We start from the raw sequence: 144,179 nt of genomic DNA on the forward strand, positions 1-144,179 counted from the left end.
ACACAAATAAACATTTCCAAAAGGGGTGCAAGCGTTTGTCATTAGCTTTTCTATAGAAATGTTTGGATGATCGACTAAGAATGGCTAGACCGGTTGGTGACCACTGATATAGGGAGTAAGGTGCCATTTGTAATGACACCATGATGGATGATACTGTATACAGGGTTATCCTCCAATTGATTTAGTATTCGTCAATAGACTCTTCAGTCTTTAGTACCTACAGTATGGTTGTTCAGATAGGCTACTATAGATCTATATGTAGCCTCATAGTTACATGAAACTGCATAAAGCTCACAATAGATTATATTATAGCCCTCCCTGAATTTCACTTCGTTACTACTCTAGGTTACTGATATTTAGGCTGCGTCCCAAGTGGCACACTATTCCCTATATAGTGCCCTAGCTGGCATCCCAAGTGGCACACTATTCCCTATATAGTGCCCTAGGGCTCGTAGTGAGCTGTATAGGGAGCCATTAGGGACACTACTCTGACTGCTGTCCATTGGACTGGGTGCATGCCTTAATGTGTAGATAATCAGGTGCATCACACAGCCTGAAGGCCACTCTTTTTGCATTAGATTTTTTTAGGATCATTATTACACAATTACATTAAATCCAATTTCTGGTCCTCCGAAAGGGGCGGTGAAAAAGTAGGAAGTAGCCCATATATTGTGTCAAGTTTTTCTGAGTACTCGGTTCAGAATATATCCCAGAACTTGGTTTGGAAATAAATTAGTTTATTTTTAGATTAATTTACATTTTACAAGCCCCACTGTAGCCAAGTCTCCTGCCAGTAGCCAAGTCTCCTGAATTGGATTGAATGGATAAGAAATAGGAATATGAGGTGGTCTGTCACTCTGCATATGGTCACATCACGTGATGGGGAACTGGCATTTATAAACAAGTCAATCATTTCTTGCTCAGACTTGAAGCGCGCTTAGCAGTGGTAGCAGGGGCAGACAGGCAGTGCCTTTTCCCTACATAGTGCACTACTTTTAACCAGAGAGCCTTATGAACCTTGGTGAAAAGTAGTGCACTATATAGGGAATAGGATGCCATTTGGGACGATTCCCAGCTTTCTGAATTAAGGTCAGCGTGTGTTTTAATATGCAGATCATATTGCAGCAGCCGTACATTTTAATGGTATCTTCAAGGGAGTTGAGAGCCTCTGACTCAAACACTTCCATCAGATATGTGTGCTGTCTGGCTCTCCCCTCTTGGGTTGGAGATGGACAGTTGTAGATTCCTACGGCAATGTCCAAAATGACACCCTATTCCCTATATAGTGCACTACTTAGGACCAGAGTCATATAGGCGAATCGGGGGTCATGTGGGATGCAGTACCTCTTCACCCCCAAAGCCAAAACATCAGCTTAGAGGCTAGCCAGAGATACCAGCATTTTAAATGTCACAATTATCAATATGTTTTGATGTTATTGTAAATATTACATTTTTTATATTAATGAATTAATATTGTGTACTGAATTGTGCATTCTTCTCTTTCCAGGTTCTATGATGCGCCCAGCTTAACCTATTCTGAGCAGGTCGAGAGAAGAGAGCAGTTGGATGAGAGGGATGTCTTCTACTGGAGGAGGAGAGGCCAGGACTTCAGTGTCCTCCTGGATTACGCCGACGGCCGGGAGCTGAGAGCATCCGCTGGCTTTCTGAAGGCCTCTGAGGCGGCATGGCGACCACAGGCCCTGATCGCAGAGGACCATAGGGGAGAGAGGGAGAAGCTGCAGCAACAGAAGCAGCTATGGGAAGACACCTCCATCTCCTGGCTGAGAGAGGCCGATGCGGCTCCTAGACAGTTAAGGGTAGTGACTGGGGTGACTGGGGAGCGGAAGTGCCAGAGCCTGGGCACAGAGGAGTGGAAGCCTGCGGTGGGGCTGGGGAGGCAGCTGTCGGATGGGGAGGGCGAGAGGTGGGCTCAGGAGCGGCAGCACCGCCTGAGGACTCAAGAGAGCACTGGTTCTATCCTCCCCAGAACCAGAAGGATGTCCCAGTCCCTCCCCAGAGTGTTGTCACCTGCTGGAGCTACTGAACACGCAAACACACTGTCCAGTTTGGTCAGTTTCCAGCTTCGACCAGGCCAGGTTGATAGACAGAGAGTGAACAGCACCGTATTTTCCGGGCCTTATAGTCGGTATTACCACAGTGCCGCAGTCAGCAGGGACCGGTGGGCCAGAAACAGTTGGCAAAGCGTCGGACATGTTGCACTTTTACCAAAGCCCAGGTTCAGCAGGCCTGTCAAGCCTCCATCATACGAAATACACCAGCAGACTAGGGGTAGCCAGGAGATGCTCGCTGTAGCTGTAATAGATCAGCAGGGAGGGTCCAAACAACCGAAAGACAACAGGCCTGTCTATTACCCACGGGGTGGAGAATTGCAAAGACAAGACTATTTTGCACAACACTCTGCTATCTTTGGCATGGAGCCCCCCGGTTATATCCCACCCCCGTCTTATAAGAGAGCCCTGCCCCCAATCAGGGGAGGACCAATCAACCGCAACGAAGTGGCAAACTATAAGTGGAGGGGGGAGGTGAAGATACAGATGCACATGCCTATGAGCTCAGAGGCGGGAAAGTGGTTTTCCGGACAGACAGGAGGGTCGTGGCTGGAACACTACGGGGATCGGGGTATACCCTACAGGAAACAGGTTAACGCTAACCCAAACCTTAACCCTGGATACACCGAGGAGCATCTGGGTCATGTTCACTATTTACCCTTTGATGATCCGCGAGTGAGACAAATCTCAGGAGGGCCTGGCGGAAATTCTCTTACTGCCACTGACAAGTTTATCCGAAACATGAAGAAAGAGACTCCCTGCGCTAAGGTTTTAGGACAATCTACACACGATAGTGCCTTCCCCCCCCCACAGGGGCTCTCTCTCAATAACGACTGCCGCAAGACATCTCTCAATGACAACAACGGTGGTAGTAGTACTAGATGGTGCAACAGGGGTTTAATAAACAAAGGAAGTGTAGACAGTGTAGCTCCTGATCAGAGCTGTGGTATCTATCCAACAGCTTTTCACATTAGACCTCCTCAGCAACTGATCAGGCATCTGGACCAAGGTCAAGGTGTGTCAGAAACTGTAACTCAAGTGAAAACGTCAGTCAATGAGCCTGACTCCACAGAGAAAGAGAAACCAAGAAAAACTGACTCAGAGAAACCAGAAAAAAATGAGAAAAAGAGTGTAAAACAAAAACTTAGTGAGACAATATTCTGTTTGGTGTCTGTTCATGTCCCTCTAACGCCGGGTGGTACGTCTCGTGATCAAAACAACAACAACGACGAGAAGCCACCAAGCCCAGTCCGGCCACCAAGCCCAGTGGACAGTCGGAGTGAGAACAAAACGGGCCACTTAACAAACCAAAGTTTCCAAAGCACATCTTCAGCAGAGGCTGAGCTGCAAGCACTAACCGGTAGCATAGCGAGCAGCAGATCAAGCAGCAAAATAGTGAGAAAGATCCCTACAAAACCCCCCAAAATAAACCATCACAAGGAGCTGAAACTCTCAGGTGCCTGGCCTGGGAACCAATACCGGGACCAGGAGACCCAAACTAGCCCAGAAGCCCGAAAGCCTCAGCATCCCCCTCCTCCAGGCACTGAAAACAAGGAAGCACAAGACCCTCACGTCCCTGCCCCAGGCTCCTCTGACATCATCACCCAAGATCCCAGCGGTGTGGGCAATACTGCATTCAGCTGTCCTATAAAAGGGGTGAAGAGCCTGAAACCATCCAGCAACAGCGCCTTTTCCAGGACGGCCACTTTCTCCATTTCCAGCCAGCTGATCAAGAGCACAGCTCAGCCGCCAGCAGTGCCACCACCACCACCACCACCACCCTCAGGAAACGCGATGGAGGCCAAACCAGCAGCGACCTGCAGTGGGCAGGAAGCCTTCGGTCAGTTCCTGCTGAAGCCCGTCAGCAGGCGGCCATGGGACGCCATCGAGGAGCTGGAGACTATCAACAAAGAGTTCCAGGATCAGCAGCAGCAGAAGCAGCAGCAGAGCAGCAAGAGGCCCAGTGTTGACCAGTGCATTGAGGACCTCAACGAGGCCTACAAAGACATCCTGGAGCTAGGCACTGCCAGCAATAACATTTCCAACAATAGTGGTGCTGTGCAGATCCCTGAGCGGATCAAGATAAGGCTGGCGGGGGAGGCGGGGCTCAGCAAGCCCAGCAGCCTTAGGCGCAGTATTGAGAGCTGGTCTGTGTCCGTCGACCCGGAGTACGGGGAGGTTAAGAGCGCTTTCTCCAGACCTGCTGAAAGAAAATCTGTGACTTTCAGCAAGCAGCTAAGAGAGGAGCTCCCTGTCCCACCACGCAAGCCTACAGGATTCAGAGAATACAGGGTTGTTTCGAACTTGTCGCAGAGGAGAAGAAGCTGCAGTGGCAGGACAGTGAAGCTAGACCTCCCTTCGCCTTCGGAGACACCACCGCCTTGTCACTTCACCGGCCCTAGTGACTTTACTGACTCTCCTAGTGATCCCAGCAAGACCAGAGACTTCAGTCCAATGACTCCAACAACGCACACTGCAGCCGAAGTCCCCTGGGCAGATAGGCAGCCGATGCAGGACGCCTCCACACTTACGAGTCCCCCTGACTATGAGGACATATGTCAGTCTTTACAAAAGCCCAGAGACTCAGAGGTTAACAAAACGTTCACCGCCATATCTAAACCTGGTGGTGGTAGCTGCGATACAGAGCCTATAGGGGGAGCCTGTTTAGACTCTGCAGAGGAATGCCCCATTTGTAAAAGAGAGCGCGAGAGCCAGATGTCCAGACCAAGTCCAATGTCTCCGCTCCACGAGGAGTCAAGCCCAGACTTATCCGATCAAAGTAGCGCGACGATTGTTGGCGACCGTGACAGTCCACAAGGAGCTGAAACATCTGAAGAACCAGCTGAAGGAGACACAAAGGTATCCTCTGACTCTGGCTCAAATAATTCAGAGGCTCAGACTATATGTTGCGATTGGAGGAAGCAGCTGTCACTCATAGATAAGAAGGTGGAGGGGAGTATCACTGCTGAGAAGACCAAACAAAACCAAGCTCTGGCAGTGGCTGAGGGCATTCCAGAGAATGAATCCATAGAGGAGAGGGCAGCCAGGATATTAGGGATTGATGTACCTGCAGAGTCTTTAGTCACAGGGGAGCAGCGGGTTAGCGAGACGGCAACAGAGAGTAAACCCGCTGCTAGTGAAGATACAGAAAGCAGCAGGGCAAATGAACAGACAGTACAAACACATGTGAGAGATCCAGATTCTGAGGAACTGGACTCTGGAACGGTATCTACAGTGCCTCCTGACAGGCAGGAGGCAAAAGAAAAGGAGACACCACAGGATAACCCAGAGTACATCAGGAGTGCCAAATGGACCCATCTGGGTCGAGAAACTCCAGGTATGCAGGAGTTTCCGCCAGACAGACTACCGCTTTCGGTCCCCATTAACCCTGACCTTAAGCTGTCCCACAGTCTGGAGGGAGAGATGAGGGGCAGAGGACCCTTGCAGCGCGTAGACGCCCTGCAGGATAAGCTGGCTGCATCGCCCAGCCACCGGGTGGCGGTAGAGCGCCGGGCACGGATGAAGGAAGTGGACCCAGTGTCGCGCATGAGATGCCTCAGCATCAGGAGCACAGACTCTGGGGAGGAGGGGGCAGAGACGGAGGGGGAGACCAAGCGTGGCGGTGGGCAAGTGGAAGTGCTCTCCCTACCTGCTTCCTCCCAGAGTGATACTGTGGAAGATAGAGAGGTCTCTGAAGACACAGTGTTGCAAGATGAGGAGGTGTCATCTCTCTCAGGTAGCTACTTCATACATTTGATGTTTTGTTCAAGTATTTTTTCTGTTGAACTGTGTTACATGTTATTCTGAATACAAGTGTTTCATCGAGTTAATAATGTAATATTTGTTACACATTTGTGCTTCATTTTCACTGCAAAATACACTACATGACCAGAAGTATGTGGATACCTGCTCATCGAACCTCTAATTTCAAAATCATGGGTTTTAATATGGAGTTGATTCCCCCCACCCCCCCTTGCTGCTATAACAGCCTCCACTCATCTGGGTAGGCTTTTCACTAGATGCTGGAACATTGCTGCGGGGACTTGCTTCCATTCAGCCACAAGAGCACTGATGTTTGGCGATTAGGCCTGCAGGCCTGGCTTGCAGCCGGTGTTCCAATTCATCCCAAAGGTGTTCGATGGGGTTGAGGTCAGGGCTCTGTGCAAGCCATTCAAGTTCTTCCACACCGATCTCGACAAACCATATCTGTATGGACCTCGCTTTGTGCACAGGGGCATTGTCATGCTGAAACAGGAAAGGGCCTTCCACAAACTGTTGCCACAAAGTTGGAAGCACAGAATCATCTAGAATGTCATTGTTTGCTGTAGCATTTAGATTTCCCTTGACTGGAACTAAGGGGCCTAGCCTGAACCATGAAAACCAGCCCCAGATCATTATTCCTCCTCCGCCAAACTTTACAGTTGGCACTATGCATTCGGGCAGGTAGCGTTCTCCTGGCATCCGCCAAACCCAGATTAGTTCGTCGGACTGCCAGATGGTGAAGCTTGATTCATCACCCCAGAGAACGCGTTTCCATTGCTCCAGAATCCCATGGCGGCGAGCTTTACACCACTCTAGCCGAAGCTTGGCATTGCGCATGGTAATCTTATGCTTGTGTGCGGCTGATCTTCAGCACTCGCCGGTCCCGTTCTGTGAGCTTGTGTGGCCTATCACTTCGCGGATGAGCCACTTTCCACAATAACAGCACTTCAGTTAATCAGGGCAGCTATAGCAGGGCAGAAATTTGGCAAACTGACTTGTTGGAAAGGTGACATCCTATGACGGTGCCATGTTGAATGTCACTGAGATCATTCTACTGACAATGTTTGTCTATAGAGATTTAATGGCCCTGTGCTCGATTTTATACACCTGTCAGCAACAGGTGTGGCTTTATACACATACATTTGTGTATATAGTGTATAGCAACACAAACATTGTTTGGCAATGACTTAATGTTTTGTTATTATTATTTGAGTGTTTAGTTTTACCTAGTGTTATTTTATGAGGCAAGCATTTCAAGCAGTGAAACTCTGGCTGTTACTATGGAGTCTTTCCACAAGAGGGGGATATTGTGCTTAGATATAACACTTCAAAACTAGAGACCTGCACAGGTCAGTTTTTTGGAGCCGCCCCCACCCTGTGCCGGCCACATCAAGTCTGAGCCCCATCTGACATCAGGACAGATTCTTTTCCACAAGCCCATCCACCCACATAGAATTGTTCTGAGAGCCGATCCGTGACCCGCCAAATCACATGCATTTATTTCATTGTTTTTACGACAACAGCGTAGTAGGTAGGCTTTAAGGCTATTCCCATTCCCTTCATGAATTAATTTGTCTGCATGTCTATTCAACATTTGGATAAAAGGAAACCTTGCCATGAATTAAGAATAATAACATCTTATTTTCACAATGGGATGGTCAAATCCCTTTGAAAATAAGCCTTCTAATTAGCCTTCTTCTTACCTAATGAAAGCCTATTGCCGACAGAACAAAACAATAGTTGTATATTCAATATTGTTTAGCTAATCAAGTAGTTTAATTTAAACTAATTAAACAATTCCCAAACTCTATAGGCTGCAGATTCATTTAGTAGGGGCATTTGCATCTCAAAGGACCCATCAGCACCAACATATGAAGTTCATAGGAGCATGTCAAATGAAAGCTGAGAGTCTATTTTTTAATATTAATTAAGACATATATACATTTCCATCCTAAAAATTAGGATTAAGCAAAGGCTTTGAATTCTGGTCTAACAGATGAAAGGGGTCATTTTTTTTTACTGAAATCAAGTTTGCTTATGAGTTAAGTAATTAAAACTCTGCCGTTACCAAATCGGTAGCAGAATGACAGAAATCTGTAACGGAATTACTGCAATTGATTTGGATACAATGAGAAATCATAGTAGTCACAAACCACAGGTTGGTCACCTGCTATAGTCCAACCAAATGTGATATTTTTTGGTGGCGGAGCTCATTAGAATAATAGCCAGTGTGTGAGGGAATCCCCTCCTATTTGAATGGCCTGTGGCCCACGTAAAACCTTTCCCGGTCAGAGGAATAATGGAACCTTACAGAGTTAACTTTATTGCCAAACAGAGGTATGGACATGGAAATGGTTTGAAAGTACAGAGAAAGAGAAAATGATTACTATAAATGTAATAACATGGGTATAAACAGTGCAAAGTAATGCATAGAGTAATGACCACAATAGCTCAAGTAGTGATAATGATAAATAGAACAAAGAACTGTAGAAATGTAAACAAACATGTTACCTGAACAGTAATAACATTACAGGGAATAGATAATAGCAACTGCTACTAACAGTAACAGTAAACACACACAAATCTCAACCGTAACAACAATAAACACTACCCACTTCTACCCACGCATTCCATGAACACACTGCCATAAATCCACCTCTTATCTGTGCTGAAGGAAAATCATCCGGACTGGGTCCATTTCTGGGGATGCAAGAGCATGCATCGGGCCTGATTAGACAGTGCAGGACCAGCTAGATGTCCTTTGCCAATCAGAGGTTGTATGATCAGCTCATGTACAGAGTGTGGGGCAAGTGGTCACCAGCTGATTGGCTAAGACCACAGGGCTGAACACTGAACAATATTTCCTCACATGAGAGCCAGACTCAGCAGAGCCAAACAAACAATTGCGCACAAAAAAACTGTAAATTAAAGTGTGCTGCAACGCCCTCAGCAGGGGGGGATTCTCTACACAAGAGTGTGGAGTAATACCTACAAATGCTAAAGGATATTGCATATTTCTATCTTTGTGTGTCTATTCAGGATACATCTATATTAATAGAATGATATGCATAATTATGGATAACACTTTCTGTACAGTACAGATCAGGGACCTGATTACCGTAATTCCATTTCCGGATGTAAATCCACTTCACACCTACTTGTAGTTCAATAACCAAAATATTTTTCTTACTCAAGGTGTCATGTCATAGCTGACACCCCATTCTTTCTGCAGACATCTTTGAATCTCCTTCTCCACAATGACTCCAAAATCCTTCCAAACCGGGCATTTCACTCAGACACCACCTGTTTCCACTAAGGTGTATTTCGGCGTTATAACCTTTCTTTTGATTGATTCTGTTACGTTAGCCATTTTCGCGTAAGTGAGGAGTCAGGGAAAATAAACTTGGCTATGTATTGTTGTGTGGCGAAAGGGAACATAAGCCCTGCACGTGGACAGCACCACACAAATAGGCTCCCAGCAAACATGTCCACATTGGCACGATGTGACCCAATGCGGGCTAAAATATTGACCCCATGTAGGCTGCCAACACTGGGCCAATGCGCTTTTCTATTTAATAGGAATTTTATAATTTATTAACAACTTAATTCAATGCATAAATGTAATAATTTTCAAGCCCTGAATGTACTTGGGGAAAGTGATACATTGTATCAGAAAGACACCCAAGTTGTTACTATCATACATATATTTTTACATGAGAAACTTAAGTTTCTCATGTCACATGCACTTATTTAGGTATTTTTTAAAGACTTCATCATTGGTAGTGTACAAGATTATTTTTTTTAAAACTTTCACACAACAGAACACTTAGCTGCAATATGTTACTTTTTGGGTGACCTGACCAATATAACATAGAAATGTGTGTTATAGATCTGTAATTCTCATTGTAAGCAAGTGTGCACCATTTCTTTGCTTCCTAATGTTACGTTTTGTTTTTGCGTCTTTTACTTTTGTACACCAGCTGAAAATACAATATTTTTGTTTATGGAAAATATGTTTCACAGCAGTTTAGATGGTACAAGGATTCTCTACACTATACTTGCTTTTTTTGTTACATAAAATTAGGCAAACTATTTGGATTTTAGCAACCAGGAAATGGCAGAGTGATTTTCTTTTAACTGGAATGACACTCAGTAATGGTTGCAAAAAAAGAACTGTGCGCAAACCACACACAAAGATATTCAAATGAGCCCCCGCCTGGTGTGGGCTGGCCCCTGTTGGGCTTGGTGTGGGCTGGCCCCAGTTGGGCTTGTTGTGGGCTGGCCCCTGTTGGGCTTGGTGTGGGCTGGCCCTGTTGGGCTTGGTGTGGGCTGTTGTAGGCTAGCCTGTGTTGGGCTGTTGTGGGTTTGGTGTAGGCTAGTCCACTTTGAGCTTGGTGTGGCTGGCCCACCATGGGCTGGTGTGGGCTAGTCTGTGTTGTGCTGGTGTAGGCTAGCCCAAGTTGGGATGATATGGGTAGCTTGTTTTGGGCTTGGTGTGGGCTGGCCATGCGCACCGAATTCCCACATGGGGCCAATGGGGTCATGTTTGCCGGTCTACTAATGGAGAGTTCCATGCTAACTTCCCTCCCTCGCTGAGTGGCTGGTAACCTAAGCCTAGGCTATGTCTGCCTCACCACTCACATAGCCTAATGGAATACACAACAAAATATATATATTATCTTCAGTGGTGAATCGTGACTATAGGACCTAGGCGTTCAGAGGGACCAAAATCTTCCAATACGTTGTATAAATAAAAACAAATCTAGTAAATAACAGAAGACATCACTTAATGCACCCGACATGATATCTTCTGTAGTCGGGACCATTCTAGTGATGTGTTTGATTCATTCATAACGTGATAAAAAATATCAAAAGGTGACAGGCTCATGGTGCTAAAAGGACAGCGACCGTAATACCTGTGCACTCCATGGCACTGAAGGAGAGACCATTTTGGTCAAACACATACATGGCTCACAAACAGGCAATAGCAGTCACACACAGCACCAAATAATGTTCAAGATTATGCATCCCATTCACTCCAGTTGGCCCCATGAAATCATACCAATACAAAAGCACAATCATTTCACGTCCAAAATTAAATTAACAAACCAACTATGACTTCCCATTGCAAATATATTTTATCACGTTCATTGCACTAACTGGTGATCTGAAGTTTAAAATGCAACAATATTTCACAGTAATTCTTTTCAAAGAGATAGCTAACAGCAAGCAATCGGCAACAAAAATATGTGCCACTCACCAGATGATCATTTGTAAACTAAGTTTGAATGTTAGTGTTGAAATAGCTGATGCTAACAAATTAGCAACATCCACCTTGAAGTTGATAACAGCTGCTGCAGCTGCCATCGTCACTCTACTACAACACAAACTAGTTAACGTTACAGGCTGACAACGTTACATGTGCTGCAAAATAAATGGACACATACAAGTTGTTCAATAATTTCAGCCACACTGCTCTCACGTGTCAACGAGCGTCTGCATAGTCAGGCGCTGAAATAGAACTTGGTTCCATTTTTTATGATTGACGCACTGCAAGTACCGTCTCTCCCATCTTGGTTTTTAGGAGCTGTAACATGCGCTGAGAGTCGGGAAACAAGTTCAGGGAGTTACTAATATAATGAATAGCCGAACCATGACCAACGCACAGCCATGAAACTGAAACAGAAACAATGGCGCCTGGGGAAGGAACCAAAGGGAGTGGCATATATAGGGAAGGTAATCAGGGACGTGATTAGAGTCTAGGTGAGTGTAACGATGCTGACAGGTGTGCGCCATAACGAGGCGGGAGAGTGAGCACAAGCGACAGGAGCATATACCCACGTGGGTAATTGAAAGATGAACTGAGGTCCACACTCCAGTCCAGTTGTTGGCGGTAATGCACCTTAAAGTTGGTTGCCAACCGCCATATAAAGTCCATAGATGAAGAAGAAGACTGAAGGAGGCGAGGTTACTAGAAACGAACTAGGTTTCCCATTTTATCTGTGGATTAATTGTCGGAGTAGAGAATACACTATTTTGTGTGACTCAAAATGGGTCGATATTCTACAAAGATCCAGCAAAAGAAGGATCTTGTAGATTTCAGGTAAAATAACAACAAAATGTTTATATCCCAGGACAAATGATCAAGCAACAGCAAGCTAGCTAGCTGAATGTCCATGAATGTTTCAGAAGTGTTTCGACCTGTCCCCAAATTAATATAGTTGGTTCAGAATTAGTTTTGATATTTCAAACTGCGTGTCCTGATGGACAAAATCAACATGCGAGATGGCACAAGCGGGCGCATGCGCGTGCCCGATGTAGTCAGCATGTTATCGTTGGAAGACTACTGCTTGCGACACTGATTATTTTCTCCTGCATGCTCTTACATTTGACATTTTTGTCATTTAGCAGACGCTCTTATGCAGAGCGACTTACAGTAGTGAGTTTTATGGCCGAATACAACCTATTAGTGTATTGCCGCCACCTACTGTATTTGCTGTTTATCAGCCTGCTATTCTGTATTATACATTACCTCTTGTGCTCTGACTAATGAGGTGTGTAGGCCTTGGAGAAGTCCTAGACATGTCACAGCAACAACAAAAAAACGGTCCCACTCATTGCAAGTATAAATGTGATTGGTTCATTCGACTGTCACTCCAAAATTCTGCTCTAATACAGTTGAATGGCAGAGGCCTTCTGTCCAGCTTCTGAAGGCCTAGCCAATGGCTGGCAGAGCAAGCTAGATTTTTCTACCCAGAGACCACAAAATAAAATCCGTACTGGATTTTTTCTATTCAGTATTAACCCTTCTCTTTCCAACACAAATTGAGGAGATTAAATCAGAAAATGATTACAATTATTGTAAAATGAAATAAAAAAAAATATATATATATATATAATATTTATACATTTTTATAAATCCTTAGGCCTTCTCTGATGTTCTAGAAGGCCCTGATAGTTCCCCACTGATCTTTATTTAAAATGTTTCCGACCCACAATATAATTGTTCTGAACTGTGAGCCGACTCGCGGGTTGGAAGAATGTTTTCATTCCACCCGCGAGCTGATTTTTTTGGTAGGTCAACCGCGGGTAACCATGGTTATCCGACCCAATGCAGGACTCTCTTCAAACCTACCACCACACACAACTGATATATAATTATTTTAATACATTTTCCAGACATTTTTGATCAGTGGCATGTCAAGCATGTCAAGAGGGTGGCCCAGGGTGGCCACTAACACTACTAACACAGAGGGGTGCTGTTTGCCACACTCGGATGAAATAGATTCAGCCTCTTGCGAATTGAAAGAAAATTCTGAAACACTGATAGACACAAATGAGAAATCAATTGATAAGTTTGTTTCTTTTTTTATTGCTAACATTTTTGGGTAAGCCTGACTGTGGCATCCATAAATGCACATCACTTTGTAGGCTGAATGTCATTACACAGTGTTTGTAATAGATTCCATTCAAATGGCGGATGCACAGTGCACTGTTTGGATGCTGGACTTATTTTGGAGTAAACAAACGTGCGCAGGTACCTACTTATCCTACTATTGAAGTGATTTGTTTGACAATCAGATTTAAACACCACGACATGTCTTTACTATAAAGCCTTGCATACATACTGTAGGAGGTCCCATTAAAAAAAAACAGAGACCCAGGGCCTTCCGAGTGGCACAGCGGTCTAAGGCACTGATCAGTGCTAGAGGCATCACTACAGATCCAGGTTTGATCCTGGGCTGTGTCGCAGCCGGCCGCGACCGGGAGACCCGTGAGGCGGCACATAATTAGCCCAGCGTCGTACGGGTTAGGGGAGGATATTCCCGGCTGGGATGTCCTTGTTCCATCACGCTCTAGCAGGCACATCCACACATTGGTGCGGTTAAGCGAGCAGTGTTTCAAGAAGCAGTGCGGCTTGGCGAGGTCGGATTTTGGAGGATGCATGGCTCTCGACCTTCGCCTCTCCCGAGTCTGCACGGGAATTGCAGCGATGGGACAAGACTGTAACTACCAATTGGGGAGAAAAAAGGGTACCAAAAAAATTAACAGAGACCCTCGAATGTCACGGTTTAATTTGCACATTTTGAATGGACCTTTCGAGTGAATTTTCTGCTGTATGTTAATACCCTTATATAAAATTCTGACCTTGAATGCAAATACTGCATCAAGAGTTTTGGAATTGATTCATTTGAACAGGGAAATGTACCAAACCTAAGCTGAAGCATTTAATGCATTGATAATCATAATTAAATAGAACAAATCCACCTTGCATCGATTAAGGTTCAACATTTTATGCCCCCTCCCTAAACTTGGACTGTGCCTCACCTTGGCCACCTCATTCTAAATTGTCTGGACACGCCACTGCACATGATATAAGGTGCATCCCAAATGGCACCCAATTCCCTATGTTGTGTACTATTTTTGACCAGGGCCCATAGGGCTTTGGTCAAATGTAGTGCACTATATAGGGAATATGGTGCCATTTTTAACGCACACATATTTACTCTAAATGATTAAATGTATCCCTTCTTTCTTTGTATTATACCAGAGGCCTACGACCCAAGCGGAGTGGAGAAAGTGTAGAGCGACTGAGACGCCCATCATCTTTTTCCATCGGAGGTTTAGATCCCTCCAACACTGTGACCTGGCAGCCCACTAGAATGCCTTCATCTTATCCCAACACAGAAATGGCCTTCTTCTCCGACAAGAGCATTGTGTACACCCTCAACCTCGGCGTTGTTGAGTACTATGAGTACCAAGTGTCCCACTGCCAAAAGGGAGGTGTTCCCCCACCTAGGGGTAGCTTCCAACTAACCCCCCTCCTCCCCTTTACCTCCCCTCAACCCATCCTCTAATTGTGTTTCTACTAGGATGCGGCCCAAATGGCACCCTACTTCCTATGTAGTGCACAACTTTTTTAACCCTACTTCCAATGTAGTGCACTACTTTTGACCAGGTCCCTTTTTGACCAGGGCCCAGAAAGCAGTGCACTACATAGGGAATAGGGTGCCATTTCAGACTGAATTCCAGTCTTCTGGTAGTGGCTTGTCTCCTTTCTTATTCTACCCTCCTAGATTATTTTCATTGGCAGACATTATGCAATTCTGTCAAGCGTATAACAACTTCAAGTATGTTGAAATTGAATACAGTTAGTTGACTCATCGTTAACATGCTGTATGATTCTGTTTGTTTATGGGCGAGCTGTTTAGATATAAATGTAAGTACTTGTGTTTTACACAATGGATACATAGGGAGAATATTCATCATAAAAGCTGTTCCATTACATTCAGTGTCGATTACACCAAAATAGTTACATTGTATTGTTATTATGGAGAGTTGAGAAGAAATATATTATATTGGACGACAATGTCTTTGGCTCGAGAACTGTTTTCTTTTTCAGATTAATCCATCAATCCATCAGTCTACTATTACTGTGATACACTGTGGCCTGTCTGTATCGTCGCTTTCCTGCATACTGTAATCATAACCCATAAAGCTCTTCAATGAAGAGTCACTCTATACCTACCTATGTGGCATAATGGTAAATCAGTGATACTGTATGTATTCTGAGGCATTGGTTCTACATTATGGGGGGAAGGGAGTTGACTAGCCTGAGTGTCAGTATATTTGTGCTATCATGTCACTCATTGGCTTTCAGGGTTGGGATCAATTCCATTTAAATTCCAGTCTATTCAGAAAGTAAACAAAATGTTTAAAAAAAAAAAAAGTGTTAAAAATCATTTCAGTGTACTTCCTGAATTGACTGGAATTGAAAAGAAATTGACCCCAACCCTGTTGAATTGACAATGAGCATTGGACTTGTCAAGAGCACAAACAAATCTGTATCCAGATGTGCATGTATAAGCTGGGTCAGGATATATAAGACCATTCTGGGTAGTTAACTTAAATGTTGTAAAAAATCTGGTGTATAGCTCGATTTCCCAGGTCATTTCAGGAAGCAATAATGGCATGGAGTGTGGCAGTTTGAGTTGTAAACAAGAATTATATGGACAAGATAGAGCAATATTGTCATACAAACAGCTGTGGCTTAGTCAGTGGAGCTGGGAACCATTGTCAGGAATCTCGTTGTATACGTACCCAAATTCCTCCCTATTCCCTATATAGTGCAATACTTTTGACCAGAGCCCAATGAGTCATGGTCAAAAGTAGTGCACAAAATAGTCAATGGGGTGCCATTTGGGATGTAACACTTCCCGCAGCAAAATGGAAATGTGTCAGAGTATACTGGGTGTGGGTGGGTGCTTATTTCATTGAAAATATCAGTGGCCATACTTGTGTATCATGTGAAGAAACTACGGCAGTGTCTGAAATGACACTATTCACTATATAGTGCACTACCTTCGACCAGGACCTATAGGGCTCTGGTAAAAAGTAGTGCACTATAGGGAATATGGTGCCATTTCAGACGCAGCCTACATTTCACTGAATATTTATTTTTGTTATCATTGAATTGTTAATCAGTTTGCATAATGTACAAAATAAAGTATATTTTAAATATTTTAAGAGGTATTTTGTATTTAACCATTATAGTTTATTTCTGCATACTTTGATCACAAGTTGAAAGTATCATAATGTCTGTACAGTACCATAATGAGAGTATATAATTTTCTAGTGCAAAAAAAAACATTTAAGAAAATAGATTGACATAAAGAAGGATGACCTAACAAGCAAAGCTGTGTGCAGTGTGCCTTGATCACACGTTTGTTCTGTGTAGTGACAAGATGAGGGTTAATCTTCTTTCTGAGTCTTGACTTGATGGGAAAATCTGGTTGTGCCATAAGTTCCTATTTGTAGTGCATTTTCACATGAAAAAACAGTTGAACATTTGATGTTGGGCATTCTTTATTATATTTGATCCATCACAGCTGTGTTCTTCTGTTTATGGTCAGCTGTGACCTGCAGTGTTGTGGTCAATTCCATTTGAATCCCGGAACATAATGCTCAATGCTGGTGTATGGGAAAAAATGTGGAATCAGAATCGTAGTTTCAGTTCACTTCCGGAATTGACCCCAACTCCGCTGACCTGTCTTATTTTTTTTTATTTTTATGTCTTCCAAGCCAAGTCACATACTGTTGTTTTGTTGCTGATTCATGGCAACACGTTTACAAATGTAAAATAAATCCATTATTTTATTAATGCAACTTAACATTTCTTTATACATTGAGCGACGTTTGAGTTTCAGACAGCTGTCAATGATACAATGGTTAGGGAAGGGTGTATAATGCTTCGATAAAGGTGCACGTTAATGTTGTTTTCCTATTTGTCAAAGGTGAACACATCTACTGCTCAATCCCAGTTTTATAACGTACACTTTAATGTAGCATTATTGCGGCTGTAGTATTTAATTGACTTAGAACTTTATGCTACTCTTAATATATCTGACCAACAATCCCAGTTTTATAACGTACACTTTAATGTAGCATTATTGCGGCTGTAGTATTTAATTGACTTAGAACTTTATGCTACTCTTAATATATCTGACCAACATATTTTAAAAAATGTAATAATCTTGGCACCTAAGGCAATTGTGTGCATTACATTATACTTAAGGCAATGCCAAATAATTACTAATTGCACACTGTTACATCATTTTAGGTGTCACAAACAACTTATTCTGGTTCTGCGACTTCTTAAGCCTGAAAGGTAGCAATGTTGACTGCATACTTAAATAGTGACTGCCCTTCACTTACTTTTCTCTGCCTGAGTCATTCAAAAATGAGGAGAACCGTGCAGTTAGTCCAACATAATACAGGCTTCTTAAATGCACAACTCTCACACAAAACAACTATAGGCAGAGCAAGAGAACTCAGTAGTGTGTTTATCTGTTCAGTCCATTGATCAATATCATTGCTCAGTATCACATGTAAAGCAACCAAGCATTTGGTCTGAACGAAGTACCATTTTCAAGACTTTTGCTTGATGATAATGAAGGCCTCAGTCTAAAGAAGGAAACTGACCCTCGATCATGCCACTAAAATGGCCATTACAGAGCATAGCTAGGCCCGATGAATTGGCATGCCAGATGAAGCTAGAACTTAGTGTCATTTGACGTTTTGTACTGCAGGCTATGTGCAACATGAATAATTATGCACACTTGTTGTAATATTTTCTATTTTCATAAGACATTTATTTAAGAGCTTTTTGTACTCACTGACATGTTTTTCTTACATGAAATTCTTTTGTTGCATACAGTATATTTGCATTTGGTACTCTCCAGTAGTCAAAACGAACGAATGGGCAACCATTATCTTTCAGAATTTTATTTACAAACTATGCCAAGTATTTAAAGGCAATTTTTTGAGTAAAATCCAATGGAAAAACATTCATTTATTTTTCCTTTTAAAGCATTTTATTTGCTTTGTATTGATGAATATGAACATAATACATAGTCAAATGATTGTGCTACTGTTGTATGACACTGCAGTCTGATTCATAAATAAACTCCTTGCATGAAGGTTGTCTTTGTGATCAATCAAACAGTTTTGTTCTAGAGTGTTAGTTCGGATACAAAATCGTGATGTCCTTTTGCCAAACATCAAAACGTTGTACTGTACGCTGTCACGTGCTATTCCCACCCGGAAGCGGGAACTAGGGAATTTTCATCCCAAACTGTCCCACTCACTCTTTAACAGTGACGTTACTGCCCCACAAGCCAGTGTTAACTCTAGAGACCTAAATTCTTGTGTAAATGGTCAGCTGCTCGATTAAGTTCTGGGTCCATACGTTTTAAGAGAAGGGATCAAGAGATGCTAGAACGAGGAGCTCCACCCTCTCTCTTACGTTACGGGCCGAATGTTCCTCCTCTTTTGATATTCGAAAGATGCTAACACCTGCGAAATTGTGATATGTCCAAATAACCAGTGCTAATAAACCTAAACACCGGAACTACACTGCTCGTTATCCCACACATCACGCTCCTTCCCCACAGATTATACTGTACCTTTAATTATGTTTTACATAGATTTGTCCACGAGAGATTAACTCTAGAGGGCTTCTTGTTAGTTTGTTTTTTGGGGCTGAGAGAGGAGATAGCTTTTCCTTCTAACGCAATAGTTTATAAAATATAATAATACTATATAAAATACTAATAACTTCCAGAGTAATGTAGCAAATACAGCAGTTCAGTCAATAGTCAATCAAAGATATTCACTTCTAGTAACCTATAACAACAATTAATCTTGCTATTGGCAGTACACCTACAAACAGTAGCGGCATCGAACACCTTTAGTAAAGACCGACATACAGTACATTCGGAAAGTATTCAGACCTCTTGACTTTTTTTCCATATTTTGTTACGTTATAGCCTTTTTCTAAAATGGATGAAATATTTTTTCCCCCTCATCAATCTACATACAATACCCCATAATGACAAAGTAAAAACTGATTTTTAGAACTGTTTGATAAATTGAGCTCAGGTACATCCTGTTTCCATGGATCATTCTTGAGATATTTCTCCAACTTCATTGGAGTCCACCTGGGGTACATTCAATTGACTGGACATGATTTGGAAAGGCACACACATGTCTATATAAGGTCCCACAGTTGACAGTGCATGTCAGAGCAAAAACCAAGTCATGAGGTCGAAGGAATTGTCTGTAGAGCTCCGAGACAGGATTGCGTCGAGGCACAGATCTGAGGAAGGGTTTCTGCAGCATTGAAGGTCCCCAAGAACATGGTGGCCTTCATCATTCTTAAATGGAAGAAGTTTGGAAACCCTTCATAGAGCTGGCCGCCTGGCCTAACTGAGCAATCTGGGGAGAAGGGACTTGGTCAGGGAGGTGACCAAGAACCAGATGGTCCCTATGACAGAGCTCCAGTTCCCTATCGTGAAGAGATGGGAGAACCTTCCAGAAGGACAACCATCTCTGCAGTACTCCACCAATCAGACCTTTAAGGTAGAGTGGTCAGACAGAAGCCACTCAGTAAAAAGTACACAACAGCCTGCTTGGAGTTTGCCAAAAGGCATCTAAAAGACTCAGACCATGAGGAACAATATTTTCTGGTTGATGAAACCAAGATTGAATTCTTTGGCCTGAATGCCAAGCGTCACTTCAGGAGGAAACCCAACACCATCCCTATGGTGAAGCATAGTGGGGGCAGCATTATGCTGTGCAAATGTTTTTCAGCGGCAGGCACTGGGAGACTAGTCAGGATCGAGGGAAAGATGAACGGAGCAAAGTACAGAGAGACCCTTGATGAAAACCTGCAGACCTGAAAATAGCTGGCAACAACGCTGCCAAGATTGTTGCGTCATACCCAAGAAGACTCGAGGCTGTAACCGCTGCCAAAGGTGTTTCCACAAAGTACTGAGTAAAGGGTCTGAATGCTTACATTTTCAAAAAAAATGCTAAACTTGTTTTGGTTTGTCATTATGGGGTATTGTGTGTAGATTGATTAGTGAAAAAAAACAATTGAATCTAAATGTGCAAAAATTCAAGGGGTCTGAATACTTTCTGAATGCACTATGTATATATATATATATATATATATATATATATATATATATATATATATATATATATATATATATGCATAGTGAATACATTTATTTATTTATATATATATATATTTTTTTTTTGAGAAAGACTACCTAAAAAACTAAGTGAAAATGTCCAAATTATCCAATGGATTATGATAATTTTCTGGTACACAAAGTGGATGTGAACTCCCGACCCGCTCCACTACAGCCCGTCGATGTTAATAGGGACCTGTTCGACCTGCCTTTTCCATGTAGTCCACGATCAGCTCCTTTGTCTTGCTCACCTTGAGGGAGAGGTTGTGGTCCTGGCACCACACGGCCAAGTCTCAGACCTCCTCCCTATAGGCTGTCTCATCGTTGTTGGTGATCAGGCCTGATCTGTTGTGTTGTCAGCAAACTTAATGATGGTGTTGGAGTCGTGTTTGGCCACACAGTCGTGGGTGAACAGTGAGTACAGTAGGGGACTAAGTACACACCCCTGAGGGGCCCCAGAGTTGAGGATCAGCGTGGCAGATGTGTTGTTGCCTACCATTACCACATGGGGGCGGCCCGTCAGGAAGTCCAGGATCCAGTTGCATAGGGAGGTTTTTAGTCCCAGGGTCCTTAGCTTAGTGATGGGCTTCATGGGCACTATGGTGTTGAATGCTGAGCTGTAGTCAATGAACAGCATTCTCACATGGGTGTTCCTTTTGTCCAGATGGGAAAGGACAGTGTGGAGTGCAATTGAGATTGCACCATCTGTGGATCTGTTGGGGCGGTATGCGAATTGGAGTGGATCTAGGGTAATCCGGAAGGATGCTGTTGATGTGAACCATCACCAGCCTTTCAAAGCACTTCATGGCTACCGACATGAGTGCCATGGGGCTGTAATCATTTAGGCAGTTTACCTTTGCTTCCTTGGGCACAGGGACTATGGTGGTCTGCTTGAAAGATATAGGTATAACAGACTCAGTCAGGGATAGGTTCGAAATGTCAGTGAAGACACTTGCCAGTTGGTCTGTGCATGCTTTGAGTACACGTCCTTGTAATCCGTCTGGCCCCACGGCTTTGTGAATGTAGACCTGTTTAAAGGTCTTGCTCACATTGGCTACCGAGAGCGTTATCACACAGTTGTCCAGAACTGCTGGTGCTCTCATGCATGCTTCAGTGTTGCTTGTCTCGAAGAGAGCATAAAAGGCATTTAGCTCGTCTGGTAGGCTTGCATCACTGGGCAGCTCGTGTCTGGGTTTCTCTTTGTTGTCCATATTCGTTTTCAAGCCCTGCCACATCCGTGTCAGAGCCGGTGTAGTAGGATTCAATCTTAATCCTGTATTTCCGCTTCGCTTGTTTGATGGTTCGTCTGAGGGCATAGCGGGATTTATTCTGTGTCAGGATAAGTTTCCTGCTCTTTGAAAGCGGCAGCTCTAGCCTTTAGCTCGATGCGGATGTTGCCTGTAATTCATGGCTTCTGGTTGGGAAATGTACGTACGGTCACAGTGGGGATGATGTTGGCGATGCACTTATTGATGAAGCCGATGACTGTGGTGGTATACTCCTCAATGCCATTGGATGAATCCCATAACATATTCCAGTCTGTGCTAGCAAAACAGTCCTGTATTGTAGCATCCACGTCATCTGACCATTTCCGTATTGTGTGAGTCACTGGTACTTCCTGCCTTACTTTTTTCTTGTAAGCAAGAATCAGTTGGATATAATTATGGCCAGATTTTCCAAATGGAGGACGAGGGAGAGCTTTGTATGCATCTCTGTGTGTGGAGTAAAGGTGGTCTGGAGTTTTCTTTCCCTCTGGTTGCACATGACACATGCTGGTAGAAATGAGGTAAAACCGATTTAAGTTTGCCTGCATAAAAGTTCCTGGCCACTAGGAGCGTTGCTTTTGGATGAGAAATTTCTTGTTTGCTTATGGCCTTATAGAGATGGTTGAGTGCGGTCTTAGTGCCAACATCAGTCTGTGGTGGTAAATAGATGGCTACGAATAATATAGATGAGAACTCTCTTGGTTGATAGTGTGGTCTACAGCTTATCATAAGGTACTCTACCTCAGGTGAGCAGTACATCAAGACTTCTTTAATATTAGACATCAAGCACCAGCTGTTATTGACAAATAGACACACATCCCCACACTTGTCTTGTAGCTTCTCTGTTCTGCTGGTGAATGGAAAATATTGCCAGCTCTATATTATCCGTGTTGTCGTTCAGCCACGACTCGGTTAAACATAATATATATCAGTTTTTATGTCCCGTTGGTAGGATAATCTTGATCGTACGTCATCGATTTTATTTTCCAATGATTGCACGTTGGCCAATAGAACGGATGGCAGTGGGAGTTTACTCGCTCGCCTATGATTCTCAGAAGGCAGCCTCCCCTTTTTCAAATTTTTTCTTCAAATGATGGGGATTTGGGCCCGTTCCCGGGAAAGCAGTATATCCTTCCCGTTGGATAGGTGGGTCCCCCACGGGATGGTTGAGCTAACGTAGGCTAATGTGATTAGCATGAGGTTGTAAGTAACAATAACATTTCCCAGGACATAGACATAAAGCTTAAATTCTTGTTAATCTAACTGCACTGTCCAATTTACAGTAGCTATTACAGTGAAATAATACCATGCTATTGTTTGAGGAGAGTGCACTGTTATGAACTTGAAAAGTTATTAATAAACCAATTAGACACATTTGGGCAGGCTTGATACAAAATTTTAAACAGAAATGCAATGGTTCATTGGATCAGTCTAAACCATTTCACATACACTGCTGCCATCTAGTGGCCAAAATATGATTTGCGCCTGGGCTGTAAATAATACATTATGTCCTTTCTCTTGCATTTCAAAGATGGTACAAAAACAACACAATAAACATATGTTTTTTTCTTTGTATTTTCTTTTTCCAGATCTAATGTGTTATGTTCTCTTACATTAATTTGATATTTCCACAAACTTCAAAGTGCTTCCTTTCAAATGGTATCGAGAATATGCATATCCTTGCTTCAATGCCTGAGCTACAGGCAGTTAGATTTAGATATGTCATTGTCGGTGAAAATTGAAAAAAAGGGTCCGATCCTATTCGAAATTATTCTTCCAGTTTGAGGTGAGTAATCGCTGTTCTAATGTCCAGAAGTTTTTTCAGTCATAAGAGACTGTAGCAGCAACATTATGTATAAAATTAGTAAAAAAATAAGTTACAAACAACGTGAAAAACGAACAAAATGGCACAATTGGTTAGGAGCACTTATAGTGTCAGCCATCCCCACCATTATACATTATGATGCAGCCACCACTATGCTTGAAAATATGGAGAGTGGTACTCAGTAATGTGTTGTATTGAATTTGCCCAAAACAAAACACTTTGTATTCAGGTGTCAAAGCTAAAATACCAACCCGGCAAGATTATCAACTCAACTATAGTGTAAAGTAGCAGGCAATGTGTGGTGTTCAATTTAGGCCTACAGTCCATGAGACTTTTGAAAAAAAACATGCAGGGCTTGACATTACCTGTTTATCCACTTGCCCTTCAGACAAGGTGATTGAAAATGTAGTCTTGCTGCATAATGCAAGAAACCACTTTACAAAATAAAATGCATTATTATTCCCATACCATTATTTCAGAGAATCATACAAATTATGCTACCCTCTGCCTATTGGCCACTTAGCTTATTCAAGCCAGTCTCAAAATAGAACACTGTCCCTTTAATTAAAAAAAAGCTCTTTACCTGAATCGCTTTTCAAAGATGTCTAGAAATGTACACGTTTATGCTCTTGTAGGAAGCAATCACTCCCCTATTGCTGACTACAAATGATCTATATCTGGGCTAATAACTCACTTACTAGCAAAGGATATGAACAAAATGTGCACATGTGGCTACATGCAACTCTCGCATTGATCTCAAAACAAGTGCATCTACTTACAACTGCTCATGCTGTAAACACAGTCCAGTTAAAAGTAAATGGCACAGATACAAATATGGCAATGGTCTATTTGCATATAGATCTACTTCAGCTCTGATTGTTTATGCTTTACCGGTCTGTGTAGAGTACGGGCTGAGTAGTGTGTCAATGCATTAGAATCCTACTCTGATGCGTTCTGCCTACAACAAAATCTCTTGCATATTTATTTTTGTTTCAGCATGTTGCATTGAGAGTTGCTAATGTTGCGTTGATTAGATCACAATTGCCACAGTAAAGGGAAACGTTGATAGTGTTAACATGAAAACAGTTGTCACCAACCTTTTCTGAGTTAAGATCACTTTGAGTCAAAATGAAAGCATGATTTAAAAAATGTAAACCTATACAACATTAACCAATTCAAGACTGTAGCAATATGGTTTGTGTAGTAAGCAATAGGCCCAATACATTATCACCGCATGTACTTGTGAAGCACATCTGAGTGAGCATACATTTAAATAATGTGCTTTTTATTTTAATTTCACTGTGCTGATGGTGCCTGCATCTGATGGTCGGTCTCAGAGGAGGGTGAGATCAGCAGATTGAGGGTCCTTCTCTCAACATCCCTCTGCTCTCTCTTTCCTCCACTGACCAAAAAGGGACACTGTCTTCCAGTTGTTGGCGAAACTCGAGTCGCACTGCTTTATTTCTGCACAAATTCATGTTGATACTTCTATGAACAGAGAATGTTAAATATTCCTTAAGTATAAAAAAGTCCCAAGCTCCTAATAATAACAACAACGCAAGCCTATAGATACACTTTCCTACTCATTCATTACTGCTGCAGTGCTTGTTTTAGCTCTGAGTGGAAATAGGAAGAGCAAGCATTTTATGTCTTATAAAAGTGTTGAATACAAAGTGTTGACAATGCAGAGTAAGCATCTCTTTGCTGTATTTGTTGACAGTCTCTCTCCAGTCATGGTTTTGAACGTTTTGAAATGTCACAGTATCAACTTTGCAGTATCAACTCCTTTATGCCTGCTATGTTACAGCAGACACGTCATCTGAGCCATCCGATTGGCCAGCGGTAAGCCTATAGTGCAATTGATTTGCTCTCTAGGCCCACCGGGAAGGCAGAGGTTTTACCTTCTGACACATGAAATGGTTCAAGTTTCAGTTTGTCTACCCAGCACGCAGGGCAGCTAAATTTGTTGGTGACCACTGCTCTAGAAAGTTGAGTGAAGTTCAATCTCGTGCTCTGTGGGATACTTTTTCTGTGTGGCAGTCCAGGGGGAGCTGCACGCATGCAGTTTAGAGAGAACATTGCTTGTATGACTCTTTGATGACACAGGTTTCCAGAACAATAAAGCATGTTAATTCCATAAACAGGTATAAAAAAATCCCAGATCAATCAATCAATCACAAATCAATCTTCCTTCAGCAGACGACAGTTTCTTCTAACAAGCTCAGAGAGTCCCACCTCTCCCAAAAATCCTGCCTCTTTTATACCCTAATCCTCATCTTCTGCTAACTCATCGTGGCTAACACCTGGCCAGATTACACATTCAGTGGTTGACACCTAATGCGGCCATTTCTCAAAAGGTGCTTTTTCAGCACTCACTAGCCCCACATTTTCTCATTGACAGGATGCCTCCTCCTAGAAGCTCTGCCCTGGTGATTTCCAGGGCAAGCTAGCACCCTTAGTACACTCCATTTTTAAAACATTTATTTTTAAACATGAACCTTTCTTACTCCACTCAATTCCAATTTCACTCCAACCTAATTTATTACTCTAAACATCCTAAACATCCAACATTTTAAACACTTCAACATTATAACATTTCATCATTATAACATCTCATTATCAACCTCCTAAGGCCTTGTCCTTGAAGCCTAATAAGCATAGTCTATATGCATCACACTGTAACGGCATTCAGAGGTGGAAGAAGGAGAGGACCAAAGCGCAGCGTGGTTAGTGTTCATCTTTTTAATAAGAAACTGAACACTTCAAAATTACAAAACAACAAAGTGACAACCGAAACAGTTCTATCTGGTGCAGACACACAAAGACTGAAAATAACCACCCACAGAACACAAAGGAAAACAGGCTACCTAAATATGGTTCTCAATCAGGGACAACGATTGACAGCTGCCTCTGATTGAGAACCATATCAGGCCAAACACAGAAATAGAAAATCATAGAAAAACTAACATAGACAACCCACCCAACTCACGCCCTGACCATACTAAAACAAAAGACATAACAAAGGAACTAAGGTCAGAACGTGACACACACAGTACCTTAAAGCAAACAAAATTGTTAACCATTACTGAAATTACTTTAATCACCCTTAAATATCTCCCACTGTATACTAACATTTAACATATTTAACCTTTAAATATTATTTTAATAAAAAATAAAAATAAATCATATTTTTCTTCTTCTCTTTAATCAACTTCAATTCTCTCTTAATGTTCCTTCTTCTTTGTGCTCCAGGTGTGAAAGTGAAACATATGAGTGTGTGCGTGGGTGTATGCAAGTGGGGCCTTACAACCCAGGACCTGTGTCACAGACAACTGGGCCTTAGCCTACTGCTCTTGACACAGGACATAAAGTGAATTGCTTTGCTTAATTTTTTGCAGTATTACTTTAGTGCCTTGTTGCAAAAGGATGCATGTTTTTAAATAAGCTTCCTTCTTTTCACTCTGTCAATTAGGTTAGTATTGTGGAGTAACTACAATGTTGTTGATCCATCCTCAGTTTTCTCCTATCACAGCCATTAAACTCTGTAACTGTTTTAAAATCACCATTGGCCTCATGGTGAAATCCCTGAGCGGTTTCCTTCCTCTCCGGCAACTGAGTTAGGAAGGTGACTGCGTGTATTGACACACCATCCAAAGTGTAATTAAAAACGACCATGTTTAAAGGGATATTCAATGTATGCTTTTTTCTTATTTTTACCCATCTACCAATAGCTACCCTTCTTTGTGAGGCATTGGAAAACCTCCCTGGTCTTTATGGTTGAATCTGTGTATGAAATGCATTGCTCGACTGAGGGACCTTACAGATAAATGTATGTGTGTGGTACAGAGATGAGGTAGTCATAATAAAAATAAAAAAAACAGTATTAATGCACACAGAGGGAGTCCGTGCAACTTTGTATGTGACTTGTTAGGCACATTTTTACTCCTGAACTTATTTAGGCTTGCCATAACAAAGGGGTTGAATACTTATTGACTCAAGGCATTTCATATTTTAATTCATTTTTTAAATTCATTTGTAAACATTTCTAAAAACATAATTCCACTTTGACATTATGGGGTATTGTGTGTAAGCCAGTGACAAAACAAATCTAGATGTAATCCATTTAAAATTTAGGCTGTAACACAACAAAATGTGAAAAAAGTCAAGGGGTGTGAATACTTTTTGAATGCACTGTAGATTGGCTCACCTCCGGTGTCTTCTCTACTCTGTCCTCTTGCCTCTCTTATAAAAGGTCAGAATCGGCAAGGAGAGTAAACATGGATGGGAAAGCCCTTGCTTGAAATGAGAAGGTCCTTTTCCACTTGCACGTCATTAGGAAAATGACGTTTACAGGGGTGGATGCCAAAATAAATGTGTAAAGTGATGTTAGTTGTGCAAGACATTTCATAGATAAAACATAGCATATTGTTTTTTTTAACTTGTGCATGTTTTTCTCCTCTGACAAAAAAGCTGATTCAAAGGGGGTATATTTTGTATTTGTATTTATTATGGACCCCCATTAGTTGCTGCCAAAACAGCAGCTATTCTTCCCGGGGTCCAGCAAAATTAAGGCAGTTTATACAATTTTAAAAACATTACAATACATTCACCTATTTCACAACACACTGTGTGCCCTCAGGCCCCTACTCCACCACTACCACATATCTACAGTACTAAATCCATGTGTATGTATAGTGCGTATGTTATTGTGTGTGTGTGTGTGTGTGTGTGTGTATGCATGTGTCTGTGCCAATGTTTGTGTTGCTTCACAGACCCCGCTGTTCCATAAGGTGTTTTTTTTTTATCTGTTTTTAAATCAAATTTTACTGCTGGCATGAGTTACTTGATGTGGAATAGAGTACCATGTAGTCATGGCTCTATGTAGTACTGTGTACCTCCCATAGTCTGTTCTGGACTTGGGGACTGTGAAGAGACCTCTTGTGGCTTGTCTTGTGGGGTATGTATGGATGTCTGAGCTGTGTGCCAGTAGTTTAGACAGACAGCTCGGTGCATTCAACATGTCAATACCTCTCGTAAGTAAAAGAATAATGATGATGTCAATCAATCTCTGAGATTGACATTCATATGATTAACATTAGCTCTCTGTGTACATCCAAGGGCCAGCCGTGCTGCCCTGTTCTGAGCCAATTGCAATTTTCCTAAGTCCTTTTTTGTGGCACCTCACCACACGACTGAACAGTAGTCAAGGTGCAACAAAACTAGGACCTGTAGGACCTGCCTTGTTGATAGTGTTGTTAAGAAGGCAGAGCATTGCTTTAGTATAGACAGACTTCTCCCCATCTTAGCTACTACTGCATCAGTATGTTTTGACCATGACAGTTTACAATCTAGGTTTACTTCAAGCAGTTTAGTCATCTCAACTTGCTCAATTTCCACATTATTTATTTCAAGATTTAGTTGAGGTTTAGGGTTTAGTGAGTGTTTTGTTCAAATACAATGCATTTAGTTTTAGAAATATTTAGGGCTAACTCATTCCTTGCTACCCACTCTGGGTGTGGCATATTTCAAAACACTTCCACGGTAGGATACACATAAGTATCAAAAGGGTTTTCTAGTTTAGGTAAAAGTATGTCCTCAGTCCTCAGTACTCTCTCCTCTGTGACCCGGAAACCAATAAGTGGTCGAGGAGTGTGTCAATTTGTTAGTAGGCAAACAGAAGTTTCCTCCCTTCCTCAATTGCCACCGTTCATCAAGGATATTGATGTGTATCCTACCATGGAAGAGTTTTGAAATCTGCCACACCCTCTTTGAATCAGCTTTTGTTTTATCAGAAGAGAAAAACATGCACACATTAAATGCATTATGGTATGTTAATTGCTTAATTAACTCAGGAACCACACCTGTGTGGAGCACCTGCTTTCAGTATTCTTTGTATCCCTCATTTACTCTGGTGTTTCCTTTATTTTGGCAGTTACTTACAATGTGTTATAAGTTTACCTTTCCGTTGGTCAGCACCTCTGTGTCTATTAAGGGGTGTGAGTCAGCTTCTGCTTTGTATTGTTCTGCCGAGAACAGAGTTGGGGTCAAGTCAAATTGAAGGCAGTCAATTTAGGAAGTGATTTGAATTGAAAAACTTAAATAGCTTCTTCTTTCAGTTTATTGAAAAGTAATTGAAAAATACATGCAATTTTTTTCAATTATTGAATTATTGCGTTTACTTCCTGAATTGACTGCATTCAAGAAGCCCCTTATGTGTCTGCTATGCTGCATTCCTTTGTGTTATAGATCTATGGTGTTAGTTAGCTCTGCTCTTCCCAGCATGGTGAAAGTGGAGCCCTGTGTGTGTAGATTGCTGGAGCTGCAGTGGTAGACTAGATTGTTGTTCCAACAGCTGATTCGATCCCTCTGAGCTAGCCTCTCCCTGGCTATTTATGGCAGATTCCCCGCTATCAAAGCTCCTCTCTTCAGCCCATACATGGTTGCTCCTGTATGAAGTTACCACCACGCTGCTTTTGGCACACAGTCCTCCTCAGCACAGTCGTGGAAGCGCGCAAGGCCGGCATCTCTCTGCTTCTTAGTGTGAGACAGTCAGAGGCCTAATGTTAGTTGTTAGAATGGACATTTTGAAAATCCGGCAGGCAGGAACAGCGGACCGGTTGATGGATTGCTGGACTAGTTTAGAGTAGAATCAAAGGAAGTTAGAATTGAGAACTTTTGGAATAGTTTTAAGAAGAACCACCTGTGGACTATTGCTTATTTTTTACTACTCCTGTTTATTTTCTGTCTCTCCTCTTGTCCTCTTTCACTCCCTCCCTAACCCCATTCCCTGCCCACCTCTCCTTACCCCTCTCACCCCTCTCGTCTTTTCTCTGCTGTGTCTACTTCTTGGACTGATTTATTTGGCACAGCTTTTTCCAGAGCGGTCTGGAATGCACTGTTCTATATTTGTCAGCTGCTGAAGCTATCTTCTCCATCGTGGATGAGGCTGAATCCTGGTGCTCCTTTGGGAAGGTGTGGACCCTAACCCTAACCCCGTCACACCAGCACCACCTCCTGCCTCCTCACCACTGATAAGACTACTGGCCTCCCAGGACTAATAAGACACTTTTCCTTCCTTGGCTTCAAAACCCTGAATTAGTTTTTTTTTCAGGACAGGTGGACTTCACTATTGTGGTGTTGCACCACCATATCAATCACCTGCTGAGAGTTTGAATGTAGTTGTAACCAAGGAAAAGTAAGTGAATTTACTTCCTTTCTCTTATTGTTTACTTAAGACTTGCTAGTCTTACTTTGTGCTATTCATCTTTCAATGTTGATGTGAATATGTATGATTATAGATATGTATTGAGTCATTCATAGTCATTGTCATTGTCATTTTTAAGTGCTCTCCCATTTAGCCTGGGGTTAAGAGAAAAGGGAACACACTACTGTCTACTGCAGACCGCAGATCACACCACAGTAAACCCCAAACCCACTGTATGGGGAGTCGTGCCTTACCTCAGTCATGCCTTACCTCAGAAGGCATCAAAATAGATTTTATGTAGGCTAACATGTCATCAGTCACCTGAATCTCTGGGTTATAGTCTCAATATATACCCTGACTACATCTAGATATATAGCCTGTGGTGTGTTGTGACTCTCAGACAGAAACAGGATTTGCTGTAAATCTATCTGTTGCTGTCGTGTACTAGTAGGGATCTGCATCTTTCCCTTTCAAGGTGATTCGATACATGGGCTCCAATATGATACAGGAACGATGTGTCATAGTTTGAAACAATGCGGTGCGATTCGGTTTTATTAGAGAACTAATCGATTTGGTTTGATGCGATTCAATGCACTAACTAACATTTGCTGCATAAACATATTCATTATTTAATCAGATGGAGCTCATGAGCTGGGCCTCTCTGAGCTGACGCGTGTGTGTAAATGATGTATGTCTATGGTGTATGTACTATGTGTGTGTGTGTGTAAATGATGTATGTCTATGGTGTATGTACTATGTGTGTGTGTGTGTAAATGATGTATGTCTATGGTGTATGTACTATGTGTGTGTGTGTGTGTGTAAATGATGTATGTCTATGGTGTATGTACTATGTGTGTGTGTGTACATGATGTATGTCTATGGTGTATGTACTATGTGTGTGTGTGTAAATGATGTATGTCTATGGTGTATGTACTATGTGTGTGTGTGTAAATGATGTATGTCTATGGTGTATGTACTGTGTGTGTGTGTGTGTGTGTGTGTGTAAATGATGTATGTCTATGGTGTATGTACTATGTGTGTGTGTGTGTAAATTATGTATGTCTATGGTGTATGTACTATGTGTGTGTGTGTAAATGATGTATGTCTATGGCGCATACTATTTAGGCACCTGATTTGAGGAATAAAGGAGACTCGGCATCTACCACTCCACTATCACTATCTGATTGGGGGGGGGGGGGGGGGGGGGGGGTCAATGTAGCCTATGTTCCCCCCCATCACCCCACGTTGGTTCTGAAATCACCATCATCACTCACTAATTAATTTGTTATTTTTGCAGATTAAGTGCTTGAGCTAGTAATGTATCAATATTTACCATTTGTAAATTAGATAGGACGTAAACAATGACTATATAGCACAACTTTGGATTTCAACCCCATCTCAAAATCAAATGGTTTTGACCATAAACCCCATTCAGCAGGTATAGCCAGAAGAGACATGTGTCTGTTAACCCTAAAACACAATTTTCAACAGCACATAGATAACAATAACCTAGAAAATTACATAGGATGTCACTCAACTAATAAAGCCCAATATCACGCAAGCCATTTTAGCATTTGAATGCTGAAGGTGCCGCGTAGATGTGCAAGATCAGTAACAAAGGATTTCCACCACTTCCGAATTAGCCAGACGAAGTTTCATTTTCAACCGGGAGAACGCGGAGCAATGCGCAGGAGATCGTGGGACGGTGAGCGGAGCTGTAGAAAAAGTTCAGCTCTGCTCTATGCCACCGCTGCCGTTAACCAATCAGGTGAGAAGCAAATGTTTGCTTGAAGATCTTCCTTTCAATGGAACATACTATAGTTTCTGCCTGGCATTAGTTCCAGGCAGGCAAGGACAACCAAAAAATATGGAGGAAAGCCAATCATCGCTGTGTCTGGTTTTCCAATTCTGTATGATTTTGCTTTGGTACAATAGCGACAAAATCATAAGGTCAATGGCATGGAAGAGGATTGCAGAGGTTGTTTGTTTGTGCTGCTAGCTAGCTATGAACGTCAAGCAGCCTAAAAACTGTGATCAAAGCCACCAAATTGTGAAATTTGTTTACCAAAGGATATACATTACCAGTAACACGCAGTATAACATGGTAAAATGAACTCTTAGTGTATAATTTACTATCTGGTAACTTAGCATTATGATTCTGAAATGTAATAGCTTATGGCTCTTTAATTATACTTGTGTCATGACATTGATCATTATAGTTTACTTCCTGTAAAATACATAGGTCTACATGCAAATGAATGGGTACTTTGGGTAAAGGAAATTGTGGCGTTGACTTGCAAACATTGTTGTGCAAATCTCTCTTTACCCCTCATCAACACCAACACCTCTGTATTCTGCCCCCATGCCATTGACCTTCTGATTTGGTCTCTATACTCTAAAATCATTTTCAGCAAATGAACAAGGTAGAATTAAAATGCTCTCCACCCCACATTATTTTCCTTTTTTATATTTTTAATTAGCCTACAAGTTGCCAGCTCCTTATTTTCATGTACCTAGAGTACAAGGGTTGGATATGCACTAAACAATTTAATGTCAGAAAAATAATGTTGAAAATGTGCCTTATGGTTAGCCTCATATACATTATCTAATAGTATCATTTTAAATTGAGAACATACACAACTGTTCAAAAGTCTGGATACACCTACTCATTCCAGGGTTTTTCTTTATTTTTAATATTTTCTACATTGTAGAATAATAGTGAAGACAGGCATGTTACATGTAGTAACCAAAAAAGTGTTAAACATCAAAATATATTTGAGATTCTTCAAAGTAGCCACCCTTTGCCTCGATGACAGCTTAGCATACTCTTGGCATTCTCTCAACCAGCTTCATGAGCTAGTCAATTAATTTAAATTAACAGGTGTGCCTTGTTAAAAGTTAATCTGTTGAATTTATGTCCGTCTTATTGCATTTGCGCCAATCAGTTGTGTTGTGAAAAGGTAGGGGTTGAATACAGAAGGTAGCCCTATTTGGTAAAAGACCAAGTCCATATTATGGCAAGAACAGCTCAAATAAGCAAATAGAAACGACAGTCCACCATTACTTTAAGGAAGGTCAGTCAATCTGGGAAAATTTCAAGAACTTTGAAAGTTTTTTCAAGTACAGTATTAAAAAGCGATGTGATGATACTGGCTCTCATGAGGACCGCCACAGGAAAGGAAGACCCAGAGTTACTTCTGCTGCAGAGGATACGTTCATTAGAGTTACCAAAAATTGCAGCCCAAATAAATGCTTCACAGAGTTCAAGGAACAGACACATCTCAACATCAACTGTTCAGAGGAGACTACGTTGATCAGGCCTTCATGGTCAATTTGCTGCAAAGAAACCACCACTAAAGGACACCAGTAAGAAGAAGATACTTGATTGGGCCAAGAAACCTGAGCAATGGACATTAGACTGGTGGAACTCTGTCCTTCGGTCTGATGAGACCAAATTTGAGATTTTTGGTTCCAACCCCCATGTCTTTGTGATACTCAGAGTAGGTCAACGGATGATCTCTGCGTGTGTGGTTCCCACCACGAAGCATGGAGGAGGGTGTTATGGTGTGGGGGTGATTTGCTGGTGATGTATTTAGATTTCAAGGCACACTTAACCAGCATGGCTACCACAGCATTCTGCAGCGATACACCATCCCATCTGGTTTGCGCTTAGTGGGACTGTTATTTGTTTTTCAACAGGACAATGACCCAACACACCTCCAGGCGGTGTAAGGGCTATTGGACCAAGAAGGAGCGTGATGAAGTTCTGCATCAGATGACCTAGATGACCTGGCCTCCACAATCGCCCAACCTCAGGTGAAATGGTTTGGGATAAGTTGGACCGAAGAGGGAAGGAAAAGCAGCAAACAAGTGCTCAGCATATGTGGGAACTCCTTCAACCAGGTGAAGCTGGTTGAGAGAATGCCAAAAGTGTGAAAAGCTGTAATCAAGGCTCTAGGGTGGCTACTTTGAAGAATCTCAAATATAAAATATATTTTGATTTGTTTAACACTTTTTTTGGTTACTACATGATTCCATATTTGTTATTTCATAGTTTTGATGTTTTCACTATCCAAACTTTTGTCTGGTACTGTATATGACAGTTACGCCATCATACTGTAGGCCGATGGCTGCATTGGGGATGCATGCCATTATGACAAGCTGTAAAATGTGTTCACATGGCTGATATCCTGAGACAGAGTGACAATCAAATCAAACCGTTTGGAGAGCTCACAACTGGACAAAAAGCTGATGTTAATTTGAGAAAGCAACACAGAAGCACAGACAAATTACAGACAGATCCCATTCACACATTTTTATTGCAGAATTGTGATCTGTGATGAATGAACATTGACACTAGTTCATCTTGAAAAACGTTTTAAAGTTAATAGTTAACACAACTTTAAACACTTCACTTCAATGAATCAACATTGAATGAATCAGCATTGAATTAATCAGCATATCATTTAAAAATGTACAAATAATATAACTTGTTTGTCATTGTAATACATCTTTAGTAAGTAGGCTATTATTACTAAAGCATACTTTCGGGTGAACAAAAAAGTTCATACCAGAGGTGGCCAACTTGCTCCACTCCCTGATCTACTGTATGAGCAGACTTCAATTACAGCCCAGCAGTAATGCACATTATTATCAATTTAAGTTTTACAAGTTGAATCAGGTGTGTTAGTGCTGGGCTGGAACAGAAGCCTGCACACCCAACATACCTCTAAGAGAAAGATTGGCCTGCTACAGTTTTAATATACATTTGTAGCCTATATTGTTTGTGGCTTTTAAGTGTAATGTTGTATACAACATTTCCTAACTTAAGTACAACCCATGGCATAGAAGGAAGTGCCAGCAGTCACTTGGGACATTCACTGAGACCTCTTCATCTGCAGACAGGCTTTCACAGCTTTCCATATCTGAGGACAGACATCACAAAGACACAGACTTCATTATATTACAATCAGACAGACCTGACTATTATCTTTCTGTCTGTCTTCATATTTTTCCTCTCTAGGTATCAAACTGGATAATATTTTCAAAATGTCATCCCACAACACAACACAGCACTATCTAGCTAGTACACCTACTCCCTTTTGTGACAGCTGGAGAAGAATAACATTGCTGTTATTTACAAATGCATTTGGAGCTTGAGTTTTTAATCTACAATCTTAAAAAGGCCTACATCAAGATAGGTTAACTAGCTGATGATATTTCACTGAGCTATAGTATGTAAAGTTGGCTGGTTAGCTAACAAGCAGCTCATTATCCTACACACAGTGGCCTGCTGTAGCTAACTAGATAGCTAATAATACATTGTTTTTTAAACATTTTCTAAATGTATTTACTTACTTACTTGAATAGGTTCATGCCTACGCCCACGAAGTGGCCAGTCTTTTGGAGCGAAGAGAAGGAGGCCTCACTTCTGGTCAAAACTTACAGTAACAGGCCGCATACCTCGCATTTAAAAATAAATAAATAATGTCACCTTTATTTAACCAGGTAGGCCAGTTGAGAACATGTTCTCATTTACAACTGCGACCTGGCCAAGATAAAGCAAAGCAGTGTGACAAAAAACAACACAGAGTTACACATAAACAAATGTACAGTCAATAACACAATATAAAAATGTATGGACAGTGTGTGCAAATGTAGAAGAGTACGGAGGTAAGGCAATAAATAGGCCATGGAGGCGAAATAATTACAATTTAGCAGTAACACTGGAGTGATAGATGTGCAGAAGATGAATGTGCAAGTAGAGATACTGGGGTGCAAAGGAGCAAAAAAATAAATAACAATATGGGGATGAGGTAGATTGGATGGGCTATTTACAGATGGGCTGTGTACAGGTGCAATGATCGGTAAGCTGATCTAGTAGCTGATGCTTAAAGTTAGTGAGGGAGATATAAGACATAAGAGATATAAGATATAAGATAAGTGATTTTTGCAATTGGTTCCAGTCATTGGCAGCAGAGAACTGGAAGGAAAGGCAGCCAAAGAAGGAGTTGGCTTTGGGCATGACCAGTGAAATATACCTACTGGAACGCGTGCTACGGGTGGGTGCTGCTTTGGTGACCAGTGAGCTGAGATAAGGCGGGGATGTACCTAGCAAAGACTTATAGATGACCTGGAGCCAGTGGGTTTGGCGACGAATATGAAGCAAGGGCCAGCCAACGAGGGCATACAGGTCGCAGTGGTGGGTAGTATATGGGACTTTGGTGACAAGGGCATCCTGAGTTCATGATTTGTTAAAGCTCATATTACAAAAGTTACCAACACAGATGCATATTTATTTAAAATTGATACTAGGTCATAAACAGTGGACAACAATTGGGGAAAATACTTCACATAGCCTAGGCCCTACAGTACATTGAACTTTGTAAAACCAACATCATGGTACAACCATCAATTGATCTGATGTTCTGTGTGTGTGTGTGTGTGTGTGTGTGTGTGTGTGTGTGTGTGTGTGTGTGTGTGTGTGTGTGTGAGAGAGAGATGCTCTGTTGTACTGAGTACTTGTTCAGAAGTACACAGCAACCGTAAGTAAGCATTTCACGGTGAGGTCTACCCCTGTTGTTTTCGGCGCATGTGACGCAACATTTGATTTGAACCATGACGAGGCGTTGTAAATGTGGTCCACAAACGTGCCGTGGTTTCTTGATATAGAGCATACTATACGCCTATAGTAGCAGAATGCTCTTTGAGCCTCAGGTGGACCTAGTGTGTGAGGAATGTCTTCCACAATCCCAGTCAACAAGATACTGTCCCACATGCCACTATATTCCCTGTACTGCACTACTTATTACGGGCAACCCAAGACTCTCCTTAAAGCTCTCTTATCTTTTTAAGTAGCTACCTTACCTGTAACGACCCCCCCCCCCCCCCCCCCCCCCCCCCCGCTCGGTGCAGCCGCAGAAGTAGCCCAACCCCTACCCTGCCCTGTCCTATCCCGCTGTCTCTCCATCCTGCCTTTATTAGGAGACAGTGGCAGGCAGGCTGTGTGTTTAGGTTAGCAATGTGCTGCTCTGAGCTGAGCCTGGCCAGGGCCAGATAGAGGCCCATCCTGCTCCTTCAGAACGTTTACTCTGGCCTCCACATGAGAGCCACGTTCCTGCGTTCATTCCTGGCTTGTGTCATTGGAGCTGACATTTTTGGGGCGTCAGTGCAGAATTCTCCCTGGTCTTATATGGGTATCGATGAGCGGAGGATTGAGTTGAAGAGGTGGAGAGACGCACTGAGTTCTGCGGAACATCAACAGAGAGGACAGACTTTCGGAGCAGAGGGGGGTGATGTGTTCAGGGAAGCTCCTGTCCTTAAAATGTGTTTAGTCATGATGAATGATACAGCATTGTGACACACACACACACACACACACACACACACACACACACACACACACACACACACACACACACACACACACACAGTGTAAATATATAATCTGACTAAGTCAATTTAGATTTACTGACCATATCTGTCCTGGTCCAAAAATGAATAAATACTGCCATTGAGACCTACACAGGTTAGAAGTTGTGCAACAGGCTCCTTGAGGCCAACTCGTAGAGATGGCATGTAAACCATACACACACGGCTGATCTGCTGACGGCTGTCTAAGTAGCCTAACTTAAACACATTTCCATTTCATATTTCCTGTCATGTAGCAGATTCTCTTATCCAAAATGGACTTAGGGCATTCATCTTAAGATAGCTAGGTGGGGCAACATACATATCACAGGGGGGGGGGTCGAGGATTATTTAAGATCATGTTTGAAGGTAGGGCTTCAGATGTTTCTGGAAGATTGGGGTGCCAGGACAGAAAAGGGCTGGGCTGAGAGGGAGGGGTCAGAGGGCCACCTTCTTATACAGAACCCTTAAACACTCAGACATTAACCATTCAAACCCTCTCCCTGGCTCTGTGACTGAAAATACCAACTTTGAAGCCTTTTACTGCTGAGGTAGACTACCTTCCCCTGCCTCAGCCTGACCCTGTGGTTTAGTGGCAGAGGCCACTTCACACCTTTGTGTTAGGGACCAGGCTGCCAGGGAACAGTTGGACATGGCTGCAGAGAGACAACAGGTTAGAACAATTGCAGCACTACAACACACTCCACCACTGGACCCTTACTAGGATAAACCTCCACCCTGGACTTCCAGACCGTGCGTTAGTGCGTCACTGACCGTACAACCACTATACACTATACACTATTTACTACCACTAGTTCCATCCTTTGTAAAGTTGTGTGTGTCTGTCTTGGGTGTGTAAAAAAGTGTGAATTGTACCCATGTCTCCTGCTGGTCATTATCAGTCCTTTGACCGGGACTCTGGGACAGTTGTACCTATAATAAACTGACACAGGTGAATGCCAACAGTGTGCAAAGCTGTCATCAAGGCAAAGGTTGGCTACTTTGAGGAATCTCAAATAATCTTTTATATTTTTAACACTTTTTTGCTTACTACATGATTCCATGTGTTATTTCATAGTTTTGATGTCTTCACTACTATTCTACAATGTAGAAAATAATAAACATTTAAGAAAAACCCTTGAATGAGTAGGAGTGTCCACACTTTTGACCGGTACTGTTCATGTACAATGTTTTGTATACATTATAATAATCATCTACTTCGTCACATATGCATTTTTTTTTTAATCGAGCTTCGCGGACCAGCAGTGAACAGTGTTATCCCCCAAAATATCCTGACACGAGGGGGGCTCAAAAGCACGGTTAATGTGCACTGTCATTCTAGAATCAACCACTATTAACAGTGTCCACCACTAGGATACAATTCTACGTTCATGACAGCTTTCTGACAAGTCAAAGTCTTTGACTTGTTTTAGTTTTACAATGTACAATAAACTTATTGTATAGACCTCCATTATCTTTTTTTTTTGTAAGTGCACATGTATATGTGTGAAACTGATTAGCAAAAACATGGGATTTTGTCATTTATGCAAAAATGTTTTAAGTTGTATGTAGTGTTAGTAGCTAGTAGCCAAGTCAAGATACACCATCATGCAATATTGGCACTCTACACTTGAGACAGACCAAGCGGAACAGAAAATATCCTTCCAAGTTGACCTATTTTAAGAAAAGCAGTTGGTTAGTGAATATAACGTCTAATATCTTTGATTGGCTGATGCAGAATTTGTTACAGGTAATAATCACTGTCAGCTGGTGAGGTTAGTATAGGATTAACTTGTGTCAGGTTATCTGATGGGACCAAATACAATGTAGCGTTCTTTCACGTGCAACTAAACTCAGCAAAAAAGAAACGCCACTTTTTCAGGACACTGTCTTTCAAAGATAATTTGTAAAAATCCAAATAACTTCACAGATCTTCATCGTAAAGGGTTAAAACACTGTTTCCCAGGCTTGTTCAATGAACCATAAACAATTCATGAACATGCACCTGTGGAACGGTCGTTAAGATACTAACAGCTTGACAATTAAGGTCACAGTAATGAAAACTTAGGACACTAAAGAGGCATTTCTACTGACTCTAAAAAACACCAAAAGAAAGATGCCCAGGGTTCCTGCTCATCTGTGTGAACGTGCCTTAAGCATGCTGCAAGAAGGCATGAGGACTGCAGATGTGGCCAGGACAATAAATTGCAACGTCCGTACTGTGAGACGCCTAAGACAGTGCTACAGGGAGACAGGACGGACAGCTGATTGTCCTCGCAGTGGCAGACCACGTGTAACAACACCTGCACAGGATCGGTACATCCGTACGTCACACCTGCGGGACAAGTACAGGATGGCAACAACAGCTGGCTGAGTTACACCAGGAACGCACAATCCCTCCATCAGTGCTCAGACTGTCCGCAATAGGCTGAGAGAGGCTGGACTGAGGGCTTGTAGGCCTGTTGTAATGTCCTCACCAGACATCACCGGCAACAATGTTGCCTATGGGCACAAACCCAACGTCGCTGGACCAGACAGGACTGTCAAAAGGTTCACTGACGAGTCGCGGTTTTGTCTCCCCAGGGGTGATGGTTGGATTTGCGTTTATCGTCTAAGGAATGACCTTTACACCGAGGCCTGTACTCTGGAGTGGGATCGGTTTGGAGGTGGAGGGTCCATCATTGTCTGCAGTGGTGTGTCACAGCATCATCGGACTGTGCTTGTTGTCATTGCAAGAAATCTCAACACTGTGCATTACAGGGAAGACATCCTCCTCCCTCATGTGGTACCCTTCCTGCAGGCTCATCCTGACATGACCTTCCAGCATGACAATGCCACCAGCCATACTGCTCATTCTGTGTGTGATTTCCTACAAAACAGGAATGTCAGTGTGCTGCCATGGCCAGCGAAGAGCCCGGATCTCAATCCCATTGAGCACGTCTGGGACCTGTTGGATCGGAGGGTGAGGGTGAGGGCCATTCCCCCCCAGAAATGTCCAGGAACCTGCAGGTGCCTTGGTGGAAAAGTGGGGTAACATCTCACAGCAAGAACTGGCAAATCTGGTGCAGTCCATGAGAAGAACTCCAGATACTGACTGATACTTTTGATTTTGACCCACCCTTTGTTCAGGGACACATTATTCTAATTCTGTTGGTCACATGTCTGTGGAACTTGATCAGTTTTATGTCTCAGTTGTTGAATCTTGTTATGTTCATACAAATATTTACACATGTTAAGATTGCTGAAAATAAACACAATTGACAGAGAGAGGACGTTTATTTTTTTGCTGAGTTTATGTCGACGATTGTAATTGGCTGATGAGCATTTTGAGACGGAAGTTCAGGTTAAACGTATACTTTTTCTAATGTTCGTAATTATGGACCTGCAGTGTTCACACGTCAGCCTGTCCTTCACGTGTGCCCTTGTTCATTTTGGTGCCTAAGCAGCACTGTGGTCTTGTGAGAGGAAACATCATAGCCTGTGCTAGAGGTTACATTCAGTGATTTCTTTTGTGTGCCGTGGGGACTGGGGTCTGTTTTGGATTGTGCGTTTGTGTGATGGGTGTTGTGGCCTTTTGGGAAAAGAGACAGCCAGATGTGCCTGGGGGTGGGGTGGGGGTCGACGGGGTGGGGTGGGGGGGTGGGGGGGGGGGGCTCACAGGGATCATGTTTGTTGCCGTGATGGCTGCCAGGAAGGTGGGTGAGGAGAGGAAGGAGAGGGAAAGCGAGCACACACACACACACACACACAAACACTGGTGGTAAACACTGGGTGACTCTCTCTCTCCCTCCATCAGGCAGCCACTCAGCTAACACGTTGCCTTATTTGGGTTGACTACTGGGAGTGGAGGGAGGCAGGTGGACTCGGGAGGGGCAAGGGTGAGGCAGAGTTAAACTTGTAAACATTGTCATCTAAGCACACGTGGTGCCATTCAAGAGAGACAAATCATGTTGTCTTTATAAATGCAAAGCATTTCCAATATCCAAAAAGACTGTGTTTGTGTATGTGTGTGTGTGTGTGTGTGTTGCTACACTTTGGTTCTATTTTCATGTTCACTGTGCCTCAGTACAGTGTTGTTCTCTGCAGTGAGTCCAGTCTCCATTAACTCTCAGTGGGTACCACAATAGGCTAGCTCTAATTTGCCAGGCATCGACCCTCTGGTATACTGTACATCTCTGCTAATTCAGGAACAAAGTCTGCTTCTCAAATGGCACCCTATTCCCTATGTAGTGCACTACTTTTGACCAGGCCCCTATGGGAATATACAAAATGTATTCTCTGTACACTGAGTGTATAAAACATTAGGAGTACCTTCCTAATATTGAGTTGCACCCTGTTTTTCCCTCAACAGCTTCAATTCGTCTGGGCATGGACTCTACAAGGTGGCGAAAGCATTCCACAGGGATGCTGGCCCATGTTGACTCCAATGCTTCCCACAGTTGTGACAAGTTGGCTGGATGTCCTTTGAGTGTGGTGGACTATTCTTCACACACACGGGAAACTGTTCAGCATTAAAAACTCAGCAGTGTTGCAGTTCTTGACACACAAACCTGTGTGCCTGGCACCTACTACTACTACTACTACTACTACTACTACTACTACTACTAGTACTACCAAAGGCACTTGAATAACTTGTCTTGCCCATTCGCCCTCTGAACGGCACACATACACAATCCATGTCTCAACTGTCCCAAGGTTTAAAAATACTTCTTTAACCTGTCTCCTCCCCTTCATCTACACTGATTGAAGTGGAATGAACAAGTGACATCAACAAGGGATCATAGCTTTCACCGGAATTCACCTGGTCTTTCTAGGTCATGGAAAGAGCAAGGGTTCCTAATGTTTTGTATATTCCCTATATAGGGTGGCATTTGGGACGCAGCCCTACTGTTTGGTATGGCTGCCTATGTCTGTGGATAAGTTATGGTGTTAGTGGTTGACGCTCCAGTCTCTAACTGCTTTGGAAACAGACAGTAGATATTGCCAGAGCAGTAGTGGTACAGTACAATGTAATGAGGATAATGAAATGCAGTTAATTTCAGTAGGGATAATAATAAGTACATATAGTCATGTATACAGGTACAACACTACTGCTGTTGTATTGTGGAATCTTCAGTCGACACATTTAATTAACTAAAAATATGATTCTAAAAAGAAAGAATGCCTAATACATAAACAAAATGTACACAGATGATGGTTACACTATGTAATATTAGTTATATCATTCCTCCCGAGTCCCTGCCCTGTTTGATGTTTTAAAGATGGAAGTAGATGCGTGAGCTGGGGATGATGGGCTCGGAGTCCCTCTCCTCATTAGAGACATCATGTTGGCGTCTGCCTTCTGATTCTTGTATCCCGGGCGATAGGCTAGTGTGTAATTGTACCTGTTTAAAAAAACAGAGCCCGCCTAGCCTGGCGAGCGTTCAACCTCTTGGCTTCTTGAATGGAGACCAAGTTCTTATGGTCTGTCTAGATTACGAAAGGATAAGGTGTGCCCTCCAACCAGTGTCTCCACCCCTCAAGGGCCCACTTAACGTTCGTCATAAGGATCGGACCAAGGCGCAGCGTGGTATGCGTACATCATTTTTTTTAACGAATGAACAAAAACAACAAACAACCAAACGAAACATGAAGCTATACAAACTAGTGCTGACAGGCAACTAAACATAGACAAGATCCCACAACTAACAATGTGGAAAATGGCTACCTAAATATGATCCCCAATCAGAGACAACAATAAACGTCTGTCTCTGATTGGGAACCATATCAGGCCAACATAGACATACAAAAACACTAGATGACAAAAACCCTAGACATACATCAACTAGAGTACCCACCCTAGTCACACCCTGACTTAACCAAAATATATAGAAAAACAGAGAATCTAAGGTCAGGGTGTGACATTAACTGCCAAGAGCTCCCGGTTGCCTACATTGTTGCCTGCAGTAGAGATAATGTGACCCAGGAAGGAAACTTGGGATACATGGAACTCACACTCTGCAGGAGGCGTCTCAGGACTTGACGGACGTGCAGTATGTGTTCCGGAAGGGTTTTCTAGAAGATCGGAATTTTGTCAAGGTAAACAAAGACGAACTGATTCAACATATCCCTAAGGGTGTCATTGATCAATGCTTGAAAGACTGCTGGTGAGTTCAGTAATCCAAAGGGCATGACTAAATACTCATAGTGACCACTAGGGGTGTTAAAGGCAGTTTTTACTCATCTCCCTCCCTGATTCTCACCAAATTGTAAGCCTTGAGGAGGTCCAGGGTAACGATTCTTGATCGTAATCCGGTTCAGCCCTCTGTAATCGATGCAAGGACACCGACCGTACAGACGGCCCCGGGGAGGGGTGGAGCCAGGCGGCTTTCTTTCTTACTGAAGGCCTCCCAGAGGGCGAAGTATTCGGGAGGGAGAGCGGAGAAGTCTTGGTCTTCAATGGATGCAGGAGGACACGGCGAGGCTCTTGGTGGGGGTCGAAGAAATTTAGTCTGGCATTCCTTACCCCAGTCCAGTAGGTGTCCCATTGACCAGGAGACTAGGGGGTTATGTAGCGCTAGCCAGTGGTAACCCTAGCATAAGGGGTTCTCAGGAGCAGTGATCAAAATAAATTAAGAGTCTCTGAGTGGTTCACCCCAACCTGCAGTAGAATGGGCTTGGTCTGATATTCCACCTCACCGGAGCCAATGGCAAAGTCAGCCACTGGTCTGGCCCCTTGGCAGATGTTGAACAGTCAGCTGGCCACTTCTCGTCCGCCGACTGGGTGGTCGAATGCTCGTCTCAGCTCGGCAATGAAGACTAATATAGAGCTGCAGGATGGTGGCCGATGTTCCCACTCCGCTGTTGCCCACGCCAGGTCCTTGCCCGAGAGTAGGGAGATGATGTAGGCAATCATGGCCCGATCAGTGTGGAACGAGGAGGGCTGTATCTCGAACACCAGAGAACACTGAATGAGGAACCCCTTGCATCCTCCCGGGTGGCCGTCATACCGCTTTGGGGCTGGGATCTTGGGTTCCCGGTGCAGGTTCCCTGGAGGAACTACAGGGACGCCTGTAGCATTGAGCGAAGAGACTTGTGCATTTGCTCCTCGTGGGTTGGAGACGTGCCGTGGTTGGAGGGAATCGGTAAGAGATTTGGCAGAGTTGTCCTTGCTGACGTCCCAACAGTGCTTCTTACTGGGTTATCACATTCCTGATCAGGGTAATCTCTGCTGGGTCCATGTTTGGGAAGAAGCTTGCTATGACGTGGTGAGGTTGAACTCAGGTCCAGAGAATGAAACCAGACGAGGAATCAATGATTAAGGATAAACGTAAATACTTTGCTGAGAAAAGATAACATTAGGATCACAGTAACCAGGAGAAAACACTCAGAGACTCACTCACTCACTCACTCACTCCCTCACTCGACAAACACACACAGGGCAACCAAAATCAAGCTTCTGCAAAGTGAACAGCAAACACACCTCTTTTAAAGGGTGAGGAAATGAGGAATAATGAGGAAATAGAAAAACAGGAAATAGAAACACCTGAGTGTGATAATAGTCTCTAGGGCTGTCTCTGCCGCCCTGTGGTGCCAGGAGGAACCATGACATCGCTTCCTTTTAGGTGGTTGTAGAATTTAACTGCTCTTTTCTGGATTTTGATCATTAGCTGGTATCGGCCCAATTCTGCTCTGCATTATTTGGTGTCTGCATGCAGAGTCTCCATTTGGTGTTTGTCCCATTTTGTGAATTATTGGTTGGTGAGCGGACCCCAAACCTCACAACCATAAAGGGCAATGGGTTCTATAACTGATTAAATTATTTTTTGCCAGATCCTAATTGGTATGTCAAATTTGATGTTCATTTTATATGGCATAGAAGGCCCTTCTTGCCTTGTCTCTCAGCTTGTTCACAGCTTTGTGGAAGTTTTGTGTGCCTCTCTCTCTCACTCTCACACACACTATCTCTTTCTCTCCATGCTCTCTCTGCCTCTCTCTCTGTCTCTCTCTATGCCTCTCTCTCTACCTCTCTCTCTGCCTCTCTATGCCCCTTCTCTCTTCTGCTTCCCCTCCCTATAGTCTTACTCTATGTGTGATGACTTAGACAAGTGGTATTTCTTGTCCATTATTGGACACTGTCTGAACTATTTCATCATTGTGCTGCATTATTGAAACCTGTCCATGTTTCCCACAAGTCTATGCCAGTGTGTGTGTACATGTGGGTGGGGTTGTATGTATCGGGCTCTGTGTGTCTGTGTCTGTGCGTGCGTTTACATCTCTTTCCTGCTACACTCCTCAGTCCTCCTGGCACCGCCCTCCAATCAATTTTCAGCGTTTTTATCACCAGGGCTAATTTCTGTCAGTAATCTGATTAGGGGCTCTGAGCAGCTTTAGCACGCTGCCTCCTGCCTCTCATCTCTCTCTCTCTTTCCTCCTCTCTCTTCCCCTCTCTCTCTCTCTCTCTCTCTTGCTTACACCTGTCTCTCTCTCTCTCTCTCTCTCTCTCTCTCCTCTTGCTCTCCCTCTTACTCTCTCTTCTCTCTTTGTCTGTCTCTCTATCGGCGCTGATCTCCCTGGCTGAGCTCACACACACACCCACGCACACACACACATACAGTGTCTGTCTGTCTTTCAGGCTGCTGGTCTGAGCTGGCGATCCACTCAGTGGGGGCAGGCCTTAATGCTACTTGCCTCGCTGTGTGTGTGTTTGTCTGTGTAGTACCTCACTGCCACAGTCTGTCAGTCTGTCTGCATCACTGTTGCTGTGACTGTCTGTAAGCACCTCTAGCTCTGGGACAACCTGGGACTATAGGGAGCCTGTCAGCAGCATATGTTCTGTCCGTCTTCAGCCTCCCTACAAACATGTTCCGGAACCCACGGACCACTAATTATCTGAGCCATGTCAAATACAGTGTTGGTGGGCAAGGTAAGGGCAAGGAGGAGGAGGGGACTCTGGAGTGTGTGTGTGCTAGGCTTTGACTTAGTAGCTAGAACTTATTGACCATTCATAGTAAGGAACTGTCCTTGTGCTGTGCACTGAGTGAGAGATTCCAAGGACATGAGTTACTTTGATTTGAGTTACTTTGATTTGGTACATGCTTTCTCAGGGACTCAACTGGCTGTGTGTGTGTGTGTGTGTGTGTGTATGTGTGTGTGTGTGTGTGTGTGTGTGTGTGTGTGTGTGTGTGTGTGTGTGTGTGTGTGTGTGTGTGTGTGTGTGTGTGTGTGTGTGTGTGTGTGTGTGTGTGTGTGTGTGTGTGTGTGTGCAGTAGCACCATTGAATAATGAATCAAGTATCTCTTTGTGCATGTGGACTGGAGAAGTGTACCTGATGCTGTTTCTTTATGACTTTCTTCTCATCTGATAAAAACTTCCCTAGTAGTCAACAGGTGCTTTATCCTTGGTACTTTATTACTGTATTGCTGCAGATCGTTATACCCCTCTCATCCATGTACTTCAGGGCTTGTATGTATCAAGCGTCTTAGGGGTGCTGATCCATTGAGATTTCCGCTAGGATCTGTTATATTCTAAGGAATGGAGAGGGGGGACCTGATCGTAGATCAACCCTCCTACTCTCTCCTATCAGACTATGAAGGCTGATAGAGAGGATGGTTTCCATGACTTTAACTGAGGACGGACACATGGTAAGTCTATTCGCTCCTGTGATTCCTGCCTGCCTTGAGACGAGGTGCAGTTTGTTTAACAGGGTCTATTTTTCACCTTGTGCTTCCCCCTGTGTATTTATAGAAATCCCCTTTCTCCACTGAGCTCACTTTTGACAGACCGTCTCCTAAGCTCATCTTTGGCATGTCCTTTTCGCACAGCTGCCCACGAACCAACTGGACATTGTCATGGGTGGACGACTGACCTGTCTCTGATTTAGATGACCTGATGGACACATTCGCTCTCAGGCCTCCACCCATGACAACACTTGCACCCACCCACACATACTCAGGGCCGGCTCTAGCTTTTTGGAGGCCTGTCATGCAAAATATTATCCCCCCCCCCAGACCTCCCTCCCCCCCACCCCGCCGCGCACGCACTATTAGCGTCCGTTGCTATATCAATGGTGCAATGACCTAATGCGTCGATTTTTGGAGATCATTACAGTCTAAATTACGTTATTTTCATCCCCCACTATGTAAACAAAGCTGATTTTCCACAACAATTTCATTGTTTAAACCAGTTTTGTTTAGCTAATTAGATGAAAACATTACTTCAAACCCTCCCACCCCCACCTCACAGCAAAACACTTTAGATAACAGTTTGATAAAAATGATTCTTCAATTCATGGACCTTGGTTGGAGAGCAAGGTAGCGGCAGTATTATTAGATATTTTATTAAAAAAGCTGTTGTTTCGTTCTCATTTTCCAATGGTTATCGATTTTATTTTTATTTATTTATTTATTTCACCTTTATTTAACCAGGTAGGCTAGTTGAGAACAAGTTCTCATTTGCAACTGCGACCTGGCCAAGATAAAGCAAAGCAGTGTGACACAGACAACAACACAGAGTTACACATGGAGTAAACAATAAACAAGCCAATAACACAATAAACAAGTAAATTACACAATAGAAAAAAGAAAGTCTATATACAGTGTGTGCAAAAGGCATGAGGCAATAAATAGGCCATAGGAGCGAATAATTACAATTTAGCAGATTAACACTGGAGTGATAAATGAGCAGATGATGATGTGCAAGTAGAGACACTGGTGTGCAAAAGAGCAGAAAAGTAAATAAAATAAAAACAGTATGGGGATGAGGTAGGTAGACTGGGTGGGCTATTTACAGATGGACTATGTACAGCTGCAGTGATCGGTTAGCTGCTCAGATAGTTGATGTTTAAAGTTGTGAGGGAAATAAAAGTCTCCAACTTCAGCGATTTTTGCAATTTGTTCCAGTCACTGGCAGCAGAGAACTGGAAGGAAAGGCGGCCAAATGAGGTGTTGGCTTTGGGGATTATCAGTGAGATATACCTGCTGATATACCTGCTGGGTGTTGTTATCGTGACCAGTGAACTGAGATAAGGCGGAGCTTTACCTAGCATAGACTTATAGATGACCTGGAGCCAGTGGGTTTGGCGACGATTATGTAGCGAGGTCCAGCCGACTAGAGCATACAGGTCGCAGTGGTGGGTGGTATAAGGTGATTTGGTAACAAAACGGATGGCACTGTGATAGACTGCATCCAGTTTGCTGAGTAGAGTGTTGGAAGCTATTTTGTAGATGACATCGCCGAAGTCGAGGATCATTAGGATAGTCAGTTTTACTAGGGTAAGTTTGGCGGCGTGAGTAAAGGAGGCTTTGTTGCGAAATGGAAAGCCGATTGGAGATGTTTAATGAGTCTGGAAGGAGAGTTTACAGTCTAGCCAGACACCTAGGTGTTTATAGATGTCCACATATTCTAGGTCGGAACCGTCCAGGGTGGTGATGCTAGTCGGGCGGCAGTGCGGGCAGCGAACGGTTGAAAAGCATGCATTTGGTTTTACTAGCGTTTAAGAGCAGTTGGATGCCACGGAAGGATTGTTGTATGGCATTGAAGCGCGTTTGGAGGTTAGTTAGCACAGTGTCCAAGGAAGGGCCAGAAGCATACAGAATAGTGTCGTCCTCGTAGAGGTGGATCAGGGAATCGCCCGCAGCAAGAGCGACATCATTGATATATACAGAGAAAAGAGTCGGCTCAAGAATTGAACCCTGTGGTACCCCCATAGAGACTGCCAGAGGTCCGGACAACATGTCATCCGATTTGACACACTGAACTCTGTCTGCAAAGTAATTGGTGAACCAGGCGAGGCAGTCTGATATTGAAGAAGTGAATGCCTTATTTCGGCTGGAGTCTGGAGTTAGTCACCGTAGCAGGCTGGTTATCTACAGTGTGTTATTCCATCATGTTTCCATTTAGGTTATGATGATGACGTAATATGCTTTATCGTCAGATTGCAATGGAAGATTGAGTCATTGTAAAATGTGGTGGATTCCTGTTTTTGGTCCATTCTGACACATTCTTGATATGTCTTTGTAATATTCATGCAATCAGTCCTTTTTATCAGTTAAGTCATTTGGCGAGTTTCACCACACTGTTTCACCACACCGTGTGACAGGAAAAATCTAACCAATTAACATACACAGAAGTAGGACATAATTTTCTAACATATTTTCTCTGTCTGTTTCTCCAGGCTTTGGAACTGAGGCTCCAGTCAAACTCTGCACTTCAACCCCATTGCCAACAGAAACTCTAAGGTGGAGGAAACCATTTTGTATGCACTTTTCACTTGTCATATTCTAACATATACAGTAGACCCATTTCACAGTCGTGTTGTGGCACGCACAATTATGCGTCAGAAAGAGAGTGTTTTTCTCAAAGAAAGTGGTTGAGCCAACATTAAACTTCAGATGAACGTTAACAAATGTAAGGTCATTTGATCAGGTTGTTATAGCAAACGTTACACATTGTAATCCTGAAGAACATGCTATCGGCCTCATGTTGCTATATCTGCTACATCATCAAGATAGGGATAGAGAAGGATAAGGGTAGGTTCTTCAGACTGGTTTAAGATTAATTCAGACTGGTTTAAGACTAATTCAGACTGGTTTAAGACTAGGCTCCTGATGAGATACCCAGGCAGGCAGAGTACCTCCTCTATGAAACCAGAACAGTCCCCAGTCCGGATACAACCCCCACTGGCACCACAACACAGCACAAGGGCCACAAAATACTGCAGCTTTTAATGTTTACTGGGTAAAATTAGCCCAGTAAGCATTAAAAGCTGACATGCTTGGAGCAGCTTATCCTAAGATACTTTGTTCAAATGGCAGAACAGAAGAACTGTAATACCTACATTCAGGAGTCCCTCCCTCCTATCCTGATGGAATTAGTGTACTTCTGTAACTGACAGCTCAGTTTCTGTACCCATTCAAAGCTGGTCTATGTCAATATTCTCCACCCTTTTCCAAAATTGTGCACTTGCACACTTCCTGAAATGGATTTAACAGTGTTAAACATTCCTTTCTACCAATGCTCACACCAATCTAATGTCATTACATATATCATACTAAAGCAGTCGAACGTAATATATCATACTAAACGGGTCAAAGCAACCTGTTGCGATCAAGACGTAGGATATTATACGCCCTATAATTCCTATTATATTGTATGACCGCTCTTACATTGGTAGGCAAATGTAATGTAACCTAACGTAAAGTAACATAATAAATGGAGTGGCACGGATTTTAGTAAAATATAATCCGTTTTGCTCTGAGGCCAGGTTGGAGTGGAGAATCAGAGATACATTAAGTAGAGCGTGTGTGCCATGTTAGGGTTAGGGGTTAACCTAGTTCTTAGCTAGATCCCTCTTCCCTCACGGAAGTCGAAGCACAGTACAAAATTACCCGAACTGACCCTGGGGACTGACAGTATGTTTATCCACTTAAAGGCAGTAATAGTAGTAGACATGACGGTGTCTTCACAATCTTAAAATGGTTTATCAAAGTCAGCAACTTAGTGGCGTTGTGGTTAGTGTCAGCTCTGAGATTGGAAGTTTGGAGGTTCGATCCCAGCTCGGGTCATACCAAAGACTCTAAAAATGGAACCCTATGCTTGGCACTCAGCGTTAAGGAGTTGGATTAGGGGCCTGCGAGAGACTAGTGTGCTGTCCAGGGGGTGTACTTGTACATCAAGCTGCCTCACGCTACAGAAACATGAGATAGTATCATTTCTTTTAGTCATTTGACCAATATGTGAGATGATATATCCAGTACGAATTTGTGTGGCACCTTACTGAAGACTTGTATACAACTTATATACAGTACATCTTCAATAGCAATAGTCTCATGATAAGATGCTATATTATTTGGAACTCTTTTACTTTCAGCTTTCAGAACGACTTTTCCTTCAGGGACAAGACCGAGCTGGTCAAGAGTGCCACTGATATCGATGCCAATCTTCTGTCAGTCCTACCCAAGGGTGAGCTTCTTCCCAAACACAGACAGCATCCCAAATGGCACCCTATTCTATATACAGTGCACTACTTTTCACATGTAGTAAACTATGCGTAGGGGATTTTAGTTATTGCGATAGGAGTAATGAACTAACTAACAGATTACTGTCGTGCCATGTTTTGTAATATTTTACATATATTTTTTCCCAGTTTCAGAATTAAAGAAACATTTTGAAAGCGTTGTCTCGAGTGATTTAGAAATGAACAGGTATGTTTGCATATGTTGAAATCGTAATCCTTGACAACACTCCCTCTTTCCCTCCTTTCCATACATCCTTCAGTTTTCATCAACTCTCGTAGTTACCTCAGACCGTTTCATGTTGTTATTGTGTAGGGCTGCAAAATTCTGGGAATTTCCCAACATGAGATCTTTGGAAAACCTGGAATTTTGCAAACCTCTCCTGTATAAACAGGAGTCACTGTTGAGTACCTCTTTACTGAGGAATGTGGTTGTTTTTCATGATTATGTTATATTTTGTTGGTGTATTTCCTATGCTCCTATGCTGCCTTGATTGTGCAATTGTTGTGTACTTGTTGAGAAGCAGGGCGCCCTTGCAAAAGAGACTTTAAAAAAATCATAATTAAAAATTAAAAATGATATTATCATATACTGTATATCTATATCCCTCTGTCTGTCTCTGCCTGGTATGAAGCAGGAAGGAAAGGATAGCCAGGCGCCTGGAGGGTATTGAGAGTGAGGCTCCTCTTGCCCTGATACCTAGCTGTGCCGGTCTGGTGGCCAACCGCATGCTGGAGGAGGACCCGCCACGATACACCCGGGCCTCAGACCCCTGTGAGCCAATCATGGGTACGTATATTGACCACACAAGGCAATGCAAGCCCTGTATGAAACATATACTGTAGGCTTGGCCTACTGTACTTAGATTTTTAAGCTCCTCGTAAAGAAAAGGTGAAGCCTCATAATGTATGCTAGTGAGGGGGAATGCATATGACACCTAGACCCTTATTCAGAGCATGGGTTGTTAGGTGCTGATTATTTTGGGATGGAGAAAGATTATATTTGGGAGAGAGGCATGGTAGGTCTGCATGTATGTTTAACTGTGTTTCTGGGTTTCTCCTGGTTCCACAGTGAGACCATGCCATGTTTGAGACATCGTTGTGTTCATATGATTTAGGGTACGTCCCAAATGGCACCCTGTTCCCTATATCAAAAGTGGGGAACTGTAAAGGGAACAGAGTGCCATTTGGGACAAACCCTTACTGTGTGCTTGTCTCCCTCCTCGTTCCACAGTGAGACGTTACAGCAGAGAGCAGGTGGAGGCCCCACAGATGCCGGTGTCCTCCCCAGACAGACAGTCTAGGACCCGGGGCAGACCGGGGGACCATCCTGGACCGGCCGCCCACCCCCATGCAGAGCCTGTCCTATCCCCTTCCGGGGGCCCTGTGGACCCAGCCAGCCTCAGTTCCAAGGCCGAGCGGATCGCCCGCTACAAAGCAGAGCGCCGGCGCCAGCTCTCTGAGCGTTACGGCATCCTCTTGGATCAGGAGATAGACATGGACTACAGTCCTCGCTACTCATGCTCACGTAGAGAGTCTGACGCCTTGGATAGAGTGGCCCCAGCAGTCACAGAGCGTAGGAGAGACAGAGATAGAGAAAGACAGGAGGTGGAGGAAGGAGGAGGAGGGCGGGAGAGTTCCCGCAGAACTCCCTACAGCTCTGGAGTGGGCAGGATCTACATGCAGGCTCACCCTGCTGAGCCTTCTCCTGGCCACGCTCCTGCCTCAGGTCACGGTCCAGCCCATGCAGGCCCTACCCATACTCAAGCCCCTCTGCCCACCCGGGAGAGGGCCGGCACCTTCTCAGAGCGGGAGAGGATGATGAACCTGGAGAACTACCGGCGGGCCCAGGAGAGGACAATGCCAGGGGGCCTCAGAGGAGCCAGTAACAGGCCCCATGATCATGCCCAGGCCCCCTCCATCCAGCAGCTCAGCCCTCCTCTATCCAGGGCCGCCTCCAGAGAATCCTGCAGCGTGGCGGCCATCCCCAGCTCCCCTCGTACGGCCCGCCGGGCCTCCCTGCCCTCCACACGCTACGGCATCTCCCCCGGGGACCTGTTCATCGAGCAGCAGGCTCAGGCCATCCTCAGCAGACAGGGGTGAGTTCAGATCAACTTTGATGTCACACTGCACTCTGTCTCCAATGAGTTTGATCTCTGTGCTCAGGTTGCTTTCAGTATGAAATAGGTGCAGGTGCTGAGTACAAAAAAAATGAATGTAAAGATATTGGCACAGTGATGAATGCTCTCACTGTCTCTGGGGTGGGCGGAGTGGCTTGGGTAAAAAACAGGTTGCTTTCACCATTGACTGACCACTTTAAGGAGTAGTTGCAGTATTTTGTTGCCCTTGTGTTGTTGTTTGGTAACAGTGTTTTTGTGGTGCCAGTGGGGGTTGTATCCGGACTGTGGACTGTTCTGGTTTCATAGAGTAGGTACTCTGCCTGCCTGGGTATCTCATCAGGAGCTGCAGAGGGGCTACAGGGTGGGTTTTTGTGGGGGTAAGGGGGCCATCTATGATGGGGGATTTGTTAACTTGGTTGGGTTTCACAGCTTGCCCTGTAAGGGCAGGCCCATAGAGTTAGAGTGCTCATATTTGCCTCTTAAAACAGGCTTTGTGCCAAGTGTGCCCTCTATCCAACTCTGACAATAATTACACCAGTGCCAGCTGTTATTGGGCAGTTTCTCATTGAAAATAAATGCTTTCTGTGTAAGTGGGCCTTAACTCTCTCGCATGAACATGCCAGAGATTATGGAGAGGAATCGTGAGCTCATGCAGGAAAGCATGCTCACGCGAGAGAGGGAGCCACTTACAAAGACAGGAACCTTGAAACATTTTTCCAATGGTAAACTGCCTGAGTAAGACATCTTCATGTATTCACCATCTTTGGCCAGACCAGAGAGAGCGAGTGGACAGGGTCTAAATTTATTCTTGTAGCATTGATTAATATTGATATTTCCGAAATAGTGCACTGCTTTTGACCAGAGCCCTATGCGTCCTGGTCAAAAGTAGTGCACTATATAGTGAATAGGGTGCAATTTGGGACATAACCACAGTATTATAGTAGTCCTAATGACCCAGCACCATTCTAAGCTATGTCGTCATCTTCACCACATTGGTCCTGTAGCCTGGCAGTGTTGTCTCAGAGCGACTGGTCTCTCCAGACAGACTCAGAAGATGATGCTGCTGGCACTCAGTCTGTCATCAATTGGCCTTCCAGGTACTGTGGTAGGAACATACTGTAGGGCCAGACCTGGGTTCAAATACTTTCCGCATTTGCTTTAGCCTGCAGGTGGGTGTGGTTTGTCATTTAGAGACTTTATTATTGGTTCTATTGCAACAGGCAAGTTCACTCAAGCACATATTTGAAATGATGTCTAATGGTATTTGAACCCAGGTCTGTGTATGTGTGTGTGTGTGTGTGTAGACCCCAAAACATCTACCTAACACATCCTCCCAACAGATAGACAACCTATGTCATTTATATGATAATATCTCCTGTATTATATATTACTATATAATCATAGTAATCATTCCCCTTTGTCATCTCCAAGTTAACTGGTGTTTTCTAGTTCTCCAAGTTAACTGGTGTTTTCTAGTGTGAGGTTTGGATTGCAGTTCTTTAACTCTCCTTCCCAACCCCCTCATTTTTCAAATTAACGTTTGGTCTTCTCATCCATTTGAATGATCCTTAAAACTTCTAAGGATGTTATCTCTCAAATGTCATCAAGCGTCCTCATCAGGGAATCCGATGGAAACCTGAATGCACACAAGTAATAGAAGTGAATGCTTTGGTCACACGTTAGTGATTGGTCAGATATGTAGTATACAGTAGTAGGACAAGCACTTCCAGTCACAGTGTAGGGTGCTAGATGCAACTGACATGTTGATTGTGAGAGAGCGAGAAAGGATGGAGGAAGCTTGCCTTGAAGCGCTAGGCATCTTTCCATGACATGCGTTATCTGAATTAGGCCCACAGAATATCTCTCCCTAATTTCTGAATTACACTTGTAACGTGGTCAGTAGGCAAAAGTAACCTATGCTTCAGAGGGGAGGGGCAAATAAAATAAAATGTTATTTATCACATACACATGGTTAGCAGATGTTAATGCGAGTGTAGCGAACTGCTTGTGCTTCTTCTAGTTCTGACAATGCAGTAATAACCAACGAGTAATCTAACCTAACAATTCCACAACTACTACCATATACACACAAGTGTAAAGGGATAAATAATATGTACATAAAGATATATGAATGAGTGATGGTACAGAACAACATAGGCAAGATGCAGTAGATGGTATAGAGTACAGTGAGGCAAAAAAGTATTTAGTCAGCCACCAATTGTGCAAGTTCTCCCACTTAAAAAGATGAGAGGCCTGTAATTTTCATCATAGGTACACTTCAACTATGACAGACAAAATGAGAAAAAAAATCCAGAAAATCACATTGTAGGATGTTTAATGAATTTATTTGCAAATTATTGTGGAAAATAAGTATTTGGTCAATAACAAAAGTTTATCTCAATACTTTGTTATATACCCTTTGTTGGCAATGACAGAGGTCAAACGTTTTCTGTAAGTCTTCACAAGGCTTTCACACACTGTTGCTGGTATTTTGGCCCATTCCTCCATGCAGATCTCCTCTAGAGCAGTGATGTTTTGGGGCTGATGCTGGGCAAGACGGACTTTCAACTCCCTCCAAAGATTTTGTATGGAGTTGAGATCTGGAGACTGGCTAGGCCACTCCAGGACCTTGAAATGCTTCTTACGAAGCCACTCCTTCGTTTCCCGGGCGGTGTGTTTGGGATCATTGTCATGCTGAAAGACCCAGCCACATTTCATCTTCAATGCCCTTGCTGATGGAAGGAGGTTTTCACTCAAAATCTCACGATACATGGCCCCATTCATTCTTTCCTTTACACGGATCAGTCGTCCTGGTCCCTTTGCAGAAAAACAGACCCAAAGCATGATGTTTCCACCCCCATGCTTCACAGTAGGTATGGTGTTCTTTGGATGCAACTCAGCATTCTTTGTCCTCCAAACACGACGAGTTGAGTTTTTACCAAAAAGTTATATTTTGGTTTCATCTGACCATATGACATTCTCCCAATCTTCCTCTGGATCATCCAAATGCTCTCTAGCAAACTTCAGACAGGCCTGGACATGTACTGGCTTAAGCAGGGGGACACGTCTGGCACTGCAGGATTTGAGTCCCTGGCGGCGTAGTGTGTGACTGATGGTAGGCTTTGTTACTTTGGTCCCAGCTCTCTGCAGGTCATTCACTAGGTCCCCCCGTGTGGTTCTGGGATTTTTGCTCACCGTTCTTGTGATCATTTTGACCCCACGGGGTGAGATCTTGCGTGGAGCCCCAGATCGAGGGAGATTATCAGTGGTCTTGTATGTCTTCCATTTCCTAATAATTGCTCCCACAGTTGATTTCTTCAAACCAAGCTGCTTACCTATTGCAGATTCAGTCTTCCCAGCCTGGTGCAGGTCTACAATTTTGTTTCTGGTGTCCTTTGACAGCTATTTGGTCTTGGCCATAGTGGAGTTTGGCGTGTGACTGTTTGAGGTTGTGGACAGGTTTCTTTTATACTGATAACAAGTTCAAACAGGTGCCATTAATGCGGGTAACGAGTGGAGGACAGAGGAGCCTCTTAAAGAAGAAGTTACAGGTCTGTGAGAGCCAGAAATCTTGCTTGTTTGTAGGTGACCAAATACAGTGCCTTGCGAAAGTATTCGGCCCCCTTGAACTTTGCGACCTTTTGCCACATTTCAGGCTTCAAACATAAAGATATAAAACCATTTTTTTTGTGAAGAATCAACAACAAGTGGGACACAATCATGAAGTGGAAGGACATTTATTGGATATTTCAAACTTTTTTAACAAATCAAAAACTGAAAAATTGGGCGTGCAAAATTATTCAGCCCCCTTAAGCTAATACTTTGTAGCGCCACCTTTTGCTGCGATTACAGCTGTAAGTCGCTTGGGGTATGTCTCTATCAGTTTTGCACATCGAGAGACTGAAATGTTTTCCCATTCCTCCTTGCAAAACAGCTCGAGCTCAGTGAGGTTGGATGGAGAGCATTTGTGAACAGCAGTTTTCAGTTCTTTCCACAGATTCTGGATTGGATGGCTGCATCTCTGATCAGTCTTCTCCTTGTATGAGCTGAAAGTTTAGAGGGACGGCCAGGTCTTGGTAGATTTGCAGTGGTCTGATACTCCGTCCATTTCAATATTATTGCTTGCACAGTGCTCCTTGGGATGTTTAAAGCTTGGGAAATCTTTTTGTATCCAAATCCGGCTTTAAACTTCTTCACAACAGTATCTCGGTGTGTTCCTTGTTCTTCATGATGCTCTGTGCGCTTTTAACGGACCTCTGAGACTATCACAGTGCAGGTGCATTTATACGGAGACTTGATTACACACAGGTGGATTGTATTTATCATCATTAGTCATTTAGGTCAACATTGGATCATTCAGAGATCCTCACTGAACTTCTGGAGAAAGTTTGTTGCACTGAAAGTAAAGGGGCTGAATAATTTTGCACGCCCAATTTTTCAGTTTTTGATTTGTTAAAAAAGTTTGAAATATCCAATAAATGTCGTTCCACTTCATGATTGTGTCCCACTTGTTGTTGATTCTTCACAAAAAAAATACAGTTTTATATCTTTATGTTTGAAGCCTGAAATGTGGAAAAAGGTCGCGAAGTTCAAGGGGGCCGAATACTTTCGCAAGGCACTGTACTTATTTTCCACCATAATTTGCAAATAAATTCATAAAAAATCCTACAATGTGATTTTCTGGAACTTTTTTTTCTCATTTTGTCTGTCATAGTTGAAGTGTACCTATGATGAAAATTACAGGCCTCTCTCATCTTTTTAAGTGGGAGAACTTGCACAATTGGTGGCTGACTAAATACTTTTTTGCCCCACTGTATATGTACTGTATGTGTGTGTATATATATCTTGGTATTAATTTTTTACATTTTAATTTCTATTATTATTATCATTATTGTGTTTTGTGGTGGGGGGTGGGGGGAGGTTGATGGGGATGGTGGAGGTGCTGGGGGTGTCCTATTGAGGGTTGATGGTGGAGGTGCTGGGGGTGTCCTATTGAGGGTTGATGGTGGAGGTGCTGGGGGTGTCCTATTGAGGGTTGATGGTGGAGGTGCTGGGGGTGTCCTATTGAGGGTTGATGGTGGAGGTGCTGGGGATGTCCTATTGAGGGTTGATGGTGGAGGTGCTGGGGGTGTCCTATTGAGGGTTGATGGTGGAGGTGCCTGGGGTGTCCTACTGAGGACAAAGGTACCTATTGGGGAGGGGATTCTTCATGGAGGCACATTCAGTCATAATTTTGTTAAATATATTATTATACATTTATTTATTTATTTCTTATTTTTTTCGATTATTGTAACTGTTTACTGTGATTATGGATATGCACTCACTTTTTCGCCCAGAGTACACATTTTTGATTTATTATTTGTATTATTATTTTATTATTACTACTGTACCTACATTATTAAAAACGAAAAAAGAAAAGTGTAAAGAAAATGTAGGAAAAGCCATAAGAGGGAAAAGCACGATGGGATGGATAGAGAGAACAGTAGAGGGCTCTGAAAACTATTATTGCTTAAATAACCACTTCCTTTTGTGACGAGAGTCTAATACTGCAGAAATTACTAGTGCCCCCCCCCCCCCCCCCCCCCCCCCCGTGATCAAACCGACATGAAAAATGTCATGAAATGTCGCCTAATGTGATCAGAAAGTCGCAGCAATGAAGAATTGAGTGTGTGCTCGTTCACGCGAAGGGGGAAGGGGGAATTCTGTCAGGGGGGAGCTTTTCGGCACAACGCCGGCCAGCAGCAGAGAAATCCTCTCCACACCTGCAGAGCCACTGGGGATGTTAAACACCATTTTGGCCACTCTTGCCAGGCTGGGCAAGAGTGTTTTTTGTTTTTTTTATTTTCTATAGGTAGGCCTAATGGTTTTTAGGCAAAATAACTCAATCAAAACAGAAAGCTCCTTGAACGTGGGAACATGCCAGACCTATAGGGCCAAAGTCAATTATGGCCTGTTAAATAGGTAATAGAACAAAAATGTAATAAACTTTAAGAGATCATATTTTGATTTATTTATAAATAGTTTGCTACAATGACAGTTATCTACCCAACTCGTTGCTTTCTTTTAGCATGTGCACATAATAAGTAGGTTACACCATCATGCTTTTGGGATACGTGTCTTATCAGATTCCACAATGATTCTTTAGTTGTGGACATTACATCACAACACTCCTTCTCTTGCTCTTGGTCCTCATCTTTGTAAGTCACCTTGATTTTGCACCTGTGTTTTATTAGCTTCTTAAGGAAAATATTTTGCAGACTCCATGACAGTAGCTAAAGCAAGGGGCTATAGCAGCACACAAGTAGACTACAAATGCATGCTGGGCCGGGCGTGCCCTGAGCTAGTGAAGTCAGCACTACTGGAGCGCTACTGGAACGAAATTGGGTGGGCGAGAAGACCAACGCTCCAGCCTTTGGGAATCTTGCTCCAAGCTCTAGTCAAATTGGGCACGCTCTGCTCCTCGCTCCACTCCAGCTCTGCTCCGCTCACAGACTCTGTAGCCCCCACACACACCCACTGGCAAATATTTTCAGCTGGCAGGCAGATGCTGGAATAAGTTTCTGAGTGACAGAGTGAGAGCTTTGCATAAATGCTTTGTTGCGATTTTTGTAGCACCCCCCAAAAAAATGCCTGGAATGTGAAATATCATTATTCACCAGTTCCCATGCTTTTAAAATAACGGTTCTGTTCCGGAACCGTATAGATAGATTACTTTTGTTTTCGGTTCGGGTAATGTACCTCAAATAATTACATTTTCGGTTCTGTTCCCTGAACCCTCAGGGGAATTCTCTGTATGTACTATGTTGTACATATTTATCTATGTACATATATTCAATTCATAATGACAGTGTGACACAGTTCAAGCAGATTCTACCTATGTCTGAAATGGCACCCTATTCCCTATAAAGTGTACTATTTTAGACCAAGACCAAAGGGCTCTGGTCAAAAGTAATGCACTATATTGGGAATAGGGTGCCATAGGGTGCCATTATGTGTGCCCTGAGTTTGATAGGCAGAGGAGTTGGGCTGTATGTGAGTGAGTACTGAGTATTGTAGGTGTTGGGGTGTGAACATTAGTCAGAGGCTCGGTCTAACTCAGCCTTTGTGGCCGTGTCCACTGAGTCAGAAAATGCCAGCTGAGTAAGTATGTCTGCACTCATATAGGTTGCCCACTCACTGAGACACAGTCAAAATTACAGTGAAATTACCTGAAGTCTGAAAACAAACCCTTATTATTCATGTTGACAAGAGTCAGCTGGATATTGGGGAATTGTGAATTGCTGCTTTCGGCATTTCAGCTAATCAGATTGCGCATTTCTCCTAACCCGTTTTCTATGACAAATCATGTTTTATTTAAGATTACAATTAGTGCCTTAACTTTCTGTCTAGACACGTAGGCTACACAGTGGATATCACTAGAGTGACTGTGTAGGGTTGTCTAGGCTTGGCCGGTCTTACGACCGTGAGGAAAGTGTTCGCTAGGCTAGTGGGGTGTATTTTTGGAGCGGAGTTTGTCCCAGATCCTCTGCATGACTAGCCAGCTGAAGGCAGGGCTGTAGTGTGAGAGGTGCTGGGCCCATGGCCAGGCCAGCCTTACTTTGAGGAGTATGGACAGGTGAGTGTGGGTCTACCGAGCACACCCCACTGAGGCCCTGCACCAAGCCAGTAGAAACATGGTCTGGGTTGTGTTCCAAATGGTGTCCTATTCCCTACATACTGTAATGCACACATTTTGACCGGAGCCCTATATGAGCCCTGGTCAAAAGTAGTGGACTATATAGGGAATAGGGTGGCATTTTGGACACACACCTCGGGTGGATTGTAAAGCTTGGCTGTTCCCTTGTATTTATTAGCAAACAATGCTATCTGGTTCATTTCATAGCCTCTCTGTTTGACAGACACAGCAGTTAATTTACAAAGAGGTTCTAGCTATGTTTAACTTTCCAACAGGTATATAAGTGGAAATCACTCCACCAAACATAGGATCTGCAGTGCAGCCTGTGTGGCCTAGCCTGATCCCAGATCTGTTTGTGCTTTTGCCAACTCCATTGCTGTCATTGTCGTTGCCCAACATGAGTGACAAGGACTTGGCATGGTAGCACAAACAGATTGGCACTCAGGTTACGTGTGACCTTGTCTGCCTAGTAACAATAAGTGAAGTGTTAGATCACAATGGAGATGTGCTGTTGTCTCTATGGAGCGTGTTTATACTGTTTAAACTCCTTCCATGCCATGTCAAATGAAGCGTCAGCCCGTCAATTAGGGGTGGCTTAGTGGTGTACAAGGAGATTAGCGTGTGCTGCGTCATAAATGGCACCCTATTGCCTATTTGGTGCATTACTTTTGACCAGAGGCCTGCCATTTGGGACGCAACCTGACATGACCTTTGGCTGCTAAGAGCAAGGGGTCATAGATAAAAATAGTTTAGGCTCGCTCACATTTTGGCATAGAGAAATTTGAGTCAGCTAGAGATGATATAGCAAGGATTAGTCTTGAACCACAACATGGAACATACATTTACATATTAGTTATTTAAGCATACACTTTTGTCCAGAGGGACTTGACATTTATAGTCGACTTGGTGTGCATTTCAATCTGCATCCCAAATGGCACCCTATTCCCGAAATAGTGCACTACTTTTGACCAGGCACTATATTTTGGACACAGTTTTAATGACATATTTCAAATCACTACGTCATCAGTTTGACAAGGGCACTGTGGTACTATATTTGGGTCTCTCATTGATTGTCTTCAATTGGAAAATGAGTGCTATGGTTCGTTAATCGGTTCTTCCCCCTTTAAGAATCAGAGTAAGAGAGAGAGTATCGAAAGACGAGAGCGGCGTCCAAAGGGCCCCTGCAGAGCGGGGTCCAGCTCCAGAGCCCCCAGTGAAGAGACACCGAGATCGTGCTCACACCACCACAGCTCACTACATGCCCCAACGTGGCCACAGCTCTGACCCTGCCACCTACAAAAGGACTGGCCCCTCCTCTCAGCCCTCCCAACCTGCCTTCGCCCACGTCCCATACCCCCACGCCTCAGCACCACGCACACACACATCAGGCCCCGCCATGGGCCACCAGGGTACCCATCAGGGGAGTCACCAGGCGACCCACATGGACCCTCAGCCTTACCTAGCCATGCCGGCCCCTGTGACCACCAAGCTCCCTGGAGCCCCTGTGGTGGAGGTGGATACTCCAAGGAGGAGGGTGAGCACTGACCACATCTACACGACCCAGAGGGAGACCCACAGGGAGGGCAGGCAGGCGCTGAGAGAGGAGGTTCACACCGAGGGGCTGCTGAAGAGCCGGAAGGCCGTGCTGCCCTCAGAGATCCGCCGCAGGGAGAAGAGTGTGGATGACCCCCAGAGAGGGGAGCCCCACCTGGGGCCAGTCAGCCGCCAGGACGACTCCACCACCTCAACCGCCATGGAGTATGAGAGCTATAAGTCTGGAGGGAGGAGAACGAGTCGGGCGGACTCGGAGGAGTGGGAGACTAGGCCCAGGGAGCAGCAGCAGCACTGGTCCAGCCACAGCCAGGACACAAAGGAGACAGGTCCAGTCAGTCGCATGGAGACCTCCCACTCCCTGCCCAGCCAGCAGCAACAGGCTCCTGGGCCTCTCCAGCAGCATCCGCACCCCCAGAGTCAGCAGGACCTCCAAGGTCAACACGGCCTGCAGGACCAGCAGCAGGGTGACTCGGCCGTCTACCTCCAGAAGGGTGCCTACCTCCCTCAGGCCAGACACAGGAGCATGGAGCCAGCCGGGCAGGCTGGGCCCCCCAAGCTCAAAGTCCGCACGCGCTCCATGTCCGACATCGGCGTAAGTCAGCGCTCGGCTGCCTATAGGAGCATGGAGAGGGCAGCCGCCAGCAGAGAGGCTACCATGGCAGCCCACCTGGCCAGGGAGGGAGGGGTGGCAGTGGGGGTACTGCCCAATGGGGAGGTGGGGACCTTGGATACCAGGGTCTCCGTGGCCCAGCTCCGACACTCATATCTGGAGAACGCCAACAGGAAGCCGGAGCTGTAGGTGGAACAGCATGTTTAATCTCTTTAATCAGTTTGCTTTGTCTAACACTAATATAGACTCTCATCCTAACATGAGGCTTGAGATGTTTCTGCTTGTGTGTTTTTTGAGTGCAGTATATTGAATAATCAAACGTGATATCAAGAGATCTTCCAAGCAAGTATGGGGGGATAACTTATTATTTGTTTAGCCAGCTGCTTGGACATATTCTGTTATTGTCAGCCTGTTGGGCCAACTTGATGGGGTTTGTTGCTGCATGTTGTGCTGTGTGTGGGTTCGGACACAATTGGGCTGGTGACAAAATCCCTCATTTTGGGGACAGTTAATTTTTGCGGTGTGATCGTCTTGTGCGTGACTTCACCTCTAACCTGGATGTCTGGATTGCTGTGGAAGAAAACTGACCTTGCCGTTCGTTCTCTCACTATTATCCTCATTTTCTGTTGCCTTCGTCGCTCTCTCCATCCCAACACGTGACCCTACAAAGGGAGCCAACTAAAGTAGAGCTTACTGCCATGGAAGTAGATCCGGCTGCTGGGAGCGCTGATCGGGAGCGTGGCACAGCACGGAGGCCGCGGCGCTACATCACCCCTGGAGACATCCGCAAGTCCTCTGAGAGATTTAGGACGCAGCCCATAACCACTGCAGAGCGGCTAGAGTCTGATAGGTGAGAGGTTTAGGATGCAGCCCATAACCTCTGCAGAGCGACTAGAGTCTGATAGGTGAGAGGTTTAGGATGCAGCCCATAACCACTGCAGAGCGGCTAGAGTCTGATATCTGAGAGGTTTAGGACTCTGCCCATAACCTTTGAAGAGCGGCTGGAGTCTGATAGGTGAGAGGTTTAGGACTCTGCCCATAACCTCTGCAGAGCGGCTAGAGTCTGATATCTGAGAGGTTTAGGACTCTGCCCATAACCTCTGAAGAGCGGCTGGAGTCTGATAGGTGAGAGGTTTAGGACGCAGCCCATAACCACTGCAGAGCGGCTAGAGTCTGATATCTGAGAGGTTTAGGACTCTGCCCATAACCTCTGCCGAGCGGCTGGAGTCTGATAGGTGAGAGGTTTAGGACTCTGCCCATAACCTCTGCAGAGCGGCTAGAGTCTGATATCTGAGAGGTTTAGGACTCTGCCCATAACCTCTGCAGAGCGACTAGAGTCTGATAGGTGAGAGGTTTAGGACGCAGCCCATAACCTCTGCAGAGCGGCTAGAGTCTGATATCTGAGAGGTTTAGGACTCTGCCCATAACCTCTGCCGAGCGGCTGGAGTCTGATAGGTGAGAGGTTTAGGACTCTGCCCATAACCTCTGCAGAGCGGCTGGAGTCTGATAGGTGAGAAGTTTAGGACAGTCCGTAACCTCTGCAGAGTCTGATAGGTATTGAAGGCCCTGAGGGACAGGTCTCTCAGAAAAGGTACACAGAATACATTTGCTAAGATCACCAGTGGGTGCACTGTGGACATTGGCTTTTCTTTCTTCCCCTGGAGTTTGTGGGATACATGGTGCAGACCATGGGGATTTTATGCTCTCAATAAATGTGTCTCTTGTGCCGTATAGCAAAAGACCATTCTTGAGTCTATTTGGATCAATGTCTTGTTTGTTTTCTCCCTCAGGTCTCGTCTGAGTCCAACCGAGCTACAGAACCCAGAAGGCAAGTATCAGTGGAGATGATTTGCTTTATTTAGTTACCAACACCACTCTTAGTTGAATAACTATTCATTAGCCATAATGCTCACCATCTGACAACACAATGGATGGATGTGTCTGAGTGATTTGTTGAGGTTAACAAAGATTAGAATGGTGTTGAACAAAGAATAAACCTCCTCTAGATTCATTTACTGTGTCTGGCAGGGTGATTTTAGGTTACATGTGTTTGAGGTCAAGGAAATACATTCACACCAGGGTTGGGGTCAATTTGTAAATTCTGAAATGAATAAAATTCAACCCATGAATTGCACTCCTCAGTGGGTTTACCTTAGTATTGTGGATGTGTTGTGGACTGACAATTGTTCGCCCTTCCCTTTTTCAGCTGACGAAGAGAAGCTTGATGAGAGAGCTAAGATGAGTGTGGCTGCTAAGAGGTCACTATTTAGGGTACAGTATCTGCCTTGTGTGTAGTTGTTTACATTGAGGGCCGGTTTCCCACATATTAAGCCTAGTCCTGAACTAAAAAGATTTCAATTGACATTCTCCATTGAGCATGCTTTCAGTTCAGACTTAATCTGTGTCGGGAACCGTCGCAAATAGTATATTCCCATGGTTTGATGCATGTTGTTGATGAGCAGAGATTTACTATAAGCATGTGTCTCTTCGTTCCACTCCACAGGAGCTGGAGAAGACCACAGATAGCGTCCCCAAACCGCGGTCCCGTAACCCTGCCGTGGAGAGGCGCCTGAGACGAGTCCAGGACCGTGCGCGCACACAGCCTATCACCAATGAGGAAGTGGACATCGCTCACACGTACGTCTGACACTCTCTGATCATTACTAAGTGCTGCCTTGCCGTCATTTAGTTTACAATGGAAGGGTAAAAAAATGACAACTCTTGGCCAAAGCAAAGATATTCTTTCCAATCTCTCTTCTTGTGATGTTCTTGTTTGACTCTTTTCCCCTGTCTACTTCTTTTTTTTTCTCTGATTCTCTTGTCTGCTGCTTTGTGACTTCTCTCGCTTTTATCTCTCTTTCTCTCTCTCTCTCGCTATCTCTCTCTCTATCTCTCTGTGACTCCTTTCCCTATGTGACTGTCCCTGTCTATGTGGGACACCTTTCTGCACGTATAAAGTGTCTCTGCTCTGTCCTCACAATCGGTGACGGTCCACACCACAGTAGCACGTATCCCCAGCCCCACTGTAGTCAGCACCACCATGACCAGTTACAGGTGTGTGTGTGTGTGTGTGTGTGCTTGACATGGGATTACCATGGGTTTACCTAATTGATATACAATTAAACCTTGCATGCCTCCTCTCTTCTCTTACTCCATGCAAGACTGATGTTTTTCATCTTCCATTTAGCTTTGCATTTTCTTGAGTGGCAATGCATGGATATAAGTTATTATTGATTCATTCATAGTGTTTCAAAAAATTGCAGTACATTTCTAAAATCCTAGTTGATTCCGGATGTCCTTCTTATTCCGTGATTCAAAGAATCTTCCAACTGGGATTCCTGGAAAACATGGGAATCTGGGGATATTTACCATCATTTTGAAACTTCATTAATTCTTCTGATAGTTAACCCACTGTTCCTAGGCCGTCATTGAAAATAAGAATTTGTTCTTAACTGACTTGCCTAGTTAAATAAAGGTAAAATAAAGAAAATCTGTAGTTGTTGTCTAGAGCTACAGGTGGAATGTACTAGGCAAGCAGACATCTGCTCTACAGTGCCCTCTGCTGTTTATAGTGTTCATAGTGCCCACTCACATGCTGCTTGCTTGTTTTCTTGGAATAGCTGTGTGAAGTTGAACCTTATAGGGGGAATAAACTTGTTTTAACACAATAGATTCTTTAGTACATTTCAACTCCGCAAGCATTAGGGGAGAGTGGGGTAAGTTGAGCCCTTTTTTACATTCAGCATCACTACATCCAGGGAAATATAGTTTTCTTTCTAACAAAGAACTCTACATATATTTCAGGATTTTGTGTATCCCTGAAAATAATCAGAATTCATGTAAACATAACCATTTTTATTTTAAAATAAGTTATCTCTTGGCACAACTTACCCCTAGTATGTGCAGGGTATGTTGAGCCACCTTGGGGTAAGTGGGTGATGGTGCTGGTTAGGTCAAAGTTTTCATGGAAGGGGGGTTTGGTATATTGTATATCTTAAATAATATGTATGCTATATTCAGATATAGATTTGTCTGTTAAATATTACTTACCCTTCCATTTATTGACCAGTTGTCTGGGACATGGATGCTGTTTCCGAAGTGACAATTTGTAGGCACGTTCTCTGCATTTGAGGTCCATGCAACTGGTCCGCAAAATTCTTGATTAGCAAGCTCGGAATCCGTGTCATCAGATAAGACCTTGTATGCCTCTGATACTCTATCAAAGCCTCTCATTCGTACAGGTACATGTTTGTGTTCTTTTTTTTTGTCATTGTAACTCTTCAGTATCATTCAGTCTATTTTTTTTAATCCACAACTTCCTTGGCTGCTTTCTCATGAACCTCAAGGGGAGCTAGACCTCTGCCTGTTTTACATTTGTATACACGGGGCATGATGATGTCTGCTCTGTAACAATACAAACGGCTATCTTGAGTTCATAACCATGACACACGGCAAATTACTATGCGTACTGGTCCCGATTCAGACGTTTTGATTTAAGCACTAGTTGGTATTCAGACTTAGGAAATCTATAATTTTTTTACGTTTTGATTTAAGCACTAGTTGGTATTCAGACTTAGGAAATCTATAATTTTTTTACACGTTTTGATTTAAGCACTAGTTGGTATTCAGACTTAGGAAATCTATAATTTTTTTACACGTTTTGATTTAAGCACTAGTTGGTATTCAGACTTAGGAAATCTATAATTTTTTTACACGTTTTGATTTAAGCACTAGTTGGTATTCAGACTTAGCGTATGCAGGTGCGTAATGGGTTTTGCAGGAGTGGCTCCCTTGCGCACACTAAATAAATACAATTAAACTACTGAAAACCCTCCCACTTGCTAGCCAACCGATTTTCTTGTGGAGTTTTTATTCAATAGGGTTTTCAGTACATTTATGTAAAGCCTTCCCTTTAAATATGGTGTACCATTAATTTAAAAACAAATCTCGACAGTCTCAGTAGAATATACTGTTTATCGAGAGACATGTTCAGAATAGGGATCAATGAAAGAAAGCCATCTAAATACCTGCATATTCGTCTCCTTTTCAGCACCAATTGGTAGATAAAAAAATATTCTGATCTTTATTTAGGGTATGGGAAGTGTATGGGAAGTATTTATGAACCATACATAAACAGAGTTGGACAGCCTTTGCACACTCATGTATCCTGAAAGTTGCCATATTAAAATGGTTCAATCCATGACATGTTGGAAGGTGAGAAGTGAACAATAGGGTTTGAGCAATAGTCCTATAAGTCTACCCTAATCTTCACTAATCACAGAACTGTGATGACAAAAGGTCCTGTTTGTCGTGAAACGTGCGCCAGGCGCCAGGTTTAACCTGCTAGGTATGATCTGCGTTCCATAATGATTCAAATAAGCTACACGTCCCAAGTTATTGCACAACTTGTAATACTTTATCCTAATCTGATCCACTATTTGTAGCGACCATCAGAACCAACCACACAGATGTGACAGTGGAAAGAAAGGTCAACTAACGATGTAATGGTATGATGCGAAATGTAGGCTACAAATTGAAGGAAACTAACAGTCATATCACCCAAGTGACAGTTATGTATGTGGCTACCAATAGTGGCTAGTATTCATATGAGAGAAATGGTTCAAAATAACTGAAAAGTTCGGGCAGACTTGAAAAGAGGCCAAAATACCTGTCAAGTTGACATGCTTTTCCGTTTGCTGAAATATGACTGCTTTCACAATTACATCCAGCGATCATAAGGTAAACTAGGTCTAAAACATTTGTCGTTTATATTTACAATCCATTTATCCAAACGGATTAGCTCTTATCAATTTATAAATTACAATGCATGGAGATCATTCTATCGGAAAAATGAATTCAAATTACATTTAAATTTTTTTATCTAAATAAATACTTTTTCCATGTGGTTTCTTCCTTCACAGACTCCTTCACATGTTGTCACTAATTAACATGGTCACAAAGTCATAAACCCTGCCTGCTTCTACAATTTGTCCTCTTAAAATCAAATTTTAACCCTAACCCACACATTAACCATAACCTTAACCACACTGCTAACCTTATGCTTAATGCTAGCTTTAAATTACGACCGAAAAGCACATTATTGTTTTCATGACTTTTTACAATAGCCAATTTTGACTTTGTGTTTGGGCTATCTAGTGGAAACAATGAAATGATGACCTCTTCCTAAATATTTGGTCACATGATTTGTTTTGTGTATGGTTTCCTAGAAAGAAAGGGTGGCTCAACGTACCCCACTCTCCCCTACTGCTTTCAGTGTTGTTTGTACTCTTTAAGGGATAGTTCACCTAAATTACAAAATGGCATATTGGTATTCCTTGTAAACAGTCCGTGGACGAGATAAGACAGCAATCCATGCTGTCTTTGGTTTTGGTTATATTTTTGGTTTTGTTTACCTAGCCATGTCATTTTGTAATGCGGGTGAGAACTATCCCTTTAAGTTCCTATGTTGAAATGTGTCACACGTCTTCTAAAGCTATGACGAGGGAGATGAGGGAGAAAAGGTCAAAGGTAAAGCCAGTTAAAGCTCAGTGTGTCAGGTTCACGTGTCGGGCGAGCGCGTAGCACCCGGTTTGTTTACCGACTGAGGTTAAACTTAACATGCTGAGAGAACCAACCGTCCATATCCTCTAGTACAGATGGCCGACTGCATGAGCACCATGATTATCTCAGTGCAGGCCTCACACATCTACTTATAACTCCTGTTGCCACCCAATGGCTACATCTTGATTCTCCACCCTTCTCCAAAGTATGCACTTGCCAATGCTTACTACCCTTATCCACCATCCTGAGTGCTCCACTCTCCAATGCTTTTAAATCCATGACAGGGAGTGTACAATTGCACTCTTTCAGAGAAGGGTGGAGAATCGGGCTGCAGCGTTTCGGTATCATGTTCTGATCAGGAATATCAATGACTGAACTTGATGCTATTCACAGGATACTGTACATGCTTTATGAAGATGAGTGTTAGTTTGATCATAAGTATCACCAGGGCTTAAGCATTATTGTGTTCATGTAGTTGAGCTCAGTGCAAGCTTCTGATTCGTCTGACTATTAACAATGTAGTATTGCCACTTCACAGAATGTGTTTTGATTACCTAATTGATCATCTAGCATGTTGACATGCTCTTGCTAGATACTGTCCGTCAATTGTACAGTATGGTACATTATAATACAGTGTCATATATGGCCCTACAGCTGTTAACTCATAGCAGCACAATCTGCACTCATCCCCTGTGTGTGTGTGTGTGTGTGTCTGTGTGTGTGTCTGTGTGTGTGTGTCTGTGTGTGTGTGTCTGTGTGTGTGTCTGTGTGTGCTTCCTCCTCCCAGCCTGCAGGAGGCATCGCAGCATGGCTCTATGGTGCGGAGCATTGGAGAGCAGGACGGGGAGAAAGAAAGGGAGAGGGAGGCCCAGCCCAAAGGAGATGGAGCAGGGCCTGGGCCTGACGAAATAATGGAGGACCTGGGTCCAGATGAGCCCGACCTTTCAACTCTCAGGTAAAAAGAGAGAATGTGCTCAACTCTTATCCTCTTATGTAAACACATTAAAGGGTGTTTGGAAGCAAAAATAGATCACATTGAAAAAAATAGCAAAAAGCCAGCATTCACTTCATAAGTTGTAATTGAAGCTTGGTTTTAATTCTCTTTGAACTCATGGCAACATGTCTTAAATTGTACAACTTGATTTGAGATGGGTCCACACCCTGAAAGAAGTCTATGGGCCAGGAGTAACTGTAATCCATGTTTCTTTAAATAGCCACTAAAAACTTCAGCTAACTTGACTTACCGCTAGCTAACATTCAATGGAAGTGATGGGGACATAGACCCTAGTGACAGACCACACACTGACATCCAGTATGTTACCTTTCCCCTCACAGCCTTGCAGAGAAGATGGCCCTGTTCAACCAGCTGTCCAAGCAGCCCTCAAAGCCTGCTGCAGAGGGGGCTGGGGCCTCCAGGGGCGACACCCGTCAGCGCAGAGCCAACAGCCGCTTCCAGACCCAGCCTATTACCCAGGGAGAGGTGGATCAGGTATAGAGTCCTGCCCCTCTCTCAACCCAGATAGACAATGGACATGTTTCACTTATCCACCCTTGTCCAGAAGTGTGCACATGGATTTTAAAGCATAGGGATGATTTAAGCAGTGGCTGGAGGGAGGTTCCGCCATTGTTAAATCCATGTGAGATAGTGTGCAAGTGCACACCTAGGGATAACGGTGGAGGATCGAGACCACAACATGTTGGGCTTCCTTTCTCTTGCTTTTCAAAACTGTAGCCTCTAAGTGTCAAGCCTTACACCGAGGGCCAGTTTCCCTGACCCAAATTAAGCCTCGTCCTGGACTAAAACACCACCAATGGAGATTCTCCATATTTTTGGAAACTAGTTTCTCTTTGCCCTGATACAACTACAGGTTGATCATTCCGTGTAAACACTAAAGAACTTACACAATCACGCCCTTAGTAAGTGATCCAAGTCTCAAGAAAATATTCAAGAAAAGCAGCCTAATATTGAACTGAAACATTCATGTGAACTAGTATAAAACAATCCTCTAAGTGAAGTAATGCTGTGCCCGTACAGGAGATAGATCCTATGGTTACCTCTCTTCCTCCTCCACCTCCTCCTCCGTTGACTAAGAGAGAACAAGTAGGAGCCTGCCTAGCAACCTGCCTAAACATTGCCGCTGACTGGTAGTGCCCTGCTCATAGTATCCTAAAAGCTTGTGTGCGTTCGTTTGGCGAGCCTTGATGCCCATTAACAGTATGGCTTGGTGTTTACGGCTAGGTTAATGAAGATGTTGAAATGCTCAGCCCTCACAGAGTCCACGTTTTTCATTCAGGCATTCACTTTGAAGATGTGACGTAACCACACAGTGCGTCATTCATATAGTCATTTAAGGACTACAGTAGCCGTGACATTATGCTGCTACGTTGTGCTTGCTTACAGAAGACTTTGGCATGGAAGCACCGTAGTGTTTAGTGACTACAACGATATTCTGCCACAAGATGCTTTAGTATCGTGTTAGCAAGAGAGTTCTGCTCTTCTAAAATGCTTATCCAGTGGCTGAATAAGTATGCATGAACACTTCAGTAATACTATTTCTAGGAATGTATTCGACTCCGATGCATGCAAGGTTGGTTCTTGTGCAAATGCTGTCTTGTCTTGAAAATCGAGTGTACAGTGAAGGTGAATACATTCAGATTTGGATGGAATGTTATCGGTTTAATTAATGTTGATTAGGTCGATGGAGGGCGTCACATTTCGACCCATCGTCAAAGATGGTAGGGAAGTTGTGTTCATGCATGCGGCTTGGTTCTAAGGTTGCACTGAAGGTGAAGGTCATTTTAAGAATGGGAAAGGGTAAGTGCTCACTTTCAGGTGAACATCACAGAAGAGAATCACTCCTAAAAAGCAGGATGAATTATAATGCATAACATTTTAATGCTATGATTATGCACTACTAAAGAAAATGACCTATTACAGTGGTTTCCATTGGTCATTTATTATGAATGGGGTAAATGGGATATGGTCAGGGGCAATGACTTGTGAATTGTGATATTATTTGTATGACAGGTATATGTTGTCATACTTGAGTAAAAGTAAAGATACCTTGATGGAAAAATCACTCAAGTAAAAGTAAAAATCACTCAGTAAAATTCTACTTGAGTAAAAGTATTTGGTTTAAAATATACCTAAGTATCAAAAGTAAAAGTATACATTATTTCAAATTCCTTATATCAAGCAAACCAGATACCCCAAAAAACTACTTAAGTAGTACTTTAAATGATTTTTACTTAAGTACTTTACACCACTGCCTTGTCTAAGGCATGTTTTGTTTAGATTTGGCGATAGTGTTTTTGTATGACCAAATGTGAAGAGCTACTTGATCGGTTTCATCACTTACTGTATCTGTTCTGACTGCATATTGTCCTTTCCCCATCCCTTTATCCCTCCGTCCCTTTATCCCTCCATCCCTTTATCCCTCCATCCCTTTATCCCTCCATCCCTTTATCCCTCCATCCCTTTATCCCTCCATCCCTTTATCCCTCCATCCCTTTATCCCTCCATCCCTTTATCCCTCCATCCCTTTATCCCTCCATCCCTCCATCCCTTTATCCCTCCATCCCTTTATCCCTCCATCCCTCCATCCCTTTATCCCTCCATCCCTTTATCCCTCCATCCCTTTATCCCTCCATCCCTTTATCTCTCCATCCCTTTATCCCTCCATCCCTTTATCCCTCCATCCCTCCATCCCTTTATCTCTCCATCCCTTTATCCCTCCATCCCTTTATCCCTCCATCCCTCCATCCCTTTATCCCTCCATCCCTTTATCCCTCCATCCCTCCATCCCTTTATCCCTTTATCCCTCCATCCCTTTATCCCTCCATCCCTTTATCCCTCATCCCTTTATCCCCATCCCTTTATCCCCATCCCTTTATCCCCATCCCTTTATCCCTCCATCCCTTTATCCCTCCATCCCTCCACCCCTTTATCCCTCCATCCCTTTATCCCTCCATCCCTTTATCCCTCCATCCCTTTATCCCTCCATCCCTTTATCCCTCCATCCCTTTATCCCCATCCCTTTATCCCTCCATCCCTTTATCCCTCCATCCCTTTATCCCTCCATCCCTTTATCCCTCCATCCCTTTATCCCTCCATCCCTTTATCCCTCCATCCCTTTATCTCTCCATCCCTTTATCCCTCCATCCCTTTATCCCTCCATCCCTCCATCCCTTTATCCCTCCATCCCTTTATCCCTCCGTCCCTTTATCCCTCCATCCCTTTATCCCTCCATCCCTTTATCCCTCCATCCCTTTATCCCTCCATCCCTTTATCCCTCCATCCCTTTATCCCTCCATCCCTTTATCCCTCCATCCCTTTATCTCTCCATCCCTTTATCCCTCCATCCCTTTATCCCTCCATCCCTCCATCCCTTTATCCCTCCATCCCTTTATCCCTCCATCCCTCCATCCCTTTATCCCTCCATCCCTTTATCCCTCCATCCCTTTATCCCTCCATCCCTTTATCTCTCCATCCCTTTATCCCTCCATCCCTCCATCCCTCCATCCCTTTATCTCTCCATCCCTTTATCCCTCCATCCCTTTATCCCTCCATCCCTTTATCCCTCCATCCCTTTATCCCTCCATCCCTCCATCCCTTTATCCCTCCATCCCTTTATCCCTCCATCCCTTTATCCCTCATCCCTTTATCCCCATCCCTTTATCCCCATCCCTTTATCCCCATCCCTTTATCCCTCCATCCCTTTATCCCTCCATCCCTCCACCCCTTTATCCCTCCATCCCTTTATCCCTCCATCCCTTTATCCCTCCATCCCTTTATCCCTCCATCCCTTTATCCCTCCATCCCTTTATCCCCATCCCTTTATCCCTCTATCCCTCCATCCCTTTATCCCCCATCCCTTTATCCCCATCCCTTTATCCCCATCCCTTTATCCCTCCATCCCTTTATCCCTCCATCCCTTTATCCCTCCATCTCTTTATCCCTCCATCTCTTTATCCCTCCATCCCTTTATCCCTCCATCCCTTTATCCCCCATCCCTTTATCCCTCCATCCCTTTATCCCTCCATCCCTTTATCCCTCCATCCCTTTATCCCTCCATCCCTTTATCCCCCATTCCTTTATCCCCCCATCCCTTTATCCCTCCATCCCTTTATCCCCCATCCCTTTATCCCTCCATCCCTTTATCCCCCATCCCTTTATCCCTCCATCCCTTTATCCCTCCATCCCTTTATCCCTCCATCCCTTTATCCCTCCATCCCTTTATCCCCATCCCTTTATCCCTCCATCCCTTTATCCCTCCATCCCTTTATCTCCATCCCTTTATCCCCATCCCTTTATCCCTCCATCCCTTTATCCCCATTCCTTTATCCCGATCCCTTTATCCCTCCATCCCTTTATCCCCCATCCCTTTATCCCCCATCTCTTTATCCCCCATCCCTTTATCCCTCCATCCCTTTATCCCTCCATCCCTTTATCCCCATCCCTTTATCCCCATCCCTTTATCCCCCCATCCCTTTATCCCTCCATCCCTTTATCCCTCCATCCCTTTATCCCTCCATCCCTTTATCCCTCCATCCCTTTATCCCTCCATCCCTTTATCCCTCCATCCCTTTATCCCTCCATCCCTTTATCCCCATCCCTTTATCCCTCCATCCCTTTATCCCTCCATCCCTTTATCCCCCATCTCTTTATCCCCCATCCCTTTATCCCCCCATCCCTTTATCCCTCCATCCCTTTATCCCTCCATCCCTTTATCCCTCCATCCCTTTATCCCTCCACCCCTTTATCCCTCCATCCCTTTATCCCCCCATCCCTTTATCCCTCCACCCCTTTATCCCTCCATCCCTTTATCCCTCCACCCCTTTATCCCTCCACCCCTTTATCCCTCCATCCCTTTATCCCTCCATCCCTTTATCCCTCCATCCCTTTATCCCCATCCCTTTATCCCCATCCCTTTATCCCCCATCCCTTTATCCCCATCCCTTTATCCCCATCCCTTTATCCCCATCCCTTTATCCCCATCCCTTTATCCCCCATCCCTTTATCCCCATCCCTTTATCCCCCATCCCTTTATCCCCCATCCCTTTATCCCCCATCCCTTTATCCCCCATCCCTTTATCCCCCATCCCTTTATCCCCCATCCCTTTATCCCCATCCCTTTATCCCTCCATCCCTTTATCCCTCCATCCCTTTATCCCTCCATCCCTTTATCCCCATCCCTTTATCCCCATCCCTTTATCCCTCCATCCCTTTATCCCCATCCCTTTATCTCTCCATCCCTTTATCCCCATCCCTTTATCCCTCCATCCCTTTATCCCCATCCCTTTATCCCTCCATCCCTTTATCCCTCCATCCCTTTATCCCCATCCCTTTATCCCCATCCCTTTATCCCCATCCCTTTATCCCCCATCCCTTTATCCCTCCATCCCTTTATCCCCCATCCCTTTATCCCTCCATCCCTTTATCCCTCCATCCCTTTATCCCCCATCCCTTTATCCCCCATCCCTTTATCCCTCCATCCCTTTATCCCTCCATCCCTTTATCCCCCATCCCTTTATCCCCCATCCCTTTATTCCCATCCCTTTTTCCCCATCCCTTTATCCCTCCATCCCTTTATCCCCATCCCTTTATCCCTCCATCCCTTTATCCCTCCATCCCTTTATCCCCATCCCTTTATCCCTCCATCCCTTTATCCCTCCATCCCTTTATCCCCCATCCCTTTATCCCTCCATCCCTTTATCCCCCATCCCTTTATCCCCCATCCCTTTATCCCTCCATCCCTTTATCCCTCCATCCCTTTATCCCTCCATCCCTTTATCCCCCATCCCTTTATCCCCCATCCCTTTTTCCCTCCATCCCTTTATCCCTCCATCCCTTTATCCCCCATCCCTTTATCCCCCATCCCTTTATCCCCCATCCCTTTATCCCCATCCCTTTATCCCTCCATCCCTTTATCCCTCCATCCCTTTATCCCCATCCCTTTATCCCTCCATCCCTTTATCCCTCCATCCCTTTATCCCCATCACTTTATCCCCATCCCTTTATCCCCATCCCTTTATCCCTCCATCCCTTTATCCCTCCATCCCTTTATCCCTCCATCCCTTTATCCCTCCATCCCTTTATCCCCATCCCTTTATCCCTCCATCCCTTTATCCCGTCGTGTCCCCCGCCATTCATCCGTCCATTCATTCATTTATTCATCCCTCCCTCCATCCCTCCTCTCACTTCCTGCAGCTGCAGAATGGAGGAGGAGGGGTCAAGCTGGAGCCGCTGTCTGCCTCTTTGGTCCGCTCCGTGGCAGCCGTCACCTCCCAGGTCTCGGTCGCCACGGTAACCACGGCGACTTCCAGCAGCAGCAACGTCCACCTTGGAAAATCTACGGCCGTTCCCTACAACCCCACCACCACCACCACCACCCAGGAAAGGGGAGGGGTGAGGTGTGTGTTTCCTTATGTGTCAAATAATTCAGCCTTCACACTGGTATTGAAACCATGAATTGTCTGTCTGTCTGTGTGTGTCGTCTGTCTGTGTGTTTCTTTCTCTCGCTCTGTGTCTCCCCCCCCCCCCCCCCCCCCTCTCAGGTACTTCAGCCTGACCAAGGGCGGTGACTCCTCCGGTTTCCCTGAACCAGATCTGTACTCCCCTGGCCCTCCCCTTTCAGAGCAGCAACCGCAGCAGCAGGCTCACAGTAGAGGAGTCGGAGAGAGAGGAGGAGACAGTGGCGGAGCTCCTGGAGCCAGTCGCTCCTTCACTGGCCACAGAGAGAGAGAGGAGGAGGAGGATGTGTGGGAAGGAGGGGCCAGCAGAGAGGAGAGGGAGAGCTGTGCTAGTAGTGGTGCTGGAGGCAGCAGCAGTAAGAGAAGGCTCCACTCCCCCGACAGGGACAGCAGACAGCAGCACTATCAGCCCCCAGCCCCAGAGCCCCAGCCACGGCACACCAACAGTAGCCAGCGGGAGTCCATCGAGCTTCCCTCTTTGAGGCACGGGAGGGGTGAATTGCTGGTGGAGCCCAGGCAGCACAGAGACAGAGATAAATACGGCAGTAGCAGCAGCATCACCCGGGAGAGGGAAGAGCACGGGAGCAACCTGGGAGAGACACACAGCTCAGAGAGACACACAGAGCTGCAGCACACAGCAGACAGAGAGAACACACGGAGCAGCAGGAGCAGGGAACTCCTCTCAGGTAGGAAACACAGACCATTGTATACCTCCCAAAAGGCACCCTATTCCCTACGTAGCACACTACTTTGACCAATGCTGAACAAACATGCATGTAGATTAGAGGAATATTTATATGCATTCATTATACGGACGGTTGATGCACTCAAGACGTTTTTTTCAATTCAGAAGAGTGCACTATATAGGGAATATGGCACCATTTGGGATGAGGACAAGGGAAATATCTTATTGTCTCCTGGATTATGCAGCATGTTAATTGCATGACTCTTTCCATTGGCTACACACTGCCTCCGTCTGCGGTTTGATTTGTCTTAACACCTAATGCTCATCACATCACAGACACTATCTGACAGACAGGAAGATTAGAGACACGGCTTCAGCTGAATCTAATTAGCATATTTGTACATACATTTGTCCCCGCGGCTCCCTTTGTCTGCAAATATAGGACCACTCTTACTGACAAGGTTGTCTGTAATTGTGATTCCAAATGGAAATCAAGTATGATTGAGGTGTGGATATGTTTTTGTGGATGTCAATGGATGGATGTCAGTGTTGCAGGCTTTGGTTTACGCATTGGCATTGTGCTCCGCCGTGCCGGTAGGGCAGATAGACAGTGCAGATAGACAGCGTAACACAGCTGGCCCATCCGTCTGTGTGTCTGGATGACCGTCAGCAAACATTGTGTCCAGAGGATGCGGGGTCGTCTTTTCTTCAAGCATGCGAGAGAGAGAGAACACTCGTAGAGAACAATGGAAAGGAACCCTAAAAGGAACGGAGAACAATTGTCCGTGCATGAATGAGCACGGACATTCGAGACGAAGGCTGAGCATCAGAGACCGTGTGAACTGAACACCGATCATGACGATTGTATGCAGGATCTTGGCAGTCGCGAATGTGTGTCTGTACGCGGTGTGCGCACGTGCGTATGCGTGCATGTGTGCTATGAAGGGCTGCCATTGGGGTCTGCTTCTCCCCCTGTGTGAGTATTGATTACACTGTGGATTTATTACAATGTAATTTCTGTGTGCGTGTATGTGGCTGTCTATATGTCTACAGACACCGAGCACACCAGTGTGTCATTGAGAACTGTGACAACAGCGGCAGAGGCCAGGAGTGTCTCTCACACCTCCAGTAACCAGCGGAAACAGCAGCAGATCCAGTCTTTCACCCAGTCACCCCCACAAACTGAGCCCCAGCCATACTCCAAACCTCACCAGCACTTCACCCAGGAACCTCCAGCCCAATCCCAGCCCAAGCCCCAGGAAAGGGAGAGGAGCTTCACCCAGCCACTACCCAAGCCTTACTCTCAGCTAATCCCTCACACTCAACCCAGACCCCTGTCCTTATCCCAGCCTCCTCCTCCCCAGACCGCCCCCCAGACTCTGCCCAAGCCCACGTCCTTCCCTCAGCCGCTGGTCAAGTCTCAGTCCCTGCCTCTGGACCACAGTGACCACATCACAGGACACAGTGTTTCCGACCTCCACTCCCCCAGCGAAACAGAACTCTCAGAGATGTCCTCCAAACAGATGTCCATCAAAGAAAGGTTAGTCTGTGCCTGGGTTTCTGTGATTGGGTAACAATTCCAACTGTAGTTCAAATGGGGGTGGTTACATGGCAGGATGTTGTACTGTACGTACGTTTCCAGAAATACTGGTTGGAGGATTCCAAATGTCCTGCTTATTCCCTTCTGATGCTAGGAATCTTCCAACCATAATTTCTATACTTATGGGAAAGTTAATGGAATTTTGTAATTGTCTGAATGGGCTCTCTGTTGTGAAAGATGCAGGTATTATTCAGGCGACATAGCGCCTTGCCAAAGATTTCAACTTTTTTCGCCTTGTTGTCTGTGTAAAAAAACGTGACGATGTAAAGAATATGAGACAGAATGAGGCGGTGGTGAAGCCCCTGCTTGCGTCCCAAATGGTAGTCTATTCCCTTCGTAGTGCACTAGTTTCATAAGGCTCTGGTGAAAAGTAGGGCACCATATAGGGAATAGGCAGCCATTTGGGGCACCCTCAGAGTCCCCCTGTGTCCTTGTGGGATCTAAGTTTCTGCCTCTCTTTGAGGTGAAAGTGATTTATTTCTGGCCACGGTGCATTTTCCCTCTTTGTTCCTGGAGAGAGGAGAGGTAGGAGACAGAGATCAGGCTGCAGTCTGTAGACATCCTTAGGTTGTCTCCCAGTGTCCCAAATGGCACCCGTGTTCTGTTCCCTATATATTGCACTACTTATGACCTGACTGCATCCCAAATCCCACTCTGCCAACCCCGTACCCCCAAAAAAGTAGTGAACTATAAATGGAATAGGGTGCCATTTGGGGTGCATCCTTAGAGATTAAAAGCTGTTTCAGTAGATTTAGCTACTGTTCTACAGTACTGCTCTCATCTTGTCCCTGTCAGACTGTTAGTAGCTCGGTTTCCATGCAATTGGCAACAGATTTTCATGCAAATATTCTAAAATCCGCAAAAAGAAAATATGCGCATTCCAGTGGTATGTTTCCACCAAACAGACGCGTTGTGTATAGAAGTGCATGATGATGTAGTTCATGCAAAATGTACTTTTTAGCTTAAGATTTCATGTACCTATGTGTCCCGTCTCTGTCAGGCCGGCCCTGCTGGAGAAGAGTGGTGAGGAGGTTAACCTCTCTCTCTCTCTTCCTTTCATTCCTTCTTTCGCCCAGGCTGGCCCTGTTGAAGAAGAGTGGTGAAGAGGACTGGAGGAACAGGATCAATAAGAAGCAGGAAGTGGTAAAGGTGGCTGTGACTGAGAGACACTCCACAGTACAAGGACAGGGATGGGAGGCAGAGCAGACCTACAAGAAGAAGGTGAGACTACACACAGCTGGACCTCCAAATTGAATCTTGAAAGAGAAGCCCCATTTTGGGCTCAAAGAGATACAAACAAAAACACTCGGTGGAGATTCACTGTACTGCACTATAACTACAACAGTACAACAAGCAGCATCGCCACACCTCACAAAATGTCTATTGAGATCATATGATAACGAATTAAATGTGTTTCAACAACCCAGACTTTGTCATACTGAACCATCATTACTCAACCCGTTACCCATGCAGTACTAAATGATTACAGTAAGGTGGATTTAGATGCATTCACACCGTTCGTGTGCTCATTGTTTTTGTTATACTTAAAGTTAAAGATGCACTCTCAAACTTTTTGTTCATGAAAGTGATGCTCACCTTCCAAAAGTGGTCCCTGTTTTTTGTGCACAACGTCATCCGTTTTGTGACATGCTACACATTTGTTGTGCTTACAATTTTTAGTAGTCTCATTATGGCACTCTTCCTGGTTGCCATTTTAAAGGGGCCTCTCGTGGTCTTTATGTGAGGGTGCCTTTCATTTCCCCCTTGCCATTCATCAGCCCCATCTGCTCCAGTGTGAGATCAGCTCAGCTTAGTGGGCTGGTGCCCCCTTTATCCCAATTGGCTCCCTATTGTGCCCTTCTTTTGACCATAGTTTGACCACAGCCCTATGGACCTTGATCAAAAGAAGTGCACTATATAGGGAATAGGGTGCTATTTGGGACCAGTGCCTGGGGCCAACACAGCCCTGCATGGAACATATGGGCCAGTCTCCCTGTGGAATTAGCAATCTGGGGCCTTGGAGAAATCTCTTTTCTACTTTACACTGGGACAAGAGCAAGTCAAAATTGCTCACTCTGATTGAAGATTGAGTTTCACTTAAACTAGTGCTAATGCCACCAATATGTAATTTGACGATATGGTTACAGAATGGCATGTGATTATATGTATTATTTAATGTACAGTCTTTTTACTGTACAGTTTTCCGTTGAATTAATGAATTAGTCTACCCTATGCCACTTCACAAAAATTCTGGTTTAACTGAGCATATTCAGTTTATATCTAAAACAGAGACACGGACTTCTTGGAATAATTGAATCGCCCCTCCTTTCTGTTAATGATGCACCCCATTGTGCTGTAATCTGGGTCAAATCCTGTCTGTTTGTGTACTTAATACTTCATGTTAAATCCTCCCGTTGATCACACTTCTTCTAAGCCTCATGTTACAGTAGCAACAGTAATGGGTTGAGGCTAGGGTTGTAATTGAAAGATTTTGGGCACTGGCCAGTTTGGCTAGCAGACCACAATTTCTACTAGCCAAGGTGACATTCTACCAGCCAAGATTCCAAAATATATGTCACGCAATATTTGATAAGCCAACATTTCTGTCTTGTTTGGCACATTTTCTACTAGGCTAGCCTAGAACTAGCCTTCTCCCTTTGAACGTGTTCTGTGTTTCCCCTGTCTTCAGGAGGAAGGGATGGTTATGGATGAGTTCGCTGCTGTCACTGTGTCTGACCAGCTGTGGGTAAGGCCTGACGACAGTGCTGTGCCCCAGTGCCAACGGTGGTCCACTGAGCTCTGTGTGTGACCTGCTGCTTCTTTGACTCTTCTGTTCTGTTCTGTTGTTCACTGCTGTTCAGTGTTGCTGTGGTCTGATGAGGGTTGAACGTTCCCCAAATTCCCAGGTTTTCCAGAAATCCCAGCTGAAGAATTCCCTGATTTTCCTACTTATTCCCTCCTTGGAAAACCTGGACATTTTGGGCAAATTACCAGAAATGTGCTACTCTAGTTGTTCACTGCTCTTCAGTGTTGCCGTTCACTACTCTTCAGTTGCTGTGGTCGGATGCTATCCTACCTCTGATGGTTTGTGGCTGTGTTAGAAGATGCTGGTGATGGACTTGACTGCTTCTTTTTCTAAGCTTTCGATTGAACTTCTTGCACTTTTGCTTGGTTTGAAGTCAATATAGCTACGCTACAGTGTTCAGAGATGCGATGCGATGTGTTTGTTGCTACGTTGCTGCCAGTCACTGCTTGTTTTCCGCCTCAAAATGTTTGCCTTTTGAACTGCACACTGCATAGTAGTGATGGAGAGAGCCATTCATCATACAGTGGTTCTTCCTTTCAACGTTTTGAGGTTATGCCGCAACCGTTTGTGGTAAATTGCGACATTCCGACAACTATGGCTGACACTTAAATAACGTGCCATAGAATTCTGCGGCACTCCGCAGGCTGTGCAGCAGTTTGCCACGACTTGTAAAGGAAGGACCACTGTAAGTCAGTAGTGACAGAACAATTGGCCTCTCTTCATGACTGTGTCACTGAGACAGTCGTCGCTGGCTTGTCTAGACCAGGGTTTCCCTTATTCGGTTCTGGGGTCCCGCCTGTGTCTACGTTAAGTGTTTTGCCCTAGCACCCCACAGCTGATTCAAATAATCAAAGCATGATGAGTTGGTTATTTGAATCAGCTGCGGGATGGGTGTTCGCTACAGCAGCTGCAATGTGCATGGCCAGTTAACGATTAATTCGTATTCAAGCACCTCTGCATATGTTCATGATTAAACACAACACTTGCACGCCAGTGGTGGCTGGTGGGACTTTGAATCAGAGGACGGGCTCATAGTAATGGATGGAACGGAATATATGGAACGGTATCAAACACATCAAAGACATTGTTTCCATGAGTTGGATACTGTTCCATTTTTTCCATTCCAGCCATTGCTATGAGCCGTCCTCCCCTCACCAGACTCCTCTGTTGCATGTCTTTGCATTACATGTGAAGTGTATGGATGTGAGGGGCTCAGGCGATGGTGCTCTGGAGATGTTGTTTCTCTTTAAAGGGAGAAATACACTGTGAACCAGATAAAAGTTTGACTGGGGAACGCCGGCTCAGTCTGCTTCAGCCATGGAAACATCATCATGACTTCAGACTTGATTTATCCAAAATAATCTCTGTGAGTTGTCCCTCAGTGGCTCTCAGTATCTCGCTCTGGGTCTCTTTGTCACAATTATAATTTCTGGTTTGGAATGGTATGGTCTCTCTCCTTTGCATCCTTTCTCCAGTAGTGTTGGGGCGGTATCCAGATTTACATACCTTCAAAATACCCCGGTATACAGTATGATCATATACCTGGTAGCCCAACCCTACTCTCTAGCATTCCTCTGTATATGTCTGCCTGATTGTAACTTTCTTCCCTATCCCTCTCCATTTCCTCCCTCCACATCTCTTCTCCTCTTATCCACGTATCCAATCACCTCTGTCCTTAGGAGCCTGTATTTTCCTCCACATATTTTCCTCCAATCTCCCTTGGCCATAAGTGCCAAGTTATTGACCTTCATAGTCAGGTAAGAACACGCACCGGACCTTCCATGTTTCACTGTTCTGCCTGTACTGGAATCTTGGGTTGTGTCTCAAATTGCACCCCATTCCTTATGTAGTGCACTACTTTTGACCAGGGCACATAATAGGGCTCTGGTCACCTATCCCGTATTTAGGGAACTACTTTTGACCAGAATCCTATGGGGCCTGGTCGAAAGTAGGGCATTATATAGGGATTAGGGTGTCATTTAAGACTCAGCCGGTGGTCTTCCATTATCCCTTCATGCATGTCATTGAAAGGTCTGTCTTTTCCCTGTTCACTAAAATCTCATTTGGTTACGTTAATGATTTGAACCCCTCCCCATATTGCTACTTATCTTACTGTACTCTGTCTCTTTGTTTGGTGTGTATGAGTAGTATTACACTTCTATGGGATAGTCCTACAAAGACAAAGCTACTGTACTTTGTGGCTATCATTTCCAAGGTTTTGTGGTTCTGTCCTCATATAATCAGAGCAGTTGTGGCTGGTGTCACTTTTAGGTCGGAGGATGGACGGAATTGTTGGAACGGCATGGTTTTTACGTGTTTGATACAATTCCAGCCTAATGGCTATGACTCATCCTCCGTTCACCAGCCACTACTGATTTCCACTTTTTTTTTTTTTGGTTCTCATATTATCAGAGTGGTACAGTGACCTTCAGTGGTGTAGTGGAGGGTAAACACTGTTTACGCACCTTTTTTAGTTTGCGTGAGCATTTACCCACCTTTTGCTGAAAAAATGCATTTAAAGTACAGGGAGCATTACTTTAGTCACAACGAACGGTGATCAACGTTATACTATTACATCACTGGTGACCTTACTGTACAGCATTTAACCCTATGTGAAACCCTGTACTAACCAGTAGGTAACAGTGTGTAACTGTGTGTGTTCAGAGGATGGGAGAGGAGATGGAGAACCAGGCTCAGATGTCCATAGAGGAGAGGAAGCAGATGATCTCCACACGGGAGGAGTCCTGGGTGTCTAAAGGCAAGGGGGTGGCCAACGACTCCACCCAGTACACCGTGGCTGCACGCATGGTCAAGAAAGGTTAGTACACTGTGGCTGCACGCATGGTCAAGAAAGGTTAGTACACTGTGGCTGCACGCATGGTCAAGAAAGGTTAGTACACTGTGGCTGCACGCATGGTCAAGAAAGGTTAGTACACTGTGGCTGCATGCATGGTCAAGAAAGGTTAGTACACTGTGGCTGCACGCATGGTCAAGAAAGGTCAGTACACTGTGGCCGCATGCATGGTCAAGAAAGGTCAGTACACTATGGCTGCATGCATGGTCAAGAAAGGTCAGAGCATGGCCCACTGATGGTCAGCTGTTCGTGCACACAAAATATGTTCTCGAGGCAAGCCGAAGTTCGTAAGCCAAAGTCTACACACCTTTGTCGGTGGTTGGGCAACAGTAGGGAATCTTCAATTAAGTGTAGGTTGTCATTGTCAACGATAGACGACTCGTTTTCATGTAATTTTTTTCACTTGAGAAATACTGCACCAAACATCCTAGTTAGATGTAAAATTGCGCGTCTAAGATCTCCTGGGCAAAAACGTCTAAATTAATTACAGATTTCTGGAGTTGTCTTAGATTAAATCTGAGTATTTTGAGGAAGTTTATACTGGCTACGGTGTCTCAAGGTGGACGAACTGTACTATTGCAGCTTTTTTCTCGTTTTTCAAGTGAAGGTCGAATGTATGCTAGTGTAACCGATGTGATATGGCTAGCTAGTTAGCGGTGGTGCGCGCTAATAGCGTTTCAATCGGTGACGTCACTCACTTTGAGACCTTAAAGTAGTCGTTCCCCTTGCTCTGCAAGGGCCGCGGCTTTTGTGGAGCGATGGGTAACGATGCTTCGTGGGTGACTGTTGTTGATGTGTGCAGAGGGTCCCTGATTCGAGCCCGGATAGGGGCGACTAAATTTATAATGTTACACGAGATCACCTGTTTGTTTTGCCTAGTGGAGTTCGGGTGCCAGCCAAACCAAAGCATGTGCAAGTCCACTGAGGCTACCCAACTACATCAATTTTTTTAATAATAATATCAAAACTATTTATTTCACAAGGGGAATTAATAGGCACCATACATAACAACGTATGAGATGATCACAACAACTACACACCAAAATATATTAAACGAGAGGTTTTCTTTTAGAAAACCAAATCTCTATTTTTGATGTAAATGGCATGTTCTAGAAGGGTTCAGACACCTTTTTTTTCACTTTTCTCATCCTCGTTGTGCAGTGTGGGGCCACTGAAAAAACATGCAGATCTTTAAATGTTGTACACATGAAATTGTGCCATTTCTAACTTTATCCGCAAGGTTCTATTCAATTTTGTTGAAACTCGAGTGATACCTGCCAAAATAAAGGAAAACTTGAGAAAATGAAGGATTCAAAGAATATTGAAAGCAGGTGCTTCCACACAGGAAGTTCCAGACATTTGTACAATATATGCCAAGGCGCATTGAAACTGTTCTGGTGTCTCGTGGTGCCCCAAAGCCCTATTAAGACACTTTATGTTGGCGTTTCCTTTATTTTGGCAGTTACCTGGAGCAGCAGGCTACACGGAGAATGGCACAGCTGGTTAGGGGAAACTGCTCGAGTCGCACAAAAGTAGTGAATATAACGTTGCGGATAAAGTTCAGAATGACACAGCTTCATTTGTACAACATCTAAAGACCTGCATCACTATTCTGAGATCTTTGCTGTTTCTAAAAAGATGTATAGGTTTTTTTTTTTTTTTTTTCAGGGCCCCCATATTGCACAACAAAGGATGAGAAATTGATTCGCTGTTTGGAGTAAGATTATAAAAGCAAGTGAAATCACAAAGGTTTCTGGACCATAGAGGATAGTATGATTTTCTTTCCTCTCAGAGTGTGTGTGTGGTTGTGTTTGCAGGTCTGGCACCCTCTTCAGCCATCAGCCCCATCCTGTCTCCTGTCTCCACCAAACTCAAGAGCAACGTGCCTGTCATCAAACCGCAGGAGGGTCAGTCATACACTTAATGACAGATGCAATGTAGGATTGCAGAATTCCAATTACTTTCCCCAAATTGTTCTGAAGTTCTGGTCGGAGGATACATGGATTTCCTGCTTATTTCCTCCTGATTCAAGGAATCTTCCAACCGAGATTTGGAGAACGTTACCAGAATTGTTTAACCCTAATCACGATCCTATGAAAACATACAATCACAACATGACCATACGATATCTGTCAGGAATATTTGTAACTCTGTTGTCTTGATCTGATGTTTTATCCACCAGAAATTGAAGCCAGACCAGAGATGAACTTGGAGTCGGATAAAAAGCTGGATAAATTGGAGACATTTTTGGGACGTCTGAACAGTAAAGGTTGGTGCTAATAGTTTATCAGTTGCCTCTACCCATGCCATCAAATGCTTTTCAGTGGCGTAACTGGCTAAAGATGTTTCAAGGGTGTGGGCTTGTGAGGAAGGAAGCTATTCTGTTGATTAAGCATCGTAAAGTCTGTTACAGTAGTCATTTACAGTAGTGATTGGACTTTTACTGTGTTTCCCCCTAGTGGCAGGTCTTCAGGAGACCACTCTGACCGTGACAGAGAGGGAGCAGATGGGCTGCCCTGGCTTGGACAAGGCTCACTTTACTGTGTTTCCCCCTAGTGGCAGGTCTTCAGGAGACCACTCTGACCGTGACAGAGAAGGCTGTGAAGGAGGTGATGAGGATGGACGATGAGATCTTCTCCAAGTTCTACCGTCACGTGGCTGACTTCCCACGCATGCCCAGCAGGATCGAGATCGACGAGGACTTTGATGCCATCTTCGGCACTCAGGCGCCCAAGTAAGCAAATCATTTACCAAATAATGATGTCTTTGCTCTAGGGTTGCAACATTCTGTTAACTTTCCTAAACATTTTCCAGAACTCCTGGTTGGAATATTCCTGGAATCAGGAGGAATTCTGGAGTTACAGGATTTCTGCAAGCCTACTTTGGTTGGAGCAGACATGTGGCATTGGGTGTAGCTCCATTGCATGGAGTTTCACTAGTTCCTCTCTGCCCCTCTTCCTGTCCCTTTCTCCCTCGCCCCCTCTCTTCCTGCCCTATGCAGGTTGACCTCAGCCATAGCGCAGCACAAACGAGCAGTGAGACCGTCTAGGAACGTCCAGTCGTCTAAGAACCCTCTGAAGATGCTGGCGGCCAGGGAGGACATCAGACACGAGTACACTGAGCAGAGACTCAACATCGGCCTCATAGAGAGCAAGAGGATCAAGGATGAGAAGAGTGAGTGTGAGTGTGAGTGTGAGTGTGAGTGTGAGTGTGAGTGTGTGTGTGTGTGTGTGTGTGTGTGGTGTGGTGTGTGTGTTTCACACAGAGCGTCTAGCCCTCACACGCTCCTTGTCCTGTGAGTTGTAGTGAATAAGACTTCGGAGTACTCGGACGCGGCCCTAGCTGGACTGGCCAGTAAGGAGAACTTCAGCAATGTGAGTCTGAGGAGCGTCAACATCTCAGAGCAGATGTCCAACAACAGCGCTGTGCCGTACAAGAACGTCATGCTGATGCAGGTCAAAGGTGAGATGCCTACTGCGTTACTGAGCTCTATTCATTAGTGCACATTGCTTCAAAATGTAGATACAGTAACTCCCTGTTTCTGTCAGTTTTCTTTCGTTTCATTCCTAATGAATATGACCTAGATGTGTCTTTAGTTTCTTTCCCATTCATTTTGGGATTGAGGCATATAGCTTGATCCACAGTACAGATAGCATGGGATTTATTATCATCGCAACCCACTATTAACGTCTTAAAACGTCTGACAAACTTTGGTTTTGAGGTGAGCTGTATCAATTCAAGACCAGCATTTATTTTGACATTGGTCAATGTCATAGGAAAATATGAACAGGACAGAGAATATTCCACAGCCAGGTAGTTCCTGAATGGAGACAGGTGAGGACAGGTAAAGAGAACAAATGAAGTTATTCCTGGAGAACTCTGTGTCATTGAAGTAGGATGTTGCACCCAAACGGCACCCTATTCCCTTCATAGTTCAGTTCTTTTTACCACGGCCTATATGGCTCTGGTCAAAAGTAGTGCACTTTTAGGAAATAGGATGCCATTTGAGACGCAGACAGGGTCCTGTGGTCCTGTGTTGTCTGCTAACCTCTCTGTGTGTGTGTGTGTGTGTGTGTGTGTGTGTGTGTTCAACCTGCTAGAGAGCACAAGATATTAGGGCCAGTCATGCAAAGGGGAAAGATAAGGAGGAAATGGATTAGAGTTGGAAAGTTGGGATAGTTAAACATGTGGTTGCACACACATTCTCACACCAAATCAAGAATGTGATTTCCTGTGCAGATGTGACAGTGTCCTCTCTCTAGACTAAAATAAGTTGCTCAGATCATGACAGAGAAAGAATTGTATCCTGAGTCTAAAAATGTTACCCTATTCCCTATATGCTGTAGTGCACTACTTTTGATCAGAGCCCTATGGGCCCTTATTCCCTTGAAGCTTTTGTCAGGGAATATGGTGCCATGTAGTGCACTACTGTATATTGGGAATAGGGTGCCATTTCAGACACAATCTCACCCTCTCTCTTATCTACCCAGGCCGCCGTCACGTCCAGACCAGACTAGTGGAGCCCAGAGCCTCGACCCTGAACAGTGGCGACTGCTTCCTCCTGGTTACTCCTCAACACTGCTTTGTTTGGATGGGAGAGTTTGCTAATGTCATCGAGAAAGCCAAAGTGAGTCCCTGTTTCCTGATTATGCGTATGTCTGTGTGTGTGTATGTCTGTGTGTTTGTGTGTGTGGGCATGACTGTGTGAGATGGGCGAGAAAGGCAAAGTGAGTCCCTGTTTCCTGACTATGCGTATGTCTGTATGTCTGTGTGTGTATGTCTGTGTGTTTGTGTGTGTGTGGGCATGACTGTGTGAGATGGGCGAGAAAGCCAAAGTGAGTCCCTGTTTCCTGACTATGCGTATGTCTGTGTGTCTGTGTGTCTATGTGTGGGCATGGGCGAGAAAGCCAAAGTGAGTCCTCGTCTCTCCAACTGTGTCAGTGTTGAAAAACGACTTCCAGGATTAGGGAAATGTCTTGTGTGTTAATCCCAGTCCTCTAGGGTTGGGTTAGCTATAATTTGTGATTTAAAAGCTTGGGGGTTATTTTAGGGTGCAGGCCAATGTGGATGGCCTTTAATGTCTCCCACACAGGCAACAGCTGGTGATGTGTTGTCGTGTTTTTCTGTTGTAGTAGACATATGTTCTGTGATATCCTATTGGCCCTGGTCAAAAGTAGTGCAGTTCAATGGAAATAGGGTCCTCTTTGGGATTCAGCCACAGACAACACCGTTCATTTGTGCTGTTCTCTCATTGTAGAAGCGAGAGCTGCCCCATCTGTTCCTACAGCAGCTCCCATTCCCCATGGACAGTGTCCTGTTTGTGTATAGTAGACAGTTTCAAACACACAGTGACTTTAGCTTGATTCCCCTAGGCTACATCGTTTTTTTCAACCCTGATATTTATTATACTAGCTACAGTATTTTGAACTGATATCAACTTGGGTATCATTAGGCAGACATCGAACTACAGTGCGCCCACAGTTAGAGCATGGAGACCCTTGATCTCTCAAGATGAACAATGCCTCATCATTATAACATAAAATACTACTCGTAGGACAAAACTAGCAGGCTCTAACATTGGCCTTTGCAAGTAAATCTAATGCTGACCTAAGCCCCTTTCAGGGCTGACAGGATTGGTATTGTACTGTATGTACAGTATTGACATGTACAGTGTATGTATTTCCGTTAGTGACATTTTCTCTGTTGTTGTGTGTATCTCTCTCGTACTCTAGGCTTCTGAGCTGGCATTGTTCATCCAGACAAAGAAGGATCTGGGCTGCAGAGCGAGCCAGATTCAGACCATCGAGGAGGGGGTCAACCCCCAGAGCCCTGCGGCCACAGAGTTCTGGAAGATCCTGAGAGGAGAGCAAACCTACCAGTGTAAGCAACAGCATCCGAGGCCATGGCCGTGTCACAATTCTCCACCTCCAAAAATGTGTACTTGCACACTTTGATTTGAAAAGCAGATGGAGTTTCTACCATTTGTTAAATCATGATGGGAAGTGTGCAAGTGCACACTTTGGGAAAGGGTGGAGAATTGGGTCCTAAGTTCATTGAAAAGATGTAGCTACAAGTCATCAGAAGCCTTTATCTTGATATGTAATGTGCCTGTGTGTCCTCCTACAGCTGCCGGGCCACCGGAGGAGGATGAGCTGTTTGAGAGTGCCATAGTGGAGACAAACTGTATCTTCCGTCTGCTGGATGACAAGCTGGTTCCTGATGACGACCAGTGGGGGAAGGTTCCTCACAGCACACTGCTGGAGTCCAAAGAGGTACGTGATTGGACTGGTCAAGTAAGGCATGTGATATATCAGAAATGATGTAATCGAATGATCGTCAACCGAAAATATTGTCTGATAATTCTAATATATACGGGTTTTATACACATTTTCTGTATAAATAGCCTCTAAAATATATGTAAACTGACATGTTTTAATTTGAGTTTCCTTGGAAAGCTGTGAGTGCTCTTGTAGGATACAACACCACTACTTGTTGCATGTACAACTTGTCTAAGTCCCGTCATCAGCTGATTTCAGCCAGTGTGTGGCTGTGGATTGACTTCATTGTTTTAATTAAGGGAATCCTTCCTCTAAAACCGGCTGGCTAGCTAGATAACAAACATACAGTGCAGATAAATGATTCAACTTCATTATTTTAGACATTATCTTATCACAGCACTGGCAAACCATGGTTGACCAACGCCCTGACCAAAATGACTGACCTTTATCCCATCATTAGAAGGTTAATGTCCATGCTAGTATTCAAATTCCTAAATCTATGGTCCTAACCATGGAAATCCTATTCAATTAATTCCCAATTCTATGGTCCTAACTCTCTAAATATATGGCTCTGGTTTCCGTGTGTTGGACGTAGTTTGACTCCATTAATTCCATTCCAGCCATTACAATGAGCCCGTCCTCCTATAGCTCCTCCCACCAGCCTCCTCTGCTATCAATGAACTTCATATTATTGCAACCAAATGTTTACCGGAATGGCCATCATTGTGCCCTAGCTGTTGCTCTGTGCCCATTCCGATGCCACACTGGCACACTGTTGTTTTTGTGCCCCCCTGCAGGTGTTGGTGTTTGACTTTGGCAGTGAGGTGTATGTGTGGCACGGTAAGGAGGTGACTCTGGCCCAGAGGAAAGTAGCCTTCCAGCTGGCTAAACACCTGTGGAACGGAACCTTTGACTACACCTGCTGTGACATCAACCCTCTAGACCCTGGAGGATGCAATACACTCATACCCAGGCAGGCAACCAACACACAAACGCGCAGACTCTCTCTCTCACTCACACACACACACACACACACAAATCATCACCTCAGGGACTGTTTGTCCTAGATTTTTTTTAGTATAGGCTAAAGCCTGTGCTCTCACTCTCTTGTTCTGTGCGTGCGTGCGTGTGTGTGTGTCTACAGAAAGGGCCAGGGGCGTCCTGACTGGGCCATATTCGGCAGGCTGACCGAGCACAATGAGACTACCCTGTTCAAAGAGAAGTTCCTGGACTGGGCAGACACTAAGAAACCACAACCAAAGAACACCAATGAGCAAGTCAGTGAGCAGAAGGTATGTCCTCCTGACTCTCTCCTTCTCTCTCTCATTCCTGATCTTTCTCTTTCACTCTCTGTCTTTGCTTCTTTCTCTCTGCCTTCTCTCTCTCTCTCTTTCATACTTCTTTCGCTATCTGTTTTCATCAGACCCCATGTGCCAAGAGTTTTCTGAATGACACTCTCTCTCTCTCTCTACACCCCTTCCTATCTCCCTCTCTCTTTCTCTCTCAGGAGACGCCGGGGCGGGAGTGCAGGCCGTATGATGCAGCATTGATGCTGCCTGTACTCCAGACAGCAGTCAGCACTGTGCTGGATGGGATGAACGTGGGCCGAGGCCACGGCTCTATAGAAGGAGAGGACAGGATGAGGACTCTAGAGATCAGCACGGTGTCGGTGGATGTCTGGCACATCCTGGAGTTTGACTACAGGTCAGTTTCCCCAAAAAATCAATGAACTTTATTTGACATATTTTAAATTACGAATAGAGCTACCTCGGCCATTAGAGTACAACAATACATACATTAAAATGATCTAGGATTAAAAGCACAATAAAGTCTACCACAATTTCTATTGTTGTCCTTACTATTTAAAGTGCAATGCACAGTGGAAAAATGCTATATAAATCAAATCGATATTCTTCTTATTTCAGCCGGCTACCCAAGCAGAGTATAGGCCAGTTCCATGAGGGGGACGCGTACGTTGTGAAGTGGAAGTACATGGTGAGCGCAGCAGTTGGGAGGAGGCAGAACCCGGAGCTGAGGAGCGCGGGCCCTGGCAAAGAAAAGTGCTGCTACTTCTTCTGGCAGGGACGGAACTCCACCGTGAGCGAGAAAGGAACGTCGGCACTGATGACAGTGGAGCTGGATGAGGAGAGAGGGGCACAGGTACTGTCAACCTGTAAATACATCTCAAATGGCACCCTATTCCCTATATAGTGCACTCCTTTTAAACTAAGCCCCCATACCAGAGAGCACTATATAGAAAATACACTTTTGTAGTGCACTATATAGGGAAAAGGGTGTCATTTTGGATGGAGTCTAAATCCATGCATACATGTATCTACTGTCACTGATCTGAGAGCAGCCCTAGATACATATGACCTGGGTGAGCGTTGTCCCTCTGTCTCTCCCCCAACAGGTCCAGGTACAGCAGGGGAAGGAGCTCCCTTGTTTCCTCCAGTGTTTCAACGGGGGGATGATCATACACTGTGGGAAGAGAGAGGAGGAAGAGGAGAACACACAGAGTAGGGATCTCTTCTGGTTAGCAGTATGACGTCATAGCCCTCAGAAGAGTTGGTTAAGCAGTTAGATGCAGCTCTACTGTATTAGTAGGAGCGCTGTGGTGTGAATGGAGTTACACAATTCCAATAACTTTCCCCAAATTCCCAGGTTTCCCAGAAATCCTGGTTGGAAAGTTACACGAATTGTGCAACCATATTTGTGAATGTATGCCATGTTAGAGGGGCTTCTGACTGTGTACCTGTGTGTCTGTGATCAGGAGCAGTAGTACCGGTGTATGTATCATACTGACCGTGCGTCTGTTACCAGCTGATTGGCGTCTGTACTGTGTGAGAGGGGAGGTCTCCTGACTGTTATTCTAATGTATTCCAGCTGAGTGGCGTCTGTACTGCGTGCGAGGGGATGTCCCTGTAGAGGGCCACCTCCTGGAGGTAGTGTGTCACTGCAGCAGCCTGCGCTCCAGGAGCTCCATGATCCTCCTGAATGTCAACAAGGCCCTCATTTACCTGTGGCACGGCTGCAAGGCCCAGCAACGCACTCGCCTGGTGGGCCTCACCACCGCACAGAAGGTCAAAGAACAGTGAGTCTCCACCTCAAATGGCACCATATTGCCAAAATAGTGCACTACTTCTTCCAGGTCCTATTCTTTTTCTTGATAACTATGCCAAGTAGTTGACCAGGAAAAACTCTTGTCCCTAGTCATGAAATGTGTAATATGGGATGCTTGCGTCCCAAATGGCACCCTATGCCCAAAATAGTGTACTACTTTTGACAAGGGCCCATAGGGCACTTATATGGGGAATAGAGTGCAATTTGGGGGACAACCTGTATATTGTATGTGGAGGATATGAACCACGTGTTGTCTGTTAGATGTCCGTTGGAGGCGGGGCTCCATAGCAGCAGTAAGGTGACCATCACCGAGTGTGACGAGGGATCAGAGCCCACTGGATTCTGGGATGCGGTCGGTAGGAAAGACAGGAAGGCCTACGACTGTATGTTGCAAGGTACAGTATAGTACTGATACACACACACACACACACACAATTGCAGTGAAATTCCTCATTCACAAGAGCACTCCAGTTATTCATCATACTTCTGACTTACTCTTCTTATTTGTTTGTTTCAGATCCGGGTAAATTTAACTTCACCCCTCGGCTGTTCCAGCTGAGCAGTTCTTCAGGGGAGTTTGTAGCCACAGAGTTCTACCACCCCTCCAGAGTTCCAGACTTGGTCAGCTCTCTGCCCTTCCTTCAGGAGGACCTGTACCAAGCCTCCCAGCCTGGTGAGTCCTACAATACAATACAATACAGTACCATACCGTACAACACAACACAAATACTGTATATCAGCCTTGGAAGGGGATTAGGTCTGTTTAAGGTTGATTTACTTGCAATCAAATGTCAGAGCCTGTTTGTTTGATTGTTCCCACCAGTAGTACCGTAAAGTTAGGTCCACATTCATCTTGAGGAATCAACCGTCCCTCTGCTCTCACTGTGGCCTTACAATTGGAAATAGCTGATCTAAAATGACTTTCTCTTCCTGTAGCGTTGTTCCTGGTGGATAACTTCCATGAGGTGTACCTGTGGCAGGGCTGGTGGCCCCAGGACAGCGAGAGCCCCGGCTCCGCCAGGATACGATGGGACATGGACAGGAAGTGCGCCATGGAAACAGTGCTGCGGTACTGCAGAGGTAGAATGTGATGTCATCTGTTTGACATCAGTGTGATATTACTCTTTAAATACGATGTCATCTCTGACCTCTGGTATCTCTTGGTTAAATTTAAAGAACGGCATACATGGTGTTTATCTTTCAAGACCATTGAGTTTCGTTGTACTGTTAACGTGCAAAGCTTTTCACTAAGGGCATGTCTCTCTAGTTACGATTTGTTACTGAAGTGTGTCCCAAATTGCATCCCAATCCATAAATAGTGCCCTAGTTTTGATGTCCTCGGGGCTATGGTCAAAAGTAGTACACTATATAGGGAATAGGGTGCCTTTGGGGCCGCATCCTAAATGGGTTGACTTCCACCTATAGAGAAGAATGAGAAGAAGCCTCAGAAGTCGTACCTGATCCATGCTGGTCTGGAGCCTCTCACATTTACCAACATGTTTCCCAGCTGGGAGCACAGAGAGGACATCGCAGAGATCACTGAGAGGGTGGGTTATACGCCACACACAGTGATCTGCCAGCCCCCTTGTACATTACACACACATACTCTGGCCATACACACACACACGTGTGCAGTGCTCTTATGTTCTTTTTCTTGGGACCATAACAATGTGTGTGTGTTTGTGTGTGTGTGTGTCAGGAGGCGGAGGTGTGTAACCAGATCATCCTGGTGGAAGATGTGCTGGCCAGGCTGTGCCAGAACACCTATCCCCTGGCTGAGCTGCTGGCACGTCCCCTACCTGGGGGCGTTGACCCCCTCCGCCTGGAGATCTACCTATCAGACCAGGACTTTGAAGTGAGTTTAAGTTCAATGTTTTTTTTTTTTTTATCTAACTGCAAACCCTCTCTGAAATAGTTGATATTAACAGATTAAAGGAGTCCAGCTGCAGTTTGTATTAAATACACAATGTGGTGAGACCACCCCTCTCACCATTCAGCACCAACACACCCTGTGAGAAAAGTAAACCTTGATTTAAGACTAAATGGGCTGGTTTCCCAGACAAAGGTGTAGGCCTAGTCCCAGACTAAAAAAACTAATCTTAATTGAGAAAGCTTTTTGTCCAGGACTAGGCTAAATATTTGTCTGGGAAATATTTCTAAATGTTGTTTTGTTGAAATCAATGCATTGTATAGTCATGTTGATATCTGATGCATGCAGTATGTCCATGTTAAACATAAACCAGTGTGTGTGTGTGTGTGCGCGTTCGTGTGAGGTGTGTGTGATCCCCGCTGTGTGATGGATGAAAAGGTCAAAGGGATTTCCACAGATAAGAAGCTCAACACAAAAGCAGAACATGTGAGAAGCAGCACCTTGCTTCCTAGCTGCGGCTTGGAATAAGAGCTGTATCTGGCCTAAAGTAGTGAACCATATAGGGACTAGGATGCCATTGGCGATGGAGACAGACTGGCCCAGTCAGGTCACCCTCCATTTCACACATTACCTCAATCTGGGTGCACTCCTCTTCCCTCCCACCATTCAACAAGAGAGAGGCCCTCTCCATTTGTGTTTCTCTATTTACAGAATTCAACACACACACACACACACACACAGGAGGAGGACAGAGTGGTTGCAGTGTCGGAGCTCACTCTGTGTACTCAGGAAATGAGTTCTCGCTCTCCTTGGGCGTCAACTCCCCTCCTCAAATAGTGTGACCATGGTTACAATGAGGACAGAGGGCCCGGAGAGATGCTTGGTCTTTGGTCTGTAGCATGCCAATGGCACAGATACCAAGTATTTCAGAGTGGTGATCTAGGATCAGTTTAGCCTTTTAGATCACAACGAATAAGATTACATGGACAGAGATCCTACATCAGCACTCCTACCCTGAGATGGTTGATACCTACTGATGTAATTTGTGATTATCTTACCGTCATTACTTTCATGTCTAATAGCGCTGTAATAAACTCTTAGTCCAGGCTAACTTCTCCTCTCACCTTTCAGGCTGGGTTCTAGGGGATTCAGGTAAGGTGAGTTATTTATGACACAGACTATGATAAATGAGCACTGGTGATTATACTGGTCTTCAAGCACACGGCATCTTCACTCACTGTAATAACCTCTGACCACGCTTGTTCACTCTTCTTTTCCCTCTTCCTCTGGGGTGTCCTGCTTGCCTTCTCCACCTGCACCCCTCCACTCCACCTGTATTTTCTTTCTTTCTCCACAGCAAGGTGGAGAACAGTGGATCACTTCACGTCTTTGTAGCATGGGCTCAGGCGGTTTACTACAGAATTGGGGAAAAAGGGTTCTTCGGTTGTCCCCATAGGAGAACCCTTTTTGGTTCCAGGTGGAACTCTTTTCGATTCCATGTAGAACCCTCTGTGGAAAGGGTTTTGCATGGAACCCAAAAGGGATCTAGCTGGGTTTTCCTGTGGGGACAGCCGAAGAACCCTTTTAGTAACTTCTAATATATCCTTTTTTTCTAAGTGTGTACTTCTGTGTAAAACGTATTTGACTTTGAACTTTGCTGAGGCCAGAGCATGATAATCAATGACGGTTCATTATTTGACATTACATTGTTTTGAATTCAGCCAATGTGACTATATATTGACCACCCTGGGTGACATATGGAGTTTCTTCCTCAGTGTAATAATTGGAGCTGTTTCTTTCCCCTTTGCAGAAAGCATTGGACATGAAGAGAGAGGAGTACGAAGGATTACCAGGGTGGAAGCAAGTGAACTTAAAGAAAGCCAAAGGACTGTTTTAGTGTAAAGCTAAGCTGATGAGGAGTGTGGAGAGAAATTAAATTCAGCAAGTCTTGGACGACAGTGGAAGTTGATAAAAATGCTGCTTTATTGTTATAACCAACGTGTTTTGGCTCCTAGCCTTCATCAGGTTGGTTGTGGAGAGAGAGAGGACACAGAGACTGTTGACATGGAGGCCACCAAGCTGTCCCCCTCAGCACTTCCTTCCCAGCGGTGTGACTGAACCCCAGTAGTGGCTGGTGGTACTTTAAAATCAGTGGATGGGCTCATAATTTCAATTGAATGGAATCATTGGAAAGGTATCAAACTCATGGTTTCCAAGTGTTTGTTACAATTCCAGTCATTATTATGAGATATCCACCCCTCACCAGTTTCCTCTGCTGAACACACTCTCAGGGACAGCTTCTTTGAGTGGGTCACAGGGGGGGGATCTGCTGAGGTGTGCTAGCGTCATGTAGCATATTGTTTTTATCTTTCAGTTATGTAACTATGTAGGAAAATGAAAATTCTGCTAAGCACCTTGTATGAGAGTGGCTTTATCAGGTACTGTACAAAGCAGGACCTGCACTCACTCTCTCTGCTTCAAACTGTACTACAAGTCTCCACTTATTATGACACCGCTCATGCCATATGAAGTGAAGAGGAAATTCAGCAACTCTTCGAGGACAGTGGAAGTTGATAAAAAGGCTGGTTTATTGTTGAAATAAACCAACAGGTTTAAATTGGTTGGTAGCCTTCATCAGGGTTTAACAGATAAAAGAACAATGGAGGGCAGAGTTTCATACCATGGACATACACACTGATGTGGTCTCTGTGTGTGATGTTTTAACTGTTGTGTGTGTGTGTGTGTGTTTGTGAAGTATTTAGAAGAATTTGTATTTATGTAAAAAAAAAAAAATCTGGTAGAAGGACAATGTATTCAACTTGAAAGTACTGTGTAATATCTGTCAGTAGGAGTGGGGTTTTGTTTCTTGTCAAAAGGTGTAAACATGCCAAGTATGTACCTTTTTTGTTTTGCGTTCTCAAATATGGTACCTGCCTGGGGCTGTCATAATGACATCTAACCTTTACAGGTACCTGAGAAATGACAAACAGTTGTATTTTTAAAGGCATGGAATTCTTTGTGAAAAACACTTGAATGTTGAATGTATAGTGCCTTGCTTTTGTGTACAGTTTATATACAGAAATTCTAGTCTGCATTTCGAAGACTTTCTTTGTGATAAAATAAATAGTAAATAAACAACAAATCCCCAAATCCAAATAGATTGTTAGTTTCCATTCATTTGAGCGAATCTCAAAACACACATTCTCCCTCCACTTTTTCAAAATCACATTTGGGTAGAAGATCTGTGGTTCCTCCGCTCTGACCTTTTCCTGAAAAGACATTGGAGGATGAGACGAAGAGAGGACGCAAGGAATCTAGGGGAGATTCTCAATTGGGGAAACAGTCGGTCCTCTCCTCGACTCTTCCGCCGTCCTCTCCTCTGTGACCCGGAAACCGATGTGGTCGAGTTGTAGATGATTGTCAATTCGTTAGCAGGTGAACAGGAGAGTATGCTTCCCTCCTCTATTACTTAGTTCAGCAGAGGATGCACAAAATAATCCTACCAGGACCTAGCGCAGAAGTGAAGTAAAATCCACCACATCCCCTTTGAATCAGCTGTTTCTCAGAAGAGAAAAGCATGCACACATTTAAAAACATTTTTTTATATAAAATGTCTCGCACAACTAGCTAACACATTACACTTTTATTTTGGGATTCCAACCCTGTAAACATAACTTGCCTGATGATATGCAAGAGTCAAATTTTTTTGCTTCCATGTTCCCTCTCCTCACCACCTCTGGAGCAAAACCAACAGATTCTCCCTAGGAAATACAATTGAGATTCACTCTAAAACTTGCTTGACTTTGTAGCGGTTTGTCTTATGCCCAGCAGATGGTGCTCTTTGTCCTAACATCCCTTAAAGTCCCATGCAGTCTTATTTTTAAATGATCTCTGTATGTCTAATAAATCCCTGTGTATGTTTATTTTTTTATAATTTATTTCCCTGAGTCTCTTTTGCCATTGAAATAAATGCACAGCCTGATCATGTGGGCGTGTTGATAGAAATTGAAATATATTTACATACACAGCTCTGATTGGCAAATAAGATTGTCTAGTCTAGAGCCTACCCTGCTTACCCCTTCAAAGTAGGAAAATACATGTGCAAATAAAAGATGACTGGTCAGAATATTCAGATCAAATTGTGATGTCATGCTATGGGCCAAAAACTCCAACACACCTGGAACTTCCAGGTGTTTTTATTTTTTTCATCTCTTCCACTAAAAGGCCGTTATCATCACTTTCACAATTTCAGAGTCTTATTTCATCCTCGTAGTGTGGAAATATATATTTTTTTTACATGAAAATCACGTTTGACTGCACTGGCCTTTTAAGTGCTGAACCGTTTCCAGTTCTGTGTGTCATGTATACATTTGCCAAGCATATTAAGATTGTACGAGAGATATGTGTTCTTAGTGACTGCTGTGTAGTGGTATGGAGAACTAGTTGTTGTGAATTGTACAAGTGTTAATTCATTATGTACCTAGCAACTAATATGCTGTATTTATGTTGGTTAATTGTTGGGAGAGAGCAGGAAATAGTTGGAGTTGGTGCATGGCTGTAGACCCAGCTAACAATTAATGTTCCCACAACTTTAGTGATCGTTCCCTTAAGAGTCTCATTAGGTCTTTAACTAACGTTTTCATTGGAATGTTCCTGTTATGTGCAAGGAATGTGGTTTAGGAAAATATTCCATCAACATCACACCAAATATACACATTACATGGTTGCCATGTTCTCAAAACATATGATTTTAATGTTCTAGACACGTTTAATGGGAACTTTGAAAAATGTGTGTCCCAATACTATTACACCAGTGAAGGCTGCTGGGGGAGGACAGCCCATAATAACGGCCGGTACTAAGGAAGTGGAATGGCATCAAACACATGGGAACACAATGTTTTCAATTTACATATTTGACACAATTACATTGTGAATGTTCAATTAATCAGGAATTATTATTCAACATTCCTCACCTGGGATTCGAAGTCACAACCTCTTGGTTCACAGTACTCCGATCTTCCTGCTATGCCATCAGTTAATCTGACTATCCACTCATCATTGATTTTATGTATGGATTTCAGCCATTTAAGAGCTTCCTGTATGGTTATCTAATGTTGGTGGAGCATATTAACCGGTTTTAATGATACTATGATCAATCAAATATTTTCTTGAGTGTACTTTTTAACAGAGCTGAGATTTACTTTAAAGTCCATTCACCCTATTGCTTACACCTATCAAGTTGTTTTAGATTGTTACAGGCTTTGTTTTTTCAAATATATTTTGAGGTTGAAGTTAGCACGTTGGGCGCACTGATTGGCGTCAACTCGTTAGTTAGTATGTGTTACACCTGTGCTGGCTTGTCATCTCGTTAGTCAGAAGGTGTTTCACCTGTGCTGTCAAAGGTGATATTTAACACTGGCTGGCCCAGTGCTCTAGTTGGCTGGAGAGATGTGGAGGGCTAACTCCCTATTTGATTTCTGGGAAAAAACAATCCTCTTCCCTGTTTTTATAACAAAAGGGGGTCTCGTCTGGGATATTGTTTCCCATGAGAATGGCAGTCGCTCTAATCACCTACTCTGAAGCTTTGCTGTGCCCAGATATGAGTTTTCAAAATATGCATTTGTGTTAGTTTGTCACTGACTTCCACCCGAAGGGGTTATAAGATTGTTGGAATCATTTAAGTTGGAAGCATTAGTGGAAAACCCTAGATATATGTACGAAGGTGAATCTGTTCATCATTACTAAGCTTAATGACATCAAAGTTGCACATGACTATTCGAAAGCAGTAGTCAGTTAGTCTATACTGCTTTGTTGGAGGAGAAGGAGTATGATACAATGTGCCCTACAGTGTGTAGAGTACACCCCATAGATTTACAACTGCGAGAGGTAGAACTAAAGGTGAAATGGGAACAGAAATTAGAGCTTGAGCACAAGGAAAGGGAAAGAGAACATACAGACAGACAAGAACAGGAATGTAAGCATGCCATTTGATTAAGAGAGCTGGATCTGGAAACACTGAATCCAGTCAGGCCATCCTGCACCCCTCAACAGAGTTTGATCTTGGTCAGAACAGCCAACTTGTACTGACCTTTCAACGAAAAAGAGGTGGCCGTATATTTTACTCTGAGCGGATTGCCACATCCCTAAAATGGCCACTAAATATTTGGTCATTGCTCCTCCAAAGTGTTCTTGTGGAAAAAGCTCAAAGTATAAGCCGCTTTATGATTTTAGATTATGACACTTAAAGCTCCTATCCCTTGGGTTTATGATTTGGTCCCAGATGCCTACAGACAATTGTTCGGTAAAGTACTAATGAGAAAAGCAATCCTGAGAAGTTACCTACACCTGTGCTATTAGTTTTGTCTTTTTCTACAGTGCCAAAAGATAAGGATCGTCAGAAAACTGTTTTTTCGTATCCGCAAGTTTGTCATTACCACCGCGAGAAAGGACACATTGCCTCTGTGTCCTATATTGAAACAGAAAGAATTGAGTAGAAGAAGCCATTTCTTCTTGTGGGAGCACTCCAGCCTATTATGTCTCTGGTTGATTTTGGATCAGATATGTATCAACCCTTTGTTTTAGACGGGTTTGTGTCTTGCATGGAAGTTCCTTCATATAATGTGGAACTCGAGCCTGATCTTATTTCTGGTTCCATTGGAGTGAGGCCTAGCCTACTGGTGAAGGGGGTCTCATTCATTTTGGGAAATGATTTTGGGAACCCAGAGAAGAGGAACCTGGTGGGTTATCAGAAAAGTACCCTAGAGTGTAAGAAAGTCCAAGTCTAAGAAAGTCGCAGGGAGCAAGTCTAGTGTTGAGGATGTCAGCGATCCCACCATATTCGATCTGAGACATTTATGATCCTGATTTTGGTAAACCTACTGAGTTGACCTCTCCTTTAAAAAACAAAAAGGTGAGTGAGTAAATATGACCAGTGAAGAAAGAGAGGGTCCCTATAATTGACACTTTGATGTCTAGGAAGCAGCTGATTTCTGAACAGAGTAAAGATTTTTCCCTCTCCCCTCTTTTTGATGCGATACATCCAGAGGAGGAGTTTGGTGAAGTTTGTACGGGTTACTTTGACAGAGATGGTGTCCTGATGAGGAAATGGCATTCTCACACCACTTCTGGGCAAGACGATTGGCCCGGTGTGTCTCAAATTGTTGTCCCAGTTACACTTCAACAAGAGATACTGAGGGTGGCTCACAATGGTAGTATGGCCAGCCATCTTGGAGTCATCAAGATGTATCTTGAGTAACTTCTGGTCTGAAATAGGATGCTGTGGCTTACTGTAAATCCTGTTGCGTTTTGACAGCGGACGGGTAAACCGAACCAAGCTGTACTGGTTGCACCTTTGAAGTCTATTCCTGCTTTTGACTAACCTTTCAGCAGGGTTCTGGTGGATTGTGTTTTTCCTTTGCCCAAATAAAAGTGTTAACCAGTTTCTCTTAACCATCATGTGTGCTGCCACTCGTTTCCCTGAGGCCATTCCACTGAGGAAAATCACAGCTCCCAGTATTGTTAAGGCCCTTGTGAAATGATTTTTAATGTTTGGACATCTGTGAGTAGTGCAATCAGGCCAAGTTTTGAATTTCAGCAATTGCTGCTAAAGTTGGACGTTACCCATTGCCTCTAGTGCCTACCACCCAGAGTCTATGTTGAGAGCTTACTGCTTTGAGTTTTATAAAGATTGAGATGAAGGGGTTCCTCTTTTGATGTTTGCAGTGCAGGAGGTTGTTCAGGAATCTCTCGTTTTTTTGTCCGAATTAGCTTGTGTTTGGACATCATGTTAGAGGTCCTTTGAGCTTGCTGAGAAGGAGGTTGTTGCAGGGAGACACGTTCAACACCAAAACAAATCTGTTGGAGCACGTTAGCACTTTTCGTTACAGATTGCACCGAGCCTGTGAGTTTGCCAGTAAGAATCTGGAGAAGGCGCAAACAAAAATGTGTGGCACAATCGATAAATCCGAAGCCGCACTTTTGATGTGGGTGACCACGTCCTGTTTTTTTTTGCCCATTCTGGGGTCACCGTTGCAAGCTCGCTTTTCAAGCCTTTACCCCATGATGAAAAAAATGTGTCATCTAGATTACACCGGAGCGCAAGAAACCCAGCTATGTCATGTCAACATGTTGAAACCATACTTCACCCGCTAGCGAAGAAGAAGTCAGTGGAAACCTGTGGTGACGTTCGGCCTGTAGGCACTGCTGTCACCATTGACTATAGTCTTCCTCAAGAAAGCAAAGAAAGCCCAATACTCCCTGTGCCTGTGGGACGGCTGAGTAACTCAGAGATTCTAGAAAACCTTCAAGTATTTTTGGCACACTTATCTCCAGAGGAAAAAGGAAACATTTCTGCTTTTAGAATATCAGGGTTTATTCTCAGATGTGCCAACTCAGAGAAATGTACTAGAGCATGACATAGACATTGTGGACTCTGCCCCGATCAAACATGCCTATTGAGTGAACCCTGAAAACCCAAAGAAACTCCGTTGTGAGGTGGCATTCATGCTTGAGCACAGCATTGCACAACATGGCAAATGTCAGTGGAGTTCACCCAGTGTATTAGTACCTAAGGCGGATGGGTCTCTGCGGTTTGTTTCCGATTTTCAAAAACTCAATTGCGTTACTAAGTCGGAGTCGTACCCTTTACCAAGGGTCGACAATTGTGTGGGCCGCGTTGGCGCTGCTATGTAAAGTTAGCAAGTTCAATCTACTGAAGGGATATTGGCAGATCCCTCTAACTGAGCACGCCAATGAGTTGCCTGCTTTTGTAACTCCTGACTATAATCTGTTTCCGTTCAGGTTACGAAATTCTAAGACCCTTTTGGTCTCTGCACTGGTGCTAGCTGCTCCGGATTTCCGTCATCCATTTGCTTGTACACCGATGCCAGCGATGTAGGAGCAGGGGCCGTGCTCCTACAGAAAGACAATAACAATGTTGAGCACTCTGTGGGATACTTTTCAAAGATATTGGCCTCAAAAACCCTACTCGACTATCGAAAAGGAGACTTGCTTTGGTGCTGGCTCTTCAGCACTCTACTCCTATGGTGATCTATACTGATCATAACCCCCTCGTTGTCCTGCAAAAGACACGTTCCACGAATCACCGACTCCTTTGCTGGAGTCTCATTTTGTAGGAGTTTCCCCTTGAAATCAGACATGTCCGTGGTAAGGACAACTTGCTTACTGATTGTCGTTCAGTGGTGGACAGTCAAGCCTGTGTGTAGCGTTAAGCCTGTGTGTAGCCCTGGCACAAATTTTGTTTTGACTGCAAGTTTTGCTCTATTCGAGATGAGTTTTGTTTTGGTTGTGCTCGTTCCAAGAGGATGAGAGTTATAGAAACATACTTCATTTGACCCGTTTCTCAAAACGTCAGTTTTAGGCAGCAATTGAAAGAAAACTATATGCAAAAAAGGGGAAAAAATAATGATTTTACAAGGATACATAATATATACATTATTTTAAAAAGTTGCCATTATTTCTAGTATTTAATTGTTGACAGCCAGTAGACACCATGTTTATTTTGTGCTGGCTTGTCATCTCGTTAGTCAGAAGGTGTTTCACTTGTGCTATCACAGGTGATATTTAAGAGTGGTTAGCCCAGTGCTCCATTTGGCTTGAGAGATGTGGAGGGTTAACACCTGAAAAACAATCCTTTGTCTGATCTTCCCTGTTTTTGTTTTGCTCCACTTTTTGGTTTGCTTCCTGTCTTTAAGTTTGATATGGGTTTTTCTGTTTGCCTCTTGGGCAAATTTAGTGGGTGTTCATGGTGGGTGTCTTTTAGGTCCCAGTTTCTTGTTGCTGATCAACTTTCAATGGAAACCCCCATGAGTGTCTTTCAGAACCCCTCTTAGCCCCTTTAACATATTGTGATTTCTGGGATTTGTCCCAAATGTCTTTTTCCACATTAAAACTTGGAGATGGAATTCCGTGTTGTGTATTGTTTTGGTGTAACTGGCATTAACTTTGCTTAAATGGCAAATGTGAGAAAGTACAGAAATGCTACTGTAAATATACACATTATATTATATATATTATATGGCATCCAAGAAGCAACACTACCACCTGGGCCAAGTTTCGGCAACAAATGTTACAGATAACACAATAACGAGAGCTGACGTGATTCCTAATCAGAGACACGTTTGTTCTACGTGGTATGTAGTGTGAATAAAAAAACTAAAGGATAGAGAATTCGCTTTCAGATGCTCAGCTATCTAGAATTCTATCGATTCCCATATTTTAATGAGAAACTCATTTGAATTAGATCAGATATTGTTGGTGTCTTGTAACTGTCATCAAATAATGACATTGACATTTTTTCCTAAGAATGTGAGACTAGCTAGCGGGTCTTTAACCCAGGCTACAAGCACCAATGTCAAACACCCTAACCAATGTGCCAATAAGGGATGTCTCTAGGGAATACTGTTTGCTTGTTGGCCCAGTATAGTACGGACCTGTACAGAAGAAACCCTAACCCCTCCTGTAACGGTTTTCCTCCTCTTCTGAGGAGGAGTAGGAAGGATCGGACCAATATGCAGCGTGGTAAGTGTTTGTCATTTTATTAAACTGAACTCTACAATATAAAGTAAACAAAAAGAACAACCGAAACAGTTCCGTCTGGTAACTAATACAAAGACAAAAAAGAACTACCCACAAATCATAGTGGGAAACCAGGCTGCCTAAATATGGTTCTCAATCAGAGACAACGATAAACAACTACCTCTGATTGGGAACCATACCAGGCCAAACACAGAAATACAAAACCATAGAACAACTCATAGAATGCCCACCCCAACTCACGCCCTGACCAAACTAAAATAGAGACATAAAAAGGAACTAAGGTCAGGACATGACACCTCCTCCCTACTTGCGTAGATCTGAAAAAACTTGATATGTGTAAGAATAGGGTGAATGGACATTGATGTAAAGCTCAGCTCTATTAAAAGTACACTCAATAATTGTTTTTATTGATCATGGTGATTCAAGAGTATCATTAATATAGGTTAATATGCCCCACCAACAGATACAGAAAGCCCTTAAATTATTGAAATAAGTTAATCAAATTAATGATGAGAAATAGTCAAATTAAATAACTGATGCAGACATGGTGGCATAGCAGGAAGATCTGAATGTTGTGAACCAAGAGGCTGTGAGATTATATCCCAGGTAAGGACATGTTGACTAATAATTACTGTATAAATTATCATGCAAAATGTAATCAAGTGTGTCTACTATCTAAGTTGAAAACATGTTAAACCTCTAAAAGTCGAAGCGGTTAGGGAGGTTCTACTGACCTTAACATATGGAATTGTTTTAAGATGGTCAGACCATGGATCATTCAGCTATTTGATTTGTAATTTTAGGACCCTTTAGGTACCCCTCCCAAAATAAATGATTTGATCAAATATGCAATTTGGCCTTTCTTACTATAGCCCATAGAAACACATTCACAAATGGCTAAAAATACAGTAAAACATAAGAATTATAAGGAATAACGTTTTGAAGTTGCTGTCCGATATCTAGGAGATATAGGACATATTTTAGTTTTTTGGATACATATAGTATTTAACCCCTTATTTTTGTTGCCACAAAACTACCTCCATACTTCCATTCAACAGACTTTTATGGATTAACTCTTAGAAAACTGGACACCAATGTTCTTGCAACGTAAAACGTGTCTAGAATTTTGTATATCCTGAGAACATTGTAACCACGTTCTATATCAATTATGTTTATCTAGATACTTATTGTAGAAGTCTGAAGTAAAATGTAGTATACTATACTACACACTGTAGTATCCCTCGATCATGTGTTGTACTACTATAGTAAATACCACAGTATTATCCACACAAAAACCACTGTAGTAAATACTACCGAAATATCTGCAAAAACACTACAGTCTGAAAAAACCTTTTTTACTACAGTACTTAATTTGCATATATCCTGCCCATTCCTCTCCCCCATATATCAAAACACTACAGAAAATACTACAGTATGCTACAGTCCTCAAAAACACTACAGTAATTACTAAACTACTCTTTTTTGCTACAGTATTTATATTATAGTAAACTGTAAATAATATAGTAAATTCTAAAGTACTCACTGTAATGTCGACAAAAACACTACAGTGAAAATTATAGTATTCCTACCATAGTATACGCTATAGTATTTTGTTATATGGGAAGAGTCACTTTAGGATGGTAACACTTGCTGTATGTGATTTTTTTATGGTTGGCTATGGATTGACTGTGAGATAGTGATCTTTGTGCACCATGCTCGATCAGCTTCACCTCCTCTGCAACCCTTATATAAACCTGTATATAAAATCAAATCAAATTTTATGTTATTGCAGATGTAGCGAAATGCTTGTGTTCCTATCTCCAACAGTGCAGTAGTATATCTAACAATTCACAACAATACACACAAACCTAAAAGTAAAAGAATGGAATAAAGAAATATATAAATATTTGAACGAGCAATGTCGGAGTGGCATTTACTAAAATACAGTAGAATTGAATACAGCACATACATGAAATTAGTAAAATAATATGTAAACATTATTAAAGTGACTAGTGTTCCATTATTATTCCATCATTCAATGTCTATGTATATAGGGCAGCAGCTTCTAAGGTGCAGGGTTGAGTAACCGGGTGGTAGCCGGCTAGTGATGGCTATTTAACAGTCTGATGGACTTGTTTTTCAGTCTCTACGTCCAAGCTTTGATGTACCTGTACTGATCTTGCCTTATCGGTGGTAGCGGGGTGAACAGGCCGTGAATCGGGTGGTTGATGTCCATGATGATCTTTATGGCCTTCTTGTGACATCGGGTGCTGTAGGTGTCCTGGAGGGCAGGCAGTGTGCCCCCGGTGATGCGTTGGGCAGACCACACCACCCTCTGGAGAGCCCTGCGGTTGCGGGCGGTGCAGTTGCCGCACCAGGCAGTGATACAGCCCGACAGGATGCTCTCAATTGTGCATCTGTAAATGCTTGTGAGGGTCTTAGGGGCCAAGCTGAACTTCGTCTGCCTCCTGAGGTTGAAGAGGCGCTGTTGTGCCTTCTTCACCACATTGTCTGTGTTGGTGGACCATTTCAGATTGTTAGTGATGTGTACGCAGAGAACTTGAAGCTTTCCACCCTCTCTGGGATGCTGCCTAGAAGGATGCTCTCTGGGATGCTGCCTACTTTTGACAAGGGCCCATAGGGCTCTGGTAAAAAGTTGTGCATTATGTAGGGAATAGGGTGCCATTCGTGACGCATCCGGGAGACTATTCCATTACAGCTGCCAAAGATCTTACCGCCACACTGGAGTCATTTGCAAGCAAAGTGATGGAGAGAAAAGAGGAAATGCAGCCAGCATTTTCTCAAAGACCCCACCACGCCCGAGTGAGAGTGAGTGTAAGTGAATTATGTATGAGAATAAAATGCCATACCGACAAATAGCTGTGTGGAGAGGATTGGATTGCCTAAGGGGATTGACTCGGTTGAGGTGTTGGTTACAGTGCACCACTCTGACCCTGCTCCTGAGTACGGTTGCAAAATTCTGGTAACTTTCCCAGGTTTTCCAGAAATCCTGGTTGGAAGATTCACAACACTGGGACGGAGTAAGGGATGGATTGAAATTTACATAATGGGTATCTGCAAGAAAATGGGGGAGGGTCGTGCTTTTTCAATTCAGTCAAGCGGAGGGTTTCGTGTTTTTTAAATGTAGTCCAAGGGAGGGTCATGTAATTTGTAATTGATGAAATGTCAATATTTTTCAGTGTTTTAGAATTAGCTGCTTATTAGGCATATATACAGTGCCTTGCGAAAGTATTCGGCCCCTTTGAACTTTGCGACCTTTTGCCACATTTCAGGCTTCAAACATAAAGATATAAAACTGTATTTTTTTGTGAAGAATCAACAACAAGTGGGACACAATCATGAAGTGGAACGACATTTATTGAATATTTCAAAAAAATTTAACAAATCAAAAACTGAAAAATTGGGCGTGCAAAATTATTCAGCCCCTTTACTTTCAGTGCAGCAAACTCTCTCCAGAAGTTCAGTGAGGATCTCTGAATGTTCCAATGTTGACCTAAATGACTAATGATGATAAATACAATCCACCTGTGTGTAATCAAGTCTCCGTATAAATGCACCTGCACTGTGATAGTCTCAGAGGTCCGTTAAAAGAGCACAGAGCATCATGAAGAACAAGGAACACATCAGGCAGGTCTGAGATACTGTTGTGAAAAAGTTTAAAGCCAGATTTGGATACAAAAAGATTTCCCAAGCTTTAAACATCCCAAGGAGCACTGTGCAAGCGATAATATTGAAATGGAAGGAGTATCAGACCACTGCAAATCTACAAAGACCTGGCCGTCCCTCTAAACTTTCAGCTCATACAAGGAGAAGACTGATCAGAGATGCAGCCAAGAGGCCCATGATCACTCTGGATGAACTGCAGAGATCTACAGCTGAGGTGGGAGACTCTGTCCATAGGACAACAATCAGTCGTATATTGCACAAATCTGGCCTTTATGGAAGAGTGGCAAGAAGAAAGCCATTTCTTAAAGATATCCATAAAAAGTGTAGTTTAAAGTTTGTCACAAGACACCTGGGAGACACACCAAACATGTGGAAGAAGGTGCTCTGGTCAGATGAAACCAAAATTGAACTTTTGGCAACAATGCAAAACGTTATGTTTGGCGTAAAAGCAACACAGCTGAACACACCATCCCCACTGTCAAACATGGTGGTGGCAGCATCATGGTTTGGGCCTGCTTTTCTTCAGCAGGGACAGGGAAGATGGTTAAAATTGATGGGAAGATGGATGGAGCCAAATACAGGACCATTCTGGAAGAAAACCTGATGGAGTCTGCAAAAGACCTGAGACTGGGACGGAGATTTGTCTTCCAACAAGACAATGATCCAAAACATAAAGCAAAATCTACAATGGAATGGTTCAAAAATAAACATATCCAGTTGTTAGAATGGCCAAGTGAAAGTCCAGACCTGAATCCAATTGAGAATCTGTGGAAAGAACTGAAAACTGCTGTTCACAAATGCTCTCCATCCAACCTCACTGAGCTCGAGCTGTTTTGCAAGGAGGAATGGGAAAAAATGTCAGTCTCTCGATGTGCAAAACTGATAGAGACATACCCCAAGCGACTTACAGCTGTAATCGCAGCAAAAGGTGGCGCTACAAAGTATTAACTTAAGGGGGCTGAATAATTTTGCACGCCCAATTTTTCAGTTTTTGATTTGTTAAAAAAGTTTGAAATATCCAATAAATGTCGTTCCACTTCATGATTGTGTCCCACTGGTTGTTGATTCTTCACAAAACAATACAGTTTTATATCTTTATGTTTGAAGCCTGAAATGTGGCAAAAGGTCGCAAAGTTCAAGGGGGCCGAATACTTTCGCAAGGCACTGTACCTTATCCCGATATTGTTTTAATTAACTTTTTTGTTCTTTTGCACACCATTGTTTCTACTTGCACATGATCATCTGCAAATCTAACACTTCAGTGTTAATTTGCTAAATTGTAATTACTTCGCAACTATGGCATTTTTATTGCCTTACCTCCTTACTCAATATGCACACACTTTATATAGATTTTTCTATTGTGTTATTGACTGTACTTTTGTTTATCCTATGTGTAACTCTGTTGTTTTTTGTCACACTGCTTTGCTTTATCTTGGCCAGGTCGCAGTTGTAAATGAGAACTTGTTCTCAACTGGCCTACCTGGTTAAATAAAGGTCAAATAAAATAAAATAAAAAAACAGAAGAATCGCACTGGCACAGACGTCAATTCAACATCTATTCCACGTTGGTTCAACATAATTTCATTGACATGACATGGAAGCAACGTTCATTCAACCAGTGTGGGCCTAGTGGGATGTGTTCAACTTATTTGGGGGAAATTTGCAAGATACTGGTTCTTAATTACATTTTCCTATTACTAAATTGTGCATTCCTCCTATGTTTCTGAACATGTTTTTAACGTTGGATACCTGGGGATGAGCATAATTGCTTTCCATAACAAGTCATGACAAAGACATCAATAATCATCAGTCCTGTGACACATGCCATATGCTCTTCTGTACAGAACCAAACACCTCATCAATGTAGCTGGCCAATGCTAACATGCTGCATGTCTGGCTACTTTCTTGTATCTCTAATTGTCCTGATACAGATCCCTTCCGCTTGATCACATGGTCTGTGTCCCAAATGGCACCCTAATCCCTATATACAATAGTGTACTATGCTTGATGTTTCTCCTCCGTGTGAAATACACTGCAATACAGATCCTTTCCTTCGGAAAGACCACACTGTAGATGATTCATGAGAGAAAAAGACTTGATGAATAGCTTCCCTACTGCCTCCATGCTGGATGGCACTGTAACTATAACGCTGGAGTTATTAGCCCACATTTAGACTAGGCCTTTTTGAGTCAGGCCTACTATAATTGTCAGGCCTCTTCTCTCTTGGTGGTCTCACACCCTTATCCCCCTCTGGAAGCATAATGCTAGGCAGCACTAGTGTAAAATGGTCCCAAAATGACCAACTACAGTATTTGTCTACGTGAAAAAGAGTTATAGGAGTAGATTATTTAAGTGATAATGCCCGAGTAGCCGGTGTTCGGAGGATATATATCCACCAAACACTGGCTTCGAAGGCATTATCACTTTTAAACAATGGGTTACCGACATATTCAAATAATGATTTACATATTTTCCTTAAAAACGTTATTTTGATTGATTTATTCGTGCCATTTCATCCTTCCAACAGTTTAAGCTGTTTTCTAGTGACATTTATTTGGATATATCCATAATAATGAGCTAATGATTTAACCTGGCATAGAAAATGTGCTCTCTCATCAGGACACTGTTCTGTTGTTCAGAGGAGCTAGCCAACAACACAGCTAACACAATTGCTTCAAACTGAAGCTGGAAAGCCTGCAAACTAGCTGCACTTTTTGACATGTTTTCTATTAACATTTCTTTGTATTTATCTGTTGTGTATATATATATAAATTATGCTGATTCATGATTTTGACTGACTGAGAAAAGCTGCCTTCCTGTCTGTCTCATCCCGACTCCTACAAGTTCATTACTATGTGAGAGCTGGAGATAGAAATTTCAGAGAGACAGACAGCAAGGTTTATACAAATATCTGCTATTGAAAGACAATTGCAACTCTAAAATAAATAGGAGATAATGCCTAGATGATTTTTATGGAAGTCCAGAGAGGATATACGATAACATTTAATAAAAACATTGTTGTGTCAAGATCACAGCTTATTTATCTCATGATCACAACATAACAAAAGTTTCTATTGGACAAATTCAGGTAGGTCCATCCCCATTTCATTCTGTTTGCTTCTATTTAAGAAGCGTTTTTCAGCAGAATATGTGGAATGAATACACCCCTGACCACCGGCATATAAAGTTCACGTTCATTGCAGCCACATACAAACAGCATCATCACATTAATCGTTGTATAATTCCTTCTCGCATCTACGCGCTCTCCTCTCACCTTTTTCTTTTGGCTTGTGGACTTCAGTGCACCTCACAACACAACAGATGTCTGTGACCAGGCGAAAAAACCTCTCCAAGCCAAACCGTAGCCGTTACACACAGCCTACAAAGTTGTCACCATATTAGCTAACGTCATAGTCAACATACAGTTGAAGTCAGAAGTTTACATACACCTTAGCCAAATATATTTAAACTCAGTTTCACAATTCCTGACATTTAATCCTAGCAAAAATTCCCTGTTTTAGGTCAGTTAGGATCACCACTTTATTTTAAGAATGTGAAATGTCAGAATAATATTAGAGAGAATGATTTATTTTATTTATCTTTTATTTCTTTCATCACATTCCCAGTGGGTCAGAAGTTTACATACACTCAATTAGTATTTGGTAGCGTTGCCTTTAATTATTTAACTTGGGTCAAAAGCTTCAGGTAGCCTTCCACAACCTTTCCACGATACGTTGGATGAATTTTGGCCCATTCCTCCTTGCAGAGCTGGTGTAACTGAGTCAGGTTTGTAGGCCTCCTTACTCGCATGCGCTTTTTCAGTTCTGCCCACATCTTTTCTATAGGATAAGGTCAGGGCTTTGTGATGGCCACTCCAATGCCTTGACTTTGTTGTCCTTAAGCCATTTTGCCACAACTTTTAAAGTACAGTATGCTTGGGGTCATTGTCCATTTGGAAAACCCATTTGCGACCAAGCTTTAACTTCCTGACTAATGTCTTGAGACATTGCTTCAATATATCCACATAATTTTCTTTCCTCGTGATGCCATCTATTTTGTGAAGTGCACCAGTCCCTCCTGCAGCAAAGCACCCCCACAACATGATGCTGCCACGCCCGTGCTTCACGGTTGGGATGGTGTTCTTCGGCTTGCAAGACTCCCTTTTTCCTCCAAACATAAAGATGGTCATTATGGCCAAACAGTTCTATTTTTGTTTCATCAGACCAGAGGACATTTCTCCAAAAAGTATGATCTTTGTCCCCATGTGCAGTTGCAAACCGTAGTCTGGCTTTTTTATGGCGGTTTTGGAGCAGCGGCTTCTTCCTTGCTGAGCGGCCTTTCAGGTTATGTCGATATAGGACTCGTTTTGCTGTGGATATAGATACTTTTGTACCTGTTTCCTCCAACATCTTCACAAGGTCCTTTGCTGTTGTTCTGGGATTGATTTTCACTTTTTGCACCAAAGTATGTTCATCTCTAGGATACAGAATGCGTCTGCTTCCTGAGCGGTATGACGGCTACCTGGTCCCATGGTGTTTATACTTGCGTACTATTGGTTGTACAGATGAACGTGGTACCTTCAGGCATTTGGAAATTGCCCCAAGGATGATCCAGATTTGTGGAGGTCTACAATTTTCTTTCTGAGGTCTTGGCTGATTTCTTTAGATTTTCCCATGATGTCAAGCAAAGAGGCACTGAGTTTGAAGGTAGGCCTTGAAAAACATCCACAGATACACCTCCAATTGACTCAAATGATGTCGGTTAGCCTATCAGAAGCTTCTAAAGCCATGACATTTTCTGGAATTTTACAAGCGTTTTAACCTTTCTGGGAAGGGTGTTTTTTTGCAGGGCGCCAAATTCAAACAACAGAAATCTCATAATTCAAATTCCTCAAACATACAAGTATTATACACCATTTTAAAGATAAACTTCTTGTTAAACCAACCACAGTGTCCGATCTCAAAAAAGGCTTTATGGCGAAATCACACCATGCGATTATGTTAGGACAGCGCCTAGCCACGGAGAGGTGTCACAAAAGTCAGAAATAGCGTTAAAATGAATCACTAACCTTTGATGATCTTCATCTGGTGGCACTCCCAGGACTCCATTCTACACAATAAATGTTTGTTTTATTCGATCATGTTAATCTTTATGTCCAAAAACCTTATTTGAAATTGACGCATTATGTTCAGAAATGCATTGTCTCAAACAAACATCCTGTGAAATTGCAGAGAGCCACATCAAATTACAGAAATACTCATCATAAACATTGATGAAAGTTACAAGAGATATACATAGGATTAAAGATAATCTTCTTGTTAATCTATCCGCTGTGTCCGATTTCAAAAAGGTTTTACGGCGAAAGCACACCATGCGATTATGTTAGGTCAGCGCCTAGCCACAAAAAAAACATATAGCCATTTTCCAGCCAAGGAGAGGTGTCACAAAAGTCAGAAATAGCATTAAAATTAATCACTTACCTTTGATGATCTTCATCTGATGGCACTCCCAGGCTCCATGTTATAAAATAAATGTTTGTTTTGTTCAATAAAGTTCATCTTTATGTTTAAATACCTCCTTTTTGTTCACGCGTTTAGTTCAGTAATCCAAGAGTTGTAGCGATGAGACAAGATAGTAGCTACTAAAAACAATTGGATACCACAAAATTGACGTAAAATTTAAAAGAAAAAAAGAAACCTCGTTTGACATGTTTCTACGAACTCTAATGGTACAGACGAAAAGTCTAAAAAGTACCATTAGAGTTCGTAGAAACATGTCAAACGAGGTTTCTTTTTTTATTTTAAATTTTACCCCAATTTCGTGGTATCCAATTGTTTTTAGTAGCTACTATCTTGTCTCATCGCTACAACTCTTGTACAGGCTCGGGAGAGACGAAGGTTGAAAGTCCTCCGCAACCAACTACTTCTGCTTCTTAACACAGCGCGCATCCAACCCGGAAGCCAGCCGCACCAATGTGTCGGAGGAAACACCTGGCAACCTTGGTTGGCGTGCACCGTGCCCGGCCCGCCACAGGAGTCGTTGGTGCGCGATGAGACAAGGATATCCCTACTGGCCAAGCCCTAACCCGGACGACACTAGGCCAATTATGCGTCGCCCCATGGACCTCCCGGTTGCAGCCGGTTACGACAGAGCCTGGGCGCGAACTTAGGGTCTCTGGTGGCACATCTGGCGCTGCAGTACAGCGCCCTTAACCACTGTGCCACCCGGGAGGCCGTCAAATAATGTTTCTAATCAATCCTTAGGGTGTTTTTTATCATAAACATTCAATAATGTTTCAACAGGACAATACTGTTTTCATTGGAAAGGGCTAAGTGCGATAAACAACTCATGGCTTTCAGTTGAGCCACTTACTCTGAGTGATCTTATTCGCTCCCCTTTCACAATAGAAGCCAGAAACAACTTCTAAAGACTGTTGACATCTACTGGAAGCCTTAGGAAGTGCAATCTGACCCCACAGACACTGGATATTCGATAGGCATTCACTTAAACTACAAAACTCAGAATTTCCACTTCCTCGTTGGATTTTTCTCAGGTGTTCGCCTGCCATGAGTTATGTTATACTCATTTTATGCCCATTTTAAGAATCTAGCAAAATTAACCGCTTTCTTGGGAACCATGCGTTTTTTGGGTGCGGCCCGTTGTCTACCCCTTTAACCATTGATCTCCACGGATGGTAGTCGGCATGGTTGTATGCTCTGCAAAAATACATTCACATTTTTAGTACACAATTAGTGATTTTATTCCACAGTATGCATTTATTTTTAAGAAAATTCACTGAAACCAAAATACCTTTAGTTTTGGTGATCCTCTCAGCTCTGGCTCATTTTCAAGTCCTAACCCTGAAACAGATAGCACCATCCCTACACAAACCTGGCACCATCCCTATGGTGATGACAGCATCATGCTGTGGCAATGTTTTTCAGCGGCAGGAACTGGGAGACTAGTCAGGATCGAGGGAAAGATGAACGGAGCAAAGCATAGAGAGATCCTTGATGAAAGCCTGCTCAGGACCTCAGACTGGGGCGAAGGTTCACCTTCCAACAGGACAATAACCCTAAGCACACAGCCAAGACAACACTTCGGGAAAAGTCTCTGAATGTCCTTGAGTGGCCCAACAAAACCCAGGACTTAAACCCGATCTAACATCTCTGTAGAGACCTGAAAATAGCTGTGCAGCAACGCTCACTATCCAATCTGACAGAGTTTGAGTGGATCTGCAGGGAAGAATGGGATCCCCAAATACAGCTGTGCCAAGCATGTAACTTCACATCCAAGAAGACTCGAGGATGTAATCGCTGACAAAGATGCTTCAACAAAGTACTGAGTAAAGGGTCTGAATACTAACACAACGTGCCAATGGAACACAGGAGTGATGGTTGCTGATAATGGGCCTCTGTATGCCTATGTAGATACTCCATTCAAAATCAGCCGTTTTCAGCTACAATAGTCAGACATGACACAGGAACAGAAACAATAACGCCTGGGGATGGAACCAAACTTTAGAACGGTAGTGTAAATACTCACACCCCTGAGTCAATGGCCGCAATTACAGCTCTGAGTCTTTCTGGGTAAGTCTCTAAGAACTTTCCACACCTGGATTGTGCAACATTTGCCCATTATTCTTTAAAAAAATTAGTCAATCTCTGTCTAATTGGTTGTCAACCCTTTTCAGGTCTTGCCATAGATTTTCGAATAGATTTAAGTCAAAACTGTACCTCGGCCACTCTGGAACATTCATTGTCTTCTTGGTGAGCAACTCCAGTGTAGATTTGGCCTTGTGTTCTAGGTTATTGTCCTGCTGAAAGGTTAATTCATTTCCCAGTGTCTGGTGGAAAGAAGACTGAACCAGTTTTCCTCTAAGATTTTGCCTTTTCTTAGTTCCATTACGCTCATTTTTGTATCCTGAAACACTCTCCTGTCCTTAACGATTACACGCATACCCATAACATGATGCAGCCACCACTATGCTTGAAAATATGGATGGTGGTACTGAATAATGTGTTGTATTGGATTTGCCCCAAACATAACACTTTGTATTCAGGACAAAAAGTGAATTGCTTTGACACATTTTTTTTGTAGTATTACTTTTATGCCTTGGTGGAAACAGGATGCATGTTTTGGAATATTTGTATTCTGTGAAGATTTCATTTTCACTCTGTCAATTATGTTAGTAAACTCAGCAAAAAAAAAGAAACACTCCTTTTTCAGGACACGGTCTTTCAAAGATAATTAGTAAAAATCCAAATAACTTCACAGATCTTCATTGTTAAGGGTTTAAACACTGTTTCCCATGCTTGTTCAATGAACCATAAACAATTAATGAACATGCACCTGTGGAACTGTCGTTAAGACACTAACAGCTTACAGATGGTAGGCAATTAAGGTCACAGTTCTGAAAACTTAGGACATTAAAGAGGCATTTCTACTGACTCTGAAAAACACCAAAATAAATATGCCCAGGGTCCCTGCCCATCTGCGTGAACGTGCCTTAGGCATGCTGCAAGGAGGCATGACTGCAGGTGTGGCCAGGGAAATAAATTACAATGTCTGTACTGTGAGCCGCCTAAGACAGCGCTACAGGGAGACAGGGCGGACAGCTGATCATCCTCGCAGTGGCAGACCACATGTAACAACACCTGCACAGGATAGGTACAGTGCCTTGCGAAAGTATTCGGCCCCCTTGAACTTTGCGACCTTTTGCCACATTTCAGGCTTCAAACATAAAGATATAAAACTGTATTTTTTTGTGAATAATCAACAACAAGTGGGACACAATCATGAAGTGGAACGACATTTATTGGATATTTCAAACTTTTTTAACAAATCAAAAACTGAAAAATTGGGCGTGCAAAATTATTCAGCCCCTTTACTTTCAGTGCAGCAAACTCTCTCCAGAAGTTCATTGAGGATCTATGAATGATCCAATGTTGACCTAAATGACTAATGATGATAAATACAATCCACCTGTGTGTAATCAAGTCTCCGTATAAATGCACCTGCACTGTGATAGTCTCAGAGATCCGTTAAAAGCGCAGAGAGCATCATGAAGAACAAGGAACACACCAGGCAGGTCCGAGATACTGTTGTGAAGAAGTTTAAAGCCGGATTTGGATACAAAAATATTTCCCAAGCTTTAAACATCCCAAGGAGCACTGTGCAAGCGATAATATTGAAATGGAAGGAGTATCAGACCACTGCAAATCTACCAAGACCTGGCCGTCCCTCTAAACTTTCAGCTCATACAAGGAGAAGACTGATCAGAGATGCAGCCAAGAGGCCCATGATCACTCTGGATGAACTGCAGAGATCTACAGCTGAGGTGGGAGACTCTGTCCATAGGACAACAATCAGTCGTATATTGCACAAATCTGGCCTTTATGGAAGAGTGGCAAGAAGAAAGCCATTTCTTAAAGATATCCATAAAAAGTGTTGTTTAAAGTTTGCCACAAGCCACCTGGGAGACACACCAAACATGTGGAAGAAGGTGCTCTGGTCAGATGAAACCAAAATTGAACTTTTGGCAACAATGCAAAACGTTATGTTTGGCGTAAAAGCAACACAGCTGAACACACCATCCCCACTGTCAAACATGGTGGTGGCAGCATCATGGTTTGGGCCTGCTTTTCTTCAGCAGGGACAGGGAAGATGGTTAAAATTGATGGGAAGATGGATGGAGCCAAATACAGGACCATTCTGGAAGAAAACCTGATGGAGTCTGCAAAAGACCTGAGACTGGGACGGAGATTTGTCATCCAACAAGATACAAAACATAAAGCAAAATCTATAATGTTATGGTTCAAAAATAAACATATCCAGGTGTTAGAATGGCCAAGTCAAAGTCCAGACCTGAATCCAATTGAGAATCTGTGGAAAGAACTGAAAACTGCTGTTCACAAATGCTCTCCATCCAACCTCACTGAGCTCGAGCTGTTTTGCAAGGAGGAATGGGAAAAAAATTCAGTCTCTCGATGTGCAAAACTGATAGAGACATACCCCAAGCGACTTACAGCTGTAATCGCAGCAAAAGGTGGCGCTACAAAGTATTAACTTAAGGGGGCTGAATAATTTTGCACGGCCAATTTTTCAGTTTTTGATTTGTTAAAAAAGTTTGAAATATCCAATAAATGTCGTTCCACTTCATGATTGCGTCCCACTTGTTGTTGATTCTTCACAAAAAAATACAGTTTTATATCTTTATGTTTGAAGCCTGAAATGTGGCAAAAGGTCGCAAAGTTCAAGGGGGCCGAATACTTTCGCAAGGCACTGTACATCCGAACATCAAACCTGCGGGACAGGTACAGGATGGCAACAACAGCTGCCCGAGTTACGCCAGGAACGCACAATCCCTCCAACAGTGCTAACTGTTCGCAATAGGCTGAGAGAGGGCTTGTAGGCCTGTTGTAAAGGCATGTCCTCACCAGACATCACCGGCAACAACATCGCCTATGGGCACAAACCCACCGTCACTGGATCAAACAGGACTGGCAAAAAGTGCTCTTCACTGACGAGTCACGGGTTTGACTCACCATCGGTGATGGTCAGATTCGCGTTTATCGTTGAAGGGATGAGGCCTTTACTCTAGAGCGGGATCAATTTGGAGGTAGAGGGTCCGTCATGGTCTGGGGCGGTGTGTCAGAGCGTCATCGGACTGAGCTTGTTGTCATTGCAAGCAATCTCAATGCTGTGCGTTACAGGAAAGACATCCTCCACCCTCATGTGGTACCCTTCCTGCAGGCTCATCCTGACATGACCCTCCAGCATGACAATGCCACCAGCTATACTGCTCGTTCTGTGTGTGATTTCCTGCAAGACAGGAATGTCAGTGTTCTGCCATGGCCAGCGAAGAGCCCGGATCTCAATTGAGCACGTCTGGGACCTGTTAAATCGGAGGGTGAGGGCTAGGGGGCCATTCCCCCGAGAAATGTCCAGGAACTTGCAGGTGCCTTGGTGGAAGAGTGTTAAATTTGCTGAAAATAAAAGCTGTTGACAGTGAGAGGACTTTTTTTTTTGTTGCTGAGTTTACTTTGGAGTAACTACAATGTTTTCAGTTTTCTCCTATGACAGACATTGGGTAGCCAAGTCTTCAGGGGGTCATTAGACAATGACAGAAAATTAGCGTGTAACCCTAACCTGGCATTTAAGGAGCATGAATGAATCCTATGATTGCTGATTAGAGGTAGAAGTGATAATTCACTTAACCTAGAGTTCTTCAATGTGGCAGATAGTGGTCCAAAAGGGTTACTACACTAGAATGCTTTAACATATTATGAATAGTCAGTGTCTCTACCTCGGAACTGCAGCTCAATTTCTTTCTTTCTCTCTCTCACACACACTGTAATGTACTCACATACGGGAGAGACTTGGGTCACTCTGTTTTCATGAATATATCATCTGGGTTGATAAGTGTTGAACATCCAAAATATAATAAAGCTTAAGCACTAGGGAGATAAGATGGCATTTGTGTGTTACATAAATTGCATAGTTTATTTACAAAAAAATACACTGCATTTTGACATACCAGGAATCAAGCAGAAATGGACTTGGAAAATAAAAATAATAAAAATAATTTTGGTGCCCGTCAATATTGAAAACTTACAGTATCATATTTACGCTCATATATTTTATGTTATGTTAACTAATAGCAAAGAAAAGTTTTGGAATTGGCCTAATCAAGACCAAATAAAATCTGTGTGACATGATACCCTTTGGATTTGTCACGACTCGCACCGAAGGTGGCTCCCCTGCCTGTTCGGGCGACGCTCGGCGCTCGTCGTCGCCGGTCTACTAGCCGCCACCAATCCCCTTTTCCTTTTCTGTTTGTTATGTCTTATTGGTTGCACCTGTCTCTTATTTTGTTTTGATTCAGGACTATTTAAGCCTGTTTTTGTGCGGGCTTGTTTTCTGTCAGTCGAGGTTGTTGTGTGTAGTGTTCCTGTCTGTTTGTGCCCTGTGTTGGGTTGGACAATTTTTGATTATTCGCCTGTTGTTTTGGGCGTTAATATTGAAGGCCGAAATCAGGTCCGGTTTCCCCAGTATCCTCTGCTCTCTGCGCTTGACTCCGCACCCACCACTCCAGGCTTTGTGACAGGATTTATCATTTTAGAATGTCAGTGTAGCTAGCTAGTAGCTAGTACACAGTGCAGGTTTTAATCACAACCAGAGGGACCACCTAAGTGACAAATGATCCTAGGTAGATTTAAAACAGGATCATTCTGTGGTTCTGGTGAGAACTGGCTAAATGTTTCACAAACCCATCCATGTTGAGGGAGCGGGCCCTACTTGACTTAACCTCTCATCAACCAATGTTGTCCTAAGGTGGGTCAGGTTTTAAGCTGAGAAGCTTTTCTCGCAAGAAGCACTGCTGACTGGTGTAACAACAGAAATCTTACAACGTGGAAATAGCTCATGGAAGACCTCTTTATAAGGTTCAAGAAACACAACAAAGTCAAGGAGAGTAGACGGTCTGTCCCTTCCACTTTTCTACTATCAAGAAGCCGCTTGGTTTGATGAACCTCATGTTTGAGGTCCTCTAAATCTGACGCAAAGGTCTGAGCAAAGGCAAACAGAGGCTCCTCATTCAATAATGTTGTACTCTTTGGGCTGAAAGACTGGACCCCTTGCATTATCTTGCAATTCTTCTTTGAAATACCCTCTGCAGCTCAGCTGTGAGACTGTCAAGCACCTGATAAAAGATAGCTCTTTGGAAGCTCTCACCATCACTTTGGTAACAATTTTTCTGTCTCACAGTGCTCATCATCAATAAGTCGTGAAATCACAGTCTTTTATACACTGCTTGTACACTTATTTTGCAGTGCTCTGCAATCTCTTCAACCTATTTCCATAGTTCTCCAAAGTAACCCTCACTTCTGTAGTCCTGTAATGTGTCTGTAAGGGCACCTACTAGATCCACAGCCCTTGCTAGGTCAAGAGAGCTTGATTGGAGCATGTCAGAAAGACATTTGGCGTCACCAAGCACTTTACAAAAGGTAACTTAAAGTCCTATGAAATGTAAATCTATCTGAGAAAGAAGGCCCCTTGCATCCACTGATCTATCACCACTATGTTCAAGTATGATATCCTGTAGCACTCTCAGAACTGCTGGAAGCATGTCCCTCAGATTACGTCATGCCATGTATCTGCATGCCCACCTTACATCCGTAAGTCTCTGTAGTTCCCTGGGCTGCTGCTGTGGATTCAGCTCTTTCTGAACTGCAAGCCACTTGAGATGAACGTACGAACCAGATACAAAGTTAGAAAGCTTCCACAGGAGACCAAAAAAGTGAACTTCCTCAGGCACTGAACCAAATGTAAAAAATGTACATTACAGTGCACATAAAATGCCAATCTTGCACTGTTTTTAATCCGTGCAGACATACCAGAATGCTTTCAGCTCATGACGGATGCACCATCACAGCCTTGCCCCACAAGACTATTTCTGTAGTCCAGACAGACCATGTTTTTCAAGGCAATCAATTATCATTTTTGAGGCCTGCTGCATCTAAGCTTTCAGCTGACTGAAAGTGTAAAAAGCTTTCGTGGATTGCCCCGTTGTAATAGTACCTCACAACTAAAGACATTTGTTTTTTTTCAATCTTTGGTTTCATCTGCAATTACACTAAACTTCAATTTCTTTTACTTGTCTTATTATTTCACATTGTACCATCTCAACTAAGGCCTCAAGAACTTTGTTCTGGATTTGGTGGCTTGTGTACTTAGCATTGCCACATGCATTCATCCTTTTCTCTTTGAGAGGGTCATGCTTGCTATTTCTTCTAAGACTGTCAAAAAATTACCCTTGTTGTGAGAGTCAGACTCTCGATGACCTCTCTGCGCTGTATTTTGAGTGGCAGTTAATAGGAGCACATCTGTAATTGTTTTGATGTAAGTACAGTTTTCCCTCACTTTCTTTTTCCCGATCCTCATTTATGACATCTAAAAGTGATGAGTTGCTGTCAATAGCCCTTTCATGCTGATTCCACAGCATTGATATGATGCTCTGCCTTCGAATGGAGCTTAAACCCAGAATCTTTAACGGCGCCTTTTTCCAGTTACAAAAACCTGACTGTGATGTGAAGGCAGATTCAGGTGTATTGGGCAGAGAAACATGACTGTGATGTGAAGGCAGATTCAGGTGTATTGGGCAGAGAAACCTGACTGTGATGTGAAGGCAGATTCAGGTGTATTGGGCAGAGAAACATGACTGTGATGTGAAGGCAGATTCAGGTGTATTGGGCAGAGAAACCTGACTGCGATGTGAAGGCAGATTCAGGTGTATTGGGCAGAGAAACCTGACTGCGATGTGAAGGCAGATTCAGGTGTATTGGGCAGAGAAACCTGACTGTGATGTGAAGGCAGATTCAGGTGTATTGGGCAGAGAAACATGACTGTGATGTGAAGGCAGATTCAGGTGTATTGGGCAGAGAAACATGACTGTGACGTGAAGGAAGATTCAGGTGTATTGGGCAGAGAAACATGACTGTGACGTGAAGGTAGATTCAGGTGTATTGGGCAGAGAAACATGACTGTGACGTGAAGGCAGATTCAGGTGTATTGGGCAGAGAAACATGACTGTGATGTGAAGGCAGATTCAGGTGTATTGGGCAGAGAAACATGACTGTGATGTGAAGGCAGATTCAGGTGTATTGGGCAGAGAAACATGACTGTGATGTGAAGGCAGATTCAGGTGTATTGGGCAGAGAAACCTGACTGTGATGTGAAGGCAGATTCAGGTGTATTGGGCAGAGAAACATGACTGTGATGTGAAGGCAGATTCAGGTGTATTGGGCAGAGAAACATGACTGTGATGTGAAGGCAGATTCAGGTGTATTGGGCAGAGAAACATGACTGTGATGTGAAGGCAGATTCAGGTGTATTGGGGAGAGAAACATGACTGTGATGTGAAGGCAGATTCAGGTGTATTGGGGAGAGAAACATGACTGTGATGTGAAGGCAGATTCAGGTGTATTGGGCAGAGAAAAATGCCTACAGGCGAAACAATAAGTCACATTTTGACTTACATAATATTCAAGCCATGAATTGTCCTTATACCAGAAGCTGTTGAAAGCCCCTTTCCTGGTACCATACTGAGTTCTGGGCAATGTTTTCAAACACGGCTGTACAGGACCCTCTTCTCTGGATCTTGAAATGTCTGAAATATACGTTAATAATGTGTCATATCTCTAAGGAAATGTATAATTAAGGGATCCACAAGATTAGATACTAATACTAATACTAATAGTATAGGCCTGGCCTACCATTGGTTGTAGTTTAAAGGATAGGCCTGGCCTACCATTGGGTCATTTTGGAACAGCATATCTGGTGCTTGATGCAGTAGGGAGGGGCTCCATGACATCTCCTGGCAGCTCTGGCTCACTGTCTTGCTCAGAGCCAGAGGTCTCTGTGTCATCCCTTGATACAGTGGGAGGGCCTCCATGACATCTCCTGGCAGCTCTGGCTCACTGTCTTGCTCAGAGTCAGAGGTCTCTGTGTCATCCCTTGATACAGTTGGGAGGGGCTCCATGACATCTCCTGGCAGCTCTGACTCACTGTCTTGCTCAGAGCCAGAGGTCTCTGTGTCATCCCTTGATACAGTTGGGAGGGGCTCCATGACATCTCCTGGCAGCTCTGACTCACTGTCTTGCTCAGAGCCAGAGGTCTCTGTGTCATCCCTTGATACAGTTGGGAGGGGCTTGATGACATCTCCTGGCAGCTCTGGCTCACTGTCTTGTTCAGAGCCAGAGATCTCTGTGTCATCCCTTGATGCAGTAGGGAGGGGCTTGGTGACATCACCTGGCAGCTCTGGCTCACTGTCTTGTTCAGAGTCAGAGGTCTCTGTTACATCTATTACATTAAAATAACACAAGAACCATAATCACAATAAAAATGCCACAGCCATCAAAACAAGTACACACATGAATCAACAGCCAACATGTTAAGGTGAGGTTTAATCTTACAAAATCATCAAAATCGGCTATGGATCAAATGATGGAGAGAATGGACCGATGGTCCACCTTCTGCTCCCCCAGCTCAGGACTCTCCATCCCCCAGCTCCAGCGCTCTCCGTCTTACGCTCCCGAGGGATTATGATGGAGCGGCGGCGGGGTGCCAGGGGTTCTTACTCCAACTGAAACTGTACCAGGCCACCGTAAGACCCACTCCCTCGGGAGCGGAGAGGGTGAGTGTCCTCGTCTCCTGCCTCACGGGTCGTGCTCTGGAGTGGGCGAACACAGTCTGGAATGGCCCAGACTCAGCGAAGGAGCACTACCCAGAGTTTACCCGCCGTTTTCGTGCCGTGTTTGACCAGCCTCCAGAGACAGGAGAAGAGGAGCGCCCAGGTTTACGCGCTGGAGTTCCGGACCTTGGCAGCAGGATCTGGGTGGAACGACAGGGTCCTTATCGACCACTACCGGCGTAGTCTCCGGGAGGACGTCAGCAGGGAGCTAACTTGTCGGGACACCGCTCTTTCCCTGGATGAGCTGATTGACATGTCCATCCGACTGGACAATCTGCTGGCTGCCCGCGGGCGTTCGGAGAGGGTCCTGTGCCTTTCACCACCCAGCACCTCCGCTCCCATTCCGATGGAGTTGGGAGGGGCCGTGCCGAGGGGTACCGGAGGAGGAGGCCCCCCCTGCACCAGCTGTGGTCGGAGAGAACACACTGTGATCAGTGCTGGGGGGGTCCATCTGGGAGTCGAGATGGCAGGCGGAACACTTCTCGATCACCCCAGGTGAGTCAGCACCAACTCACCCAGAACCCCCCTGTTGGTCACATGTTTGTCTTGATTTTTTTCCTTTGATTTTTTCCCTCTTCCCAGCATAGGGCGATAGTCGATTCAGGCGCAGCTGGGAACTTTATGGATCGCGGACTCGCCCTTAAGTTAGGTGTTCCTCTTGTGCCGATAGATTCTCCCTTTCCCGTGCACTTCCTAGATAGCCGGCCATTAGGGTCAGGGAGACCACGGTTACACTGGACATGGTGACGCAGGGGAATCATAGGGAGCGTATCAGTCTCTATATTATTGATTCGCCTGCGTTTCCAGTGGTGCTAGGGATTCCCTGGCTGGCCGGGCACAATCCTTACATTTTGTGGAGGCGGGGTTCTCCAGGGGTGGTCAGAGGAGTGTTCTGGAAGGTGTCTGGGAGTTTCCATCGGTGCCACGTCGGTGGAGAGTCCAGACCAGGGTTCCACGGTGTGCATTCCCCCCGAGTATGCCGATTTGGCAATCACTTTCAGTAAAAGGATAGTGACTAAATTACCACCTCATCGACCGGGAAGGGATTGTGCGATAGATCTCCAGGTAAACGCTGCGCTTCCCAAGAGTCACGTGTACCCATTGTCCCAAGAGGAGACGTTGGCTATAGAGACATATGTCACGGAGACTCTGGGACAGAGGTACATTCGGCCCTCCGCATCACCCGTCTCCTCTAGTTTTTTTTTTGTGAAGAAAAAGGAGGTAGGTTTGTGTCCGTGTATTGATTATAGAGGTCTAAACGCCATCACAGTGGGGTTTAGTTACCCACTACCTCTCATCGCTACGCGGTGTAATCATTTCACGGAGCGCAGTTCTTCACAAAACTGCATCTCAGGAGCAGTATAGTCTGGTGCATATTCGGAAGGGAGACGAGCGGAAAACCGCATTTAGTACCACATCAGGTCACTATGAGTACCGCGCCATGTTGTATGGGTTAAAGAATGCTCCAGCTGTTTTCAATCCTTTGTAGACAAGATTCTCAGGGACCTGCACGGGCAGGGAGTGGTTGTTTATATCGATGACATTCTGATCTACTCAGCCACTCACGCTGCGCATGTGTCTCTGGTACGCAAGGTGCTTGGTAGACTGCTGGAGCATGACCTATACGTCAAGGCTGAGAAGTGTGTGTTCTCCTTTCTGGGTTATGGCATTTCCACCTCGGGGGTGGTGATGGATGGCGACCGCATTAAGGCCGTGCATAATTGGCCAACTCCGACCATAGTAAAAGAGGTGCAGCGGTTTTTGGGTTTTGCCAACTACTACCGGAGGTTTATCCGGGGTTTTGGCCAGGTAGCGGCTCCCATTACCTCACTGCTGAAGGGGGGCCCGGTGCGGTTACAGTGGTCAGCAGAGGCAGACGGAGCTTTCAACAGGTTGAAGGCGCTGTTCACGGATGCACCCGCGTTGGCGCATCCGGACCCCTCTCTAGCATTCATAGTGGAGGTGGACGCGTCCGAGGCTGGGGTGCGTGCCGTGCTATCACAGCGCTCGGGTACGCCACCAAAACTCCGCCCCTGCGCTTTCTTCTCAAGGAAGCTCAGCCCAGCGGAGCATAACTATGATGTGGGGGACCGGGAGTTGTTAGCGGTGGTCAGGGCTCTGAAGTTGTGGAGGCACTGGCTTGAGGGGGCCAAGCACCCCTTTCTCATCTGGACCGACCACCTGAATCTGGAGTATATTCGGGCAGCTAGGAGACTGAACCCACGTCAGGCAAGGTGGGCCATGTTCTTCACCCGATTACGGTTTATGTTATCATATAGACCGGGCTCCCAGAATGTAAAGGCTGACGCACTATCCCGCCTTTACGACACGGAGGATCGGTCCACCGAACCTACTCCCATCCTTCCCGCCTTGAGGCTGATAGCACCAGTAGTATGGGAGGTGGCCTCGGACATCGAGCGGGCGTTACGGGCGGAACCCGCGCCTCCTCAGTGTCCGGCGGGGCGGAAGTACGTGCCGCTTGGTGTCCGAGACCATCTGATTCGGTGGGCTCACGTCCTACCCTTCTCGGGTCACCCTGGGTGGCGAGGACAGTGGGGAGCCTTCGGGGGAGGTATTGGTGGCCCACCTTGGCTAGGGACGTTAGGGTTTATGTTCCATCGCCTCCATCCGGATCGCCCTGCGCCTCGTCCTCCGGGTCGACCTCGAGGCCGGGGTTGGCGCGCTTCTGGAGCAGCGCGTCGGGGGGGGGGGGGGGGCCGGGTACTGTCACGAGTCCGACCGAAGGTGGCTCCCCTTCCCGTTCGGGTGGCGCCCGGCAGTCGTCGTTACCGGCCTACTAGCTGCCAATGATTTCATTCCTCCCCCCCTTATGTGTTTATTAGTATCACCTGTTTCAGTTTGTTGTAATTAGTTGGGCTTTATTAGTCAGCCGGCCCACCCGTTTCTTTGTGCGGGATTGATTTTTGTAACCCTGGTGTTTGTTATTGTCGAACGTGTTGGTTTATGTTCGTGTATAGACTGTTTCGTTCCCCGTGTCTGGGGCATTTTGTTTTGAGCACCCAGTGTTTAGTGGGGTGGTCGTGGTTCACCGTGTCTGGGGCATTTTGTTTTGAGCACCCAGTGTTTAGTGGGGTGGTCGTGGTTCACCGTGTCTGGGGCATTTTGTTTTGAGCACCCAGTGTTTAGTGGGGTGGCCGTGGTGCACCGTGTGTTAATGGAACACTATATTGAACTCTCTGTTTTCCTGCGCCTGACTTCCCACTCACGACACCCAGTACCTTACATCTCTAGCTTCAGTGATTTTTGCAATTCATTCCAGTCATTGGCAGCAGAGAACTGTAAGGAAAGGCGCGGCCAAATGAGGTGATGGCTTTGGGGGTGGCCAGTGAAATATACCTGCTGGAGTGCGTGCTACGGGTGGGTGTTGCTATTGTGACCAGTGAGCTGAGATAAGGCGGGGATTTACCTAGCAAAGGCTTATAGATGACCTGGAGCCAGTGGGTTTGGCAACGAGAGCATACAGGTCGCAGTGGTGGGTAGTATATGGAGCTTTGTTGACAAAACGGATGGCACTGTGATAGACTTCATCCAATTTGCTGAGTAGAGTGTTGGAGGCTATTTTGTAAATGACATCGCCGAAGTCGAGGATTGGTAGGATAGTCAGTTTTACGAGTGTATGTTTGGCAGCATGAGTGAAGGAGGCTTTGATGCGAAATAGGAAGCCGATTCTAGATTTAATTTTGGATTGGAGAAGTTTAATGTGAGTCTGGAATGAGGGTTAGATCATGGCTAGCCCTACTCTACAGTAACTAACTTAGCTAGCTATAATTTTTTACACCTTTATGATAGCAAATTGTGGTAATCTTTTGATAATAACAATTGTTAGTTTTGAGTTTAAGTACGAAAATCTAACTGAGTTAATAATGGATTTCAAATTGCTGAACACTGACAGCTGTAGCCTACTAGTTACCCCACATCAGCTAAACATTTGTATGCTGTAACTTTCGACACTGCACTGTATATGCGTGTATTACTAGCACAGACATAAACATAATGTTAGGCTAAATTGGGAACCGGTCTCTCTTATCTGATTAACTGTTTGTTAATGGAGCCAAATGTCTAACAAACCAGTTATGCATTAGGGGGCGCTATTCAAATTTTTGGATGAAAAACGTTCCCGTTTGAAACAAGATATTTTGTCCCGAAAAGATGCTCGACTATGCATATAATTGACAGCTTTGTTACAGGCGAAACCCAGATAAAAATCCAACCAGGAAGTGCCGCATTTTTTTAAACCGCCTTATGCCAATGACTCCTTATATGGCTGTGAATGAGCTACAAATGAGCTTACATTTTCCACGTATTCCCCAAGGTGTCTCCAGCATTGTGACGTCTTTTTACGCATTTCCATTGAAGAATAGCCGTAAGGGAGCATATTTAGCAAGTGGTCACATGGTGTCTCCCGCAGAAAATCTTGCGTAAAATACTGAGGTAGCCATTTTTCCAATCGCTTCTTATGAGAAACCAATTGCCTCGACGGATACATTATCAAATCTATATGTTAAAAACACCTTGAGGATGGATCCTAAACAACGTTTGTCGTGTTTCTGTCGATATTATGGAGTTAATTTTGAAAAAAGTTTGGAGTTGTAATGGTAGCATTTTCCGGTCGATTTCTCAGCCAAGCATGATGAACAAACGGGAGCTATTTCGCCTACAAAAATAATCTTTTTGGAAAAAAGGAACATTTGCTATCTAACTGGGAGTCTCCTGAGTGAAAGTATCCAAAGTTCTTCAAAGGTAAATTATTTAATTTGGTTGCTTTTCTTATTTTTGTGAAAATGTTGCCTGCTGCCAGCAGAGCCTAGCATAGCATTATGCCATGATAAACTTACACAAATGCTTGTCTAGTGTTGACTGTAACGCATATTTTGAAAATCTGAGATGACAGTGTTGTTAACAAAAGGCTAAGCTTATGTTTGAATATATTTATTTCATTTGCGATTTTCATGAATAGGAAAAGTTACTAGGGGTATTTATGTCCGCTGCGTTATGCTAATTCGTTTGAGGCTATGATTACGATCCCGGATCCGGGATTGCTCGTCGCAAGAGGATTTAACTTACACAGCGACTCAACTTTCATAAAAGTTGTTCAGGAAACCTATACCTGATGCTGAACCTTAAAACTTACTTCAAATATAATGCTTTCCCCAATCGTGAAAAGAGCTTGTGGAGATGTGGAAATATTCTCTCTTCTTCTGTATGTTCTTCTTATTCTTCTGTATCTCGCAACTAACGTTAATATTCTCTCCTCCTCATCATCGATTTGAAAAATGCTCCGCCGAATGTCAACATAAATGCTTCTTTCAATAAGAGGTGAAATGAATATCAAACTACCAGTAGCGAATGGCATTTTGGGGTGGCACCCACCCCGGAAACCCCTCTGGCTCCGCTTCTGCATATATCCTCTCTGGGCTTCCATAGCTTTTTTTTACAGTGGAGATGAAGTTTATGAATTGCGTAGTTGGGCTGATGAGACATTGGATTGCGCACTGAAATTGAACAGTGAATAGGCATTTCAATGTCATAGCCTTAGCCGGTGGTAATTTGTGGAATAGACACCGCCTGGAATGTGGTTTTAACCAATCAGCATCCAGGATTAAAGCCACCCCGTCTAAAAGGAAAGAAGCATGTTCTCCTTGTGATGTTCAGAGGCCGAGGAACAATGACCTTAAGTTCGGCAAAAATGTAGCAAAACAATTCCGAAATGTAATAAATGTCATAATTTGATGCAATTATGACTTTGGTACAGTAATCAAACACTTGGCTCAACATTTTTAGCAGTTGGTCTATCAACTCAGGGGAAAAAAATATACAAAAGAATACAATCTCAGCTGCTGGAAAATATATTTATAATATATTTTGTACTAACTGTATTGCTCAAATTGATCCGAGAATATAAATGATGTAGGCTGAATCGAACATAAGGGAAGGGTTAAACCTGTAATGGAAAAGGGGAAAGAGAGACATTGGGAATCAATTCCATTAACTGGCAGCAACTGTATTTCACTATGCTTGGTGGTTGTGGCTGGCTGGCTTAGGGCCTCCTTGGCTGAGTGTGTGTCCAGAATGCCTGGTCAGGGTAAAGCGTAGGTATGGTAGGCCTAAAGGCATCCAGGTGCCTGCATCAATGATACCCTTATGGACAGTCTGTAAGCGTGTTCATGTTAGTGAACCTCCTCACGAAGATCCCTTTAAGCATTTCTTAAAGGACACGTTCAGGTAGTCCCTCTAGAAGGAGCACGAGAGAAAGAAGAGGGCGTTTAATTACAGTTCAGCCCTTCACTTACACAGGGCCACAGTGTAATTCCTCCAGCTGCAAGCCTCATTTGCATTTAACCATCAAGCCTGAGACGGAAATGGGAACGGGGTGTAACACACTCTATGAGAGCGGTAGCAGAAGAGAGAAAATGTGGTAATTACAGGCTGCTTCCCAAATAGCACTCTATTTCCCTATAGTGCACTACTTTTGACCAGAGCCCTGTGGGCCCTGTTCAAAAGTAGTGCTTTATGTAGGGAACAGGGTGCCATTTGGGAAACCCCCATAGACCAAGCTGTGAGTTGGGAAAGGATGACTTGGCTTCCTTCCTCATCCACCCTTTTCATCTGCTTGTTCAATGCTTCATTCTCCCACATACAGTACACCCATACACCCATACTCTCTAAACTGCACCACTAAAGGGGGCTAAAAGCATTGTTTTTCGTAGACTCAGAATTCTGAAAATGCTTTATCACTATATCAGGGTCCCAAATGGCACGCTATTCCCCCATATAGTGCTATATAGGAAATACAATGACATTTGGGATGCAATTTAGATCTGGTTCAATACATTCTCCTAAGCAGGATGTTATCATTTAGGCACACACACATTTAGGTCATGCTTGGACCCTTGGCTGCAGTCAGTTGGCTACCACGCTGCTCCACCTCTTTGTGCTGCGTATCAGAGCACATTTTTTACATACCTGCCTGTCACATGCTGTCTGTGTCTGTGATACCAGGATCGTATTCGCTAGGCACCAAACCAAAGAATACTTACTGAAGCAAAACAGGGAGGGTCTACCATTTTCATCTTCCATTGCAAAATGTTTTGGTTTTGGTTTTGAGCCCTAATGTATCTGTCAATTTTTAGCCTGGGAGACACAGATGTTAGGTCTCTATGGAGCACTAGATGGCAGACAGGAACTCCAGACCCCCCAAACTCAACTGCACACAGAGTTATCATAACAACATCACAGATGGAGAGAGAGAGAAAATTTGAATGGTAAAATCCCTTGTATTGGAATCTCCAGTACTTGAACATTCAACCCTCAGAAGTCATGCACCAATGCGCTGTGTAAGAAAAACAGAGAGAGAGATTTACTTTGTCTTACTTTGTGACATCCTCATTACACTAAAAACACCACATTACCCCCCCCCCCCCCCACCAAAAAAAAACATACATACCACCACTACTTCAACAAAATCACATTACACAACCCAGCACAATCCAATTCAGCACCACACTACAAAAATACATAAACCCCCATACCTCCTGAAACATCTCCACATTATTCAACATTATATTAAACAAAAATTCAACATCATTTATTTTCACTGTTAAAATAACTGTGGGCCAAAACAAACATCCCACAGAAAACACCACCCCCAACCTTATGCACAGGCAGTCCAACAGAGACAATACCGGCATCACCCTCGGCATCACCCTCGGCATCACCCTCGTACACACAGGAAAAAAGCATGCAGAACAGTTTCAGTTGATACACAAGACGGACACCCCTCCTAGACCCCTGGGTCAAACCGAGCCAACCAGCTATTTCTGGCCAGGGCCACACGAACCACCCTTCACTGGAGGTCTCCTGTCCTTTTCAGCCCTGGGAGCTTGTCGAGCTCCTGGTACCCATTGCCTTTGATGCTTCCTCACTGCCTTTCAGTTTTTAAGGTTCCTCTCCTTGACACTGAGATCACACAACGCCAGGGTCGGAGTGTTACAGTAAAAGTCAGTAAGTCTTTCGGACCATACTGCCAGTCCCCGGTCTCTGCTGTCAATTGTAGTGGCCGACCAAACCCTCCTGGGCTCAGGCAGCTTCTCATGGACCTCCCCAATGACCCTCAGTTAGGAATCCTTGGGAAATCCCTACATTTAACCCCTAGCCTTCCCCTAACCATAACCTAAACCATAGCCCAAACCTTAAGGCATAGAGAGACAGAAAGATTAACATTGAGATTGAGTATGGGTGTTCTATTCCTAATCACAATGCTGTCTTTGGTTCTTGTTCTCGCACAGAGAACAATCCTGATATTTCAACAGAATGCCCACTTTGAGACACAAGGAGAGGCAGCTTGCTGCTCGTCTCGTCTCTCTGCCGGACGGGTGTCTTCAGCAGGAGTGAAGTGTTCAGGTAAATAATGAATGGTTCACACACACGCACACATCACGTCCATACGGGCCACAGGAGGCAGGGTTGGGGAGTAACATGTAAGGGATTACAAAAAACGGTAACTTTAATCCGTTCTGTTACTTGCATTAATATTGTAATCAGATTACAGATACTTTTGAAAAGTTTGATGATTACTTCTAGGATTACTTTTAAATTCAGAAAGTATGCTTGCAAAAACAAATATTTGACACTTTTCTGTTTCTGTCTCAATGACATTCAAATCAGCATTGAAAATATCAGCCTGAGTGAGTCTGACCACAAGTCAGAGACCACTATGATGACACACCAAATGTGTAGGCTACAGTCCAAGCTATGTCTTTCATTGGTGCGACTGTTGTCGGCATCCACAGATTATCCAATTTGAATAAACGCTTGGAGGCAAGGATGACAGCAGTGGTGTAGTCTACGGCAATACGGATATCACTTATTATTGATATCTACATCGCGCATTGATGTGAATCACACTGCTGCTCTCTCATTTAGTAATTTGCGCCTTACAGATTGTGGTTGTTTTGGATGGCTGTTCACAAATCTAAATGTGTATTTGAACCCAATAATGGTTGAATTCAAGAAGTTTAAGCTGCCTATCAATCATTGTTTTTGAAAGATGCGCTCTTGCAACAGCTGCACAGTGTGGATCCAGGATTATGTAATAAAAGTGGGGCTTTTATTGCTCAATCTAATTCATGCTGATAAAAAAATGGACACATGCTCAAACTTGCACACTTTTGATAGACTTAAAAGGGGCAATCTGTAGTTGCTACATCCATTTTTGGACTTATACATTATATGTACACTACCGGTTAAAAGTTTTAGAACACCTACTCATTCAAGGGTTTTTCTTTATTTTTTTGTATTTTCTACGTTGTAGAATAATAGTTATGACATCAAAACTATGAAATAACACATGTGGAATCATGTAGTAACCAAAAAAGTGTTAAACCTATCAAAATATATTTTGTATTTGAGATTCTTCAAATAGCCACCCTTTACCTTGATGACAGCTTTTCACACGCTTGGCATTCTCGCAACCAGTCACCTGGAATGCATTTCAATTAACAGAACAATCTTACAGAAGAAAGCCCTATTTGGTAAAAGACCAGGTCCATATTATGGCAAGAACAGCTCAAATAAGCAAAGAGAAACGACAGACCATCATTACTTTAAGACATGAAGGTCAGTTAATACGGAAAATGTCAAGAACTTTGAAAAACGCTATGATGAAACTAGCTCTCATGAGGACAGCCAAAGGAATGGAAGACCCAGAGTTACCTCTGCTGCAGAGGATAAGTTCATTAGAGTTACCAGCCTCAGGCCTCCTGAGGGGCGCAGTGGTCTAAGGCACTGCATCGCAGTGTTAGCTGTGCCACTAGAGATTCTGGGTTCGAGTCCAGGCTCTGTTGAAGCTGGCTGCGACTGGGAGACCCATGGTGCGATGCACAATTGGCCCAGCGTCGTCCGGGATAGGGGAGGGTTTGGCCGGCAGAGATGTCCTTGTCCCATTGCACACTAGCAACTCCTGTGGCGGGCCGGGTGCAGTGCACGCTGACATGGTTGCCAGATGCACGGTGTTTCCTCCAAAACATTGGTGTGGCTGGCTTCCCGGTTAAGTAGGCATTGTGTCAAGAAGCAGTGCGGCTTGGTTGGGTTGTGTTTTGGAGGACGCACAGCTCTCGACCTTTGCCTCTCCTGAGTCTGTACGGGAGTTGCAGCAATGAGACAAGACTAACTACCAATAGGATAACATGAAATCTGGGAGAAAAAAAAGGTAAACAAAAAAAAGAGTTACCAGCCTCAGAAATTGCAGCCCAAATAAATGCAGGGTGAAAGTAACAGACACATCTCAATATCAACTGTTCAGAGGAGACTGTGTGAATCAGGCCTTCATGGTTGAATTGCTGCAAAGAAACCACTACTAAAAGACACAAATAATAAGAAGAGACTTGCTTGTGTCAAGAAACACGAGCAATGGGCATTAGACCGGTGAAAAGTCCAAATTTGAGATTTTTGGTTACAACCGTCGTGTCTTTGTGAGATGTGGTGGGGGTGAACGGATGATCTCATGTGTGTTTCCCACGTAAAGCATTGAGGAGGAGGTGTTATGGTGGGGGGGTGCTTTGCTGGTGACACTGTCTGTGATTTATTTAGAATTCAAGGCACACTTAACCAGCATGGCTAACACAGCATTCTGCAGCGACACGCCATTCCATCTGGTTTAAGCTTAGTAGGACTATCATTTGTTTTTCAACAGGACAATGACCCAACACACCTCCAGGCTGTGTAAGGGCTATTTGACCAAGAAGGAGAGTGATGGCGTGCTGCATCAGATGACCTCGCCTCCACAATCACCTGACCTCAACCCAATTGAGATGGTTAGGAATGATTTGGACCGCAATGTGAAAGAAAAGCAGCCAACAAGTGCCAAGAAGGAGGGTGATGGAGTACTGTATCAGATGACCTGGCCTCCACAATCACCCAACCTCAACCCAATTGAGATTGTTTGGGATGTCACGAGATGCTAGGAGTGGTGGGTGGAATCAGGCGCAGAGAGCAGGGTTCAGTAGAGTGTCAATGTATTCTCCGGCGCACAAAACGGTCACGCCAACACACAGGGCGCATACAATTAACCAGCCCAAAACACAGGACCAAAATAGTCCGGAGAATACATACACGAAAACCACCATACAACAGAGTATCAAAAACAATCCCGCACAAAACAAGGGCGGGATTGCAATCACGGGATGCTAGCAAGGACTGAATCCATATCGTCCTAAATGTTCCCCTATTCCCTATATGGAGCACTACTTTTGACTAAAACCTTATGGGAATAGGGAAAACCGATGTCGAATCTAATTTGATCACCTTGTTGCAGGAGAACTTTCCTGCAACACACATATCTATAACGTTTAGAGGCTTAAAAAAATTATTTAAAAAAGGCTTTTAAGGTTTGAAATTTCAGACTTGATTTCCCCTTATGAAAAATGTATCAAGCTCTACAAAAATGTCCATGAATTATAATCCACATAGGCATTCACATTTCCTGTTGCTGCAGGATTATTTTCATGCGTAGGAGACTGGCTCAAATTATGATCCTACATCTGTAGGGTACTATTTGGAATGCCCACCTTACTGGCAGGTGTAACAAGTGCGCTGAGAGTTGGAACGCAAGTTCAGTGAGTGTTTTAATAAATAAAAGCAACAATGAACACGAAACACAAACAACGCACCGACATAAAAACAGTCAATAACACCTGAGTAAAGAACCAATGGGAGTGACAGATAAAGGGAAGATAATTAAGGAGGTGATGGAGTTCTGGTGAGTGTCATGAGGCGCAGGTGCACGCTTGACGATGGTGACAGGTGTGCGGGATAATCAGCAGCCTGATGACCAAGAGACCGGAGAAGAGTATACGTGACAGCAGGCCCCTAGCTTCCACACTCCGATGCACACAGATGCGGAAAACCTCCACCAAGCAGATCTAGAATCCTTCCTCTTCTGTTGGGCTCAATGTTACCTTGTGAATGTCTTTGAAGTCATGTGAGGTGTATGCAGTAGAACCTCAAACCAAAGCAGATCAAAGTAGGTCAACAAGGGTTTGTCTCAAATGGGACGGTATTAGAGCTCTATGTGTCTTGGTCAAAAGCAGTGCACTATATAGGGAACAGGGTGCCATTTGGGATGCAGACCCAGGCTGAGAAACCTTCCTCGTCTGTTGGGCTCAACGTCACTTAGTGAATCTCTTTGAAGTCACGTGATGTGTATAGGAAGAGTATATGCAGAAGGCTGTGGTCTGTGTTCACTGAGCTAATTCAAAGACATAATGAGCTACAGCACATCAATCCATCGTGGAGGCATGTTAGGTGTGCTGTCTAATGTCTGTCTAATGTGGTAAAATTACTTTAATACAAACCCAATTCAGATGGCTTCTTTAATACTTTAACTAATATGTTGTCAGTGCACTCACAACAGCCAGCCAATCGACATGCTGTGACTTATCACATTTCCTGGTTATTATTACAGTCTCCTTGACGACATAAGAAAGGAAGTGGAACCTTTGAAGGGATAATTGCTTGACTTTCTGTGACATCTCAAGGGATTGAGAAGTCTAAAGACTATGTTTAAAAAGCTGCTCTGTGTTGAATTAAAGCACGTTTAGGGGTTAGGACAGCTTAAAGCTCATGAATAATGTCGTAACCAATTGAATAACATTTCACCTTCTCTCTATACCTGACAATACCAGACAATAGCCTTGTACTTTCTTATTTTCTGGAAATCATATCAAATCCACTTTAAGCCAAAGAGCATTGTTTGGTTATTTTCTTGAGTGAAATGTATGTTTTGAAAATTGAGTTTTGAAGTTCCTCACAATTCTCAGCCAGTTCAATATTTCCAGTTATTTCAATTCTTCCTTTGCCTCTCCACCAACCACTACTCAACCACTACACAAACTACTGTAAGATTACAGGGACATGGAGAAAAGAATAAAGACATTGATGTCTTCAACATGAAACAGAAGATATTGCTACATTTATCAGGAATGTTGGTGGAGGAATTTACCTCAAAGGAATTTTTAGAAAACAATTAACACCTTATTTTTAAAACATGATACTGTGCAAAGGCTAAATGTATCTTTGCCAGGTAGTAGCACTGTAGCACTAATTCCCAAAACTTTTTGGGACACTGTAAAGTCCATGGAGAATAAGAGCACCTCCTCCCAGCCGCCCACTGCACTGAGGCAAGGAAACACTGTCACCACTGATAAATCTACCATAATCAAGAATTTCAATAAGCATTTTTCTAGGGCTGGCCATGCTTTCCACCTGGCTACCCCTACCCCACCCAACAGCTAGTAACCCCCACAGCAACTTAACTTGCCCAAGTCCCCCCCCCGCTTCTCCTTCAACCAAATCCAGATAGCTGATGTTCTGAAAGAGCGGCAAAATCTGGACCCCTACAAATCAGCTGGGCTAGACAATCCGGACCCTCTCTTTCTAAAATTATCCGCCACAATTGTTGCAACTCCTATTACTAGCCTGTTCAAACTCTCTTTCGTATCGTCTGAGCCAAACTGTTACAGACCTATATCCATCCTGCCCTGCCTTTCTTCGAAAGTCTTCGAAAGCCAAGTTAAAAAACAGATTACCGACCATTTTGAATCCCACCGTACCTTCTACACTATGCAATCTGGTTTCCGAGCTGGTCTTGGGTGCACCTCAGCCACGCTCAAGATCCTAAACGATATCATAACCGCCATCGATAAAAGACAGTATTGTGCAGACTTCTTCATCAACCTGGCCAAGGCTTTCGACTGTCAATCACTGCATTCTTATCGGCAGACTCAATAGCCTTGGTTTCTCAAATGACTGCCTCGCCTGGTTCACCAACTACTTCTCAGATAGAGTTCAGGGTGTCAAATCGGAGGGCCTGCTGTCCGGACCTCTGGCAGTCTCTATGGGGGTGCCAGAGTGTTCAATTCTCGTGCCGACTCTTTCCTTTGTAGATATCAATGATGTCACTCTTGCTGCTGGTGATTCTCTGGTCCACCTCTATGCAGACGACACCATTCTGTATACATCTGGCCCTTCTTTGGACACTGTGTTAATAAACCTCCAAACAAGCTTCACTACTCTGGACGGTTCTGACTTAGAATATGTGGACAACTACAAACACCTAGGTGTCTGGTTAGACTTTAAACTCTCCTTCCAGACTCACATCAAGCATCTCCAATCCAAAATTAAATCTAGAATCGGCTTCCTATTTCACAACAAAGCCTCCTTCACTCATGCTGCCAAACATACCCTCGTAAAACTTACTATTCTAACGATCCTTAACTTCAGTGATGTCATTTACAAAATAGCCTCCAACACTCTATTCAGCAAATTGGATGTAGTGCCATCAGTTTTGTCACCAAAGCCCCATATACTACCCACCACTGAGACCTGCATGCTCTCATTGGCTCCAGGTCATCTATAAGTCTTTGCTAGGTAAAGCCCCGCCTTTTCTCAGTTCAGCACTCAGCGCTCCAGCAGGTATGTTTGACTGGTAATCCCCAAAGCCAACACCTTCACCTTCCAGTTCTCTGCTGCCAATGACTGGAACGAATTGCAAAAATCACTGAAGCTGGAGACTTATATCTCCCTCACTAGCTTTAAGCATCAGCTGTCAGAGCAGCTTACCGATCACTGTACCTGTACACAGCCCATCTGTAAATAGCACACCCAACTACCTCATCCCCATATTGTTGTTGTTGTTCTTTTGCACCCCAGTATTTCTACTTGCACATTATCATCTATCACTCCAGTGTTAATGCTAAATTGTAATTATTTCACCACTGTGGCCTATTTGCCTTACCTCCCTAATCTTACTACATTTACACACACTTTACATAGATTTTTCTATTGTGTTCTTGACTGTAGGTTTCTTTATCCCATGTGTAACGCTGTGTTGTTGTTTTTTTCGCACTGCTTTGCTTTATCTTGGCCAGGTCACAGTTGTGAATGAGAACTTGTTCTCAACTAGCCTACCTGGTTAAATAAAGGTGAAATAAAAAATATTTAAAAAATATATATATGTAAAAAACAACTTCAAAACATTAATACATTACAGCAGTTACATTGCGTGTGTGTATATCTCTGTTCTCTTGCTTTCATTTCCATTCCTTTCTAGTGGTGGAATGAGCTGATCTCACAGGAGCACCTCCTCTTCACCTCCATTTAGCTCATTCTGTCTGAAGCCCTTCGATCGCATTTCCCCATCACCTCCGAACGCACGTAATGCAAACACACACACACAGGCCTATTCTCTGCCACCTTGGCTTCCAGTTCTCTGAGGCTGCCTGCACAACCCTCTCTGATTAAAACTGAATGCAGAGGAGAGAGAAAAAAGAATGATGCAGAGGCAAATAGAGTAAGGAGAATGATGAATGTGGTTTTGAGATTGCTTTTGGTTCCTCCTTCACAAACTCCTAGATGTGATACTGTAGCTTCTGCTTTTAATAATCTGTGTCTATAAAGGTGTGTCATGGTGTATAAGGTGTATGCTTTCTCAGATAAGGAACGTAGTGAGTGACATGACCTCAATTTCTTTCGGAGGATATGAAGTTTGAAAAGGCACAGTGAATGCATCCCAAATGGCACCCTATTCACTATACAGTGTTGGGTGCCATTTGGGATGCAGTGAGTGTCATCTCTATGTACACGGAGCAAAAATATAAACGTAACATGTAAAGTGTTTGTCCCATGTTTCATGAGCTGAAATAAAACATTCCAGAAATTTTCCATGCACAGAGAAATCTTATTTATCTCAAATTTCTTGCACAAATTTACACCCCTGTTAGTGAGCATTTCTCCTTTGCCAAGGAATATCAAGAAGCTGATTAAACAGCATGATCATTATACAGGTGCACCTTTGATGGGGGCAATAATAGGCCACAAGAGGAGTGGGACAACTTTCCACCATCCACAGCCGGATCAACTCTATGCGAAGGAGATGTGTCGCGCTGCATGAGGCAAATGGTGGTCACACCAGACACTGACTGGTTCTCTGATCCACACCCCTACCTTCTTTTAAGGTATCTGTGACCAACAGATGCACCTGTATTTCCAGTCATGTGAAATCCATAGATTAGGGCCTAATTAATTAATTCATTAATTTTCCATTGACTGATTTCCATATATCAATTGTAACTCAGTAAAATCTTTGAAATTGTTTCATGTTGCGTTTATATTTTTATTCAGTATAAAGGACATTTTCCTCCAGCCATTTGCATACCGTGTTTGCTATTAGTCAGTAGTGCTGTATAGCAGTAGCAGAATTGTTGCATAGAGAAACTACGGTCATGGTTGAAATGATGTGTCTGTATGCACACACACACACACACAGACACACACACACACACACACACACACACACACACACACACACAGACGGCTGCTGTCACCATCTGATG

General features: G+C 43.8%; 2 protein-coding genes across 51 annotated transcripts in view; both read left to right on the top strand.

Annotated features, from left to right (window-relative positions):
- The window catches only part of LOC110508332 (junctional cadherin 5-associated protein), an 18,380-nt gene extending 2,022 nt beyond the window's left edge, over positions 1-16,358 (top strand). The window contains exons 2-3 of the mRNA XM_021588775.3: positions 1,508-5,805; positions 14,383-16,358. Of these exons, the coding sequence (XP_021444450.3) occupies positions 1,508-5,805; positions 14,383-14,417 (4,333 nt within the window). The 3' untranslated portion in view covers positions 14,418-16,358. The remainder of the gene's footprint in view (positions 1-1,507; positions 5,806-14,382) is intronic.
- A 13,080-nt stretch (positions 16,359-29,438) lies between these two features.
- On the top strand, positions 29,439-100,430 carry svilb (supervillin b). Of its 50 annotated transcripts, none has more exons than XM_090225788.1 (45): positions 29,939-30,653; positions 34,362-34,565; positions 50,227-50,290; positions 51,922-52,013; positions 52,198-52,255; positions 52,701-52,855; positions 53,300-54,164; positions 55,190-55,282; positions 62,989-64,209; positions 64,695-64,874; positions 65,815-65,852; positions 66,231-66,295; positions 66,528-66,661; positions 66,983-67,078; positions 71,373-71,540; positions 71,921-72,074; positions 72,621-72,686; positions 77,796-77,998; positions 78,143-78,744; positions 79,797-80,283; positions 81,420-81,564; positions 83,033-83,089; positions 84,402-84,515; positions 85,814-85,967; positions 87,821-87,910; positions 88,186-88,272; positions 88,560-88,737; positions 89,005-89,189; positions 89,310-89,465; positions 90,494-90,630; positions 91,736-91,883; positions 92,130-92,275; positions 93,079-93,254; positions 93,426-93,573; positions 93,789-93,985; positions 94,207-94,441; positions 94,695-94,800; positions 95,168-95,375; positions 95,666-95,799; positions 95,922-96,077; positions 96,341-96,484; positions 96,830-96,951; positions 97,104-97,259; positions 98,406-98,431; positions 99,085-100,430. In XM_090225788.1, exons 2-44 carry the CDS (start codon positions 34,484-34,486, stop codon positions 98,415-98,417), a joined length of 8,214 nt encoding a protein of 2,737 aa, XP_090081914.1. In that variant the 5' UTR covers positions 29,939-30,653; positions 34,362-34,483; the 3' UTR covers positions 98,418-98,431; positions 99,085-100,430. The 50 variants fall into 50 exon arrangements, with proteins under 50 accessions (XP_090081931.1, XP_090081933.1, XP_090081935.1 ...); XM_090225789.1 differs by having other exon boundaries at positions 89,005-89,183; XM_090225790.1 differs by having other exon boundaries at positions 89,005-89,177.
- Positions 100,431-144,179: the final 43,749 nt, after the last annotated feature.

The sequence above is a fragment of the Oncorhynchus mykiss genome, chromosome 28 (assembly GCF_057628025.1).
Source record: "Oncorhynchus mykiss isolate SJ-2025 chromosome 28, ASM5762802v1, whole genome shotgun sequence".
In the NCBI taxonomy this organism is placed as follows: domain Eukaryota; kingdom Metazoa; phylum Chordata; class Actinopteri; order Salmoniformes; family Salmonidae; genus Oncorhynchus; species Oncorhynchus mykiss.

What these genes read in the sequence shown, in the direction of transcription:
- svilb (XM_090225780.1), top strand. Translation starts at nt 34,484, where the DNA reads ATGGTTTGGGATAAGTTGGACCGAAGAGGGAAGGAAAAGCAGCAAACA. An exon ending in CTAAGAGGTCACTATTTAGG is followed by an intron (nt 66,296 to 66,527) that starts GTACAGTATCTG and finishes TCCACTCCACAG; the next exon opens with GAGCTGGAGAAGACCACAGA. An exon ending in GGGACGTCTGAACAGTAAAG is followed by an intron (nt 88,273 to 88,559) that starts GTTGGTGCTAAT and finishes GTTTCCCCCTAG; the next exon opens with TGGCAGGTCTTCAGGAGACC.